This window comes from Sceloporus occidentalis, unplaced genomic scaffold, assembly GCF_023333645.1.
Source record: "Sceloporus occidentalis isolate IW3139 unplaced genomic scaffold, rSceOcc1.0.p SCAF_133, whole genome shotgun sequence".
NCBI lineage: Eukaryota > Metazoa > Chordata > Lepidosauria > Squamata > Phrynosomatidae > Sceloporus > Sceloporus occidentalis.
The window spans coordinates 2,532,467-2,676,645 of NW_028317113.1; the positions used below are offsets into that span (position 1 = coordinate 2,532,467).

The window sequence follows — 144,179 nt, forward strand, 5'->3', positions numbered from 1 at the left end:
ATGGTGTTAGGTACATATGGGAACTATAATAGACAAAGTGCATTTCAATGTGTTGTTAGTTATTGATGTTTCCAATTGAATAGTGAAATCATGCTTATTCCTTCCTCATCTTGGGAATTCACAATACGACATCAGTAGCTATTTCATGGCAATCTGATACACAGGATTCAATTAGCTTTGATTTGTCTGATTGAGGCAGACAACAGCGGAGTTATATAATAAAATGGAGTCTTACTCCATGCCTGACTATAGGGAATCCATTGCTCAGTATAGTAAGACGTAGTTGTTCTCTAAATGAATTAAAGAAATATGAGTCATATTACTAAGTTTGCTAGTCACATTACTTAGTTTACATGTGTTTTACGAGTAATTTAATTTATATAGTGCCAACAGTATAAAAAATTATAGAATGGGGAAAGTATCATCTAATAATGCCTAGTAAGGATTATATCCATGAGTAAAAACTACATAGGAATGCACATGTAAGAAATTTTGCTATTTCTCATCTAGTTCACCTTTACATTTTATACATATAATGGATTATATATAAATAATTCATTATTTACTGTTAATAAAACTGCAAAATGCACACAGTTTTAGATGGAACATTTGATGCAGTTATACTTGTCCTTATTTGGAGCATAGAATATTGGGTTGTGTAAATGGGTTAGAGACTAGCAAGTTCTTAACTGTTACCTTACATATAATGAAATGATGCCTGCTACACTATAGCCCCAAAATCAAACTAGTGAACAGAAGTCATACTAAACTGTACTGTGAAATGCATGTGTAAAATTGCATTTTTATTTCTTCATTTACTTAACAGGCTCCATATAGTTAGCAACCATCAGTCACTCTGCAGAACTATACTAAAAGTACAGCCCATCTCACGTAGAGTCCAAGGGCTGCATGATAGACATGGCTAGGGGATCCCCTTGGGGTTTGGGCCCATAGTCTTAGGGATGACCCTTGAGGACAGGAACAGGCTATTTCAGTCTGGGAATGCTGGGACCCTCCTCTTTCCCCTATTGTCACAGGTGGTCCAGTGAGCTGTTTCCCACCCTCCTGCCCAGTTTATGGTGAGAGGGGGCATTGAAGCGGATGGGTTGGTTTGCATCTAGTGCAGGGGCTGGTTTTGGGTCAGCCGGTCCAGGTGCACCAGCAAAAGAGCTAGGTGATGGTTCCCATCGTGAGTGAAGACCCTGGGGTGCCTGGTCGGCACTGTTGTAACGACGTGATGACGCGACTACAACGCAAGCAGCCGCGAGGACGTTAATGAGACACCTTTAAAAGCCAGAAGTTGAGGATGTATCGCTACGGACGTTATTATTATTATTTTTATCCATTTGGATTTTATTCTATTATTTTCTCCTGAAGAAGCCAACGAAGTTTGGCGAAACGCGTTGAGACTGAGGCTATCATTATCTTTTGTTGGACATTTTACATTGTGCCTTTTAGCATAACACTATCGGTTATGCCAACATTCTTGTGAGTTTACGAGCTTCTTTATATTAAACATAAGCTTTGTGATACTGCACCATTGGTTTCCTTATTTGCTTTCCAGATTTCAAGAAGATTATCTTCCATCTGATGGGCCTTCTTTACTTTTGTGAGTGCAATATTTTATTTATCACATCACTATATTTGATTGTACTACACTATTGTGTTGTTATTTTTTTCCACATGTTTATGCGCCCCTCTTTCTGATATTCTGTTGCTGTACACTTGTGAGGAGTGTTGTTCCAGGGAGCTGCAGAACGTGTAGGAGTATATTTATTATTATTATTATTATTTTTTCACCCACATTATTTCACAACCAATTTATTTTTGTTTCTAAATCTGCTGCCAGTTACCAGGTCTGTTGTCAGTCCTGTTCCTGTAGATGGTGCTAGGTAGAAGCCTTATGCTACAGCAGAGAACCATCTGCATCCAGGTACATCTAAACCTACCTGCCCCACACAGAATTCTAAACATGAACCTGTCCCTGAACAGAGACTCCTACCAGACCCAGTATCCTGATGACCACAGGGTCTGAATAGAGTGGAGGGGGCCTTTACAGGGTGCAGAGTAGGGCTAGGTCAAGGGGTCAAGTAAAGTTCTGTGCCACAGCCAGCGGCGCTAGCTTGCCAGGTAGCCAGGGGGGTGTTATGTGGTTATTGCTACTGGTGTTAAAGTGTCGTTGGAAGGTTCCTGGCTGGGCGTGTTTGCTGGAACCTCGGGTGTGGAGTGGGGCATCACGGGATGCCCTCCCATAAGGTGATTCTTACGGTTCAGCCCCGGTTGGTCCTGGCAAGCTTAGGGGTGTTCAGTTGTATTTGGTTTTGGGTCATTGCCGTGTTAACTCACCTTTTTTATGTTCACAGGTTGCATGCCAATGACGTTGTATGCAGTAAGCAAAAAAAGGTGTTTGAGTACCTTTGTTATAATTTAAGTTTTTGGGGGGCGGGGCGGGGCGGGGCGAGCCACGACCCAAGATGGACGCGTAGAGCTTTTGCTCCTCCACTCAGCCCTACAATATGCTATAATTTGGCGCACAATTTCACCCTACATCGCTCCTTCGCAGCTGTCTGTGGCTAGAGAATGTCCGGGAGGCCCCGCAAGTCCTCCAAGCAGAAGTCGGAACAGGACTTATTCCCCAAAAAGCCAGCGACTCTGGCCTGCACCAAACAGGACATTGCCGAAATCAAAGACCCTGTGCGCTCGGTGAAAAGAGATTGACGGACCACATCCATGCAGAAATCGGAGACCTGAAGCGCGACCTCCACGATATCGGCACCCGCACTGACACGCTGGAGCGGTCACACGCCATCCTTCAGCCGGAAAAACGCAAGATGGCTGGCGACATCGAATCCCTGCAGCAAGAGGTTCTTGCACTCCAGGACGCTCAGGAGGACCTGGAAAATAGATCCCGGCGTTCCAACTTTAAGCTACGGGGGATCCCTGAGACCTACCTGGACCTGACCAAGGTGCTCCGCTTGCTACTTCACCAACTCCTTCCACAGTCTGCCCAGGGGGAGTTCCTGGTGGACAGGATCCACAGGGCCCTGCGGCCTCGACCAGGCCCTGCAGAAAAACCCAGAGATGTCATCGTGAAGCTGCACGATTATAACCTCAAGGAAGAAGTTATGAAGGCGGCGAGATTGACTACGCTCACGCTCGACAACTTTGAGATCCAGGTGTATGCTGACCTCTCACCCAGGACCCTGCAGCGACGCAAGCTTCTTAAACCCCTCACAGATCATCTCCGGGCACACTCCATTGCTTATCGCTGGAGGTTTCCGTTCGCCTTGCAGGTACATACTGGCGACAGGCAAGGTTCTTTGCGGTCCCTTTCGGAAGCCGAGGACTTTCTCAAGACCCTGGATCTACCACCTTTATGTTTGGGCCGAAAACGCAGCAGACGAAGCCCTGATGTCCCCGACCCGGGAGATTGGTAGGAGGTTCCAACGACTACCCCTCCGTGAGGACTCTCGTAATTCGCTTTGCGACGCCACCGTGAGATATCTGGCCTCATAGACTTTTTATTTCTCATGTTCTGTTTTATTTTGCCTGTTTTTACCCTGCCTGTTGCCCGTTAGATCGTACCTTTGGTGCGCGTAATATGAGGTGTGCGGTAGACGAGGTAGATTTCCTTTATTTTTTTTTTATTTTTATTTTTTTTTCTCCACTGTCGTATATGCAGGGCTTGCACTGTTACACGGGCGGTCTACATGCACTTTCCTCATTGCACACGCACACCATATTAGTGTCCTCTTTTCCGGCAGCCTCTTGCGAGGTGGGGGTGTTATTATTTAATTATTTATTTGTTTGTTTTTCTTATTTGCACCTCACTATACATTCTCACGCACACAGCTCCCCCACTCTACCCGCCGATGGGCTACTGTACACGACTATGTCTACCGAATGGGTTCAGTCTGCTCTCCTGTGCATTCTATGCCCATCCCATGACATTTTCCACCTTGTCCACCGGGGGGCTCACATACATCACATACACGACATTTTCCCCTTTTTGTTTTTTTGGGGTTTTTTTTTTCTTTTTTTCTCTTTCTTTCAGTTTTTCCTCCACTTCCAAGCCCTGTCAGCCGGGGGACGCTCTCCCACGGCTCTCACGCCCTGTCGTATGTGCAGGGCTTGCACTGTTACACGGGCGGTCCAGGATGTCTGCCTACATGCACTCTCCTCATTACACACACACCATATAAGCGTCCTCTTTTCCGGCAGCCTCTTGCACGGTGGGGGTATTATTATTTATTTATTTGTTTTTCTTGTTTGCCATTCCCTATACGTTCTCCTGTGCATAGCTCCTCCACTTTACACGTCGCTGGGTTCCTGTGCTTACATGCCCATCCAATGGCATTCTCCACCTCGTCCACATCGCATACACGACATTTTCCCTTTTTTTTTTTTCTTTTCTTTGCCTTGCTACGTTACGCTCGGTGCCTGGGCAGCAGGCTGTTTACTCATGTGTATTATTTGTTAGTCGTTTTTGTTCTTACATATAAGGGTGAATGTCCACCGCTAGGGCGGAGTATCCACCTTGATGGTAGTGCTGTCTTCTACCCCCATGCGACCTTTACCGGTCGAGTTACAGCCTGATGGCTCTTCCCCTGGGCGGTTCCTGGTGGGAGGTTTAGTCAGAATCCAGAGCTGTAGTTTCCATGGACCATGTGTCCACGTTTTTTATGCAACTGCTGTTATGCGTCTGTATTTTATTACACAGTTTTGGCATGTTTCCTTTGTGTTTTTCCCTTTGTCCTAATCTTACCAACAGCCCCCAGACGCTTTATGCTGCTAACTACCCCCCGCTCCTGTCGTTGCTGCGTCAGGATCTTTGGCAGTGGTCGCAGTACCACATTTCCTGGCTGGGCCGGATCTATGCGGTCAAAATTAATACATTACCACGTCTGCTGTACTTGTTTCGCGCCCTGCCAATTGCTGTCAACGCCCGCGACATCTACTCGTTTCAATCGTGCATATTCCAGTTCATATGGAATGGTAGGCGGGCCAGGATTAACCGGCACACAATGTACTTACCTAAAGAGCGGGGCGGTCTGGCGGTCCCATGCCTTCACCTTTATTATCTGTCCGCCAGACTTTCGCAGATGGAATCCTGGTCTTTTCCGGCTGGCACACTGCCCTGGATTGACATTGAACGCAACTGTCTACCTGACCGTCAGCTCCAGTTATGTTTGTGGCTTGGCCATGATCGGTTGCCGGGCTCCCCGCTTCATTCCACTATACAGGCGTCCTACTCTCTCTGGAAGAAAGCCAGTTTTAAATACGAGCTGCAGGGGCGTGTGTCCCAAATGACCCCGCTGTTCTTTAACCCCCTCTTCCCGGAGGGCGTGGATACGCGACGATTTGGGTGGTGGATCGAGGCAGGCCTGTGTAGGTTGGGTACCTTGGTGCGTAGGGGGCGAATACTTTCATTTGAGGAGCTGCTCGAATACAAACGCATCCCCCAAGCAGAGAGGTTTCGATACCTTCAAATCAGACATTTTGTGCACATTCTCCTACGTGAAGCCGGGGTCTCCGAGCTGACCCCCTTTGAACGGAGATTTCTTACCCGCCGCAGACTACGTGGCTCTATCTCTTTTCATTACTCATACCTCATGACCAAGACATACGTCTCTCCCCCGTCATATCGGGCACGCTGGCATGAAGCCCTACAACAAACCTTCGAGGAAGATGATTGGTGCAGAGCAGCGACTAACACACATCGTATTACTGTTAACACAGTTATAAGAGAGCGGTCCTACAAGGTTATTGCTCACTGGTATCTCTCGCCAGTGCGGCTTTCCAAACTCTGCCCTACCTCCGACGCCAACTGTTTTCGCCACTGTGACGGTGTAGGCACTTATCTCCACGCCTGGTGGTCCTGTCCGCTTGTCCTGCCTATCTGGTCTAAGTTTTTCCGGGATCTCTCGAAGGCATTGGGCACTCTGGTGACTGCTTCCCCCCAGACGGCTCTACTGAATATGGACGTGTCGACGATGCAGCTGTCTGCACCTGGGCGTAAACTGGTACATCGGATGTGTGCCGCTATTAAACAAGCCTTGCCCAGGAGGTGGAGGGGAATCCCTCCAACAGATGATGAAATTCAATCCAATATTTGGCATATTATCTCTATGGAAAGGATTACGGATAAACTTCATGATGAGATGCAGAAATTCTCCGATATTTGGGACCCCTGGATTGCTGCCTTTTCCCAAAGGAGCACTGTCTTGTCGTTGGTGTCTCTCTGACTCGCCGTTGGTGTGGAGGTCTATCCTATTGGGAACTTCTTTTTTTTTTTTTCTCTTTTCTTCTTTCTCTTTTTCCTCTTCTCTTCTTCCTCGCTTTCTCATGGTCCTCTGTCCCCCTTCCCCTCCCCCTCCCCCGGTCGGTAGCTACCACTTGCTGATTATACTGTACATATGCCATTGCATTCGTTGTGTTTCAGCGACTACGACGCCGCCTGACGGCTCTGACGCACTGCACGAGCGCTAATCGGAAAAAAAACACAGAAAATACTGCCGACTATTGTTTATTCAGTTTTCTTTATTTTTCTGCTCTGTACACGTGTTTGTCGTGCCAGTCATGTTTGTATGTACCATCTCTTAATGCTGTATCATGAGTGCCTTTACCCTTTTTGAAGTCTTTTGCATTCTCTCATGGGCCTTGACGGCTGTTTCATGACTGGCTGTTTGTTTCTCTTTTGCGCCATTCGCTGTATTGCAGTCGACACCAATAAACATGTTTATAATAATTTAGGTTTTTAATTTTTATTATTTTTTCGTACTTTCTCTTGGAACTGGATTAATCCTTGTGATGTAATTGTGACATAATTGGAATCTTTATTTTTAAATTTTATTACATACTAATTTATTCTTTGTTTTTTATTTGATATTGTATTATTGATAGCAGTGCCTGTGATCAACCTGTAGGGGGAGCTCAAATTTCTAGAAAGACCTTGGAACATCTTTATTTTGTTTCTGACAAGCACCAGGACACCGCCATCTTGTGAAATCAATAATGCAGTGCTCCTGATTTTTTGGGGTGTTGCTGAATTTCAGAAACACCAGCTGAGCGAACTAAGTGATCATTGATTGCTTTCTGTGCTTTTCCAGCAGCCAGCCGTCATATTCAATATGGCGAAGGTGAGAGTGCCAATGGATATTTTTTGGTGTTGCTGAATGCCTCATGATATTAAGGCATTACAACAACACTGGCTGCAAAAAAGTGATAGTTTATCTCTTTGTAAACTTATTTTACCCCATGGCATACCAGGAATGTCCAATGTCACTAACTGTTTTTTCCATGGCATGCCGTCGTTGTCGTTAAGGGGATAAAAAAACAGGACTATGTTTGTGTATGTATTTTAAATCTGATACTAGTAATAACAAAAAGGTGGGAGTTCCCTTTTAGAGTGAAACTGTCTACAGTTTCCATAACTGATTTATTTTATACATCTATTTCCTTATCGTTCAGTACTTGCTTTGGGAAAAGGTGTGACTTGAAAGAAAGTTAACTTGTGTTATAAGCTGGCATAACATGTTGAATGCACCCCACTACCTTGTCCTGTTCTTCCAAAACAGTCTAATCAAGGACAATCATCAGTGTAACAATAAGAGATAAATAAGTACCTCAAACACAAAGTTGAGCTGACTGATCTCATGGTATATAAGGGGGAGTTAATACATACATAATGCTTAATTGAGTCTGTGAAAATTTGTTTTTTAATGTATTCAACTACAACATGCATATTTTGAGAAAGGTTATTCAGTATGAAGTAATTGCTCAGTCAGTTAAACATTGCCCTCTAGTGATCAGTAGATGTAATTTCTCTGTAGTATCCTTATGGTAAATCTCATATTTATAACAAAGGAGTCTCTTACAAAAGTGGTGAAGGTGATTTTGAGAGCAATATTCATCAGGCCTCCACCTACTATTGAAATTATTTTTTTATGAGTAAATATGATAAATTCATATCCTTCTCATCCAACAACAGTGCCTGGCGTCACAAATGCTCAACTGGATGAATAAGCAAACAGAGAAACACTCCAAAATCTTGTGTAAAGCCTTCCCTAAAGAGTGGAAGCTGTTAATAGCTGCAAAGGGTAGATCAACTACATATTAATGTCTGTATGTAGATTGCAATGTCATAAAAGTCCCTGTGGGTGTAATGGTGTCCCAATACTTTTGTCCATATAGTGTAGGTAACCCTGCAGGGAGATGCAGGACAGGTGCCATAGAATGCCAAGTACAGAATGCAGAGGATGTACTAGAGGCTACAAGCTGAAAGAGCACCTCAATGGGTATAATATATACAGCAGCCTGGAAAGCAGGGTGACACTGTTCTGCAAATGTATCTACCGCATACCAAGGATGTATGGTAGTGCTGAAGGGAACTTGTAGACATAAACTACACCATAATCCTAGGAATAGGATTGCTTACAATATAAAAAAAAGTATACCATCTTTGAATTCTATGGTTTTACATATCAGTGCATAATAAGAACTTCACAAAGTAGAGAAGCAGAAGAAGAGCATTGTGTTAGATAAGCCTATCAGCAGCATTTTGGATAGATTGGAGAAGGGAGAGTCTAGACCCATCAGCAGGGTGTTGCAGTAGTCGAGAGAAGGGAATGGACACTCAAATTTCCACTTGGCTCCAATAATTAATTTAGGAACATATGTTTTTTGGAGGTTTATTAAAAAACTGTTTTAAACATATTCATCATGTAATACATATAACATGCAAACCCAGAAGCGTATCTAAGGTATGGCACCTATGGCTCGTCCCATAGGCGCCATTTGAAAGGGGGGCACCAGTGAGCGGCTTTTAAACGCTGTCTTTTGTTTATGCGGAGGAGAGAGAGGGGCGCCTACCAATCGCTCGGCGCCCCCCATTCTCCTCCATGACGCCTCTACCTCCGTCCCGGTGCCAGCATTTCATGCTGAGCGGCGGAATATGACGTCATATTTCGGCGCTCAGCAGTGAAGCAGCGGGCACTGCAGCAGAGCAGGAAAACCTCGTGCTCCCGTCACTGGACCTAAAGGTGAGAGAACTACAAAGGGGGAGAGGGTAGACAGTGAGTAGGGGGAGGGAAAGGGGTAGACAGTGAGTAGGGGGAGGGATAGGGGGTAGAAAGTGATAAGGGAGGGAGAGGGGGTAGATAGTGAGAAAGGAGGTGAGGGGTAGATATTGAGGAAGATGGTGGTAGGGAAAGGGGAGGGAGAGGGGTTAGAAAGTGACAAGGGAGGGAGAGGGGTTAGAATGTGATAAGGGAGGGAGAGGGGGTAGAAAGTGATAAGGTAAGGAGAGGGGGTAGATAGTGAGAAAGGGGGGAGAGGGGTTAGAAAGTGACAAGGGAGGGAGAGGGGGTAGATAGTGAGGAGGAGGGTAGTAAGAGTATTGAAATAAGTAAAGAGTGTGAATTAATGTGTGGATGCATTGCGTGAATGAGGGAGAGCATGAGTTAATATGTGGATTTATTGTTTGAATGAGGGAGAGCATGAGTTAATATGTGGATGAGTTGTCTGAATGAGGGAGAGCATGAGTTAATATGTGGATGAGTTGTCTGAATGAGGTAGAGCATGAGTTAATATGTGGATGGATTGTCTGAATGAGGGAGAGCATGAGTTGTCTGAGGGAGAGCATAAGTTAATATGTGGATGAGTTGTCTGAATGAGGGAGAGCATGAGTTAATGTGTGGATGGATTGTCTGAATGAGGGAGAGCATGAGTTAATATGTGGATGAATTGTCTGAATGAGGGAGAGCATGAGTTAATATGTGGATGAATTGTCTAAATGAGGGAGAGCATGAGTTAATGTGTGGATGAATTGTCTGAATGAAAGTGTGAATTAGTGAGTGACTGTAAAAGTGTATCATAGATGTAGAATTGTGGAAGGGCAAAGATGGCACTAGCAGGATTTTTAGCCTTGGGGACCAAGATGGCACAGCCAGGGTGTATATGGGACAAAGATGGCACAGGCCGGACTGTTTGGGGACAAAGTTGACTTGTGCTGGGTTATTTGGGGACAAAGATGGCAAATCTTATGTGTGTAATCTGGGTGCTGGTTAGGTTCTATGTGGGCAGTGTGGGTGCCAGGGCTGGCTTTGGGGTGTGCAACCTGTGATCTATGCCTGTAATTTAGGGGGTTTTAAATATACCTTTAATCAGGGCCGGCCCAACAATGGAGCCGAGTGGGGCAACCGCTCCAGGCACCACTTTTGAAGGGCCCCAAGCCCTTTTTTTTTTTTTAAAGCCAAGAAGAGAGAGGGCGCCGAGTGGTTTTTGCTTACCAAGTTGTCAGTACCTGCTCGGCGCCCCTCTCTCTCCTCTGCGAGCCCTCTAGCTCAGTCTCGGTGCCGGCTTGTAATGTTGAGCGCCGGAAGATGACGTCATTTCCGGCGCTCAGCATTACAAGCTGACACCGAGACCGAGCAGGGAGACTTGCCGCAGGACTGCTGAAAGGTAAGTACGGGGAGGGGGGGGAGTAAGGGTAGATAATGGGGGGGGGCATTTTGTCTTGGGTCGGCCCTGCCTTTAATGCCGTGTTTTTATGTGAATTCCAGTTGATCTATACTGGCAAAGCTGGGTTTTTGTGTTATTCTGTAGATCCATATCCAGTAGCGTACCTAGCGGGGGGCGGGGGGGGGCGGTCCGCACCGGGTGCCGCTCATCAGGGGGGTGCCAACTTGCCGGCACCCGGCACCCCTCCAGAGACGGACAGCAATGTCCGCCGCTGGAGGAGCAGGCTTGCAAGGGAGCGGTATCGGAGGTCTTTAGCAGACCTCCGGCTCCCTTGAGTGATTTTAAGCCGGGTTCAACCCTTGAACCCGGCTTAAAACCACTCAAGGGAGCCGGAGGTCTGTGAAAGACCTCCGATATCGCTCCCTTGCGATCCGCGCGGCAACAGCTGCTGTGCGCCGGGATTTGTTGTCAGATCCCGGCGCACAACACTGAAGCCGCGCCCACTGCCATCCGTGCCCTCTGACCCGGAAGAAGACAGAAGAACTGAAGAGGAGGAAAAGAAGCTGTAAGGAGAAAAGAGGAAAGGTAGGAAAGCATTCAGTGAGTGAGAGTTGATTGGTATGTGTGTGGATTGGTATGTGTGTGGATTGGAATGTGTGTGGATTGGTATGTGTGTTTTGGTATGTGTGGATTAGTATATGTGTGGATTGGTGTATGTGTGTGGATTAGTATATGTGTGGATTGATATGTGTGGATTGGTATATGTGTGGATTGGTATATGTGTGGATTGGTAGATATGTGGATTGGTATGTGTGGATTGGTATATGTGTGGATTGGTATGTGTGTGGATTGGTATGCGTGTGGGTTGGTATGTGTGTGGATTGGTATATGTGTGGATTGGTATGTGTGGATTGGTATGTGAGGATTGGTATATAGGTGGATTGGTATATGTGTGGATTGGTATGTGTGTGGATTGGTATATGTGCGGATTGGTAAGTGTGTGAGAGTGATGGGTGTTATGCTGTACCATTTCCAATGTATTTTTCATTATATAATTATGCTCTAGTACATCATAACTCCCATCACTCTATACTGTTCCATACAGTGGCAGAGCTGGGAGACAGAGGCCTTGCACCCCCACCGCAGGACTCCTGAAAGGTAAATGAACTTCAAAGTGGGAGAGGGTAGATAGTTAGGAGGGGGTAGATAGGGAGAAGGGAGTGAGACGGGGGGATAGGGGGTAGATAGGGAGAAGGGAGTGAGAAGGGGTAGGTAGGGCAATCATACTCCTATCATGCCAAGTCTGCGAGTACATCCTGGAATCTGGGTATGCCTGGGCATGATAGAAATGTGATTGCTGTTAACAATCATATATATATATATATATATATATATATATATATATATATATATTAATATTGTTATTTAATTGTTTTGTCCTATTTTGGTGTGTTACTTACTTGAAATAAAAGTGTTAGATTTTTTTTTATGGTGTGGGGGGGCCCATATTCGGTTTCGGCCAGGTAAATGCTGCATTTTCGGTTTCAGTCCAGAATTCGTTTCGGTGCATCCCTACTTCTAATGAAGTGGTAGGCCTACACCACATCAATGTTTGGCTTAGTATATAGTGATAGGAGTTATGCTGCACTATTGTCAATGTCTGGCTCAATGTATAGTGATAGGGATTACGCTGTACCACCGTCAATGTGTGCCTCAGTATATAGTGATAGGTGTTATGTTGTACCACCGTCATTGTCTGCCTCAGTATATAGTGGTAGGTGTTATGCTGTACAACCGTCAATGTCTGCCTCAGTATATAGTGATAGGTGTTATGCTGTACCACCGTCAATTTCTGCCTCAGTATATAGTGATAAGTGTTATGCTGTATCACCATCAATGTCTGCCTCAGTATATAATGATAACAGTAAGTGTTATGCTGTACCACCTTCAGTGTCTGCGCCGGTATATAACAGTAGAAGCTATGCAGTTTTAAAGTGTGTGTGTGGGGGGGGTGCCACATACAGGATCCGCCCCAGGTGCCAAATACTCTAGGTACGCCCCTGTCCATATCTGCAATGCTATGTTTCTGTCAGGTGGGGGGGTGCGGAGCGTGGCGCAGGCACCACTACACAAAGTCCAGTACGCAGTACAAAGAGGGGCAAATCCAATAGAAGAGTCGGGGTCACGGTCCAAAGGTCAAGGCAGGCAGCAGACAGCATAAACGTGGGACGAAAGCCAAATAGTCAAGATACCAGGGATTCAAAGAATACAGGGAGGTCATACGCTATGAGGAAGCTTAACAAAGAAGCATTGGTGCAGAGGCTTGTGGGGATTATATAGGGGCAGGTAATGAGTATCCACCCCTGTCACCTGATCCCCTCCCACCCTAAGTGCTACACCTGAGGGGAGGTAGACAGAGCCGTGTCTATCTCCTCCCCCTCCCTCTGGTGGCTGTGGAGAGGGAGGTTGCATCACGGGGCTAAGCCCCGCCCCCTCCTCTCCGAGAGCGCGGCGCGTGTGCGGCACTCCGTGCACGCAGACCGCGAGGCCGGGAGCGCGGCCTGCCACGAGGCAGGGCCGTGCCGTGATCGGGAGGTCCGCGGGCAGGAGTAGACCTCCTGCCTGACGGTTCCCGCGACGCGGGACCCGAGACTCGGCGTGGCGCACGGTCCTGGGACCGTGCGGCCATGTCGCGAGGAGGCCGTCCGACGGGGATCGTGGTCCAGGCGGAAGGACCCCGCAGCGAGGTAGGTGGTCCCCGCCGGGTCTGACAGTTTCCATACATTATTTATGTATACCTGCAAATACAGGGTTTTTATGTCATATTCAGTTGATTTATACCTGTAATGCTGTTTCCATGTATTTATTTGATCTATGCCTGCAATGCTACGTTTCATATATTATTATTGTATACCTTCAAATACAGGATTTGTATGTCTGATTCTGTTTATTTCATATATACCTTCAGTGCTGAGATCACAAGTGAATTTCAATTGATCTATACATGCAAAGCTGGGTTTGTGTGTTAATGTGTTGATCTATACCTGCTATCGGCAGCAGGGTCTAATATATATATATATATATATATATATATATGGGCAGCAAGGGCTAATAAATGGGTTTTAGATATTTGGATAGGGGCGCAATTTCAGTGCTTGCCATAGGCGCTATTTTTAGTAGATACGCCTCTGTGCAAACCAGCAAAGGTCACTAATTATTAACACTAATTTTGTAAGTACTAAAACGTATTTGAATACTGTTGATGAAAAGGGTTGCTATTTATAATAAGGAATATTACATTTTCTTACACATTATGTAGATTCTATAACAATCTATTTAGGATAACTTTAACTTTTTATCAAGATTTAGCAGATGGCGCTGTTTATCAGTCTGACACATAAATTGATTATCTACCGTGTGCTCCTAAGGGCACCTTCTTCTGAAAAAAAGGAACAATGCAAGTGCCGTTCTTACAAATTCCCCACAGAGAAAATAAAAAATAAAAAATGTAATGTATATAATAACAGTGCCAAAACAAAAATGATAACATAAAAGTATACCACCCTTGAGGACCTTTAAATAAGTGTCTACAAATAAATCATTATTATAGATACATAATAAAAGAAATAATGTATTTTTTGTTTCTAGATGAAAGTCCATCCACCTGACACTGTGAGACATCCAAACCAACCCCCTTTGACAAGTATCTGGGTTACTGATTCTCCTTGGCTGACAACAGGTATTATTTAATAACTTTTGTCAGATAGTTATATGTGTTTGCAGGGGCGTAACTAGACGCCTCAGGGCCCGGGTGCAAGAATCTGTTAAGGGCCCCCCCACCCCCTCACCCCCCCCACCCCCTCACCCCCCCACCCCCTCACCCCCCCCAAAAAACATGATTTTTACCCAACAATTTTTTTCAACAAATTCAATTTACATATTGAATCATATCTGTAAAAAAAATCAAAGAAAAAGGGGCGCATGTACAAAGGGCATAATCAAAGAAAAAGGGGCGCATTAAAGGTATAGATAAAACCCCCCTAAATTATAGGCATAGATCACAGGTTGCACACCCCAAAACCAGCCCTGGTCTCCACACTGCCCACATAGAACCTGACCAGCACCCAGATAACACACGTAGGGTTTGCCATCTTTGTCCCCAAACAGCCCATCCTGTGCCTGGCTGGATGGGGACAAAGGTGACACTGGGGAGCTGAACTTGTGTGTCTAATCTATATATAAGTATTTATATATGTGTCTAGACAATTATATCTATATAAAAATAAATCTAAGAATTAAAAAAAAAAAAAACTTTATGCGTTTTGTTCCCCTCCACAGACACACACAGATTTATTTTTATGTTTATAATTTAAATAATAATTAAATAATAATTTAATGCCATATACATACATACAATTTTTTTTAAAAAATACATTATTTTACTGACCTACCTATTCCTTCCACTTTGGGGCCCTGGACAGCTCCAGCTGTGTGATGGGGTGGAGCTTTCACCCCTCATGCAGCTCTCGTGGCACGATCCACTGCTCCTGCAGTCTGTGTGAGGGGGCGGAGCTTTCACCCCTCATGCGCATGCTTGATGTGATCCGGTGCTCCTGCACTCTGAGGGTGAGGGGGCGGAGCTTTCGCCGCTCACGCTGCATCAATGACTAGGCGGCCGTCGGCAGCTCCGTGGCCCAGCTTGCCTTATTTAAAAAACAAACAAACAAAAAAAACGGAAAAAATATTTCGGGCAGCCCCTTGGCTTGGGCCCCCCTGCCGCCGGGGCCCGATTTCGGGCGGCCCCTTGGCTTGGGCACCCTTGCCGCCGGGGCCCGATTTCGGGCGGCCCCTTGGCTTGGGCGACCCCTGCGACCCCGGTAGTTCCGCCACTGTGTGTTTGTATGCAGAAACCTGTATAATTTCTTCTTAGATTACTACCCCAGCTTCAACCACTCCAGTGTCCCATGTTATCCTAATCAGTGTCAAAATTGTGCTCTCATTGTTAGACCCCCTTGTGCAAACCCACACTAAAGCAGGCTAGCAATGAGTATAATGAGCATTTGCTTTAGCGAGCAAGAGATGTGTTCAACAAAAGGAGCTAGGAAGTTGGGGAAAGAGGCAAATGCACATGGAGTTGTGCAGAAACAATGGGACCAATGAAAAAATGTAAAAGTTCTACCCTGCTATCATACGCATTAAACTGCATACAATGTCTGAAGTGTCATTTTTCTGGTGACACTGTCAGTATAGTTACAAATAGGAGGGCCTTGTACAAATTAGACTTGTGCATTTGTATTCGGGCGAACATTAAAAACGAACACGAAGGGTGCGTTTTCATTGTTCAGCCCAAATACCAAACATACAAACATGGCGGCGGCAAAATGTATACGAAGACAAACAACATGAAGAATCTTCGTGTTCATCTTTATTTACTAATCTCCCTGGTCCCTTCCCCATCTAGCCTACCTTATCTATGCAGCATCGTAGGGGTTAACAGGAGTGGAAATCCGTAGGTTCGCCGTCAGGAGTTAAAGACCTTTAACTCTTGGAGCGGGGAGACAGGCCAAGTTCCCCGTCAGGAGTTAAAGGGCCGTGCAAGCGACTCTATTGGTCATTCGTACTGACCTTTAACTCTTGAAGCGGTGAGATGAGTGGTCTCCCCCCACCAAGTTGCGGCACCAGGGTTTTAAAAATCTGTACGAGCGACTCTATTGGTTGCCAGCAGGGGGCTCGTCTACCATCAACTAATCAAGTGCACTTCATTGGTTGATGGCAGGGGAGGCCCCTGCCGCGACCAATAGAGTTGCTCGTACGGACCTTTAAAATCCTGGAGCCAAAGCTGCTGCGTAGTGTGTACTACGTTAACCCCGTATTAAGCCCTTCTACAAAAAACAGCAAACAACGAACACGAAGAATGTACATGAATATTCGCCTGAACCGAACACAGGAACGGGCGAATATTCGTGGAATACGAAGATTTTTTTCCCCACGAAGAGTTGGCCGGCGCCCAAGTCTAGTACAAATGTTCTTTGTCAGAGAGCTGTGTCTACAACGTAGAATATACATTAGTTCACAAAAATAATTATATTAGAGAGGAAATATAGCAAAAAAGCTGAAAATAGGAAATGAAAGATGTAGTACGCAAGTTCATATAATGGAATTAATGAGCTCAGCTACACACTATCGTAAGATGATCACATGGGAGCTGCAGTGTAGGTCTGTGCAGCAAGAGCACAGATGCCCCCAACTGGTCCATGATCCCTATTACCCACAAAAGCTTTGCAAGTAGGCATTTAAAATGCACGGGATTACTGACAGTGCAGAGTTAAGAGGATCAACCACTTTCAGACTAAGTTGTAGTCAACTATAACAAAGATTACCACATTGAAATTAATATCAAGTAATAGAAAATATTGTATTTGCTTGATTATAAGACAACCCTAATTATAAGATGACCCCTCAAAATTTGAATATTAATTTAGAAAAAAAAGAAAAAGCCTGATTACAAAACTACCCTATAAGAAAAAGTGTTATTAGAAAATATTAATTCACATGTAAACTATTTTTCATATTTAATAAAAACTATGATTGAGAAAACTGCATTGTTTTTATTGCCTTTTATTTGCCAACCTGACCCCCAGTTATGCACATTGGCCCCACAGCCTGCTACTCTGCCCCCCAGATATGCCTTAAACCCCCTATATGCCACTCTTCCTCCCTGATATGCCACTCTGTGCCCCTTATATGCCTTATACCCCCTACATGCCACTCTGCCTCCCTCATATGCTACTTTGCCCACCTATATGCAACTCTGCCCCAATATGCCTTATACCCCTATATTCTACTCTGCCCCCCAGATATGCCTAATACCCCCAATTTACCACCCTGCCTCCCTGATATGTCTTATACCCCTCTATTTGCCACTCTGCCCCCAGATATGCCTTATTCACCCCATTTGCCATTCTGGCCCCCAGACATGCCTTATAACCCCCTATATGCCCCCCCCCAACTTACCGATGCATCCCTAGACTTGTCCTCCATGCTCCAGACTCCCTGGTATCAAGCAATGCATGCAGACAATCTCCACTGCTACCCGGGACTTCCACTTGGGCTTCTATGACTGAGGACTGGAAGGTAAAGTCATGCTGGTGCTCCGTCATAGAAGCCCCAGCGTAAGAGTCGAGTAGCAGCGGAGGTTGTCTGCACGCATTGTGCAGATGTTCACCGGTTGCCAGAGAGGAGGATCCAGGTCTCTTGCAGCACTGCTGCCAGTAAACGTCTGCGCTTCTGCTGGCCGGTACTACTGCGGGGGATCTGGATTCTCCATTTGAGGTATGATTATAAAACGACCAATAAATTAAAGAAGACATGCCAAAGTGGGAGACTGTGTGTGACACATTACAAAACACAAATGTCTTAACATATTCATTAAGATAATTAAATAAAAAATGGGGAAAAAAATAATAATATGAATTAGTGAACCAAAAACATATTACACTAATAGATTTAAATACATGCAAATTACAGCCTTAAATCAGTGGAGGATTTCCAAAGTCTCAAATTAATATAAGCTTTAGTCAACTTAATTTAACCAGGCAAAATTGGCCAGAATGCCTCTATACCAGCTAAATTAATGCTCAGGGCAACAGACTGAAAAGGGACAGGCAAATTAACTGCCAATTTTCTTACCAGTTTGGTTAACAAAGGTTGAATTTGTCCCAGGGACCACAAGGCACTTATTGACAGGTTTCTCACCACTCCGGTATTTTACAGACACAGCCGATAATCAATTTGGACCTGGTGCCGGCATAAGTAAAATGTCGGCAATGCAAAGCCAGTATTAGAGAAATGTGTGGGAGACTGTATATGTGGTGTGCGGAAGGTCCACCCTTATGCCGAAAAGCTTTGGAAGGCCTGGTGAACGGAGCTGATTCCAGGGAGAAGCAGACAAAGAAAAAAGACAGAAGAATGGTATATAATGATAATTATAATTATAATGATAGGAGTCAAGATATATCACCGTTGGTGTCTGGTTCACTATGTATTGACAGGAGTCATGCTATAGCACTGTCTGTGTCTAGATCACTATATAATGCTAGTAGTTATACCTTACCACCCTCAGTGTCTGAATTACTATATATTTCTAGGAGTCATACTCCTGTCACCATCTGTGTCTGGATCACTATATAAAGATAGAAGTCATGCTGTACCGCAGTCTGTGTCTGGATCACAAAATAGTAATAGGAGTCATTCTGTACCACCGTCTGTTTTTGGATCACTATGTAATGATGGGAGTCCAATTGTACCACCTTCTGTGTCTGGATCACTATATAATGATAGGAGTCATGCTGTACCACAGTCTGTGTCTGGCTCACTGTATAATGATGGGAGTTGTGGTGTAGTACTGCTAGGGATAACCTGTACAGAGAAACCTGAAGCTCAAAATCGTAGGGTGATGCAACGTTGAGTGACTGCAAAAGCAAAAAGGTGGCAGCCCTACTTACAGAGAGCTAAATTTCTAAATCAAAGCCTACCAAGGCACCTGATTTAAGGCTGCCATTCTCTTTGTGCAGTTTATGTCCCTCACATGATCACTGTCCCACAGTCAACATGGAAATTGTGTCACATAAGCTTTTAGGACCTCATATGTCTCTTCTTCAGGTGAAGTAACACACACACCCAGACATTGACACTAACACAAACCCACACTTACACATCCAAACACACTAACATACAACAGACACACACAATAACATACCCAGACACATACCCACACAGCCAACCACTTCCGCCTCTACTGGCCACTTCCTTCTTCATCTTCTCCCTTATCTTCAATCTTCTTTATTTGTCCACATCTTGGTGGACATAACACTAGACTTGGGCACCAGGGGGCTCTTCGTGTTCGTCTTCGTGCTCGTCTTCGGGGGAAAAAAAACCTTCGTATTCCGCGAATATTCGCCCGTTCCTGTCTTCTCTTCGGGCGAATATTCGCAGACATTCTTCGTGCTCGTTTAATCTTCGTTTCCCTCCCGGTTGCCTAGCAGGGGTTAATACGGGGTTAACAACAGATCGGAGCAGCAGCAGCTGCCGTGAAGGTACGTGTGTGCAACTCTATTGGTCGTTTCGGCAGGGGGCTGGTCTGGCATCAACTAGTGAATTGCAGAACGCACTTCATTCGTTGATGGCAGGCCAGCCCCCTGCCGAAACGACCAATAGAGTTACACACACGTACTGAGGTGTACTGTACACAAAATGACCTAGAGACAAATGCTCCAAGGAACTTGGCCTCCGTTTATCATACACAATCACACATCCATAGATGTTTAATAAAAGAATAGGGATTATTTTACATTTTTAAATTGATTTTGGACCACTTGTAATACATGCCTAACATTTGCTACCTATTTACAATGGCATACTTTGCAACAACCCAACTTTTACTGGACAGGACTGGAAAAAAGCAGTCCTGTCCCAAAATCTTGGGTGTGTTGGCAGGTATGCGGATGGAAAAATGTTGGACAAGAACTAAAAAATAGCTTAGGGTTAATGTACGGTTATGTTTAAGATTAGTAGCAGTGCACTGGTTTGGTTAAAGATGTATTATGTCGAAATAATAATTTAATTTTAATTTTAATGGGTTTTTAAAAAAAAATTAGGGGTTTATTTAAACGTATTTTAAAGTTAGATTTATTATTTAGTACTTTATTATATTTATTTAATGTTTATACTAGTGCTACCTACCGAGCTACTACCAACGTGTATTTGCATACCTAGTTTAGCTAAATTAGATGGGACAGGACTGGAAAAAAGCAGAACTGTCCCTGAAAAAGTTGGGTCTGTTGGCAGGTATGTGGATGGAAAAATGTTATAGTATGAAGTGTGAGTTATAGCGTTAATGCTAGTGAGTGTAGAAGTGAAGGCCAGGACAAATAACAAGAGGAAAGGTCCTTGTGATTTGTGCATTGTACGTGTATGTGTTATGTGTGTTATGTGTTATGTCACTGTGTTATTTGTGTTATTGTGTGTGTTATGTTTGGTTGGTTGGTTGTGTATCAGAAGGAAAATAATGAAATGGAAATGGAAATGGAAAAGGCGAATGAGTGGGCAATTGGCGACCCACTCACTTGTTTCACCCCAGAGCAAAGCATCCAAACACTGTCAGTCCTAGACGTTTGGCAGCGGACTTCCAGAGCTCAGACACAAGGCCCTAGCGTAAGCTGGCCACTCCGGCGGAGGTAGCAGGCGTTGCCACACCGCAGCAAGTACAACCAGGGGGGAGAAACTGCCCTCTCCATTAGGGACATTTGAGGCATGACACTAGCCAGGAAGCGAACTGGCATTGAAGAGACGCTGGCACCAGCAGCAGCAGCAGCAGCAGAATTGGGAAAGGCGAATGAGTGGGCAATTGGCGACCCACTCACCTGTTTCACCCCAGGGCAAAGCACCCAAACACTGTCAGTCTTAGACGTTTGGCAGCAGACTTCCAGAGCTCAGACACAAGGCCCTAGCGTAAGCTGGCTACACCGGCGGAGGTAGCAGGCGTTGCCACACCGCAGCAAGTGCAACCAGGGGGGAGAAACTACCCTCTCCATTAGGGACATTTGAGGCATGACACTAGCCAGGAAGCGAACTGGCATTGAAGAGACACTGGCACCAGCAGCAGCAGCAGCAGCAGAATTGGGAAAGGCGAATGAGTGGGCAATTGGCGACCCGCTCACCTGTTTCACCCCAGGGCAAAGCATCCAAAGACTGTCAGTCCTTGGCGTTTGGGAGCGGACTTCCAGAGCTCAGACACAAGGCCCTAGCGTAAGCTGGCTACACTGGCGGAGGTAGCAGGCGTTGCCACACCGCAGCAAGTGCAACCAGGGGGGAGAAACTGCCCTTACCATTAGGGACATTTGAGGCATGACACTAGCCAGGAAGCGAAATGGCATTGAAGAGACGCTGGCACCACCAGCAACAGCATTGGGAAAGGCGAATGAGTGGGCAATTGGCGACCCGCTCACCTGTTTCACCCCACGGCAAAGCACCCAAACACTGTCAGTTTTAGACGTTTGGCAGCAGACTTCCAGAACTCAGACACAAGGCCCTAGCGTAAGCTGGCCACTCCGGCGGAGGTAGCAGGCGTTGCCACACCGCAGCAAGTGCAACCAGGGGGGAGAAACTGCCCTTACCATTAGGGACATTTGAGGCATGACACTAGCCAGGAAGCGAACTGGCAGAGAAGAGACTCTGGCACCACCACCACCAGCAACAGCAGCAGCAGCATTGGAAAAGGTGAATGAGTGGGCAATTGACGACCCGCTCACCTGTTTCACCCCAGGGCAAAGCATCCAAAGACTGTCAGTCCTTGGCGTTTGGGAGCGGACTTCCAGAACTCAGACACAAGGCCCTAGCGTAAGCTGGCTACATTGGCGGAGGTAGCAGGCGTTGCCACACCGCAGCAAGTGCAACCAGGGGGGAGAAACTGCCCTTACCATTAGGGACATTTGAGGCATGACACTAGCCAGGAAGCAAACTGGCATTGAAGAGACACTGGCACCAGCAGCAGCAGCAGCAGCAGAATTGGGAAAGACTTCCAGAGCTCAGACACAAGGCCTTAGCGTAAGCCGGCCACTCCGGCGGAGGTAGCAGGCGTTGCCACACCACACACAGACGCAGCCAGGGGGGAGAAACTGCCCTTACCATTAGGGACATTTTGGGCATGACTCTAGCCAGGAAGCGAACTGGCCCAGAAGAGACGCTGGCACCACCACCAGAGGCAGCAGCAGCATTGGAAAAGGTGAATGAGTGGGCAATTGACGACCCGCTCACCTGTTTCACCCCAGGGCAAAGCATCCAAAGACTGTCAGTCCTTGGCGTTTGGGAGCAGACTTACAGAACTCAGACACTAGGCCCTAGCGTAAATTGGCTACTCCGGCGGAGGTAGCAGGCATTGCCACACCGCAGCAAGTGCAACCTGGGGGATTAACTACCCTCTCCATTAGGGACATTTGAGGCATGATTTCAGCCAGGAAGCGAACTGGCAAAAGATACTGGCACCACCACCAGCAGCAGCGTTGGAAACGGAAAAAGGTGAATGAGTGGGCAATTGACGACCCGCTCACGACCCGCTCACCTATTTCACCCCAGGGCAAAGCATCCGAAGACTGTCAGTCCTTGGCGTTTGGGAGCGGACTTCCAGAACTCAGACACTAGGCCCTAGCGTAAATTGGCTACACCGGCGGAGGTAGCAGACGTTGCCACACCACAAACACGTGCAACCAGAGGGAGAAACCTTAAACATTACAGAGAAAAAAAATTAACTTTCCAAGCTAAGAGCTGGGTAACCCAACTTGGGCAGATGGAATTTAAGAAAGGCAATCTGCTCCATCAGATGAGGTGCCATGCGTGAGCGCTGTGGACTCAGTATGTTTCCAGTCATAGAAAACACGCGCTCACTTTGAACAGTGGTTGGCGGACATGATAGTAGCTGCTGCGCAACCCATGAGAGTGCAGGCCACACACTCTTCTTTTCATCCCAGTAGCTAAGAGGATCAACATTAGGCGCAGAAGGAACTTCACAGAGGTAAAGTTTGACCATTTCAGCAGCACTACTCTCCTTTCTGCTGCTAGCTCTGTCAGATGGTCCAACTATACTCCCAAGTGCCTCTTCCCAAAACGCAGCTGCTCCACTCAGCTGTGTTGTGCTGCTTGTGGCACTGCTGCTGATGCTGCTGCTAGGAGTAGCAGACCACATCATCTCTTGCTCCTCCTGCACCTCTCCCTCCTCGGACAGCATTCCCATTTTACGCTGCCAGTCACGCTCCTTGTTGACCAATTGCTCCCGGTAGCTACTGAGAACATTAAATTTCAAAGCTAGCTTTCCCTTAATTCTTGGATCACAAAGGCACGCTAGCATCATTTCGGGACTCTCTTCCGTTCGTTTGTGAAGGTGTACTTTTAGCAGATCCTTCAGCTTCCTGACTATGGCTGCTACGTCAGGATGTAGAGTGCCACCTTGAACAGCCTCACGGTTTTCAAGGCACACATCCATCTTGCTGCCTAGATGGGAGAACACTGGGATTACCTGGGCCAGACTGGCAGTGTTTGAGCTTAAATTTTCTGTGGCATCCCTGAATGGTTTAAGGACTGCCACTAGCTGGGCGATCACTGTCCAATCCTCCCTATTCAATGGAGAGGTAATCCCAATATTGTGCTCTGAGGCAAGATTATGGATTGCCCTCTGCTGCTCCAAAATCCTCTCCAGCATGTCTAACGTGGAGTTCCACCGTGTACTGACATCCTGACGTAGGCAGTGTACGGGAAGACCTGACCTCTCTTGCTCTTCCCTCAAAAATTGGTGAAAGTGCCCAGCGATCTTTCTGCAGCGGGACAGAACTACTGCTGCCACATTAGTTCCTTCTGACATTGCTGCCTTCACTACAAGATGGATGATGTGGGCTGCACAGCGCACACCAACAATATGACCATCTCGCAGCGCTTTCACCATATTGGCACCTCCGTCAGTTACCACAAAACCAACTTCAACATTGGTGCCCGCCTCTGCTCCCACCCAAAGGCTAAACATTTTCCTCATTGCATGCAGAATATTTTGGGAAGTGTGCTTTTGATCCATCACTTCTGCATGGAGAAGGAAAGATCGGTAGCCTGCTGCAGCAGCTTCCTTAGACACACTGGGCTGCCACCAGTGTGCTGTCAAAGAAAGAAAGGCATGCTGGCCGCTAGGTGCACTCCACAAATCTGCAGTGAAATGAACAGACTGACCAGCAGCCTTAGAAAGCTCCTCTTTCACTGCTGCAACACAGGACCGATACAATGAGGGGACAATGTTCCTGCTGAAAGTGGAACGTGACGGAACTGTATATTGTGGAGCCACAGCCGCCATCAATTGTTTGAAAGGCTCCCCTTCGATCATAGAGAAGGATGCCCCTCCAACAGCAATGAACTGACCAATCAGTCGCGTTACTTTATTGGCCTGCTGTTTGGGCATTGACCTTTTGGATTGGAATGCCACAAATTGTTCCAGGGTGGGCTGGACATGCAGTGCTCCAACCTGCCTTGGTCTCTGGCTGCCAGCACTAGCTGCTGCTGCTGCTGCTATTGGCTCAGAAGAAGAAGCTGTTGGGGTTTTTCCACGGCCACCAGCTATGCTGCCTGCACTAAGTTTTACTTCTGCATCTTTCCCCAATACCACAGCGTTGTGTTGAGTGCTGAGGTGATGCTTCATGCTAGCACTGGTAAAATGGCCAGACACTTCCCCTCTGCTTATTAGCTTCCCACAATGTTTGCACTTTCCATAGCGCCCTTCTTCAACATTTTCAAAGTGCTCCCAAATTGGGGCGCGCATAGCCTTGGAGTGTGCCTTGGGTGCTGCTCCTACTGCTCGGGGTGGATGAACAGAGGCAGAACTAGTGGTGGTGGGACTGGTGGTAACAGTACTGGCCATAGTGGGACTGCTAATTGCTTTAGCTTTAGATTTGCTAGGTTTTGCTGCTGCTGCTGGTGGTGGTGGTGATGGTGATGATCGTAGCAGAGAAGGTGGAGGCTCAGGGGAAAATTGTGCACTAGTCATTTGCAGTGGCGTCGGCAGGGGGGGGCCAGAGGGGGCCATGGCCCCCCCAACATCATGCTGTGCCCCCCCAATTGAAACGCCGGCTTTTTTTTTTTAATAGACCCGGAGGAGAGAAAGAGAGGCGCCGAGCGGTTGCTGAGGATTAAGTTCTCAGCAACCGTTCGGCGCCTCTCACTCTTCTCCGCGACCGCGAGGCCTCTGCCTTGGTCGCAGTGCCGGCATTTCAAGCCGGGCGCCGGTATATGTCGTCATATCCGGCGCCCGGCAGTGAAGCCGCGCACACTGCAGAACCAGGGATACAGAGACCTTGCGATCTCACCGCTGGATAAGCCCAAGGTAAGTGAACTTCAAAGGGGGGTAGAAAGTTAGGAGGGGGTTAGAGAGTCAGAAGAGGTAGATAGGTATAGATTGGGAGGGAGAGGGGATAGATAGGATAGATTGGGAGGGAGAGGGGGTAGATGGGATAGATATGATAGATAGGGAGGGAGATGGGGGTAGATGGGATAGATAGGGAGGGAGAGGGGGTAGATGGGATAGATTGGGAGGGAGAGGGGGTAGATGGGATAGATTGGGAGGGAGAGGGGGTACATAGGATAGATTGGGAGGGAGAGTAGGTATATAGGGAGGCAGAGGTGGTAGATAGGGAGGAAGAGGGGGTAGATAGGATAGATTGGGAGGGAGAGGGGGTAGATAGGATAGATTAGGAGGGAGAGGTGTTTATGGGACAAACTTGGCGTACGTTCAGCTGTTTGGGGACAAAGTTGACACAATATGTAATTTGGGTGCTGGTCGGGTTTTATGTGGGCAGTGTGGACACCAGGGCTGGCTTTGGGGTGTGTGACCAGTGATCTATGCCTGTAATTTAGGGTGTTTTATCTATACCTTTAATGCAGAGTTTATATGTAATTTTCAATTGATATATACCTGCAAAGCTGGGTTTTGTGTCATTCTGTTCATCTGTATCGGCTATATTTCCATACATTATTTATGTTTACCTGCAAATATAGGATTTGTATGTCTTATTCAGTTGATCAATACCTGGAGTGCTGTTTCCATGTGTTGTTTATTTGATCTATACCTTCAGTGCTGAGTGTACATGTGATTTCCAGTTGATCTATACCTGCAATGCTGGGTTTGTGTGTTCTGTTGGTTTATAACTGCAATGCTATGTTTCCATACATTATTTATGTATACCTGCAAATACAAGTTGTTTTTTTTATATCTCATTTAGTTGCATGTGCTGTTTCCATGTGTTGTTTATTTGATCTATACCTGAACTACAGGGTGTAAGTAAAAGAGCGGTATGGTTTAGTGAATGAGGGGATAAAGGGACTCTGGGGATGATTACAGGGGAGAGGACCTCTCAATGTCACGGTGCAGGACTGACTCTCACGGTCTTTCCCTGATCTGCAGTCAGTGTGGGAAATATTTCTTTTTTTTGTTGTGGTAGCGGAGGGAGTGATTGCATGCAAGGAAGCGTTGAGCGGGGCCCAAGGAAATGCTTGGATATTTTTTCACTATAAAATATATTGGCAGCAGGGGCAAATATTTATATATGTTTTGGCAGCAGGGGCTAATATTTATATATTGGCAACAGGGTCTAATATTAATATATATATATTGGCTGCAGGGGCTAATATTAATATATATAGGAAGCAGGGACCAATACTATATATATCGGCAGCAGGGTCTAATATTAATATATATCGGCAGCAGGGTCCAATATTAATATATACCAGCAGCAGGGGCTAATATTAATATATATATTGGCAGCAGGGGCTAATATATATTGGCAGCAGGAGCTAATATTAACATATATTGGCAGCAGGAGCTAATATTAACATATATTGGCAGCAGGGTCTAGTATTTATATTCATATCGGCAGCAGGGGTTAATATTAATATATATTGGCTGCAGGGGCTAATTATATATATTGGCTGCAGGGACTAATAATATATATTGGCAGTAGGGGCTAATATTAATATATACTGGTAGCAGGGTCAAATATTTATATATATATCAGCAGCAGGGTATAATTTTTTTGTATATCAGCAGCAGGGTATAATATAAGTATATATCCGCAGCAGGGGCTAATATCAACATATATCCCCAGCAGGGGCTAATATCAACATATATCCCCAGCAGGGGTTAATATTAATATATATCAGAAGCAGGGTGTAATATTTCTATATATCGGCAGCAGGGGCTAACTTCAAAGAGATAAGTGCATATTATGTAGTTAAAAATGCACGTCTAACGTGTGTGTGTGTATATATATATATATATATATATATATATATAGTGTATATGTACCGTTTTATAATTGGCCCCCCTACTTTGGTCCCTGGCCCCCCATGTGCCCCCTCTAAATATGAAAGCTGGAGACGCCACTGGTCATTTGGACACTGCTCCCTGTGGAATCTGATTCCTGACCACTCATCTCCTCTACTTCCTCTGGCTCATAGTCTAGCTCTTCATTAGCCAGATCGAATGGAATTCCTGCTAGGCTGGAGCTAAGACTGATATCGTCGTGAGACTCGTGACTAGTAGTAGTGCGAGCAGGAAGAATAGACTCTGCACTTGGCCTCTCAGTCTCAGGCTCCTCTGCTACCTCGCTAGGTGGAGTTCCACTATGTGTAGCCCTCTCTCTTTCTTTACAAAAATGTTGTAAGGACTTGGTGGCTTGCTAGAGGTACTAGGAGGACATGGCGTGGCGGTACCAGTGGGAACAGTAGGCGCAGCACTAGTGGTGGTAGAGGTGGTGGTGGTGGTGGTGGTGGTTTTCCCTACAAAGGAATGAGATCGCTTTGGTTTGGGACCCCTCTGAGTCTTGCTGCTAATTTGGCTCTGCTTGGTACCTTGCATGCTGCTTGTTGATGGGGAAGATGCTGCTTGGGGCAAAAGGCACTTCTTTTTAGTCACTGGGCTGGTACTACTTGTGCTACCCTTTAACTTTGAACGTGCTTCTGGTGCTTTAGGCTTTCCGTAAAAAACCATAGAGCTTGTGGGCCTAGCCCCACCACTACTGCCTGCTTTTGGTGCCTTTCCTTTACTTGATGATCCTTCAAGCAATGCTTCCCCAAATGATAAGCTAGAGCTTGGCCTACTTGGCTGACTAGACTGACGCAAAGGCTGCATCTTAGAACTGGTGGTGGTGCTGGTGGTGGTGCTGGTGGTGGTGGTGGTAGATGGAGCTTGTCCCTCCTTAGTCCCAAAAGGAGGATCGATTTCAAATTTTGTGTTGTGTGTGTAGTGTAGTGTAGTGTTTAAAAAACTATACATAGAGTGGCTGTATGTACACTCACTGGCCACTTTATTAGGTGCAACTTGCTAGTACCGGGTTGGCCCCCTTTTGCCTTCAGAACTGCCTTCTTTTTCGTGGCATACTTTTTACAAGGGGCTGAAAACGTTCATTCATGATGCTAATCTCTCTTTCCACCACATCCCAAAGGTGCTGTGTTGGATTAAGATCTGGTGACTGTGGAGGCCATTGGAGTACAGTGAACTCATTGTGATGAGGTTCTACTTTAGTTGTCTAAGGCAAAGACAAGTAAGTTGATGGGGCCTGATGGGATACACCCCAAGTTATTAAAAGAGCTTGGTGGTTTACTAGCAAAACCCTTAACTGATTTATTTAAAAAATTATTGGTAACGGGAGTCGTTCCAGGGGATTGGAAATTAGCGAATGTTGTGCCCATTCACAAAAAAGGCAGTAGGGAGGAGTCGCGCAACTACAGGCCAGTTAGTCTTACATCTGTAGTAGGGAAATTAATGGAAACAATGTTAAAGGGCAGGATTGTTGAACATCTGAAGTCACATGGGTTTCAAGATCAAAAACAACATGGGTTTACCTCAGGAAGATCATGCCAAAGGAATCATTGATTTTTTTGATTGGGTGACTAAAGTAATTGATCAAGGTGGTGCAGTAGACATTGCGTATCTGGATTTCAGTAAGGCCTTTGACACTGTGCCACATAGACTTATCAATAAACTGCAGTCTCTGAATTTAGATCCCAATGTTGTTGAATGTATTGGGGAGTGGCTGACAGACAACAGAAGGTTGCCGTTGTAGTCAATGGCGCATATTAAGAGCAAGGTCTTGTTACCAGTGGGATACCTCAGGGATCTGTACTTGGAGTTGGACCCACTCTCTTTAATATTTTTATTAGTGATATTGCAGATGGTCTTGATGGAAAGGTATGTCTATTTGCTGACGACATAAAGATTTGCAAGAGGGTTGATGTTCCTGGAGGGAGAAGCAAAATGGCAAATGATTTAGGTAAACTGGAAACATGGTCAGAGCTGTGGCAACTGGCATTTAATGTGGATGAATGCAAAGTAATGTAACCAGGGCATAAAAACCCAAGGGCAGAGTATAGATAATTTGGTACTGTCCTAACCTCAATGTGCGCGGAAAGGGATTTAGGGGTAGTTATTTCTGAAGATTTAAAGGTAGGTAGACAATGCAGTAGAGCAGCAGGTAACGCTAGCAGAATGCTTGGTTGTATAGCGAGAGAGGTATTAGCAGTAGAAAGAGGGAAGTGCTCATGCCGTTGTACAGATCGCTGGTGCGACCTCACTTGGAGTATTGTGTACAATACTGGAGACCGGATCTCCAGAAGGATATAGAAATGTTGGAGAAAGTGCAGAGAAGGGCTACGAAAATGGTTCTTGTTTTACAGGATAACACTTACCAGGACAGGTTAAAGGATCTTAACATATATAGCCTGGAAGAAAGACGTGACAGGGGGGATATGATAGAAACATTTATATACTTAAAGGGAATCAACAAGATAAAGGAAGAGAGTTTATTTAAAAGGAGAAACACTACGGCAACAAGAAGACAGTCATAAGCTAGAGGGGCAAAGGTTTAATGGTAACATCAGGAAATATTACTTTACGGAAAGGGTAGTGGACGCATGGAATAGCCTTCCAGCTGAAGTGTAGATGTTAATACAGTAAAGACATTTAAGCAAGCATGGGATAGGCATAAGGCCAAGCTAGATATAGGATAAGGGCAGGTACTAAGGAAAGTACTCAGAGGTTGGTGCAGACTGGATGGACCTAATGGTTCTTATCTGCCGTCACTTTCTATGTTCAAGAAACCATTTTGAGATGATGTGAGCTTTGTGACATGGTGCAGTATACTGCTGGAAGTAGCCATCAGAAGATCGGTACACTGTGGTCATAAAGATATGGACATGGTCAGCAACAATATTCAGGTAGGCTGAAGATGCCCCCCAAACCATTACACCACCAGCCTGAACTGTTGATACATGGCAGGATGGATCCATGATTTCATGTTGTTTACGCCAAATTCTGACCCTGCCATCTGAATGTCGCAGCTGTAGTCGAGACTCATCAGACCAGGCAACATTCTTCCAGTCTTCCACTGTCCAATTTTGGTGAGCCTGTGCGATTTGTAGCCTGTTTCCTGCTCTTAGCTGACAGGAGTGGCACCCGGGGGGTCTTCTGCTGCTGTAGCCCATCTGCTTCAAGGTTTGAAGTGTTGTGGGTTCAAAGATTGTATTCTGCATACCTTGGTTGTAACTTACTGTTGCCTTTCAACCTCTGCACCTCGGCCGGGGCTTCTATGACTGAGCACCAGAAGGTCATGTGACACTGGCGCTCCATCATAGCAGCCCCAGTGGAAGCTCTGGGTAGCAGCGGAGGTTGTCTGCTCTCCTCTCTGGCAGCCGGTGAACACCTCTGCAATGCGTGCAGACAGTCTCCGCAGCTACCCGGAACTTCTGCCGGGCCTTCTATTATGGTGGAGTACCGGAAGGTCATGTCACGCTGGCGCTCCATCACAGATCAGTCTATAATCTTAATGGTAGGTTTTTGAAAAGTGAGAGAAAGAATAACAAAAAATCCAGAATAACGCATTTCAAATAAGTTATAAATTGATTCGCATTTTACTCAGTGAAATAAGTATTCAACCCCTTTGCAAAACATGACTTAGTACTTGGTGGCAAAACCCTTCTTGGAAATCAGATGTCAGACGTTTCCTGTAGTTGGCCACCAGGTTTGCACACATCTCAGGAGGGATTTTGTCCCCCTCTTCTTTGCAGATACTCTCCAAGTCATTAACCCCTTCGTGACAATGGCTGATTTTCTTTTTTGTACCCTTCGTGACAATGGCGTTTTAATATTTCTGCACTGCTCGTGTTTAGCTGTAATTTTCTTCTTTCCCGTTTACTGAACCCACACAAGTTATATATTGTTTTTTTCAGGACAAGAAGGACTTTCTTTAGATGACATTGTATCATATTATTTACTATTAAAAAAAAGTATAAAATATGGTGAAAAAGTTAGAAAAAAAAAATTACTTTTTCTAACCTTTATTTGAAAAATATTTTAATGAAAAAACCTGCTAAGTAGATTCTACTATTCGTCCTGAGTTTAGAAATATGTGTTTATGTTTTTTTCTTTTTTCTGCACGTTATGGGGCAATAAGTACAGGTAGCGTTTTGCTATTTCAAAGCCAATTTTTCCAAATCTGGTAATTCTTCCCCCCGGGTATCTTTAAAGCCGGCCAATGCAATTTACCCCATCAAATCATATATTTTTGAAAACTAGACACCCAGGGTATTTCAAATGCTAGTATTTTAACTCTTTCCATGCACTAATTCTACCACCAGCCTTCAGGTATGAATTAACAGGTTCTGGTATATGTCACTATCATAACATATCATAACACCCCAATATGTGTTCAGCAACATCTCCTACAGTGAGAGTACAGCGATACCCCACATGAATGATTTTGCCTGGCTTTTTGGGGGGGAAAGGGCCACATTTGGGGCATGCACATTTTTCAATATTGAAATTTGGCATTTGGTGACCACTGCCTATGCCCTATTTGGTACATCTTTGAGCGCGGCCATTTGTTTCGTTTTTTTACAGGGCAGTTGGGACCACTCTCTGGAGCAGTCACAGCCCGTTCTGAGGTGAGTGTTTGGTGTTGCTGAAAGCCTCGTGATCGAGGAATTTTAACAACACCATTGAAGTTTAGAGGTGATAGTTTATCGCCTCCTAAACACTTTTAAAACGGGCGTCCGCCGCCATACAGCGTATGGCGGACGTTGACGCCCCGGTGATGGGCCAGACACGGCCCCTAGTGCCAATCGCGGTGTTGCTGAATGCCTCGAGGTCGAGGCATTACAGCAACACCGTTTGGTCGTTAACCCTTTGTTTTCGGGTGATATGCCCAGACCATCAATTGTCATTAAGCGGTTAAGGTTCCTAAGATGACATTTGGCAACTCGAACCTTCAGCTCCCTCCATAGATTTTCTGTGGAATTAAGGTCCGCTCCAGGACCTTAATGTGCTTATTCTTCAGCCACTTCCTTGTTGCCTTGGCCGTGTGTTGTGGGTCACCGTCATGCTCGAATACCCATCCACAACTCACTTTCAATGCCCTGGCTGAGGGAAGGAGGTTCTCACCCAAGATTTGACTGTATATGGCCCATTCATTGTCCCTTTGATGCGGTGAAGTTGTCCTGTGTCCTTAGAAGAAAAACACCCCCAAAGCATAATGTTTTCACCTCCATGTTTGACGGTGGGGATGGTGTTCTTGGGGGTCATAGATAGACCTCCGCCTCCAAACATGGCGAGCCGAGTCTCATCTGACCACAACACTTTCACCCAGTTCTCCTCTAAATCTTTTAGATGTTAATTATCAAACTTCAGACGGGACTGTACATATGCTGTACCTTGCGGGCGCTGCAGGATTTCAGTCCTTCATTGCATAGCGTTACCAATTGTTTTCTTGGGGACTATGGTCCCAGCTGCCTTGAGCTCATTGAGAAGAGGCCTGATGTGCTGGGCACACATGCTGGCACCAAGTAAACAAAACAAAGGCGTGATAACAAGAATAGGGAAAAGCCTACGGCACCTGCCAATCTCAGTTGGACGCCCATACCGGTCTTGACTAGGCTTTGCTTCTGAGATTCAGTGCTTAGAATATTCATACATGGGCATCCAAACGACGCCTAGTGTGCTGGGCATGAACGCAGGCACCAAGCAAAAAAATTAAGGTGCAATAACAAGAACTAGCAGAAGCCTAGGGCACCTGGTGATGCAAGTTAGTCACCCATATGGGTACTAACCAGACTTTCACCTGCTTTGCATATGAAATCAGGTGCTTTCAGCTTACAGTGGCATTGGCTGGCACCCAAGCAAAGCCTGCTGTGCTGTATTAGGCTGGTCAGTTAAAAGTAAGAAAATAAAGCCACCTGGTACTTCGCAGAAAAAGGCCACAATAGTAGAAAATAATAAGTTAGCATTTTGTAAATACAACAAACCCAAAGTGAGGAAAGTAGACAGATCTATAAGAGGAGGCAGAAAGAGACAAAGCAAATTTTAAGAGCTGCCAAAGCAAACAGAGAAAATTGCCCAGTGAGTAAAGGAGCTAAACATCTTTTAGATATATGCGTGAAAAAAATTACCGTATTTTTCGCTCTATAAGACGCACCTGCTGATAAGACGCACCTAGATTTTAGAGGAGAAAAAAAAGGAAAAAATATTTTGAGCTAAAAAATGGGCTATAAAAAAAGGACATCATCCTCCCGTCATGCCTGCACAGAAAAAAGCTGGTCAGACATGATGGGAAGTGTAGTTGGACTACAAGCGCCGTACTGCGCATGCGCCGGCGCCATACGTGACACGGCGCTTGCGTCAAATCCCCCCGTCCTCTCCATCCAGTCCGCCCTTAGCCGTCGCAACGGACCAGAGAAGAGGAGAGGCGGCGACAGAGGCGGCGGTCTCCAGATGAAGACCTCCCCTGGACGGCGAAGCGAGACAGAGACTGTCCGGGACACTTTTGGTGAGTACCGTATTGGCTCGGATATAGGCCGCCCCCGTATATAGGCCGCACCCTAAAAGTTTGGTGCTTTTTTAAAGAAAAAGTTTTTTTCTTTAAAAAAGCACCAAAAAACATACTGCCACTCTGCCCCCCCCCCGCCCCCCGAGATATGCTACCACTGTCCTCCCTCCCCGAGATACGCTGCCACTGTCCTCCCTCCCCGAGATACGCTACCACTGTCCCCCTCTGCCCCCCCCTCCCCAACTTACCGGAGCAGACTCCCGGGTGTCTTGCGGGGCCGGCGGGGGACATCTACGCAATACAACTTCCGGTGCGGCACATCCGGCACCGGAAGTTGTATTGCGTAGACGTCCCCCGCCGACCCCGCAAGACACCCGGGAGTCTGCTCCGGTAAGTCCGCGGGGGGTGCAGAGGTAAAACGCATCCGCACGATGCGCTTAGACAACCTCCCGTGCCGGCACCCCCCCCCCGTGGGAAGTGCTGGCAGGGGAGGCTGTCTGAGCATATCGGGGAGTAGGATGCAGGTCCCCTGCACCGCTGCGGGGGATCTGTATCCTAACCCCGCTGCCTGCCCGGCGCCCGGGACTGCATGTCCCGGGCGTCGGGCGCTAGACCCCGAATATAGGCCGCACCCCCACTTTAAAGTCTTAAAGTGGGGGGAAAAAGTGCGGCCTATATTCGAGCCAATACGGTATATCGTTGCCCCCCCCCTCCCTGCCTGCATCTTCGCTCCATAAGACGCGGCTGATTTTTCATCCTACTTTGGGAGGAAAAAAACTGCGTCTTATGGAGCGAAAAATACGGTAAGTAAAACAATGAGTAGTTAGATTAAAAACAAAAAAGGTATGTAGAAGAGGCTAAAGGTCTAGCTCAGACCTGGGCAAAGCACGGCCCGCGGGCCACATCCGGCCCGCTGAATAGCTCGGACCGGCCTGCAAAGAGTGTCCTGGTGACTCACCAATGAGTCCGGTGTCCCCCCCCCGCCCCGGTCACTTACCTTAAACTCCTGTGTTGGAAGCGTTTGTCTCGGGTGCCGGCGCTTTACGCTGGGCGCCGGCATATGACGTCAGACGCCGGCGATCAGCAGTGAAGCGCCGGCACCCGAGACAAACGCCTCACGCTTCCAACACAGGAGTTTAAGGTAAGTGACCGGGGCGGGGGGGGGGGAGATCCTGAGAAGGGGGGGTTAGGGAGTTAGAGGGGAGATACTGAGAAGGGGGGTTAGGGAGGGAGGTCTTACTGTGTGTGTGTGTCTTACTGTGTCTGTGTGTGTCTCACTGTGTCTGTGTGTGTCTCACTGTGTCTGTGTGTGTCTCACTGTGTGTGTGTGTCTCACTGTGTGTCTTACTGTGTTCATAGCTTATTCAGTTATTGTAATAAATATTTTAGCCCATTTTTTAGCTCAAAATATTTTTTCCTTTTTTTTCTCCTCTAAAATCTAGGTGCGTCTTATCAGCAGGTGCGTCTTATAGAGCGAAAAATACGGTATGCACTCCGAAGCCTTGTTCATTTTGTTCACTTCTGTGCTGTGCTAATAGTTATTCAGGCCTTACTTATTCAAGCACCTCTACCAATGACGTAGGCTTGAATAACTTTATTAAACAGCACATAAGTTAACAAAATGGACAAGGCTTCGGAGTTTGTAGTTTGTAGAGGTCTGGCCCTCTAAAACCATTCCAATTTCTCATGTGGCCCCATGGGAAAATTAATTGCCCACCCCTGGTCTAGCTGATGGCCTCAATGAATATTTATGTTCAGTTTTTAAAGATGAAAACAAAGGAAAGCAAATACTTTAGATAAACTGGAAAAATGGTCAGAGCTGTGGCAACTAGCATTTACTGTAGACAAATGCAAAGTAATGCACCTAGAGCATAAAAACCCAACAGAGTACACAATATTTGATACTGTCCTAACTTCAACTTGTGAGGAAAAGGATTTAGGGGTGATTACTTCAGAGGATTTAAAAGGTTGGTAGACAATGCAATAGAGCATTAGGTTGTATAGGGAGTGGTATTAGCAGTAGGAAGAGGGAAGAGCTCATGCAGTTGTACAGAGCACTGGTGAGAACTCTATTGGAGTATTGTGCACAGTACCAGAGACCGTACTCCAGGCTATAGACACGGACAAAAAGTTCAGAGAAAGGCTACTAAAAGGGTTCTTGTTTTACAGGATAACACTTACCAGGAAAGGTTAAAGGATCTTAACATATATAGTCTAGAAGATTGGACAGGGGGATATGATAGAAACATTTAAATACTTAAAGGGAATCAACAAGATAAACAGTTTATTTAAAAGGGAAAATACTACCACAAGGAGAGGACAGTCATAAGCCGGTAGGGGGTAAAGGTTTATAAGTAACATCAGGAAATATTACTTTACTGAAAGAGCAGTAGATGCATGGAATAGTCTTCCAGAAGTTGTAGATGTTAATACAGTGGAAGCGTTTAAGCAAGCATGGGATAGGCATAAGGCTAAGCTAGATATAAGACCAGTGACTAAGGGAAGCATTCATATGTTGAGCAGACTTAGATGGGCTGAATGGTTCTTATCTGCCACCACTTTCAGTTTTATTCAGCATTTAGAAATTGCTGTTGATTGGCTCAAATTTTGTTTCAAAAATTTCAGCCAAAAAGAACCTGCTTCATAAGCAAAGCCACAGTGAGAAGTATCCAAAAACCATAGAATGTAGTACAGCCTGTTTATGAAGGTGCTTACTTCCCATCACCCGCGGTGGCAACATTGCGAAAGTATTAATCGGCGTTTACTACACTTGCAGCATTGCTGGCCTTGTCACTGCAAACGGCACTCATCAAAATTGCAAAGGAACTGGCACCTCAAAGTTATAATTCCAGAACTGCATTCATGTTACTCATTTATATTCCAACATACGCCACATAGCCAGTGCATTGCACATGAGTTCTTTGTGATCCAAGTAATATATTGCAGTAAAATTCCGATTACTAAACTAGTCTGAAATTCTAACTTGTTTCCTCTGTGTTACCCTTTCAAATCCATGTACGCAGGACACCTAGAATGTATCTATACATGGTTGGTGGTTGCCACTAAGGTAGAACCCACCCCATTAATGCAAAAATTTCAATTTTCAAAAAAAAAAAAAAAAAGCTACCCCCAAATGAAATGACAAGAAATTGTGTTTCAACCTTTATTGACAAATATAGAAGTTTGCTGGTAATAACAGTACACAGGCAGAAATTGTAGAATGCAAAACAAAGAAAACTCAATGATTGAGCATGGTGCCCAAGATTGGGGAACAAAAGTTTAGGCTTAATTTGTTATATACTTGAAATTACCTCACACCTGTAGACAAAAAATATATAAAATTATCTGTACAACTATTTACAGAGCATTCCCACCTGCATTCTGGTGTCCCATCAGGTGTATTGCCACATCTGAAAAATAAAACCTAGTATTCAATGTCATTTTTTTTTTTTTACAAAAACATTTACTAAATAACTAAGTTTCATTTGCTTTTACATCACAATGATCTGTTACAAAATACCTGAATGCTATGCTTAAGTCATTAGACATTTTAGCTTCTTTACAGAGTTTTCACTCTTAAGTTTCCAACCAGTCCATATATAAAAAAAAAAAATAAATAAAAAAAAAAACAAACACATCACCGCACTCTGCTGGTATGTGCACGTTTGGGTGACAAGCTATTAGAGAATGATTTAGCCTCATTTGTCACGGGACGCCACAGCATGTATGGACTTTTATGTTTAACGTCAAGTTTTTGTTCTTTGCCAGTCTCTATGCTCTTTTCAGTTTTGGCCGCATCAACCTGTGTACACAAGAAAAAAATTGTAAATCTTGACAACGATATATAGGATTCTCATCAGTAAACACCATAATAAGAGTAACATCATAAAATGTAAATTTAAGAGAAAGGGGTGGGGAACCTCACCAGAATAGTTGTTCAATTGAGTTGCACATGGGCAAAGTATTGCTATGAACACTGTCTTAAGTTTAATCATCACAATTTAATGCTGCAAGAGGGGGGAGCAAGTTAATCATTCTTATGCATTCATAATTTCACAACTTACAGCGTGGCTAGAAGAACTGCGACTCTTGGAATGAGACCTGTCACTTTGGCTTCTTTTCACATCCTGAGAATGCTGCAAAACAGAGGAACCGATAAGTTAAAAGCAAGCTTCTTTCTTAAGTGGATTTTTTGGAAAAATGAGGAATGAAAAATCACTTTTTTTTTTTTAATAAAAAAATGGATGTCTAGTTCTAGGACTGCACTGTTTTAAACATGAAATAAAACGCATATTTACCCTTAAGTAGTTCTTAACTTGGAACAGTTTCACTTCTTCACAGCTGCATTGAACAAGTTACAAACAGCAAATTTATCTCAGTTTTCATTGCTTCACTACAAGATACCTTAAAGAGGAAGTCCCGTGGGGTGGTGGGGGTAGCATAGGCTTGCATTACCCAATTACAACAACATTCCTTTATATGCCTTTCCTTTAACTGGTGGCTGCCAACAACAATGTAATATTGTAGGTTACTTTCTACAGGTCTCTTCCAGGAGACTTTATTATGTCTCTGGATGATTTGAGACTGAGCACCATTACATTACTCACAAAATGGTGGGATTTCCCCTTTAAGGAGATTGAACCACTTAAAAATGAACTGCCTATGTACCATTTAATTGAGTTTAATACAGCAAACAACCATGGTATACATAAAGAATTAATGACAATAAATGAGCAAGGTAGATTTTGCTTATGACTTGTTATATGTAAGACCAAAGGCACCATCTCAGCAGCATAGTTAACTTATCTGCATGGCTGCAGGCCTCTTCTTCATCAGTCAAACATCTGGAACATAGTTAAGTTAATAAATCATGATTACCTGTACCGTGTCCAAAACATCTCCAAGCTTTGCCTTTTTTTTTTTTTATAATAGATATCTATCTATCTACCTACCTATCTGTAAAAATGAAAACCCCACAAGGAGGAAAGAGTGGCTTTAAATTTAGTTCTGATCATCTAGGTTTACCTCACTACTGTTTCCAGCATGCAACAGATACAAAATAGCATAAGAACGCACAAAGCAAATGTGCGTTTTTTGTTCTTAGAGCACGCTCCAAGAAAAGAAAAAAAAAAAAGTTAGTAATCCAGACACCATCTACTGTTTACCTGGTGTCTGTTAGTAGGACTACCCAAAAACTGGGTGCTTAGTTTATACCAAAAATCAAGAATACCTATACACAATCAAAACATTACCACCTGCTTCTTATCCTCAAAGGCTGGAGTTCACATCCATTTCTATGAAAACAGAAATAAAGCATTTAAACTGCACACTTAGCTGCATTTTCAATTGTTGTGTGTTAATACGAATTTCATTCCTGCACCACTGCTTTTTTTAGGTCAGATTTAAAGCACGAGTCGGTTCCGCTAGTATTTACATTTGGATAACTTGAGATCCAGTTGCTTAAACAACCAGGTTAGCTTTAGACAAAAAGCCGGTCCTATTTACATTTAGCAGTTGGTTAGACACCACTAGGAGACTAACTCAACAATAGAGGAAGAACACCAGGAGCTCTCTGGCCATTGTTGAATGGCAATTTCAGTGCTATTATGCATGATACGCATGATCATTGAGATCATTGATAGTTACACAACATTTTATATATACACCCCAGCACATTTACCTAGCTGTGGATAATCATTTGGTGCTAGATATTGATTGTTTGAAGAATCAATTTTACAATAATCAGGGGCAAAATTACATTTTGTAATGAAGTGTAGGAAAATAAAAGCACTTTCAACTGTTGCCAAGGTAATTCCCTTTGATAAACAGACAAACTTTACTAGCAGCCAGAGTTAACATCCCATGCAGGGAGGCAAAGCGGATCCGACTGCTTAAGAACAAGCCAAATGGCTTGTATTTCCCTCAGAAATCTCATGGTGCTGCCACAACCACAAGGGATTTGTGCAAATAAGGTTAACAATTATCACCTTTGCCTCTATATCCACTTTATACATGGAGTGCTTAATACTTCTACTACCCCTTAAATTTAAGTGGAAAGGTTTCCATCGCCTTTACCCACCATAACTTATGTAATGGGGCTCCTTAAGAAGGAACAGTGCAGCACACCTTGCTTAGCAATAAAGTTCTTTCCATCTACAATGTAGGAGGGGGGGACCTGCTCTACTAGAGATTCTCCCAACTCCAGCTTTTTATGAAATTGGCTTACACAGCATAACCTGTTATAGAACATGCAAGACTGATACATTAGGAGATTAACAGAGCTATAGTAAACCAAGCAACTATTACCTGTTTTGACATCAACTGTCTTAAGTTAGTTAACATACCTCTGAATGCTTCTTTAAGTCCTTGAGACTCTCTGGAAGCTCCACCTCTTTTCCTAGCGCCTTGGAAGCATTCATTTTGGCAATTTCCAACAGCTGCAGCTTTTCTGAGGGGGGAAAAAAGGAAATTAAACAACCACTAGGGAGACAAACCTGCAATATGGCAAATGCGATAGGCAAGAATATTTGTACATAAATATCTTCACGGAAAGTTGTGGAGTTACATCACAACTACACTGACCCCTCCCTTTAATGAATTTAATCAAAACGAACAAAGCAGACTCAAACTAAGGTGGTTGCTTCCACTGTTATAAAGGTGTTTGGTTTTTTTTTTTAGTACAAATAGTCCACACTTTGTAAACACTACACATGATTTGGGGAAGTGACATACCCTTTTCACTTAATCTGAGCGGGGTCCTGCTGCGGGATCTGGTTCTTGATCTGCTCCTCCAGCTTCTGAATGTAGGAGAGTAAGGCCGCCTTACAAAGCCATAGTACCTTCTGCCACGAGACCTTGAGCGGCTCCTTGAACGACAGCTTCTGCGATATGACCCCAGTCGAGAATGTGATCTGCTACGTGATCTGTACCGAGGTGGCGAACGGTAGTACCTTCTGTAAGCAGAAGAATATCTTTTTCTCTGACGAGGACTATAGGACCTGGAGCGGCTTCTAGAGTAAGACCTGGAGCGGCTTCTTGAATACGATTGTGAACGTCTTGATCTCTTATGTCTATATTTTCTGTCACGAGAAAGTGACCTGCTCCAACTCCTTGATCTTGAAGAGCTGGAATCTGACTCAGAGCTACGTGAAGAGGATCTTGAGGTTGACTTCTGCTTGCTGGAATGTGTTTTAGATCTTGAGCGAGACTTTCTATCTTTTGGAGAACTTAAGGTGAGATCATCCATAAAATTGGTCATTTCACTGGTTCGACGCTTTGCCTCATTCGCAAAGGCGCCACTGCTTTTGTCTTTGTCCACTGAGGAGAGAAAACCAAAACGTTTAATGTAGAATGTTAGGAATTTCAGACAGTACACTAGCAAGCTGGAGAGGACAAGGCAAATAAAAGGATGACCGTAAGAAAATGATCAAAATTAAAAGAAAAACATAAATAGCCATGGCTTTCTAATTTGTAGTCTATTTACTCTTAGCATTCTAGGATCCTAAACCTTTCTAACTGGGTCCTTAAAATTAGAGAAACTACTTTAAATTCTTACACAGAATAGCCACGGCATTTTAAAGAAATACCACAGTCTCTTTAAAATCTCCAGTTTGGTGATTAACAGTTTTTAACAAGTCAAGGGTCTCACAATAGAACGTCTGGATTAACAACTGCAGCAGTTGCTCCCAAAAAAAATAAAAAGTGTTGTACATCCCCTGTACTCACCATTTACTTTCTCACTATAGCTTTGTTGGTTCTGCATAATCAACTCTACAACAGCATCGTTTCTACGAGGAAAGAAAAAAAAATTAGACAACGAAATCAAACTACTTTTCATAAGTAAACTTAATTCTGAATACGTTTGTCACATTCGCTGTGCAGCTCAGCAGGTAAGTAGCTTGTGTAAGTACTGAAATTGATATGCAGACTGCGTACAGCAGAGAGGTTGAAGCTCTCTTAGCCGTTTTAATTTAGGATAAGAACTCAGCATATTTACGTTAATATGGAATTAACACGCATTAACTTTTACCACACAAATCAACTCCTCCCTTCTCAATTGGGGAACATATGAAGCCAAGCAAAGAAATCGGCCTGACTGTGCACGAAATGGCGGACACTGCTTCCGTCCGCCATTACACAACAGCCAACTGTCAGCTAACCCCATGCGGACAAGAGGAAAAATGACAGTAGATCAGAGCCGCATTACACAACACACCACCGAAGCTCATTAAGACATTCAACGAAGTTCACGATTAAATCATTTGACATGTCAAAAATGCCTCACTCCACTTTTCGCTTTTTTTACCACAGAAAATGCCGTATAAAGTATATGCGGGTTTGAGAAACATTAAAACAAGATGACGGGAACGCCAACGTAGGTGCACCCCATACAGTATTTTACTTCTAGCCATTCCAACCATAATAAAACCGACAGTAAAAGAATTTTACCACTAAAATAAACGTTATTAAAAAAATGCCTCAGAGAGGAAAAAAACAGACTAAAGCATCTAAATACATACCCGCGGTTCGAGGGGACAAAACCTGACTCCGAAATATCTAACCCGACGGTCAGAGTCATCTCGGAAATTGCGCGACGAAAACCCAAGAAAAAAATAAGGAAAACAACCTCCTCGGCGATCCACAGTCAACTAACTGGGGCGATGGTATTTTCCCGAACACTTTACTCAAACAGAAGCTCACCAAGGAGCGAGGTGAACGCTCACTAGTAGAAAAGGAGGGCGTAGTCAACTGTAATTGGTTGATATGGTAGTCAATCTCTTAATTGCATCTGAAGGGTGGAGCGTTGGGGGTATGAGAAGAACATTCTGGAATCTGGAGCTTAGAAGAAATAGGGCTTTGTTATTATGGTTGTTGTTGGTGGTGGTAATATGTATTGAAACCTTGTCAGTGCAGGTTTACCCCTTTTCGGTTTGTGCTTATTGTACACGTAACCTGTGTAAAGCACTGCTTAATTTGCTGTTAGGGTATCCACCGGTTCTCTAAAAAAAAAAAAAAAAAAATAATATATATTTTTTTTCTGTAACTTCCGTTATTAACCCCTTCAGGACCAGCCATGTTTGCGCTAAATAAATAGCCAGTGCAAATTACCTCCGAAATCTATTTAGGTGTTTGTCCTTATTTTGGAAACACCTCATTTGCCTGGTAATTTAATTTATTTTGGTAAATGCAAGGTAAAATAGGAATGATGTGTATTGCTGTTTCTAAACAAGATCTTTTATGTTATGCTGGGAGTTGGGCCCGAATAGCAGCTAGAAAAAAAGCAAAACTGCTAAACAAAAGTTTTTTTGTATTTTACTAGAGGCATGTGAACACTTGGGTACAGGAATACCCCACTTGCATTGGCATATACCGTATTGGCTCGATTATAGGCCGTACCCTAAAAGTTAGGTGCTTTTTTTAAAAGAAAAATTTTGATTTTTAGAAAAAACACATTAGTGGAACAGTAAAACAGTATTCTAACTCACTGTATTTTAAAATTTTTGGTATCTGTTATGCAGTTAGTTAACATATGTTACATACAAACAGAAAACCATTAGCAATTTTAACGCACCTTACTTATAGATATGCCCCTCTGCCCCAGCAGACATGCTGCCACTCCGCTCCCCCAGACATGCTGCCACTCCGCTCCCCCGAGATATGCCGTCACTCTGTTCTCCCGAGATATGCTGCCACTCTGCCCCCCCCGAGATATGCTGCCCTCTGCTCCCTAGATATTTGGGCGATATGCGTGGAAAACTTCCGGTGCTGGCACTTCTGCCGTGGAAAGTGCCAGCAAGGAAGATTGTTAACGTACATCGCGCAGACGTTCACCGGCTGCGGTGATGCGAGTATAAACAACCTCTGCTGCCGGCACATCTGCACGATGTGCTTTAACAATCTCCCTTGCCGGCATTCCCCCCCCCCCCATGGGAAGTCCCGGCGAGGGAGATTGTTAAAGCACATGAAGCAGACATACCGACAGCGGAGGTTGTTTACGCGCATCACGGCAGCCCGTATCAGAGAGTAGGATGCAGGTCCTCTGCAGCGCTGCGGGGGATCTGTATCCTAACCCTGCTGCCTGCCTGGCGCCCGGAGCTGCATGTCCCGGGTGTCGGGCGATACGAATTGCGCATTCCTGCGCTAAACCCCAAATATAGGCCGCACCCCCACTTTAAAGACTTAAAGTGGGAGGAAAAGTGCGGCCTATATTCGGGCAAATACGGTATTTTCAATAACTAGACTCAGGGAATTTGATTAGCGGCCTATTCCACACCAACACCGTCCGTAACAAAAAAAAAAGCAAATTTGCAGTTGCACCTTGTTTTCTTGAGTGTGTATATTATATTATCTTTTGTTTATTAGATGGTAAGAAATTACACATCTCTGTACAATTTAAATCAGGTAGTTAACACATGCATAACAAATCTATATTAACACCTTCAATCCGAGGGGTTTTTGATACCTCAAGTCCCGGAGCAAATTTTGCTATTTTTGTGCTATGTCGGTTCAGCGATTATTCTCTTTTCCTGTGAATAGTGTACCCATGTGAACTATGTGGTTTGGAAAAAAAACACCTAATTTTTTTTTAAAATCTTCTGAATCCTCATAAAATTAGGCAAAGTGATGGAAAATCCCTCCAAGTTTATCAATTCAGGTGTCCTGATTTCAGAAATACCTAATTTGTATAGATTTTCCATAGTTTCCCAGCACTTATAGGGAACATACTATAAGGTGTACATTTTTTGTAGCATTGTTATGATTATGGCTTAACGGGTTTGGGGGTTGTGAACGGGGGCAGGAGGGTTATACTCGGTAGATGTTGTGCTAGGGCAATAGGATGTAAGGTTTTTTAAAACATTTTTATTATCTTTTTTATATATATATATATATATATTTTATTTTTTGTATTTTTTATATATATATATTTTTTTAAATAGAGGTCCTCTTAGGGACCTCTTGAACATGTTATTAATGCCAATGATGTCACAATGACATCACTTAGCTCACTTAATTTTTTATTATTATTATTTATATTATTTTAATGATTTTTTTATTTTTTTTAAATGAATAACCCGCGACCCCCCTGCACCGATCACACTGTGATCTCTATGCAGGTCCTCACAGACATGCATAGAGATCGCAGCGTCTGTGCCTCATCGGAGGACAGGATATCCCCTGTAGGGGATATCCTGTCCTCCGATGAACTTCCTGGTTACGTCAGCAGTGACCCAACCCGGAAGGGAATACCTGATGTAACCACTTTCCGGCTTTCGTGCCGGAAGCTGTTATAGGAGATCGGACAGCAGAAATCCGGTGATGCCGGCTTCAGCTGTCAGGGGGGAGTCCAGGCTGTCAAACGACAGCCTGATTGTCACGGACTGGGTCCAAACAGATGACTGAAAGGACCCAGCGCGCCCAAAGATTGTGTGCAGGAGTCACAGTGTAGTAGTGGAGTTAGACAGGGCCTGGTTGCAGGGCGACCACACTCACCCAGGTGTTGAGCACCTAGGGTTGTGCGGCCAAACACCAGCGCCCTGATATAGCAGTGGATGTAGTCCAGAACGAAGTTAAATCCTGCAGGCACCCTGGAACAGTCATGAGACATAGCACAAGACTCATGTGCGGGATGCTGCAGGCTGGGAGTGTGGAAGCTAAGCAGAGTTTATAGAAGAAACATAACAAGCAAGGGACAGGGAGACCAGGCACGAAACATAACCAGACAAGATATACATGTTACAGGGCACTACAGTGAACCAGACAAGGAATAACCATTACTAGACAAGATATACATGATACAGGGCACAACAAAGGACAGGGAACAAGGCAATGATACAAGGAAGAAGGGCAAAGGTACATAAGAGACAAACAAACATGAATACAGCAACTAGCCTAGAACTATATGATAACAATTGGAGATTCCGTCACATCATATGGCCATAGTATGCTTAGCCCACCACTACGCCAAAGTACTCCAATGACGGTGGGTCCTAACGCTAATCCTTGCTGACAGTGGTACGAAACAAACCAAACACGTAATCAAACCACATAGCACTGAGACATACCTTAGACTGCAGACTGGTACAAACAGAACACACAGGTGAGGCACACCTTAAAAAGGAAACAGAGCTGAAGCAGAAGCAAGGAATGGAAGATCAGAACAGAGCATAAGGAAATCCAGGAATGGATCGAAGCAAAACAGGGAAACTGAAGCAAGACAGATATGCAGCTCCGCAGCCTGGGCAGAACGTGACACTGATCTCCCGTGCAGCGGCAGGGACCTACCGGTACGTCCATAGGGGACTGAAGGGGTTAACCCCTTAATGTCCATTGATGGGTCAGGCACGTCGCGCAAAAAAAACGGTCAGTTGATGACCTATGACGCTCCTGGTGTTGCTGTAATGCCTCGACATAGAGGCATTCAGCAACACAGAAAAAAAATGTCGGGGAGCGGTTAGATCGCTCCCAGGGTTTTTATATTAGTTAATTAAAAAGATGGCATGTCTTTTAAATATGGCTGTGCCATATGCATACCTGGGAACTCTCCAGGTTTGCCTGGAGATTTCAGGGTGAAGCAACCCTCCGGAAAATAGGTGGGGAGCGTGGCCTATGTCAAGACCCCGCTCCCCGCCTATTTTCCATTTAAATACCTGACGTCAGTGGGCAGTCCTGGCCGCGTCCTGCAAGGGAAGGCTCCAGATAGCTGGAGCCCAGAAGCTCCCAGGTATGGCCATATGGAAATAGCCTCAGAAGCAATTACAAATTGCTTTAGTCACTCAGGGGGCATCCAGTGATTGACACCCCAAGCCTTACAATCACTCAGTGATCTTGATTTGCCCAGTACATTGCCTTTGACCGGTAAAGATATGACTCCCTTCATCACTTGCTTTTAGTGAGGGTGAGAGACAAATCGTGTGGTAAAACAGGTATACTCTTATAAAAATATTATAAAAAAGGTCCCCACAAAGGCTCTTATAAGAGCCCCTCTTTTTATTTTAACCCCTTCTTTACTGTTGATCACTGCATAGGTAGTGATATTGCACATCAGCACTTTTTTGCTGTTTGTGCACTTATTTTTAGCCACATTTTTTCAGGGCTTATTTCATATTATTTTTAGCTGCCATTAACCCCTCTTTTGCTGTAAATCAATCCCATAGCAGTAGGATATTTTTGCTTACTCTATTTACACAAGTAGTGGTGGCAGTGCACCCGAGGAGTGGGTAGCACATAATAGGTATAGCCAGCTATTCCTTCCTTTTACTGCAATTCCTGGCATCAATATTGATTTTACAGGATTTACTCCATTGTAGTTTGTGCAGATTTTTTGGAGAGAAGATGTCTTGTGAGACATTGTCTCCCAATCCAACCTTTATGCCCAGCAGCCATGGACCCCCATTGATGTGCCAGAATTTAAATTCTGGGCATTAAGTATGCTAATTGAAATTATAAAAAAGACCTCCATCCGCTTCTATTGGAGCACCAGCCCTATCCTTAGTACCCCCATTTACACCCAGTCGATGGGTAGAAGGTATGAAATGGTCCTTCATTTCATGCATTTAGCGATAACAGCCTGTGCCCCCAGTTTGACAGGCTGTATAAAATCCACCCCCTGATTACCCATCTCATTGTCAGGTTTGCAGAGGCTTATATACCTGGAAGGAATATCATGCGTGGATGAATCCCTGATGAAGTATAAAGAAATATTGGGATTCAAGCAGTATATTCCCTCCAAACCCTCCAGGTATGGAGTAAAATTGTATAAGCTCTGCGAGAGCGAGGCTGGGTATACCTTGACCCTCCAGGTTGCCCAGAACATCTGGGAACCAGTGCCAAGATTGTTTGGGATCTAATATTCCCCCTTATAAACAAAGGCTACCACTTGTATGCTGACAACTTTTATAAAAGCGTCCCATTGTTCAAGCTTCTGTGTTGTTTTGACACGGTAGCTTGCGGTACTATAAGAAAGAACCGCGTGGGTTTCCCACAACAACTGGCATGATCCTGACTACGAAAGGGGGAGACCTCATCTCTATGTCAAGTGGAGCTCTTGACATTGAAGTTCATGGACAGAAAAGAAGTGTGCATGCTGAGCACCATCCACGATGAAAGAACTGTGGATGTTTCTCTCCGTGGCAGTGCTGGGGTCACTAGAAAGCCAGTGTGCATCAGGGCCTATAACAAGAACATGGGTGGGGTCGATCTGTGAGATCAGCTCCTACAGCCCTACCTCATAATGAGGAAGATAAAGGCCTGGTACAAGAAGGTTGCAATGGAGTCTAACAAAATTAAGGCTACCCATTTTATTTTTAGAATTCCTCCTACAGCAGAATCCCCCAAAAAGATACAGGATATGCTACAGCAGGGGCAAAGAAAGGACACCACGTTCTACTGTCCAGATTGCACTGGAAAACATGCACTCTGCATTGGTAACTGCTTCAAGCTGTAGCACACAGCTGCCAATTTTTCATTTTTTTGTTCCTGCACCATTTTTATGAGCCTTTATTTGCACTGACAAGTGTCCCCTGTGTGTATTCTGTGGCTAAGGGTTTGCTTAATGGTGCTAGATCAAATCCCTTTCTGGAGAAAGGACAAGCTTTCTTGTAGCCTGCCCCTTCTGAAAGTTGGGTACAAAAAAAGTTTTGACCGGATGTCAAAATTCCAAATTGAAACAGTGAATTACGCATGTCACAAATGTTACCTTTTAGCCCTCACACAACCTCACAAACCTATGCATGTGGAGTATCACTTTACTCAGGATATGTTGCTGAACACATATTGGGGAGTTGTTTGACAGTGGCACATACCAGGACCTGTATATAACTAAAGTACAATTTGTATACTATTACAAAGTTTGACAAAGTGTGGTTGTATAATTAGCGCATGGAAACGGTTAAAATACCAGCATTTGAAATACCTTGGAGTGTCTAGTTTTCAAAAATATATGGTTTGATGGGGATAAATTGACTTAACTGGCATCAAAGAAGTTCCAAAGAGGAAATGGAGGCAGGAACCAAACTTGGAAAAAAAAAGGTTTGGAAATCGTAAAATGCTACTATAACTTACAAAAAACAACATTGGGTATTTCTAAATTCAGGACAATTAGTAGAATCTATTTCAGTTTTTTTACTTGCTTTTGTAGATGAGTAAAAATCTTTCAAATAAAATTCATAAAAGGTGTTTTTTTTTCACATTTTCATCATGTTTTATTTTTCTATAGTAAATTATCTGAAGAAAGCCCATCTTGTCCTGAAAAAACAACACATAACTTGTGTGGGTATACTAAATGGATGAGGAGAAAATTACAGCTAAACACGAGCACAAGTGTTAAAACTGCCTCAGTGCCAAAGAGTACAAAAAGAAAAATGAAGCCCGGTCCTTAAGGGGTTAACACATACAGAACCCTACCTATGAGCCTGCCACCTAGCCTTATGGTACTTTTACACAAAGTTCCTGGCAGGAACGGTGGGCATTTGAGGGCCTGGCTCATCACCTTACAATCTGTGACGGATCGTCCTGTGCCCCAGACTGGACACATCCGTCAGCTCCTTCCCTCTCCCAGTAAGCGGACACGCTGGCTGATTAAGAGCCCCAGCCAGATTATAGGATCGTTTCTTTGAAGGCCGGAGCTGCAGCCACATTCAAACAGGGTACACATAAATATAATAATAATAATAACTGAAGATCAGACATGGTTCTTCACATTACTCCCCTCTTGTGCAAACGTCCGGCAGACACAGCCAGATCCCTAACGGATCGGCTTGGGGATGACCGGGCCTCTACTGTCTCTAGTCCTGCGGGGTAGGGAGAGTGGGCGTGCGGCCTCTGGGGCACCCTGGCAGCCCCATGTCAGTCACCCAGGCTCCTAGGCCTGACCCGTAGTCAAAGGGTAAGAGGCCAGCCCAGAAGCCTCTCCAGTGGGCAGCCCTCTTTAGTCTCCTCTGCAGGCATGGGAGACCTTTCTCCAGGGCTTCCTTTCCCTTCTGGGCCCTCAGCCCAGACTCGGCTCCCTCCCAACCTGATGGAACCCTCCCATGGTTACCCTGACTACGGGCTTGTCCCGAGTCAGCTCCACATTCCCCCATCCAAACAAGAGCCCACTCCTAAGCAGCAGCAGTTTCACTTACCCCTACCTGGCTCTCCGAGCTGGGGCTCGTTTTGCCCACTGGACCATGCCGCTGGGGAGGAGTGCCGGTTGCCCTTCCTCCCATAATTGGTGACAGCAGCTGGGGAGGGTCGCTGCCTGCGCCCCCTCCCAGATGCTCGTGCTGGGGAGAGCCAGATAATGGGGGTGTAAGCAGTGCAGGGCAGAGGTCAGTGGCTCTCTGCCCGGTTGCCAGTGCTTCTGCTGGTGCAGGGAACGGTGCTGGGCAGAGAACAGCGTCACTCTGCCCTGTGGCCAGCTCTTCCGCTGGTGGTTCCCTGCTAGCAGGTGGGGACCCTTCGCTGTGGGGCGGGCAGAGGCCAGCAGCACTCTGCTCTGTTGCCGGCGTTTCAGCCAGAGCGATGATTGCTGGTGCAGGACAGAGGTCAGCGACTCTCTCCCCAGGTGCCAGTACTTCTGGTTGGTCCTCGTTAGCCGGCAGGAACACTGTGCTGGGGGATGAGCAGAGGCCAGCAGCACTCTGCCCCGTGGCCGGCTCTTCTGCCGGTCTGGCATTTTGCGGTGCTGGGCAGAGGATCGCGTCGCACTGCCTTGGTGGGTCCCTGCTAGCAGGCAGGGACCTTTCACTGTGGGGCGGGCAGAGGCCAGCGGCACTCTGCCCCGCTGCCGGCGCTTCAGCCGGAGTAGGAGGGGCACATGGTGCTGGGCAGAGAACAGCGTCCCTCTGCCCTGTTGTCGGCGCTTCTGCCGCCTCTAGTGGAAACCCATAGACCGCTGCCTCAAATTCCAGCGACTGCATGCGGTCCATAATCGCCCGGGAAGACTTCCTCCCAAAAGTGATTGCCCACTTTCACCTCTTCGGGCTCTGGCTGCAATACCAGGGGCAGAGTGGCTGAACCTTCAAGTCCGGAGGCTTGCCAATTACAGTGAGCGGCCTCCGGAGCTCGCTCTGTGACATCTGTCGGCTCACACTGCAGGGCGTAGCGCCCCTCGAACAGCGCCAAAGTATTCTGCCTCGAGGCACCATTCTCTCTCTACTAGTCCCTCAAGGTCTTGGCTGAGTTCACTTGTTGCAGTGGGCGGCGGGGCTCTCCGTCGCTTGTCACTAATGTCCCACCATCGGTCCATGTTGCCATTGCCAAAGACATCCCTTTCCTCGAATGCCTCCCACAACAGGCCAGGCCCGCCAACATCCATCCCTTCCGGAGAATGGGGCTTTCTGGATTTTCGCTGCGGGCCTCGGGCTTCCCAGTATATGGCTCGGTACTCCTCTTCGAGCCCAATCTCTTGTCTGACCAGCCTCTCTAGTCCTGCAACCTCACCTGGAGACGCAGGTCCCCCGAACAAGTAGAGCCTCCCATTCACCTGGTCCCTGATTCGTTGTTCTAGGGTGGGCAGATGTGTACCTTGGTGGGCGCTCCACTTTTCTAGGGCCGTTCTCCATCTCACGAGCCGGGCTCGGGTCCGTCTCTCAAACTCCCATACTGGAGTCTCCAATTCGAGGGTCTCAACTCCCCTCCAAGTCACCCCGCATCCCGGTGACTGTTCAATCCACTCCATCTGTGGATCTGTTTGGCTCTTCCTCGTCAGGGTATAACTTTGTTCTGCGGCTAGTTGCTTTGGTCTGCTCTGGTCTGGAAGGAGTAGATCCCACTGCTGCCACCAATGTGACGGATCGTCCTGTGCCCCAGACTGGACACATCCGCCCGTCAGCTCCTTCCCTCTCCCAGTAAGCGGACACGCTGTGGCTGTCCGAAGAAAGCAGTCACAGACCAGCACTTCCCTCAATCATGAGACAGGACTGTGCTGGTTGATTAAGAGCCCCAGCCAGATTATAGGATCGTCTCTTTGAAGGCCGGAGCTGCAGCCACATTCAAACAGGGTACACATAAATATAATAATAATAATAACAGTGAAGATCAGACATGGTTCTTCACACAATCTACGGGATTAGTAAGGGTAACAGAAACAAAAGGAGGATGTATAAGTAAAATGAATAGAGGGAGGGGTAAGTGAGTGCTTGGTTTCAGAAGCTGGCGAGCACACAGTTTAGGATGTAACAGAAGATCTACAAGATAGGAAAGAGACAGGTGAAAAATGGCTTGTAGGATGCCAGAAGGGGAGGGGATCAGGACAAAGGAGCTTACATTTCAACAGGTAAATACCAGCATTTGGCCAAGAAAGAAACAACCTCCCAAGAAACATATTTGGTACATACAAAGGAACACATGCATAATTGTAAAAAATATGAATTAATAAACTTTCTGGCAAAGTGTGGTTGAATACCTGGTGGGTAGCACACATCTTAGGAAACCAGTCTTCCTGCCGGGAGACTAGTTTCAGAGGGTGGCTAGCACACAGTTTGGGATTTAACAGAAAATGATTTGTGAAAGAGCAAAAAAAATAATCTTGATTTGTATTCACCCCCTCCCCTCTAGTACAGCAATACCCCACATGCATGAGTAGGTCATGTTTCTTAAATGTTGTGGGGTCAAAACTGTAAAATGCAGTTTCAGTTCTCAAACCTGGAATTTTGTCATGTCTCATTTAAGACACACTAGAGGTCCTACATTTCCATTTAACCCCATCCAAAAACTAGACAGCATTGGGAATCTGATTAGCGACATATTGGCCTGTCCCATGTAGCTGATTGGATACCAATACCTTTCAAAATTGATGAAACAAAAAAGAAAAAAAATTTCACATCCCCCAGATGCATGCGTAGGCTAAGTCATGTTTCTCAAATATTGTGGGGTCAAAATTGGAACATGCACATTGCATTTCTTAAATTTGGCCTTTTCTCAGATTACTTTACTGGGCCTGTATCTCATTTCAATTGAACCATATAAAACTGCTGTCTATTATTTTCAAAAACTAGGCAGCACAGGAAATCTCATTAAGAACATATTGGCTTGTCTCGTGCAGCTAATTCCACACCAGCACCTTCCAATTTAACCTCATAAAACAATATATTCCCTAAAAGCACCTTGAGGATTTTAAAGACATCCTACTTAGCTTTCTAGGTACTACACAGTAATCTTTGTGGTCTACCTTTTTACATGCCAGGCACGTTTTTGGATATATGTTTTACGTTGGGTTACCCAGAATGAAGTAAGAAAACACAAATTAAAAATTTAACATTTCTCCTGAGCACATGGATACTACTTATGTGTTGTATGTCAGCATTCACGATCACAAGAGACCACTAAATCATGAGCAATGGCGTCGGCAGGGGGAGGCAGAGGGGGCCATGGCCCCCCCTACATCATGCTGTGTCCCCCAGTGTGCCCCCCCAATTGAAACACCATCTTTTTTTTTTTGTAATAGATGCGGAGGAGAGAGAGGCGCAGAGTGGACCCTGAGGAACTACTGTTTGGCGCCTCTCACTCTTCTCCGTGAGGCCTCTGCCTTGGTCGCGCTCAGCAGTGAAGCCGCGCGCGCCTTGGCAGAACAGGGAGACAGAGGCCTCGTGATCCCATCGCTGGACTTCTACAAGGTAAGTGAACTTCAAAGGGGGGAGAGGGTAGGAAGTGAGGAGGGGTAGATAGGGAGTGAGAAGAAGTAGATAGGGAGGGAGGGGGGTAGATAGGGCAGAAGGGAGGGAGATATGCCCCTCTGCACCCAGATATGTCACTCTGCCCCAGCAGATGTTACTCTGCCCCCCAGATATGCTGCCACTCTGCTCCCTGAGATATGCTGCCACTCTGCTCCCCAAGATATGCTGTCACTCTGCCCCCCCTCGAGATATGCTGCCAGTCTGCCCCTCAGATATGCTGTCACTCATCTGTGCGATACGCCTGGGCAACTATCGGTTAAAGCGCACTGGCTGCGGCGATGCAAGCATAAACAACCTCCACTGCCGGCACATCTGCATGATGTGCTTTGACAATCTCCCTTGCCGGCACCACCCCCGTGGGAAGTCCTGGCAAGGGATATTGTTAAAGCACATCGAGCAGACGTGCCGGCAGTGGGACTCGCATCCTACTCTCCGATGCGTTTAGACAATCTCCCGTGCCGGCACTTCCCCCGTGGGAAGTGCTGACAGAGGAGGCTGTCTGAGCGTATCGGAGAGTAGGATCCGGGTCTCCTGCAGCACTGCGGGGGATCTGTATCCTTACACTGCCGCCTGCCTGGCGCCCGGAACTGCATGTCCCGGGCATCGGGCGATACGAATTGCGCATTCCTGTGCTAAACCCCGAATATAGGCCGCACCCCCACTTTAAAGACTTAAAGTGGGGGGGGGGTGCGGCCTATATTAGGGCAAATACGGTATATATATATATATATATATATATATATATATATTGTGAGCTGGGATCATGTAACCACACAGTCTTAAGGTTTGAAATACCATATAAGGCTGAATTATTTTTAGAATTGTAGTCCTTTTTATTAAAAGGTCTGTAAACAAACATAAATAAAACAAACAAAAAGAAAAGCCTTGCTCTCTGAGCACTTACTGACAAACAACAACTAACTATCGTTGGATGGCTTACCCGCTACCAACAAAAAACATTTAGCACAGACCTTTTTCGTTTAGGAACCGTTCAGCAGATTTGTTTAGGAGAAAATGCAGTCTCACTCACTGCTTGTATGTTTCTCACCTGACTAACTTACAGGGCTCTTTTTTGTAGCAGCCCCCTGCTGCTCATTGGTAACAGGTGAGTAAATCTCTGAACCAGAACTCCTGGACTGGCTGCATCACCTGCTGCAAGTAAACTGTGGAGTGGAGCACTGGCCCTCCCTTCTCTCCAAATGCTCCACCCCAGGGACCCAAACATAACTACAACATTACCATTATTTTGCTGGTAACAAAACATTCTCCCTGGGGTTATCGAATACATTGCACTGCAGTATTTTGTGAGAAATGTACATGTTATCCACCACAACGCCCTGTTCCCTGTCACAATATATATATAGTGTATATGTACCGTTTTATAATTGGCCCCCCTACTTTGGTCCCTGCCCCCCCCATGTTCCCCCCCTAAATATGAAAACTGGAGATGCCACTGGGCTTAGCAGATAGCATAAGGGGTGATGCTGGGGTCCTGTTAATGGATATTAATAGGTATTTCAATTTTTTCTATGATCCAGGTACTCTTGCCAAGTTGTGCAGGGCTATCCATCCCTCTTTACCAATAAGAGACTTTGTAACCTTACCAGTGATAACCAATAAATCCTCGATCATTAATTGAGCTGAGGATGCATATCTGTTTACGAAGAGATTCAAAAAAGGGCCTTTCAACAACAGAATGATGCTATGCCTTTTGATGATGTGGCTTGCTCCTCATTTCTAACTTTCACACTATTTACCATTTTAATACTATTAATCCAAATCTTGTTTTAGCCTGTGTCCTCAATCCCATTTTCAACTTTTCCTTATTTTCTATGTTATAAAGGTAACCTTTGCTTCCATTGATCTGTGTAATTACCGGGTTGTTTAACTGTTATCTACTAAGCCTTTGGGACATGCTGCTTAATCATCTTAAAACAACCTTTGAATGTTTTGCAAGCTATATATTTTTTTCTTCACAAAGAAAAAATAATAAGCCATGTCCAACGAAACCTAAATCTTCTGTTCTTCCTAGAATTATCTGCAGCTTTTTTTTTTATTATAGCGGGTCATATATACTTCTACAAGTTAATGTTTTCAGGTGGCTTTATATACCGTATTTGCTCGATTATAAGACGAGGTTTTTTTCAGAGCAAATGCTCAAATAGGTCTGACTATGAGACGACTAAGATCCAGATCCCCCGTAGCTGCAGGGGACGTGGATCCTCCTGTCTCCCCCCGCCCGCCCCACTTACCGGTACTTCTGATTCCCCGGTGTGTAGCTGGGGCAGCGTGTAGATGTCTACGCGATTCGCGTAGACAACTTTCGCTGCAGCAGGAAGGAGGTGTGGCTAGCAGCGGGGGTTGTCTGCGTCCATCGCGCAGACCTTCCCCGGCTGTCAGAGATCAAAGTTCCCCGCACCGGTGCGGTTTTATGGTTTTATAGGGCCAAAGCTCAAAGGCGCAACAAATACAGCATGGGCAGTGGATCACCAAATGCATATGAGTTCTTTTGTCAGGGAAGCTATAAATAATAGTTATTTGTTTTTTTTAATGTGACCTACTACTATTATAGATTTATTACATAGCCTACTAATCTATTGTTAGGCCTGCTCAATTCTAAACAAACACAATTCGTTTTTAAAACTGTTCATATTATCATAATTTTACTGTACTTGTACACATTCTTATGTGTAAAGAACAACATATACATTTGTAAAATGTAATACAATTTCGTTCTGTATCCACCTGACAGAAACATTATTTTAACACTGCCAGCTTGTAAATTTCACTGTATTGTGTTGCTTTTTGTATTACAGTTTTTCTGTGTTTATCATGACATCAATTTTGATGTCATTCTACAGTTATTTTCACAGATATTTTTTACAGTGCAAATTTGAAAAATATCTGGTTTGGAAACAGTGATACATTAAGGCTAATAATTGCCAAAGTAGATTAAAATCTTGGGCATATGAGGTTTACAATCAGGATATATTGCTTTTGATTTTCTTTTTTTCTGGAGTAGCCATATATATTTATTATAGGTGAAACTGTGAAAAAATTTGTTTTATGAACCTTTACTGCAGTTTGATCAGTGTGTAGTATAGCCCAGCCTTATATCAAATGTAATTAAAAGGTCAGATTCTTGATCTACACTTCCTGGGTTTAGCCTGGCCAAGCAAAAATGCTTTTTGTGTGTAAGGTGTTTTTCCATTTATTGTTATGTTTTTATTGATATATATTGATTTTTTTTTTAGGTATTTAGGATTTGTATTCTCTGTACTGCAAAGTTTAATTTAATTTTTATTTTATTAATTGAAAAAAAACAACACTACACAACACCGTATTTGGTAGAAGCCCATTATCGTGCTGTATCATTCAAACAAGGAATACATTACTTATGAATGATCATTGCTTTCCCTATATATGCAGTAAACCACTGGCTCCTATTGTGGGGCATTAGGCCTTCTAATGTCGCTATGCATCTTACAAACATCATAATACTATATTAAATACAAAAATATGTTTCTCAATATATATATATATATATAAACCTAGAGCAAATGCAATACTTAATTGTAATTTGGGGTAAGGAATAGAAAGTAGAGTGCTGTTTTCTAAGACGAAGTGTAGTAGTTAAAAGGGGCTGGTTTAGGTTCGATAGCACTTGGACTAGTATGTTATAACTGGTTAGTAACCCTATACAGCCTGGTTGTCCAATCTCTATCTAACAGATGCTCCTCCTACTCATATAAACATAGACGCCTAGAGCCAGCATTGTAGAGAAGTAGGAGTGATTCGGAGCTCACAGGGTTTGTGGACTCCTGCAATTAGTTTAAACATGGCCGGTACCATACAAGAGATCTTGCCACAGAACTTCGCCTATGTGATTTTGACCTTCTTCTACAGCTACATCATGATAATGTATCTCGGGATAAGCGTGGGAAGGGCAAGGAAGAAGTATGGAATTAAGGTATTGTAACTGCAGGCAGCTCTGTGAACATGAAATGTACAGATGACACGGATTCATTTCATGTTCTTTGCAATCATCCGAAGAACATAAAAATGTATATAAAATGTATTTATATGGAATAATATTGCAACCTTTTTCCGAACTTGTACAGGGGTTATGCAAAATGGGAGTTGTTGTGAAATGTTGTGTAAGCCTAATGTTCTGCAGACACAATGTAGCTAAGCACCATGTTTTCTAGAGCACAAGTGGTTCTGCTACATGGTGACCAGAATGGATTTTTCAGCTGTCTCCAATAGTCAAGATTCATTTAGTATTATTTATACAGAAATTGGTGTAGTGATAGCTTCCCCCCCCACCTAGATGATTCACTGCATCTTTAAATGAATTATTACATTTCCCTGAAGAAATTTTTTTTTCCTAAATTGAGTGCCTTTTTCTAGAAATGCACAGTCAAGGTGATTAAAAATGCTATTTTTTTCTGCCCACTTCTCTAAATCGCTCTGATGTAAAAAAGCAGATTATATATTAAAAATGTATTATGTATGCTCAATTTAATTTATGAAACAAAATTCCTGCTTTTTCTGTGTTCATTATTGTCCTAAAAAAGAGAGATTTAGGGAGCAATTAAATCCTCTTAATAATGCATTTTATGATACCACTGTTATAATGTTCTCAGAACACACACAATCAATCCCCTTTCTTAATTCAAAGATTCAGAGTACGTTTTTATGCCCTTTAAATGTTGTGTTATTCAGTACAGGGCCAATAACAAAAAAAATCTGGCATCCTCACACAGGCCCCCAAATGAAAAGTAAATAAATGTTGGGCATCACCTAATCCTATGAAGTATTAGTGTGACATATATTCCAGACTTAAAAGGATATTCCAGTGTCCTAGGCGGCCCCCTGAAAGAAAAGAAAAAAATAATTTGCTAAACCTATATGAAAAACAAAAAATGAATGACTTGCTTTTAGTAGAAAGTGCCGCGGCAGAGCTGCAGTGCAACAGCTCCTACCTGGTAAGGTTTCAGCACAACAGATCTCCTGCAGGCCAGGAAACTTGGTGTTGGGGAAAGGGGCAAATTCTGTGGGGAATTGTGCGGAATCCCTCGATGCATTTGCTAAGGGACCAAACAATCATTCAAAGGGAGGACTCAGCTAGTATGTTCTATTAAAGCAAAACTAACCATTTAAGTGAATTTCTTCTAGCCAATTTCTAACGGAAACGAATATGAATAAAATATATTATTTCATTCAAGGTAGCATATAAGGTTATCCATGTATTCTGTTGGGTGGCCTTATATTCGTGTACCCGCTAACCCCACAAGTTCAAATTGTATTCTGTATCATGTGAAATGCACTTATCTGCAGGCTTTTCATTTATGACATCTTTTTATTTGACTGTGAACCTAATCCCTACTTACTCAGCATTTTTGCCATATTTTTTTTGAAGAACGCAATAAATCCCATAGAGTGAATGAACACTTATTTTCTCTTGGGGGGGTGTTGTTTAGAGTACATCATAAGAAACCTGAGTAACCGGATTCCTGTAGCAATGGTCACTCCTCTATTTCCTTAACAAATCCATTCACTCCTACATTCTGCCCCTTATTTTCTTGTACAAACTTGCAAGTCATGCTTGACTGAACACAAACTGTCACATATATTCACCTTTTACCCAGTCATATATCGTAATGTAACTTACCAAACTCAAAAACTAGGTTACCAAGAACTACCGGAAAAAACAATATGTATATAATCTAGAACTATGCGTGTGTTTGTACAGTACTGAGAAAAAGCTTTAGGCAGGCATGGAAAAATACTCTAAAGTAAGAATGCATTTTTTTTTTTTTTTTAAAATAGCCATGTTAATAGTTTCTTTATCATATAACAAAATGCAAAGTGCATAAACAGAAGAAAAAATAAAGAGAAATCAATATTTCGTGTATTCTTGCACACAGTTTTTTTTAAGGGACTCGGCAGGTACGGTTGTCACAAAGAACTAAGCACAGTTCTTTTTTATTATTATTTTGCTTCATGTAATCCCAGACAGACTTGATGATGTTGAGATCAGGGCTCTGTGGGTACATTACCATCACCCCCAGGACTCCTTGTTCTTAATTAAACATTCTTAGAACAAAAAAGTTTTAATGAACATATTTAAAGAAAATTCTTTGGGTCATTTATGTACCGTACATATCGCCCACTCTGTTTGAAATTCGGACAACAAACCATACCAGATCTGACCTTCCAGTGCTTACTGTTTTTAAGTACATGCACGTTTTTCCCGGCTGCACCAGGCCAAACTACTACTTTTCCCCAGTGGGTTTTTCCGTAACATGCCTTAAGTTCGCTTGTATGTATTTCTTATGAGCTGCATTTTAATTCTTTTCTTCTCATTGCAGTATCCACAGATGTACTCGGACAAAGACAACATTTTTAACTGTATCCAGAGGGCACATCAGAATACTCTGGAAGTGTATCCTGTGTGGATACTCTTCCAGCTGATTGCTGGCCTTGCTTTCCCAGTAAGTAAACACCCTGCATTGTGAGTCTCAATATGAGAGCAAGACGGCACAGTAGAAATAATTAACTTCTGTGTTTTCACCCCCTGCTTTTCTATTTACCTCTATTCAAGTTTCCCTTGATTTTTTTTTGATTTTTTTTTCTTGCATAGTTGTTATAATCAATCTCAAATATAAATTCCAGTGAAATATATCCTAAATACAGCATTCATTATCCTCTAGATCTGTTGAGGAATAATGAAAAGAGAATTATTCTCGAACAGACTAAAATACAGGGGGGGGTTAACCCCCCTTTTTTAATCTTAAATATATAGACACTCCTGTTTTAAAGATGCTTAGAATCAGGCTCAGTTGTCATGCGCTTTATGGAGGACCTTTTTAGCGAGAGGTAAAGCTAATAGATTAGGGGTAACTGGTATTCTTTGTTGAAATAAACATTCCACATATGGCTGGAAGCTATAGCTGAAATACACAAAGGGAGACACTGTTAGTATTTCATTGCTATAGGTGCGCTATGCAAAGACCGCTTATATAACCCATACGTGCATTGTATATGAACTGAATAAAACATGTTCTCTATTTAGCCTGTAATGTCATATAATATGCATACATCAACTAAGACTCTTACTTGCAAAAATGGTTTAAAACTGGCTTTATATTTTGTTTATATACTGTATGTGTGTATGTAATGCGACCACAGACGCGGTAACACCATATTTCATCTCCCTCAGTTATCTGCTTCTGTTCTTGGAGTGATTTGGGTGACAAGCCGCTTTTCCTATGCCTGGGGATATTACACTGGAGGTATGAAAACATGCAGCTGTTATTTGTCCATGGCCATGACAGATAAATGATAAGCACAATTTGGTATTGATCAAAGTTTACATATTAATTGTCATTTCCAAATAACTCTTAAGCCTATGCACAAATCTAACATGTCTATACAACCCTTATGCTATATTTGCATAAACGTGCTCTGTTAGTTTGGTGTTTAAATCTATAGTGATCATATTTATGTAAAGAAAAAAAATAAATAAATAAATAAAAAAAATTTAAAAGGCTCTTAGTACTAGCCGAACTTATTAGCTGAACTCATCCTATATCTCTACTTACTGCTTCATCATAAATCAGGGCCACCTGAAGACATAAGTGCGGCCACACATTACATTTTTATGCTAACATAGCATGCGGTCGGGCATCACCAGTTGCATGCTGCACCAGCCCACCAGGCAAACAAATATAATGTACAAAATGATATTGTATAAAGCCCTTTCTATTCATAGCACATCATCCGCACTGACTATTTCTACATATATATTATATTCACTATGAAGTATGATTTTAACCTCATTTCTATAATTACAGACCCAGAGAAGAGGCTTAAAGGAGCTTATGGATACATTGGATTGTTTGGCGTCGTACTCCAGTCTCTAGCTGTTGCCCTTCAACTTCTGAATATTATCTGATAATATCTGCTATGTTTTAATAACTTTTTATTGTTCCTTGGAAATTATTATTGCTTTATAGTAATGTCCGTGTTGAAACATAGCTTGGGTATGCTTATCTACCCTCACAATTTATAATAAAAAAATAAAAATAAAAAAATGTTTCCCCTTGAAGGTTTGGACATTTTTTATTTTATTTTTTACAGTTTTTGCTACAGCCCTTATAAACCACTTACAGTTGACCTATAGAGACCTTAACAATTAAACCAACAGACCTCATAAGAAATAGCTTAATAAATTAAGCTGTTCATAGGTACCTATCTGAGAGCAAATGGTGCAGACCCCTGAGGGGGGGAATCTTTTTTTCCACAGTAATTTTTGAAAATATATAGAAATTGTAAACATAACAAAGTAAATATTTCATAAGTTTGTTTGAAAAAAAAAAACTTTTATATAACGAAATAATTTTTCTGTGCCTGTGTGTCTTAATTTTTCATGGGGGGGGGGTGTCTCCCCATGCTGGCCAGTTGAATATGCATGACTGATGGCTGTGGATTGGCTTAGGAACCAGTTGTCCGTTCCTCTACACAAAAAAAGATGTCTGTCTTTTCCAGTCACAAGAAAATGAATATACAGTATGGTTAGCACTGTGGCTGGCATTGAAAATGTTAAAACATTCTGCATTTATTGTAGTTATAGCATGTATTTATTATAAGTGACATGGCTGTGAATGTAAACAAATCTGTACCTGTATAAAGTTGTATATCAGATAAACAAATAAAAAACGTAATTTACCTAGGAAAGGAACCAATGGGTCTCTTGCAGGAATGTACGGGGGGGATGAAAGTTGGCCCTTACCCTAAACTGAGGACTACACAGAAGAATCTCCTTACACTTAATGGAAATCAATGGTTATGAACTTTAAATGGCTTTTAACCTTATAGTGCCATACAATAAATTATTAGTATTATTAAATGCTTGTATTCATAACATAGGATGCACCATAAATACAAATTAAAATAATAAAACAAATCCTGCAAGTACACTTGTATGCATTTGTCAAACTTACAGATAATAAAAAAAAAAAACTTTAAGGAGAAGCTGCAGCTCCAGAATTGCAGAACGCCAATTGAGGCAGCCAATCAGTGGCCGGAAGGCATTCCCACTGAGCACTTTATGCTCATGTACAGGGGTCTCATAAGTCAGTGCCAGAGGCAGTGTGTTTGCAAGGTAAACAACATGAAAAGTTAAAGGGACCTCTCAGCTATAATGCATATTTTGTATAAGAATAAATATGAAAAGAGCATTTTGTGTTCGCGTGTGGCTAGAGGTGGGGCTTTATGGCCCATTGGTAATGTACGGTAATTCGTAATGCATTTATTAGAAAAAATTTGCACTTTATTTACACAATTCACATTTTAAACCAAGTTCTGTTGTTTCTATACATAAAATCGAGTCTTCTGGATCTGTAGAACATCGTGATATGCTCATAACCGGCAAATGTTCTGAGGAGGACAGAAAAAAGCTAGAGGGATATGGATCCAAATAGGGACTTATTCTCTTAAACAGGGACGCTAGGGAGTTATATTATTCTGTAGAGCTCCGTACCCCATAGATATTTGTCTTCTTTCTAACAATAAGTAGAAGACTTGATCACCAACCTACTAATCCTGTAATTTACCCTGCATTGGCGTTAGTTCAATTCATACATAGTCTGACAATACAATAACACGCCTTCACTTTCGTTTTTGCGTTCCCTTACCAATATGGCCACTTTTCAGCTTCCGCCATTACCAATATGGCCGCGTCGTGACTTCACCTTTTCTTTCCTTAACACTATGACAGGAAGTTGCTATACGGAGCATGCGTCTGAAGCGATAACATTTGTTTATTACAAGGCCGGATCAAGAAGGTTTGTTGATGTTTGTTATCATTATTATACTATACTATTATAATATTCAGTGTATCATTTCGGTACTTATTTGATAATTTAAGATGTTTTATGCATTAATTTATAGATTTTATTTGCAGAATTGACATTTAGTTAACTCATCGTATTAAGGCCCCCCCCCCTGTATTATAAAACCAAATCCATTTAAGCTTCGGACTGAGAGGTGGAGATTATAATAGAGTCAGAGACCCTGATGTGATAAAGACAAAGAGTTCTGTCCTTAACTTCCAGTGCATTGTCTATAATAGTAAATATATATATATATATATGTTTAATCATAATTATAGCAATTCCTTGGCTTTTTACAAACATATGTGTTTAATATCTTATGTTTGCAATTATTCTATCTATCATCTCTCTTTGTTCATAAGAACCAAATTTTATTCTGGACATTTTGCAATATATTAGGAATAGATGACTGCTGCCAAAATTTTTGCATTCATAAAATGTAAAATTTTAAAAATATAATATGTGGGGTTTTTTTTAAAAAAATATATATTTTAAATTATCCGTTATTTATAAAATAAAAATGAAAAAATAAAAGATTTTTCTTTGTTGGATGTTCATCATTTAAAATAACCATGCGTTCTTTGTAGATTTCATCGTAGATTACACAAATAGAACTGAGAAATGTTAAGGAAGAAAGGGCAACCCACGTTGTGACATTAGTTCTATTTTTCCCCCCAGCCTTGAAAATCATAAGACGTGGCCGTCCATAGTCATGTGAAGGATCTGTAATACCACATGAATTCTTCAGCTACCATGATCAAATACCTCCTTTGACTGTTGTTCTGTGTATTAAATATGCCAGAGCTACCTTACACCTAAGGATAAATTATTCATTCAATTTTGACCCTATTGACAACAGTGATATGAAGGGCTCCATATATGCGTGATACTTATTGTCACTATTATATGACTATGGTTAAGTAGACATTGTTTTTGGAAGTATGGCTTTATTTCTGAACATGGTGCTGTCAGGCATTGATTAAATAAAGGGATGCTTAACAGTTTAGGTTTCATATATACATGCATGCTGCTACTGGGGTCATCGGTAGAGTACGTTTTAATTATACATTGACGTATATATTACACATTTCTTTTAACAAACTGTAAATGTTGCTAACTGCATTTTCTTTGTGTCCCAGCTGTAAAGAAAATGTCTGGATTCTTTGACAACCTGCGTTGCTCAGAGTGTATTGACTGGGGTGAGAAGAGGAACACGGTTGCCTCAATTGCAGCTGGAGTTCTAGTGAGTACTGAAGTTTTGCATTGTGTGTGTATTCATGCACGAGTGTGTGTGTATATATATATATATATATACTGATCAGCCATAACATTATGATCACTGACAAAGTGAAGTGAATAACACTGATAATGTTGTTATCATGCCACCTGTCAGCAGGAGGGTATATCTTATACAGCAAGTGAACATTCCATCCCCAAAGTCAATGAGTTAGAAGCAGGAAAAATAGGCACATGTAAGAATCTGAGCGACTTTGACAAGAGCCAAATTGGGATGGCTAGACAACTGGGTCAGATCATGTCTCGACTGCAGTTCTTGTGGCGTGTTCCCTGTCTGCAGAGGTCAGTGCCTATCAAAAATGGTCCAAGAAAGAGCAAGCACTGAACCGGCAACAGGGTCATGGGTCATTGATGCACGTGTCGGGTGGGGGGGGGGGGCGAAGGCTGGCCCGTGTGCTCAAATCCAACAGATGAGCTACTGTAGCTCTAACTGCTTAAAAAAGTTAATGCTGGTTCTGAAAGAAAGCGCATTGCAGTTTGTTGTGTATGGGGCTGCGTAGCCAGAGACCAGTCAGGGTCCCCATGCTGACCCTTGTCCATTGCTGAAAGCACCTACAATGGGCACATGAGCATAAGAACTGGACCACGGAGCAATGGAAGAAGTTGGCATGGTCTGATGAATCCCTTTTTCTTTATGTGGGTGGCTGGGTGCGTGTGTGTCGTTAACCTGGAGAACACATGGCACCAGGATGTATCCATGGAGGCCCCACCTCGCAACTTACAGGACTTAAAGAATCTGCTGCTAACATCTTGGTGCCAGATACCACAGCACACCTTCAGAAGTCTAGTGGAGTCCATGTGGTCATAATGTTATGGCTGATCTGTGTGTGTATGTATATATATATATATATTATATTATATTACACATTAACTAACTTATGGGGCTTTCATTGAAATTATGCGCACAGATATCTTTGGTTTCTTTTGTCTTTTTTTTCTTTCTTATTCCCAAGAGTATTTAAAATCCCTTTATCCCCCACAGCACCCTGCCAACACAATTTCACCTGTTTTTTGTCAGTAGTATGTTAAAATATATTAAGTCTATTTAATGGAAGTTTTTTTCTTAGCTCGATGTACTGTGGTCAGTCGTTCACATAAAAATGTGTGCTTGAACTGCATTGTTTGTTCTCTGAATCTAGCTTTTTTCTCAGTTCTTTACAGGCTGGTGGATTATCATTGATGCTGCAGTTAAATACCCCAGCGCAGAGGCTCTGAATCACTCATACCATGCCTGTGGGGTTATAGCCACTGTTGCCTTTTTAATGTAAGTTCCTCAGCCATCTGTGGCTGCCCTATCTAAAGAAAATATTTTAATGTAATATAAAATCACAAATTTTTTTCTTTATGATACTTTAAATACAGGGCTGGCCCAAGACAAAATGCCGCCTGGGACGAAGTTTGAAATGCCCCCGCCCCCATTATCTACCCTTACTCCCCCCCCCCGTACTTACCTTTCATTAGTTCTGAGGTGAGTCTCCCTGCTCGGTCTTGGTGCCGGCTTGTAATGCTGAGCACCGGAAATGACGTCATCTTCCGGCGCTCAGCATTACAAGCCGGCACCGAGACCGAGCTAGAGGGTACTGACAACTTGGTAAGATAAAACAACTCGGCGCTCTCTCTGTCTCTTCTCAGCTTTAAAAAAAAAAAAAAAGGGCTTGGGGCGACCGCCCTGGAGCGGTTGCCCCACTCGGTTCCATTGTCGGGCCGGCCCTGTTTAAATATCATTGACCACATGAAACAGCAGAACCTATATTCATACTACAAAACATTTAGAGTGCATTAATGAAATATGGAGTTTACGCATAATTTGAATATTCTCTCCCTGACACTGTAAATTATTGTGAAGGACCAACCTAACCATCTGTACATATTTTTTTTTTTAACAATTTTCCAAATAAGCAGGCAAACCTATTTGAATTATAATATAGAGAAATGAAGAACACATCACACCAGTGAATTATTAAATACCATGTCAACCTGTAATCTATAAACTAGGGATCTAACTAGAAACCACATGACCCTGGTGTGAAAATTGCCCCAGGCCCCCAACTTTACCAAGCAACATGTCCTACAGTGCCATCCTTGCTCTAAACAGCTTATGAGTGCCTTTGCCCCTAGCAGCTTATTGGTGCCACCCTGACCCCCTAAGCAGCCTATTTGTGCCATCTCTGCCTCCAAACAACTTGCCCGTGTCTTCTTTGCACCTTGCCCCCCCCCAACATACACTCTGGCACACACATGTAAACAAATTACAAACACACTTACTCATACTTAACATGTACACGTTCATTTTAACACATACTCCATCTCACCCCACGCAACACATCCATGCTCATGCACACACACAAGTGCTTATTAAATACCTGTGAAAATGTACACTTTTTATTACAGAAACAGCCAGTAGGGGGAGTACAAAAAACATTTTTTCTTAGCATATGCATGAAAAACTTTTACAAACTGTTAAACAGAAGGAAAGGAAAACGACTGGTGTGCCCCTTCATTAAGACAAAAAAAATAATATTTGTGACTCCTGTCGTTTATGCCTTTATTAATGGAGAAAAAAATAATCTGCGTAATCAAATAGCTAGCAGACACCACTAAGACAGCTTGTAACTCCAGCAGTGTGTAGGTTGGACAGGACCTCCTACCATGAGAACAAATGCAATCTGGCCACCAACCTATCTACCTGTACTCACGTGAGTACTGCGTTGTCATGTAGAGGCTTATATTTAATGTCACATGTTAAAGTAACTTTTATAACTAAACTACTTTAGTGCTTTCTTATCAAAAGTAACATTGCGGGAACAAATCTGGGATCGATAATAAGACTTGGGGTTCAGCAACAGCTGTAAAGCTTGAGGGTTGCCTCAATTTTGAAAAAAAAAAAAAAGAAAACTTTCTTTGCATGAGCTCACAGATAAGTCTCAGAATTCCTTCATATTTTCTTATTTAAAGGATAAATGCAGTGTCCAATGGACAGGTGCACGGTGACGGCTACAGCGAGGGCTGCCTGGGGCAAACAGGTAATTATAGAAAGTACAAGTCTACTTATCTAGTCTGCAGATTTTTTTGTAAAAACCTCAAGCTTGATTTGGTCTTTGTCATATACCGTATTGGCTCGGATATAGGCCGCCCCCGTATATAGGCCGCACCCTAAAAGTTTGGTGCTTTTTTAAAGAAAAAGTTTTTTTCTTTAAAAAAGCACCAAAAAAACATGCTGCCACTCTGCCCCCCGAGATATGCTGTCACTGTCCTCCCTCCCCGAGATATGCTACCACTGTCCGTCCCCCCCCCCCCCGAGATATGCTGCCACTGTCCCCCCCCCCGAAATATGCTGCCACTGTCCTCCTCCCTCCCCGAGATATGCTGCCACTGTCCTCCTCTGCCCCCCGACTTACCGGAGCTGACTCCCGGGTGTCTTGCGAAGCCGGCGGGGGACATCTACGCAATACGCGTATACAACTTCCGGTGCCGGATGTGCCGGCACCGGAAGTTGTATACGCGTATTGCGTAGATGTCCCCCGCCGGCCCCGCAAGACACCCGGGAGTCTTCTCCGGTAAGTCAGGCGGGGGGCCAGAGGTAAAACGCATCGTGCGGTTAGACAACCGCACGATGCGCTTAGACAACCTCCCGTGCCGGCACCCCCCCCCCCCCCCGTGGGAAGTGCTGGCAGGGGAGGCTGTCTGAGCGTATCGGGGAGTAGGATGCAGGTCCCCTGCACCGCTGCGGGGGATCTGTATCCTAACCCCACTGCATGTCCCGGGCGTCGGGCGCTAGACCCCGAATATAGGCCGCACCCCCACTTTAAAGACTTAAAGTGGGGGAAAAAAGTGCGGCCTATATCCGAGCCAATACGGTATATATATAGAGCCTTATGCTTATCCCATGCATGTTTTAATTCCCTTGTTTACATTTCTCTTCCTTTGAAATATAATTTCTGTTGAGTCCCTTTGGGTATTTAAATATGTCTTTAATATCCTCTCTCATTTCCAAGCTATATACATAGAGGGGATGATTAACAATGAGGCAAATGGAGCAGTTTGCAAAGGACCCCCAGTTCCTGCTTCCTTGCAGTGTAATTTATGTATGTGTCTGCACTATACACCATGAATACAGTGCTTATTCTTAATGATGTAGGGCATAGATGGAGACCCACTTGGTGTATAGGGACCCTCTCCATTATTAGCATCAGTGGTGGCAGAGTCATCTTCCTGTCATGTGACAGGATCAGCCAGTAAGAATATTCTTCTGTAGTCAAGTTTTGCAGTCCCTAAAAGTGGAAGCTACAAGGCTGTCTGCTTGTAAAATGCAAGGATCAGGGTTTCTGTGTGAGGATCCCATAGCCAGGAAGCTGCAGCTACTGGAAGAGGTAATCTGCAGATAGGAGCTGCGATCTGTGTTTATGGCATCAGTGTGTATGCTCGTGTGTCTATGTATTTCAGTGGAGCAACAAAAGGACAAATATAAATATTTTTTTCTGCCTTATCTGATGTGTACTTGGTTATATGTGCTCATTCAGTATTAAAACTTTCATCCAGTTTTGTGGGACCGAAAACGTACTTTGCGTGATAGCTTCCCCCTCAACTTTGTCTGTGGCTGCCAACTTGAATATGGTTTTTGGGGATGATAGTGTCTAGAACTTTCCAATCACAGGCTGAATTGTGTTGTGACTGCCTATGAGTGAATACAAAAGTACCACATTTGTAAAAAGGAAATGTGGTAATCCTATTGATTATTTATACCGTGTGTGTGTGTGTGTAATATATATATAATTTATACATACACACATACACACTATATGGACAAAAGTATCGGGACGCCTGACCATTACACCAACAGAGACTTTTATAACATTGCATTCTAAATGCATAGACACTAATATGTAGTTGGTCCCCCCTTTGCAGCTATAACACAATACTTTAGGTAAAGTCTGGCTAGATTTCTGCTACTAAAGTCTATAAAACCCAGCATCATGCTTGTATTTTGTGTGGTCAGATTGAACTTCAGTTGTTTAATTGTATTTAAAGCTTTAGTTCACTATGAAATGGTTTGCAATGGCCAAATCATGTGATCTGATAACAGAAAATAAAATTTTAATTCAAAATGGTCACTACAAAAAAATATGGTGCAGTAACGGTCTTTTTAAATCTCCCCCACCTGTGCCACAATATAGGGCTTCTTTGCTGACCCTGAGTTCCTTTCGAACGTGTATATGGTAATAGACATTTATAATCCTGTATGTTTAATCAATCAGGTGCCCGTATTTGGCTGTTTATTGGTTTCATGTTGGCTTTCGGCTCTCTGATTGCATCGATGTGGATTCTCTTCGGCGGTTATGTTGCAAAAGGTAGGTGCGCTGTTTGACCATAGTAGTGTTTGTAAGAAGTTTTGTACACCAGCCAACATTAGTACGTGACATCTCCTTATTTTATTCAAGTAACTGGCTCACCTGGCCAAAGAGCATTTGACAACGGAGCTGCTAAATGTAATTGTTTGTGTACTATGTGACTAAGCTGGAGTGGGGTAGGTTGCGAACCAATATTTTAGTGGAGCCTAGCCTGATGGAATCCCGAACCATGACCACAATGCTTAACCGTATGATATTTCTAGTGTGGAATGCAGTATTTGCTTCTCGCCAGAAATGAAGTTGCTTAAAAAGTTCCACACTTGACTTCGGTTGCTTTGGGGATACTTTATATAATAATGTTTCCTATTTTGTTTCCTATTTTACTTCTCTACCAACCAATCGCTCATTAACATGCCCAAAAATGCAAGAAAATAGCATACAACAAAATGCAAAAGCTGGCTTTGGAACAAGGTCCATCCATTAGGTTGAGTTTAGTGCTGGTGGGTGCAATTATCTGACAAAATGATTTGTTGTGTCACACATCTTCTGTATATTACTACAACCCACAGTGATCAGTGTCCATGTGAAACATATGCGGCAATCCAGGAAATAAGACAATATTTGTTTGGATATCTGAAATATTATTTCTGTTTGCCCTGTATATAATCTGCAGTGTATTTTTTTTTATTAAGTAGTGAAACATTGTTACAGCTGTTATTTATTCTGTATTCACAGGTGTCACAGAAGTGTATCCTGGCATAGCTGTGTTTTTTCAGAATGCTTTTATTTTTTTTGGGTAAGTAGCTGTTCTACTTGGGTAATGTTTAGGCTAAAGATCCCTCTGCTTAATGGGTCACTCCAGCCCGATGATTTTTTTTATTTATTTATGTATATTGGCATTTGTGTTGCATGTTACCACTTGCAAATAGGTGTATGTATTCTTGTTTTATGGGAATTAGCAAAAAGCTTTTAGAACACTGTTTTATTGTTAAGGCACTTTAGCATGTATCACAGGTACAGGCTTGTATGCCTCTTTTCTTCAATCAGTATGAGTCAGGGAACTAATCAGGCCTAGTGATCACATATTGCCGATGACCCCCATGTGTGTATGTGTGTCTTCCATGCACAGGTACACTGAGCACTTCATAGAGGGCATTCTTTGTGGTCATTGAGGACCAGTTTTTAAGGCAATCTACAATGTGCCTGTCAGTAGAGAAGGGTATTGGAAGCCAGGGTCATAGGCTTTTTAGCCCAAAAACATATCTTCTTTCAGCCAATTTAAATGTTCATTTTGGTCTATTAAAAAAAAATCAATATTCTTATGCAGTCTAAACAACTTAAAGAATAGTCACACTATGGAGGAGAGCCTCTTCTGTGTTAAATAATAGCTTTAATTGTATTACTTTTGGAAGAATACATATTAATACTCAAAGTACTTTAAAATGAATTCTTTACAGGATGTGTCCCTTTTTATACTGTCCCTTTAAAATGTACTTGCTAGGAGGGTGCACAAATCCTAACCCTAACACAGCCATGAGCTCTTGAGTCTCCTTCCAGTTATAGACGGTTGATGCAGCAGCTCATTAACTTAATATTGTTACACCCAAGCTTTAAACCTGTTACAAGTAACCCTGTCACAATCCAACAAAGTATTAGTCGAGCAAGACAAGCACTCCTTTCATTAATACCTTACATGAAATTATTCCGAAAATATACCTTTTGGAAGTTTATTTGGAACGGACAATGAGAAACTCTGCTGTAGACCACAAAGGTGTTATGTAATAACCTGTCCATCTCATGACCAAACTCTTCTGTTATAAGCCTTCTCCCACCAGATCACCATATAGATGTGACAGGTTTACTGCAACATTGTCTCTTTTTTGTTACAGGGGGCTGGTATTCAAATTTGGTCGGACTGAAGATTTATGGCAGTAAACATGTCCAAAACATTGTAAAGCATATTCGTCCAACTTTTTTAATGCACATTCCCAACAATAACATATTCAACTTTTTTGAGATGCCAAGCTTTTCAGGTATTTCAGAAGTGTATAAATATATGTAATAATAGCTGTAAAATGTAATACGGGCTTTTGCACTTTGTGTTTCAAATCATTTCTTGTTCCTTTACATGTGTGTTTTATGAAAAAATAATAAAGTGGTTATTCCTTGCAAGCGGTCTGTTTTTTTGAAATCATTATTTACTATTTAAAATTTGTGTTGCTATGTCATGTTACACTACTTAATATTAAGGGATACATCTATATGTCAGAATTATTGTGAAAATCAAAGCATAGGCAGCCAAGGATAAAGCTGTAACCTTGTGTGGACACATTAAAAGTTGATTTTTTTTCAATTTTAGTCGGGAACCTGAGAAAGCATGTAGTAGGTATGTTTTGTGTATAGGTACTTATTAGCAGAGCAAAAAATAGCACACACTGCAACCAATTAAGCAATAACACATGATTTACCATTAAAAAGTGCGTACACTTATTTTTTTCCCCAAACAGTATAATAATTTCAGACATAACAGAAATTAAACGTAAAATTCCATGGAACCTTGCACATAAAATACAATGCTGTATAATGTAGGTTAGAATTTACAAAAGTGTGTGGGGGGGTTCTCTTTTTCTTCTGAAACTTCCGTTAGTGACAGACCTGGAGCAGTTGTCAGTCATTTGATATTTTGGTCAGTTTTTCTGCTCAAACACCACATTGTGTAGGAAACATTTTTATTTTATTTTTAATCTGTTAGCAATACAAACATTAGGAGGGAGTTCCCCTTTAAACCAGGGCTGGGTTATTTCAGGAGGAATTTACTTTTACGTGGCACATCTTGCATAGACATTTACTAGAGGTAGGAGAGCAGGCCATGGAGCAGCACAAGGTGATTCAGATTCAGAGGCTTGCCTCACATTACACGCAAGTCCATCAGGACTTACTTTCTGTTTAATAAATGTATACATATGCAGGGTTCTTCTTCTGGTTTCACCAAGCCATTGTGGTTTAATTACTAAGGGCAGAGTTGTGATTTCAACTTCATTACAAAGGTCAGACCTTCAGTTTGCTTCTACAGCAGGAAGAGCTTGGCTTGCCCTGATCAATGAATAGTTAAGTCAGAGAGATCTTTAATTATACAGGGTCAGTGCCACTATTCTTGCCCAGTAATGACCTGAGGGAGTGGAATCTACAACTCTTCTTCCAACTTCCCCTTTCGTGCGTAAACTATACCAAGTCTACTCCAGCTGGTCATGCTTTAGTCTCACTCACCTGCTTCTCCTGCTCCACTGCTGGATTATCTGCTGCGCTTTAGACGGTTAACTGGGTTTCCCACCTAATTTAGATGGGTCATAGAACCGGTTGTAGCCACTTGCCTCAAGGGTTATAGGGGCAAATGATAATGGGGTATGTAGGGGAACAAAGACAGACAATTAGTTGTTATCCACTGTAAAGATCTGAAGTAATCTAACACGTACACATACGATTTCATAACAGATACCAGTTTTCAAACAATGTTTTTTGTAATGTCAACCAACACTTATTTTTCTCATTATAACCCATGTGTTGCATGTTAAAAAAGGCAAAACCACAATTTCCAGTTATAGTAGAACTAAAATCATAACATTTGACCTGTTTTTAAAATGAGACATATTGATTGTTATATTGTGCTCTGCATGAAACTGAGATCCCAACAGGAATAGACCAGATTCATGCACCTGCCTGTGTCTGTTTCAGACATTAGAAGCTATCCTGTGGGCCCTGAATAGGCGATTACCTCCTTTCAAAGGAATTGGGAATATATGTCCTATATAAAACATTCACTGGGATTCTGAGCCCTAATTTAGTGCAAAGAAAAATACTCATACTCATGCTGACTCTGTGTGTGCGCCGCAAAAAAAATATGGAACTCATCATCATCCCTTGGCTTGTTATACAGTAAGTCAAGGAACTGTGTGCCCATTTTCAGTCTCATGTTATATAACATGACAAAGTTTACATTGTATTGGCTTCTTCATACTAAGTTTGCTTTTAACAAAATGCTGCCCAACATCCATTCCCTCCTTTCATTTTTATAACACTTATTATGGACATGCGCTATAAAATATACATGTCTCATCTTTTCTTTAAAACCGTACATATCAATTGTGTGTACTGTCATCGCCGTAGGAAAACAGTATCAGAGATGATAGGTTATTTTTTTCCTATGTAAAAATCAACCCAGTAGTCATGGGTGGGGGCAAGGCACACATAGTTTGGAGGCCCCCAGCAGTACCCTAGGAACATTTTAAGGTGCAAATAAACAATTTTTATTTTTTTTGTTCATAACGAAGACATGTCTACTTCCTTGGAATGAGTTCAGCCAGTTTCACTGTGCACTGAGACTCCGTGACAATGTTTATTGTTAAGGGGTGGAATACCTGCGTACATTGTAACTATATACTTTAATACAATGATCCCAACAATCAAGCACCAATAACTGTCCTTTTGGAGTGACCGAAACACCTACAGGACATATCAGGCCCTCTTTAATCAAGACACTGTACCCTCCACTTTTGGGAAAATTTAGAATTTCCTTGCGGCCACTATCAGCAACAATTAGGTCTCCTCTGGCCCCAACACACATGCCTGCAATACAACGGAAGTCCTCATTTTCAGAAAAGAAGTGGCTAATCTGCCGTCCCAGCTGACCATCAGACCCCACAGAACCTATAGAAAAGCCTCCTTCCAGATGGTGCTCATACTGCCTGTTCTCAAGGTTCAGACCTAGTCCCTGGGTAAAGAAAACAGTACCTTCCTGGTCACAGGTTACAAATTTTGGACGCACAGCGCTACAGAGCCGGCTATATTTGACAACTCCCAGCCTGCGATCTACAGTCAGACACCAAAGTTTGCCCCCTTCCACATCAGTTACTACAAACTGACCAGAGGGCATGGCTGCAATGCCCCAGGGCTTGCTGAGCTGGCTTCTGTGACAAGCAATGCAGCGTCCCTCCATTGTGTACACCTTCACCGAGTTATCGTAATTGTCTGTAACACCAATCAATCCGTGGCAGTTCATGGTGACAGACAGTGGGATAAGATTTGGGAGATCGGCTCCCAGGAAGCTGAGCACAAAGGTATCAATTCCAGTGGGGCTTCGCCTGATCTCTTTTTGAAAGCCTTTCCTATTGAAGACCTGGATCCTATGGTTTCCTCTATCAGCCACAAGCACTTCTCCCATTGGAGTAACATGCAGGCTGACCGGTAGATTAAACATGCCTGGCATATTGCCTTTTGATCCCATCTTTCTCAAGAACTGGCACTGCTGCAAGTTGCAAGAGGCCTCAGGTAACTGGTTGATAGGAGGAGAAGGACACTGAGTGACATTGCTCACCTCTTCTGGCATTATCTCCATATCATTACATGGAACCAGCGGGAAAGCAGCAGCTTCGAACATAGAGTCTTGGACATTGACAATGTATGGTTTCTTAGCCACTTCACCAACCTGCAGTGGATCAACGTACCCTACCTTGAAGAACTCCACATCTTGCAAGGTAAGCTCTGTGGGTAAGTCATTTGCAAGTTCAGGCTCTTCTTCCTCTAGAGACTCTTCTAGGAGAACTGTATCTGACTGTTTTAACTTGAGCAGGAGGTAGTCACACCTAGACACAAGCTGTACCTCAGTGATATTCAGTAAGTATGACTGTTCATCCAGAACTTCACTGTTCAGCTTCTCCACCTCAGCCAAGGAAGCTGTGAAAAGCTTGCGGGATTTGCCCAGTTCCTCCTGCACACGGCACTCTTCCTTGGTGTAATCTTGCAGCACTGACTTGTACTTGGATTTTAGCATTGATGAGATGCCTTCTAGGGAGGCCTTCCTTTTCTGGAGGTCTAGTATATGCTGCCTGATACGTGTAAGCCTTTCTTCCAGTGCCCTCCTGCATTCACTGGCAGCCTCCCGCAGTGACAGTACAGTGTGACCAGGTTGCATGTGATCTCCTTCCCCGCAGCCTTCACACAGCAGCAGGGCACAGCTCCTGCAGAAGCACCTCGGCAGCCTTCTGCTGCAGGACTTGCACAGCAGTCCGCTGACGGCCTGGCCGACCTCCGACGTGTTAATAATCTTCAGGACAGTCAGGTTGTCAGCCAGCTGAGTCACACTGGTCGCATGGGTCACTCTGCTGCAGAAGGGACAGCGCACGCCATTAATGGCATTCGCCAAAAGCTTCTCCAGGCACTGCTTGCAAGTAGTATGACCGCAGTGCAGCAGCTTCGGTCTCAGCAGCTCCTCTGTGTAGGTTTCCATACAGATGGGGCATTCCAGTACCTCCCGCAGGGTGTCCACGTTCAAAGACAAGGCTGCAGCCATCACTCCCTCCGTGTTTTGGCTGAGCAGCTATAGTTCCTAGGCTTGGTGGCGTCAGCAGATCATGTGACTCCCCTGATCAGCTGGTACAGTGAACCGCAGGAAGGGGCGGGCAAGAGAGAGCTTTGGGAATGATGGATGTGTCAGAATGCCCAGTGCTTGGATGTTTAGTTTTATGTACAGTAATTACGACACAGAGGCTTTTCCATAATGAATTAAATGCACGAGGTTCTACAGCTAATTGTACTCATATTTCGTTTTTATTTATTAATTATCTACAGATCAAAGATTCATGTGCAGAGTAAGAAAGAAATACCTGTATATTTACATATAAATATCTTTATATATATATATATATATATTCAACAATGCATTGAGCAGTTGTATGGGAGATGAGGGTAAACGTGTAACAGTACTCACAGTCAAAGTTAATTATTCCCATATGTTATTAATAAATGAGTATAATAGCAAACATCGGTCTCCTGAAGTATTAACTAGGCTGTTTGCGGTGGTCGTGTTTCTCTCATTTAGTGTACACACACGTTATTTATTGTTTGTTTTTTTTCAGAACAAGATGGGCTTTCTTCAGATGCCATTTTTTATTATATCATTTAATTTACTATTTAAAAATAATAAAATATGGTGCACATTTTAAAAAGAGCTTTTTCTAATTTTTATTTGAAAAATGTTTTACTCATCTACAAAAGCTAATGAAAAAACACTGCTAAATATATTCTACTATTTGCCCTGAGTTTAGAAAAACCCAGTGTTTTCAAATTTTTTTGCTTTTATTTTGTAAGTTAAAGAGAAATAAGTGCAAGCAGCGTTTTGCAATTTCAAAACCTTCTTTCCAAATCTGGTAATTCTGCCCCCATGTGCTATTTGGGACATCTTTGAAGCTGGACAATGCAATTTACTCCATCCAACCATATATACACACCACAAGGTATTTCAAAGGCTGGTATTTTAATTCTTTACATGCACTTATTCTTCCACCAGCCTTTGAAAAAGTTTATGGTAGTCATTTTTTGTTCATTTTAACACACATTGTACTTCATGTATGAACTCGTACCTCAAGATTGTAAGCTTGCGAGCAGGGCTCTCTCCACCTAATGTATCCGTCTGTCTTAGTCTTTCAATTCTTGTCTTTTCATACCCCTTGAATATTATGTATGTATTGTAAGAAGCGCTGTTAAAATCGTTGGCATTGTAAATAAAAGAAAATAATAATAATAGCTCCTGGTATATGTCATTGTAAAAAAACACCTCAATATGTGCTCAGGAACATTCCCTGAGTACAGTGATACTATCCATGTGTGGGTTTGTTGGGTTGCTAGGGGCTTAAATGCCACATTTGGGAGGTGTGCTTTTTTCTTCTTCATTTTGACATCTGGTCAGTCTGTGTCTATGCCAGTCATGTGTCTTTGAACTTGCCCAATTTAATTTGCCCCTTTAAACCATACATTTTTTTAAAGCAAGACACACCTTGGGTTTTTGAAATGCTAGTATTTTAACTCTTTCTATTGTTTTTTTGGGAAGATACAAGTCTAATTTTAGCACTTGCTCATAAAAAAAACATTTTTACATTTTGTTGGAACTGGATGGTTCCCCTGATGGTGACATCACTGCATAATTGTTTTTAAATGTTACCATTTTCTTACTATATATATCAGGAGTGTCCAAGTTTTTTCTGCAGTGGGCCACTTCACCAGAATTGTATATGTGCGCGGGCCGCACTCATTTTTCACTGTGAGAAAATATGGCCTTTAATAAAATATGCAGATTAAAATAAAGTAAATGACACAAAACCTTTACTTTTCATCTCAATGTTTTCTGGGCCTAAAAAGTTTTCTACAAATTCAGGATAATTAAAAATGAAATAATTCTATTTATTCTAGGGATGCACCAAAATGAAACTTCTAGACCAAAACATTCACTTAGCCAAAACTGAAAGTGACCCCCACCTTTAAAAATAATAATAAAAACTCACATTTTTTATAAAAGTAGGTAACCACCGCAATCACAGTGCCATCATGCCTAGGTTCCAGCACTTACACATCCAACCAGTAAATGTTAGAACCTAGGCATGATGGGACTGTGATTGCTGTTAGCACTCACACTCCTATCATGCCAAGTCAGCCAGTACATGCTGGCACAGGGTGGCTGTAAGTGATTTGCAGACCCCATACTGCTGGCAGCATCAATACACAAGGGGGGCAGCTAGCTAGGTTTCAGCATGTACTGGCTGACTTGGCATGATAGGAGTGTGATTGCTAACAGCAATTACAGTCCCATCATGCCTAGGTTCCAGCACTTACACATCCATGCTATCACACACACACACTCATTCATTCATATACTCATTCATTCACAGATTCATTCCCTCAATCACGCATACTCATTCAAACACCCTCCCCACCCCCTTACCTGCACTGCAGCTCCTCGATGCCGCTCACAGACTTCGGCAGAGGGCGCGGCCTCCCTCTGCGTTCTCTTGTACTGCACAGAGGAAGCAGGACTGGAGCACAGTCATGTGATGTCGCGTGAACTCTGCTGGGTTCCGCTTCTTCTTTGCAGTACAAAAGACCCTGCCACTGGTAAGTAGCAGGGCTCTTGTTGTAACGGGTCGAGGTACGGCCCGCGTAAGATCAGTTACCCTGGCTGCCGATCTTAAGGGGCCGCACATCGAGGTCTCGCGGGCCGCATTTGGCCTGCATAGTTTATTGCTGATAGGTCTCAGGGGGGCTTAGACAGAACCTCTGGGAACTCTTTTACTTTTTGCAGGATGTCACCATTTTGTCAGAGGCAGCGTTACCTCTATTATCTTTACTAAAAGCAGGAGGCATACTCAAGTATACTCTATGTGCGGTAGCGCTCCCATTGAACTCAGTAGGAGTAGTGACTACCGATCACGTGTATGTTAGCGGAATGCCTGATGTTGTATAACTTATTAGAAACAACAGAAGTCATAACTTTTTTATTTTATAATTTTATTCTTTTTCATAATACACTATTCACTGGACCTATGAGAGAAGGCATTCTCCAGGCAAATTGGTTTTAACATTGAAACACTAATGTAAATACATAGAGACAGTGAAGGAGAAACAAAAAAAAGGCACAGGGGATGACTTGCTTTAAAATATATATTTCATTATTGGTATTGTACCAGTCTGGATATCATTATGGTATGGTCATTTTAGCTACTCACATAGTCACCCATCCATATCCTGTTATATGAATTAGTCATTAAAACATAGGACACTCTAAAAAGATTCAAAATAACAAGCCTATCAGTGATTTAGAGGCAAAGTCTAAAAGGCTGACTGTCGTAACATTCCCGCTGGACCATTATTTTTTATTCTTTGTTTATAATACTACCTCAACCAAAATGAGTGTGATTTTTGTGAATCTAACGTTATTAATTTTTCAGAAGGAGGGTACAAACACTAGTAGATACATTAGGAGCAGAGCCGGCCATAAGTGTTCTGGCGCCCTGTGCGAACTACTCCTCTGGCGCCCCCCATCCCAAAAAAAAAGAAAGGAAAAAAATCCCCCCCTCTGCCCCTTCTCACTGTCTTCCCTCCTCTGCCCCTTCTCACTGTCTTCCCCCCTCTGCCCCTTCTCACTACCTCCCCCCCTCTGCCCCTTCTCACTATCTACCACCTCTGCCCCTTCTCACTGTCTTCCCCCCTCTGCCCCTTCTCACTACCTCCCCCCTCTGCCCCTTCTCACTGCCTCCCCCCCTGCACCTTCTCACTGCCTCCCCCCCTGCCCCTTCTCACTGCCTTCCCCCCTGCCCCTTCTCACTGCATTCCCCCCTGCCCCTTCTCACTGCCTTCCCCCCCTTGCTCCTTATCACTATCTACCCCCCCTGCCCCTTATCACTATTTACCCCCTATCCTTACTTACCTTGTTGCCGGAGTCCTGCGGTGGGAGCGGGAGGCGTCCATCTTCCCACTGTGCCGCGATGCGAGCTTTACAGCTGAGCGCCAGAATAAATCCGGCGCTCAGCACGAAATGCCGGCACGGCGACGGAGTCACGGAGAGTGAGGGGCGCCGAGCGGTTCCTGAAAATTTCACGAGGAACCGCTCGGCGCCCCTGCCCTACTTAAATGAAAACACCGGGTTTTTGTTTGTTTGTTTTTTGTTAAAAAACTTTATTTAACATGGAGGATGTTAAATAAAATTACAAAAAAAACAAACAATGTTTTAATTTAAGTCCCGGACGGCGCCCCTGTTGCTATGGCGCCCTGTGCGGCCGCACAGGTCGCACACCCCTAAGGCCGGCCCTGATTAGGAGGGATCCCAAAAAAGGGAAATACAGGCTCTAAGGAATGTAAAATTACCTATGGCAATATACCAACGATGCCCAAAAGGAGCAAGCCCACTGAAAGCTTCTCACCAGAATTACTTTTTATATATATAACTCATCACTTCCGATAATTCACAGAGCTCAACTAATCTCAGTAAACTATCTTAATGAGCATTTTAAAATGGTAAAACTACGTACAGAATGTGTTAATGTTGTAGTCCACATGTGATTTACTGTAATACGTCATAATATTAAAAAAACAAAATAAAAACTTTTGTCTTAATGTCAAATATGATAAAAACCTAACAAACATGTCCATTTGTTTCCTTTGATTAGCTACAACACCCACAGGCTTAACACAGTAGATAAAGGCATTCTAGCATCATTTTAATATTGATATCAGAATCATGTCAAGATAAAAGTTTCATGCAGTTGGCTCTTGTAAGAAAACAAACAAACAAAAAACTTAAACAGAGTTAATAATGTCTGTTGAAGCACTGCTTCACTAAATCTTAAAACCAGTAAAGAGGACCTTTTAAAGGAACTGACAAATGTGAACAAAGAAAAAACAAAACAAATAGTACAGCACTGAAAAACATCTATAACATATCGTTATTTAATGTTACATATTTTCCATATCTGCTATCACATCTGCATCCATCTAAGACATAACCAGAGCTTTTGATGCACATGATCCCATGATCTATGGCCAAATATTGCATGTGAATCCTTCTGCTATTCAAAGCAGGATATATATGCATACTTTACTCTTCCTTGAACTGGTCCTATTCATGAATGTTTGCAGTTGCACAGTTTCTAATAATGTTATTATCACAAGGTACCTTAGGGCAAAGTAGGGATTTAATTAGATATTGTAAAATATAGATAAGTAAAAGGTGATTAAAAGCATAATTCATTTGTGTCAGGTCCTCTTTAAAGAAACATAGGTTAGTTTTAGCTTTCTTTATCTTTATGGGTAAATTGAGCCACACTAAGTTTAATATAATGTGCACTAATTTCCCTTCAGCAAGTTGCTATTCGTAAACTTCAATTCCCATCATTACTTAAAGGTGAGATGTCAGATGTGGAAGCTGTGGATAAAAAAAGATTATATAAATATTTCTTAAAATAAAGCAAATAAAGCTACATAGAACACATTCTACCGGAACAGTATATGAAGTAGAAGTAGCTAAAACATAGCTGTCACAATGTCTTCTGAAAAACTATGAGCTGGACACAATGTCTTGTTGCTCACACGGTTTTAGTAAGTACCTAAGTGATGAAGCCCTTTAATATCATAAGTATTTATGTAATGCCTTCCAAATTACCCCAAAAATCTAAAACATTAGCAGGTGAATCATTTTACTCACTTCCCAAAAAGGTTGATCTTGGAAAAAATGAAATTCTTTGGGTGGCCTCCAAAGCTTACATTTCAACAGAAGACCTGTTTGGGAGAAAATGTAAAACTAAAAATTATATAATGTATTAAGCTGAATTTTGTTTTAAAATAAATTGTCACAAAGATGTATGTTAAATAGTGCTTTATCCAGTTACACACATTATGTAACAACTGTCTTCAAATTCATATGAATTGCACATTTACATTATCAAAAAAGAGGCCAGACCCACAACGAATCGGACAAAAACAAAGTAAAAAGCTGCAAAAAATCTGATACCCACCTGTCACAATCCCACTGACCATACTTATAGCCAACGTTAGGAAGATGGAACCAACACCTACAATGGCTTGGTAGCCCAGTCTGCAGAGAGATGTATATTTGGTTATTGCTTCAAGCACAAGGGGAGCTTTAAGAAGATGGTATGTCTAGCCATGAACTAATTAAAGTTACTATGCCTCTATGAAAGGACCAGAAACAATATATTACAATGTTAGCATGTACTACGCCTATGTAGCAATATAAATTCTTGTGAGTCCCTCCTGTACCCCAGACTTGGAGCTGATGTTAACCAATGCATTTTTTTGCTGTACAGATTGCCCCATTGTTAATCATCCTAGAACAGGGGTGTCCAACCTGCGGCCCTACAACTACTGCAGGACTACATGTTCAATACTCCTCAGCCAGCCCCTTAGCCTTAGCATTATGGGAGATGTAGTCCTGCAGCAGCTGGAGGGCCGCAGGTTGGACACCCCTGTCCTAGAACATTACAGTCTCTTAAATTAAGTCTTGTTACTGCCCCATTCTTTAGAAATAATACCTACATGTCAATGCCGTTGTAATCTGCTGTTATGATAATGATCGAGTAGGAAACTCCTCCTATTAAACCAGGGAACCCAAATGTATACAGAACTCCACAGGTGTCATGCAGAAGTGAAACATTATCCAGTGTTCTCTGCAAAATGAATTTAGTGGGTAGTACACGTCCAAGGTTGGAAAAAAACAATATATATATATATATTATACTAGTGCCTAGTAGTTGAAATATGTTTGTGTTGTATATGGTATACTGGTATATGAAAAGTGAAGAATGGTAAATCAGCCCCTTATGAGTTTTCATTATCATCAATATCCTAATGTGCCTTGCTTAGCATGTACTTATTCACATGTTCTGAAACTTGTTGATTCTGACAGGGCTATAGGTAATCTTCCCACCATAGCAATGATTAAAATGTTCTTCCTTGATAGGGCCACTTAATTGGCTGCTATAATGATGAGACCACTTTTCAAACTCCACCAGAACCACATTTTAGAAATAACTTTTTACCATGCATAGATGACCATTCTGGATTTCCCAACCCTTGTAAAAGGATCATTCTAATTCCACCTAATTGTTCAATGTCCATACTTGTATATTTAGAAAGACTGATTGACCCAAGGAGAGGAGACACAAAAACCGAGACTGTTGGTGGGAGGACCTCATTGATGTGAGATGGGGTTCACTGAAGTTGCACACATATAGCCATTACCTGAAAATACTTGAGACTAAGTGTGGAAATGAGTCCAGCAATTAATCCTATGGTCATTGTGATCCATGGGTACTGCACCATGAAAGCTGTAAATCCTGTAGAAACTCCACCAGCCAACACAGCGTTACGAACATGGACCTACCAAAAAACATATATTCAGGAATACACGTGAATGGGGAAACACAGAACCTGCGTATTTGGAATGGTTTCCTTTGTGGCTGGTTTGCTAAATATCAACATTTGCTAAAAATAAAGAGTTAAAACTTGTCATTCCCAAATTATGTGGGGTTTTTCCTCTCCTTTCAGTGGAGTGGAATAGGTGAGCAAACGGATTCCTGTGGACCTTTTTTAACCCGATCCTCCTCTTAAGTACATGATTGTTTGCATGGCCTAAAGGTCTACCCAGAGATTCTTCAGTGAACTAGTCGACTACAAAAGGTTGTGATATGGGCTGAGCCATATTTGCTATCATGATGAGATTGTGAAAACTATTACTGCTAGGCAAGAACAGATTTTGGAAACCTATGTATTCTATTACATCATCAATTCATCAGGGTGTAACCTTCAATCCTATGTTTCTACAGAGAACATATACAACCCTATTGGTTAACCCCTTTTGTGACTGTTTTTTATTTTTTGTACCCTATGTGACAATAGTTTTAACATTTCTGCAATGTTTGTGTTTAACTTTAATTTTCTACGTTCTCATTTACTGTGATCAAATCAATTATAGATTGTTTCTTTCAGCACTAGAAAGGGTCTCTTTAGATAGAATTATTTTGATCATATCATATATAATGTATTATTAATAATGTGCTTCATACACAGAATAAGCAGCGTTTGATTTGTATCATTTTAAATCTGTGCTTAATTTAGCCCACACCGTGTTTACTGTAGTGCTATTTTAGTAACTAGGTCTGAGCGTTTATTCACTCTCAAGAAGAAGCGGTTTTAGAGCAGATTCTACTGTTCTCTTTGCTAAAGGCCAGCAACCTCTTTCTGCTGGTGTTATTAATACTGATATATTAGAGTGGAGCATCTTGGCAGCCAGTCACTAAGATTCTAGTTTATCTATAGCATGCTCACCTGGGATTTTTATAACTGACCTAACCCTGAGATGCTTCTAATAGTAAACCTTTAATAGTCATTGACAAAGATTCTGCTGAATGTTCCTCATTACTTGCCAGGACTTAAAGATATTCTTAAATAATACCTTTAAAGGCTGTTTTGCACCCCAACGACCAGAGTTTTCATTATTATTGTTACTATCATTATCCCCCCCGCCCCAGAAACCATTGTTTAAAAAAAAACAAAAAAAAACCCCACACATGTCAGTACAGCAAGTACATTTGGTGTAGTCACTATAGAAAAACAATGGATTTTTTTCTAATAAAACCTCTGAAATGACACTGCTAAAAAATGGCCCAACATGTCTATAGGTTTGGAAAATACATTTACTATATAATTAAAGCATGAATATTCGGGTGCTCATGCAACTGGCAATACCCTTGATTTGTTTAGAAAATATCAAATAGCAAACAAGTAGTGGAAAATATTCTTTTTTTTTTTTTGGTAAGTATTCTATTGTTTTGGATTGCAGACTTTAATTCATTATCAAATAACTAATCCTTTGTTGGGATAGGCTGCTAAATCCAGCTGTCGGTGTGATCAACTGAAGCGTTACAACCTTGTTTCTCCCAGTTATATGGTCCCTAGAAAATCTAGAGACAGCTGACTCCACTTTCACAACGAAAAGTGGAGATCGCATGCAGAGTTCTTGGAATTAGTCTAGGTAAAAGTTCTCTTTTAACATATAACTTAATAAATGTCTTAACCTCTTTATAGCTATTCTTATCATTCTAACAGGTATTGGATACATTTTGAAAGTTGCTTACCATTTCCAGTTTCCCATTCCGATTAAAAAGAGAAGAAAATGAGAACACGGTAACCGTGCTAACAGCTAGTGTGAAATAGGTGTTGCAGATTGCATTTCTTATTTGCACGTAATCTTGAAGTAACGCAGAATTATATGAAGGCCAGAACATCCACATGAAAAGAGTCCCTAAACAGATAAAATATTGGTGATCCAATCATGTTCTACAGATACATTAATCAAATGCAATGCCAAAACATGCACGTGATTGTTTGGTCATATCTACTTATTTGCAACCTACGCCCTGCTCACAAAGCCTTTTTATAATTTTTGACATGGTCTATTTGGGTCTAGGAGCACCTAGAATGCAAATCCAGTCCTGATCTCAGTCGAATCTGAGTCTGTACTGCTGACAGTTACTACGGTCCTTAGGCTGTAGCCTTGTGTATTAACAGTGATCTACATTCATCGTTTTACATAAGGTGTCAAAAAAAACTAGGGCTGCAACTTACGATTATTTTCATAATCGATTAGTTGGCCGATTATTTTTTCGATTAATCGGATAAAAAAAACCAATATGCAAATTTTTCGTTTAAAATAAAAACGTATAATTTACTTTACGATGTGTCATTAACACTGACATAATAATAAAGCTATATTTTAAAGGAACCCAAACACACTATTTCTCTAAGTTTTAATACCCAAAAAGTTTTACTAGTAAATATTAATTCATGTAAAGTATATTTATTTCATATTTAATAAAAACTGTGAGAAAAATGCGTCTTGTTTATATTTTCTTTTATTTGCCAACCTGCCCCCCCCCCCAGTTATGCACATCTCACTCCCAGCTTGCAACTCTGCCCCATATATGCCTTATACCTCCTATGTACCAGAGATGCCACTGTGCCCCCCAATATGCCTTATACCTCCTATATGCTACTGACATGCCACTCTGCCCCCTGATATGCTACTGTGCCCCGATATGCCTTATAGCCCCCTATATGCCAGTGTGCCCCCTGATATGCCTTATAGCCCCCTTATATGCCACTGTGCCCTAATATGCCTTATACCCCCCCTATATGCCACTGTGCCCCTGATATGCCTTACACCCCCGATATGCCACTGTGCCCCAATATGCCACTTTGCCCCGATATGCCTTATACCCCCCTATATGCCACTGTGCCCCGATATGCCTTATAGCCCCCTATATGCCTTATACCCAATATGTCACTGATATGCCCTTTACCTCAATATGCCACTGTCCCCCGATATGCCTTATACCCCCTATATGCCACTGTGCCCCCTGAGATGCCTTACACCTCCTATATCCCACTGTGCCCCCTGATATGCCTCATAGCCCCTTTATGACACTGTGCCCCCTGATATAAAAAAACTGACAGCGCTAAAATAGGCATAAAATATATGCTTTAATAAATATAGAAAAAAAAGGATAATACACAATACAATATAAATATATATAAATATATGGACAATACAAACAATAAATCATATATTACAGCAATAAAAAAATAAACAAAAAACACAAATTAAAGAATGCACAGACATAATTAATAGATCCCGAAAAAATTCTACCTGCCCCTCCAGGGGTTAATATATCAACAAAAGAAACACAGGGCAAATAAGCATAAAAATAAAGATAATATGCCATGCTTACCTTACCCAGTGGTGCTTACTTGCTCCGTTTTTCTTCTGCTGCTATATTAACCCCTGGTGGGGCAGGTAGAAGTGAAGGGAAGTAGCTGAGGTTGTGCACATCGCGCACTAAAACCCAAATCCCCTGCAGCACTGCACGGGACCTGGATCCCCGGTAGGGGTCTGTGCGATGCGCGCAGACAGCCGCTTCTCCCCTCTGCTTCCGTTGGGGCTTCCATGATGGAAGCCGCACCGGAAGGTCACGTGACGCCGGGTTCAGTAATAGAAGCCCCAGCGGAAGTGGAGGGGAGAAGCGGAAGGGGAGGGGAGAAGCGGAGGATGTCTGCGCGTTTTGCACAGACCCTCACCGGGTGGCAGAGAGGATCCAGGTCTCCTGCAGCTTTGCGGGGGGGTCTGGATTTTACTGTTATAATCCGATCTCTATTTGAGATAATTTTATAAATCGAGAAAAATCGATTCAACTAATCGATTATGAAAATCGTTGACGATTTTCATAATCGATTATTATCGATTTTATCGACTCGTTTCAGCCCTAAAAAAAACCCAACTGTTTTTTTTACAAAACCAACTCTACTGCTCCCAGTAGCATTATTTTGTTAACTCTTGTCACAGTCACAGCTATTTTGGGCTTACCCAACATTGAAAATAACTCTGAGGTCTTTTCAGATTTTTCCTTTTCTTTGTTGAATTCGTTATTTACGGATGGTAAAGAGATTGTCCAGGATACCGCCAATCCATAAAATGCACCAAAGATATGTGTGTGCATCATGCTAATGTGCTCTCCCATCTGTCAAATGAACACAAAAGTAATGGGTGTGTATATATATATATATATATATATATATATATATATATATATTATCATTATTTTTTATAGTTTTATATAGTGCCATCATATTCTGTAGTGCTGTACAATGGGTAGACAGGACATAACAAGTAGTATATAACATAGCAATTTGACTTACAGAGACAACAGGTGAGGAGGGCCCTCAAGCGAGCTTACAATCTACAGGGAGTTTGGGTGTATTACACAGTATATATGGCATGTTAGATGTGAGCGCACACAATAGATGACCAGTTTGGTGTGATTGTCCTAAAAAAAAAAGAGCTGGTAAGCTAATAAATGTCCGTCATTATATTCTACAGTTTAGCAGATAAAATATTTTCTGTGGTTCTGCTAACTAAATGAAGTCCATAACATAAGAAAATAAACTAAATTGACACCAGGGTTATCTTTACCACATGGCTAAAAAACAGGCAACTGGTCAGGGCCCAGACATCTTTTGGTGACATCCACAGTTGTTGATTTCTCCACTATGGGGATTATGTGTCCTGGATTGCCTAGGACAGTACCCTAATAAAAAAAGCTGTCCAGGGTCCTAGTCAACCTTGTTCTAGGGTCATGTAATGTTTCATAATGAAATACAAGTTGTGCAGACTGGAGGGAAAGCATACACAAGTAACTGACACGGCAATCATATCCACAGACCCCCACAACATGTTACCCCCCCATCAGACATCATTATTTATGTCAGGCTATTATAGCCATATGTTGAACTACACACTTGTAACCCAGACACTTAAAATACAAGAATTTGACAAAATACCGGTATAACTTCAAATCTGGATCAGATCTGATACAGTATAGAATTCCGTACTTTTGCATGCATTCTAAAACGGTGGTCTCTTACCATTAGATACTTTGTCATGATGTATCTGTTTGCAGTAAATGCTGACATTTCAATTGCAGTCATAACTATCAACTGTATTGAATTCATTTTTCCCAGGACAGCTCCCGATGAGATTAACACTGGTACAACGCTCATTAGTCCTCTGCATAAACTGAAAATGAGACACTGGCAGTTAGCAACCAAGAGACATTCTACTCTATTTTGTAACATTATATTATCAGATTTATTCTTCTACTAATATTCATCTCTCGTGAGAGAAATAAAACTTCTTCCCGTTTCATTCTGGGGGGTTAATAACTAAAGTAAAAGTGTGCTAACAGTTTCATGACTATACTCCACCGAGTAACATAGGAAGATGTGTTCCCGTTTGTGTAGACCCAAAAGAGTAATATTGGCCAAGCGGTGGTAAGTAGATGCCTGAAAAGCTTATTTTTGAGGGTTTAGTTTTGATAAACAGAGGTGTTATACATTCATGTTAATGAAGGTATATCAGAAGATGAGGGTGCAAATACCATTAGTAGGATGGGGAAATGCTAACCCTACTTTAAGAAAATTAGGAGGTAGCCAACCCAGTGGGGTTTATACCATCCACTAAACATAAGCTTAAGTGGCTTAAGTGTACACCTGCCCGCTGAATAAGGAAGGAAAGGTGTATCCAGCAGGCAGACGCATACATGTGCTTTACTGGCTGCTTGCCTTAAAGCGCCAAGGCCTAATTTACTTCCCCATCCATCTCTCCTGGGTAGGTCTGTAGAAATGTATGGGTATATTATAGATTACAACTGAATGCAGTGAAGAAATGATTTTAAAAACATATGTCAACTACATGAATTAATTGACCTTTGTATGAATGTTACTGAACTAGTATTGCCTCTGACAAGTTCTGTACCGTGTCTTGCAGTTCTGTAGCGTTATGTCCCAGACAAATAGCCATATGAATGACTTAATGTACATTTCGTACCCAACTCCAGGGAACTGTGCACTATGATCCATGTGATTTGGCAGAATGACCAAGCTGTCAAAAAATTTGAATATCTAGGAACAAAAGGCTATCTAATTCCTGGGGCTATATTGTTGCATTGTATGGCTCACATTTGTATATATATGTACTGAACATTGTTATGTTCTTGTTCCCTTGACACAACTTTTATTTTTGTATTGTGACCAAATGCAAATAAACAGATTTAAACAACAAAGGCTATCTACACCTAATTTTTTACATAGCTTGGAACAGAGATTTTAATGTGATATTTAAAGGTGAGTCTATTACAATATTCAATCTGCCAGCAGGTTTCTGATCTGCTACATATAGTGGTCTATTCATTAAAGAGAGAGTTGGAAGGAGAGTTTGCAGGAGAATTGTGGTTTCAGCTCCTCGACTTCACCCTACATTATGAATGTCCAACCCCAGTGGCATTCTGCTGCAGGAAGAGCTTGGCTTGCCCTGTATAGTGCATAATTAAATCAGTGAGATTTCTCCAAAGTAAGCTACATACCACATGCATTATGTAGGGCCAGTTATAGTGAAGTGGATTGAGGGAGTTAAAACCACAAGTCTCTTACAAACTCTCCTGTCAACTCTCCCTTTAGTGAATAAACCCCATAGTGTAACATAGTTATCAATTACATCCATATCAGTTTTCTTGTAATCTTTGAAAGCTATTGTTCTGTGTGTACCATATAGTACAGACCACTCGGAATTATACAGTATACACAAAAAACTAGAAAGAAAAAACTGTTAATTAAATATGTATATTTTACCTTTTTAAACCAACAACTCGAACTCCATTTTTTGGACCAAACAGGAAAGCATCCAGTATGACAGACAACTGCAGTCCAAATGCTGCTATTAGAAGGTTGAATCCAACACCGCTAAATCCAAATCTCCGCAAGAACACAAAGAAAAAGCCAAATCCAAAGATAATCAAAACATTTACGTCTTGAAATGCTGTGAATAAGGGAAAGAAATTGAATCGTTGGGATGCAGCTTGGCAAATTTTATCTCTATTCATATATATATGTATATATATATACATCTTGATGAAAGAGTGAAGGTGAGGTTGTTTTTTTTTGTTTGTTTTAAAAAAAAAAAAAAATATGTTTAATAATAAAATAACACCATAATGCTTTCTCCAAACTATGGAGAGGGCTGTTCTTTTGTGCACACCAATTTGTCACTGTGGTTCTATCCTTGAACTTTATCAGGATGGAGACAAAACCAAAAAAGCTACCATTTTTTGTTACTATTTATTGTAACTAATAAATATATGATCAACTACAAAGCGTCTAGCCAAGGTAATCAGTTTTTTGGGAGTCAAAGCTGATTTTAGTTGAAGTCTTAGTTGGCTTTGTGCATTCATCCGTTCACGGAGAAAACATGAAAATGGCACAACAGGGTATTAATGCTGTGTATTTCAATAGCCACGTGTATGAGTGCATGTCGATAATAACCCCCTTTAATAACACATTGTGCCCAAAAGAATAATTATATTTATTATTTGTAAGTCTGGACCAACAAACAGTTATTTGTAGAAATAAAATTACAGTAATTGCCCAGGCAACTGCATACTGAGTCTAAAGAGGCAAAAACCGATTTACACATCAACCTCATCATCTGATGTGGCATCCCCAGCTGTATAAATACTTTGTATTGTAACTATAACAGTGATTTATAATTTTCCTTACAGCTTATTGTATTGTGTCCTTATCGTATCGAATGGTTATGGGGGAGTGTGGAAAAAAACGCAAAAGGTTGGAGTGTGGAGAACAGAAATACAGGTACAGGGGAGGTGAAACAGAATAGGGTATCTAATAGGGCAAGATACATATAGTTAAAGACCCTCAATGAATTCTATCGTTTCACATATCAGCACATAAAAACAACCACCCTTTCCTTAGCAGGTCTAAAAATACATCCTCATATTAAACTGTGTCATGGTTTATTTAACAAAAATAAAGCCAAAATGGTGAAGCTATGTGTGAAAAACTAAGCATACCCTTACTGCTTCCATAGAAATTAAGATGTTAATCAATATGGGAAGGCTTATATGGCCAGATGTTTCAGTGAGAGATTATTCAAGACATTCAAGGACATACACCTGATACCAACTGTCAAGTACAGTGGTGAAGTGGTGATTATTCATGATGGTGTTCATGTTTTGCAGCCGTAGGAGCCTGGGGGCCTTTCAGCCATTGAGTCGACCATGAACTCCTTTGTATATCAAAGTATTCTAGAGTCAAATGCGAGGCCATCTGTCCAACAGCTAAAGCTTGGCCGAAATTGGCAACATGACAATGATCCCAAGTATGCAGTAGATGCAAATCTACAACAGAATGCCTTAAAAAGAAAAAAAATAAGGTGTTGCAATGGGCCAGTCAAAGTCCAGACCTCAACCCGATTGAAATGCTGTGGCGGGACCTCAAAAGAGCTGTGCATAAACGAATGTCTGCAAACCTCAATTAACTGAAGCAACGTTGTAAACAGAGTGGGCCAAAATATCTCCACAACAATGTGAGAGACTGAAAGAGTCATACAGAAAATGGTAACTTCAAGTTATTGCCACTAAAGGTGGTTCTTTGCCATTGAATCATAAATTGTACTTAGTTTCTCACACACGGCTTCAACATTTTGGCTTTATTTTTGTTGAATTAATCATGACGTAATGTATTATGTCATGTGTTGTTATTCATCTGAGGTTGTATTTACCTAATTTTAGACCTGCTAAGGTACAGATGATTGTTATTATGTCCTGATATGTAAAACCATAAAGAGGGTTTACTTTCTTTTTCACACGACCTATGGTGGTACCTCCTAATAGCAAAAAATGTTAAGCAGCACACAGTTTGTCTATTTGGTATGGCCCCCTTGCTGGTTTTATATTTTGTGGTAGATCAGACTGATAGTTTGGTTCCATGGAGTAACGCTGGAGTTTTCTTTGAATTTTTCCTATTTAGTATACATATCTCATATATGAAAATAATGAGAGAGGCTACATTTTTGTTTCACAGGATCATTATTAAATATTAAAAACCTCAAATTAGCACAACCAAAATACTACATGACAGTTGATAGCTTACATAGGAAAGAGCACATGATTACTAAGCATTCTTTATCAGCTCTGACCATGACTCCACACTAAGCGCCTTTAAAATGTTATCATGCCTATTTTTCCTTTCTCAACTGAAAACATTCCCTGATTAGAAAGTAGCTATGTATTCTGCTTTTTGCTGGATGCTAAAGGACAAAACTGCACAGGCTTGTATACAGTTATATAGTTTTGAATGGTGTATCACTAAAATTGAGATTCCACTTCATTAGAACACATCCTGAACCCTGACCTAGAAAAAAATAGTGGGCTTGACATAGGCTAGTAAAAAAAACTTAAATTCTAGTTTTGATTTAACGGAGGAAAATGTGTCTCAGAAATTATGGCACATTGTATTTTCACCAAACTGTTTATGTGAATGGTTACATTTCCCATGAGCAAACGAGGTACCTGTCTAAGGGTGCAGTGGCCACTGATGCATCTCTTTGAACCCCATCCTCACTGATTTATATAAACCACGTGGGTCCTGCACAAGTGGTTCATCTCTTTGAAATGTAGTGGTGAGATTTTATAGCAGTCTTTTTAGCAGCCAATGAAATACCAGAATGTCAAAGTGATTTAACCATTGCCAGTCATGTCTCTTAAAAATAAGGATACATGGGTATGGTCTCCACTTCGATATAAGATATGGGAATCTGCAAAGCCAAGGAGGCTGGGCAATTTGAGCACATGGAGCGGCTAACCCTAACACCACCCTCCTCACCTGGAGATTAAATTATAAAGAGGCATGGGTTCTGAGAATTCATAGGTACCAGAATGAGTGAAAGTGGAAAAACCTCCAGGATAGGAATGGATAATGTCCATTGGTTGGATATACAGCTACCCCTTTGCATAAAACCTATTGGGACCCATTTATGCTACATAGCATTAAGTTTACATTTTGGAAAAAGCCTTGTGAAAATCATGGGTACCTTTTGGGCTCCGTCATAAAGCCGGTAGTAGCCCATTCATGCTCTGATGAAGTCCTTAAAATAATACAAAGTCCTTAATAAACAGACCATGATAATTAAAAGAGCAAATAGGCTCACTTGGCTTAATAACACACAGCAAAAAAGAGCTCGGCTAAACTGTATCAGATGATAGAACCTATTATACTTTATAGTGTGAAGTGGAAAAGGACAAAACAACAATTGAATCTTACCTGGATACCGCTGAAGGTACTTCTCTTCATAGTTGTAGTTGTGGGAAACTAAAAACAAAAAGATCAATATAAAAAATGTTTGGAAGGAGATAAGCAAAATAGGCAAAGGTCCTCTCAGGCTGGCACTATACTTCGGTGCCATTTTAAGTGTAACTTTGCTGAAAAATGTTCTTCAGCAATGAAATGGATAAACACTGGTGGGTGTCAACCAAAACTGTGACGGTGCTTATCTCACCCAGGCCTCTAGACTATCAGCAGGACAGTCTGTAAAAATTCAGATGTTAAAAAAATGGTTGGAAAGGAGTAAGTATTGGATAACAAATGTGGCAAAAAAATAAGATAAAAAATGCCTCTCTGCAAACCAGTAGTTTACTATCAAATTATACTTTGGAGCACCATGTCCAAATCTGAGTATAACCTAGAATTATGTACTACTTTTAATGCAGGATAGTCTACACCTGGACATTTGATGTTGTCAAGGAGCCACCAGTGAACAAAATAAAACTTTACTTGCTATTTTGAATAGTTTAGAAACTACTTTATATAATAAGAGATAGCTTTTAACTCATCAGCATACTTCTGGTTTAGTAAATGCACCTCACTATCTTTATGTGTACTTGGGAAATTGTGAAATGAGTCACCCTTGAGGCTCTTCCGATATAAACCCTTTTATAGCCCAAATAATTATAATAATGCTTCTAATTAAATAATTTACTTTAGTAGGATATAAAGATACTCTGCATTAAGTTACTGCTACGCAAGTCGGATTTACCCATGAGAAACACCATTTAAATTGTTTAGATGTCAATAACAAAGATTGGGAGCTCCAGATGAGACCCTGGAGTAGACCCTGAAATAAACCTTAAGAGTTTCCAGATTCCATTAAGCCAAGGAGTGGTCTACTATGGGTAGGTAGGTGCACTGCCAGGAAATATATGATGTCTCTCAAAAAAGTCAAAATCAGCAGTCGCTAAAGGATGGTGAGCAATGTAAACATGGGAAATAGGTATTAACAGTTGGCTTGAGCCAACTCCTGGCTCAGATCAGGTTCATCAAGAAGTGAGAAGTACCGATACAGTTCCAAGTCTTCTTGTCAGGGTTTTGTGGAAACTTTCCCTTTGTCGTGCGCAAAATTGGCTTAACTCAAGAGCAGCGGCACTCGGCTTGTGTTGCACAATGGCTGGCTTGCCTAAATCTATTCCGGTGTAGGCAAAACATTTAGTACCCTGGTGCAAGTGTCCCTGATATGGCTTTTGAACTTATACATACAGATACATACAACATACTTTTATTCATTATAAGCAAAGATATATACTGAAAATCTCACATTTCCTTCCATGTGAAGTGCGGTGTCTGAATATATATATATATATATATACACGCAGTATATATACACTATATCTGCCAAGCTGTGTGATCTGTACGTGTATGTGTGTGTAAGTATTGTGTGTGCATGCACTATACCAGGGACACGCACCAACATGCAGTGTTGGCACTTTGAGGTCTGCAACCTGGTTTGATGCCGGGCCCAAAAAGATTCACCATCACTAGTTTATAGCATGTGTCTCACAAAATTGGCGAGATAATATATAACCTTGTATTCGTTGCTTCGGAGGAACTTGCTGCGACAAGTTAGATTGACGAAAATCAAAAAAAAAAGGATTAACGTTAAAAAAAAAAAAAGTGTATTGTGTACAGGAGCAATATGGCCTTCAAAATGAATTAAATGAATTCAGGTGGAGAATAACTGCAGGTAATTTTTCAGCACTGCCACCTATCATGTAGAATAAATGGATCCAATTTGTTAAAAATTATACCTTTATTAGCTAACAGCATTACATTAGGTAACATTTTTCTTTTAAACAAATTTTTTTAGCCCAGATTTTTACATTTGTGGTACAAATTGCATTAAATGTCTAAATATAGTTTCAAAAGTCTGTCCTGAAAATAACAATGTATAAGTTCAATGGCACTTCAGGTATGGAAATTCCTTGGCTTTGAAGCGGTTAAACTGGACATTTATCCATCGTATGTCGCTATTATTTGTAGAGTTAAATGTCTAACTCTAGCTGAGTTACGATAAGCAGACTTTGAGATGTTTTTATGCACTAGTCCTCCCACATGGCGCAGTCTCCCTCCTCTCTCAGATTAAGGACGGCCTATTGTATGCCCCAGACTCGCAGTGGGCGGTCTAACCGGCCCGGCCCTTCATCCTGCGGACGTGGAACCCAAAACAAACCCGCCCAACGCTCTGCCTCGAGGGCCAACAATCACAATCTCCCCACCCCCTCCCTGCTATCATTGGACACTACGCTGTCGCCACTTCGCGTGCGTGTCCCCCTGATTGGCTCCGGTCTTTGACACTTCTCACTGCTCCGCGTCCCGCAACCTGGTCTCTTCCCGCGCACCATGTTACTAAGTACACTTACCCCGCCCCTTCAATGTAAGGCTCTGCCTATTGGTTTGCATGGTCGCCACTCAGCGCCACTTCCCAACCCTACATCTCAGATTCTCTTTCTAGGGCTACCAACCCCCGAAAGAAACCAGAGCGTCATAATTGGCAGATTGCCCTTGAACGTTATTGGTAGCTTCCGTCATCGCACACCGATGCCCGCCCCTTGATTTGTCCCTTCGACCATCAATCAATGTATGGGCAGAATTACGGTGTTACCGCCCCTGGCTGCGTCGTTGCTGAGGGGAGGAGGAGGAGGGGCCACCATCTTTATTTCTTTGTTTCAAACCCTTCAAACTCGCTATTATTTTCCTTGTTTCATGATCGAAGAACTACCCCTTCGGGCGGGTAGCCCTTGTTGATATACGGGACAGTTGTGTAAAGACCCTTGGCTGGCGGGGAAGGGCTCAGGCGGCGGGAGCGAGAGGAGGCGGCCACCGGGAGAATGAAGCGGCGGAATGCGGACTGCAGTAAACTCCGGCGACCGTTGAAACGGAACCGAATAACGGAGGGCATTTACGGCAGGTGAGCGGCAGCCACCTTCTTCTTTCTCGTGTCCTATTTAGCCCTTTCGGGTTGTTAGGCCGCAACTGAAGCCTCGGCCTCACCTGAACGCGTTCTCCCAGTGAGAAGAGGTCTCTGTCAACAGTGACACTCCGCCCACCTTTTGACAGCTGCCTCCCCCTACTGTTGTCAGGATAGCAGGCCTGGCAGCCCGTGTGTCTTGTAAGAGTTTGAGTATGTTTCATTGACGGTCTGCCATTTGTAGAGGGTAGCGTCAGTGTCATGTACCGAGCTGTCAGTGTGAGCTCGGTACTCAAATACCTTGGGCAGCCTCCAGCCTGGTGATTTAAAAGCCAAATCCGTTTTCATTTATTTTTGTTGGCTAATTTAAAGAAGGTATTTCGGTGGGACTTTAAAGCTTCTTTGTTAACGCTTGAACTTTGTTGTCATCCCGTATGCCGGGCAAGTGTTTGTTTAGGCTTGCAGTGTATTTCTTTTGTGGATGGAGACTTCCTTTTGAAGCATTTATCGCGGTACTAAATAGCAGAGACCAGGTTATCTGTGTTGTCAAATGACATAACTACACCAGATCTCCCCCTTCCTTATTATTCCTGGAGCTGTCTATCTAAAGCCATCTACTGTCACACTTGGTTTCTTTTGCCTCATTTGTTTCTGTAACACGTTATTGTTTATTATTTTGCTATATTTATATTGCGAGGCATTTCCAGCATAAAGCGTGGCCTTCCACCTTTTTCTTAAATTTTATCGCGTGTAATGGAGGTATTCATTTTTTGGCCAATTTTCTGGAATTATGTCATGACTTTTTTAGTTATGTATTTTAGGGTTTATCAGCTGGTGGACCTGATATTCAAGTTTTGTGCTACAACATATGAAGGAGAGACTTAAGTTGTGCCAAACTTTACTTTAATACTGCCTTAGTACCCTTTTCAAGGTACCTTTTAATTGTCAAATAACTAACTTTTTTAGTTTGACACTTTTTGACTGTTTTTATTAGTAATCGATTTTGTAATGTTTTTTTTTTTTTTTTTTTTTTTTTTTTTTAATCCAGTGCCAGAGACTTTGCCACTGTGAATTAGCACCTTGTGCTATTCCTTTAAACCTTTCTATATAATAGAGCTTTAGGGTCATAACATGCTGAGGTTTTCTTTTGCTTTACATGCAATTGTTTTGTTTCATGTCACCATATTTTGTTATCTTGGGAGCTGGGTCCTCTTTTACTTAATGTAGCGGTTTGACATAGTATGTCTATTCTAGTTTTGTCATTTTGTATGCACTGTAAGAAACACTGTGGTGACTGTGCTATATAAATAAAAGATAATGTAAAGATAGAAGAGAAAACTGAAAATACATTGATATTTACATAAAGAATATCCTGATTAAATATGGTAAGGATTAGCCAAAACAGAGTACATGGCACTTCGTCTCTTTTTTTTTTTTTTTTTTTTCCGTCTCATTAGTAAAGTTTAATAACTTATTGTAAAATATTGGGGTACTTGTAGATGTCACAACTCCCGGGCTTCTTACACTTCATCTATCTTGGTTAAGATTATTGGAACAAATTGCTTGGTGTTTCAACTGATTGTAGGAAAAGTAGGGTCCAATATTATACTGAATGTGTTGTCTTCATATGCGTCTCTTGCACAAAATAGTCATGTTTACACTCGTTATGGCTGTTTTCTCCATAGCTGTTCTGGTTGGGTCATGATTAAGAGCTATTAAACAGAGACATTGACAGGGAGGTGACCAAGTTTAGCCTGCTAATAATTATATCGATCCTGTCTTGCACTCGTTTTACATGTTAAAGGAAACCATACGTATATCTTATGCATTCATCATGTTCACAAACCAAGATCTGATACAGAATAGATACTTCATGCATTCGTGGAGAGTATTTGAATATTCTTCAGGATTAATATTAAAACAAAGCAGAAGCTTAGTAACACAAACGAAGAGGGTTCACACTTCTGCAAATAGAAAATGATTTGTATATTGACACTTTTTCTAAGAATGGTTAATGGTACCAAATGTCGGAACTCCTGGGAAGTAAAGCGAAATAAAGCAGCAGTCCTTTGCAAGTCACGGGAGGATTAAATATGTGTGTATGTGACAAATGTTTTGTTTACTTTGTGGACCCTCCACAGTACACAATGCTTAAAATTAATCAGTTTAAACTATATACTAGCTTTTATGTTGTAATGGTAAGAGCATTTTCTAGATTACAGATGTGTGTTCTGTTGAGAAGCTTTGTTTCCCAGCATGCACTTGATCTAACAGACTTGCTGCTGCTTTCCTTTTCTTTTTGCATTTTCCCCCCTCTTCTGTTAAAGCGACGTTGTTATGATGCAGCTTCACCAATGTAGAATGCATATTAGTGATTTAAAAGTATTTTATTATACATTCTTCACCAGGTGGGAGAAAAAGGTGAGCGGCTTGCCTTTTTTGAAGGTGTAGATCTTCTAGAATAGGTTTATCAAACTAGCTTGGCTTGCGTGTTTATTAGCTCTCCTTTCAGGTTGTCCAAGAAGTTGATCGGTTTCATTGTAGTGATCCGGTCTGGCCTACAGGGAATGTTGAACTACAAATATAGCTACTGGAAAGGCTACTTGCTCATTATGATAGCTCAACATTCCCCTCATCTGGGTAAACATCATTATTAGTATTTTATTTTTCTGTTCATACCAAGCAGTGATTGAGACTGGAATATATCGAGTGAGAAAGTGTTGCCCCTATATTTTGACCCTATATAGGATCAACTAGCATCACCAGAAGCCTTGGGCCTTTACACTTTCTTTTCTTTCCCCAAATGGCTGCAAAACAGGCCTTTGTTGTGCCAAAATAAAAAATAATAAAATTCTAACAACTTGCACTTTTTTTCTTTCTTTTATAGCACTTTCTTGTACCTGAAGTTCCTGGTCGTCTGGGCCCTAGTATTACTGGCAGACTTCGTCCTGGAGTTCAGATTTGAATACCTGTGGCCATTTTGGCTATTCATCAGGAGCGTATATGATTCTTTCAGATACCAAGGCTTGGTATGTATCTGTGTGTATATTTTTGAAAAATGTTACAGAGGCCATGTGTAGAAGAGTACAGTACCTTTTGAGATAAACTACGCAAGCCATAAAATAACATTTTGTTGATGACAAATGAGTGCTGCTGGGTAGTAATGAAATCTACAAATGTGTTTACTCCAGTAAGTTCGTATGTGGTGGCTATAATTGGCCCAGGCTTTATTCCACAAGCTCTGAGTTGTTGAACAGCTGTTTAGGCCAAATACATTCTTTGGATATAATTTGAATTGATATGCTATTAGTATTTCTAGTTTGCCACAACAAATTTTTAAAATTACGTGTTTATAACAATACATGGTTTGCTGAAGAAACAAAAAAAAAAAAAAAAAAGGCACATGTAACAGTGATCAAGAGATTCATTCTCATTTACCAGTATTTGCTATTAATTTATACTGAATTATTAATTTTATACTGAATAAGTGACACAATAGTCTTTATCACTGGAATAGTTCAATAATTTCCAGACTTCAACCTCCATAGCCATATAGTCCTTTTTTTTTTTTTTTTTTTTTTTTTTTTTTTTTTCTATTGTTTTCTAGAGCTGGAAATGTCAATTCACACCATATTATGGACCTATAATAATCTGCTTAAAATTTCTATGAAATAGTATTGTTTGACAACACCTCTTGTGTGATGCAATTATTGGTATTAAAGGATCGCCCTGTTAAGGTCACTTGTATGTTCTGTTACCAGTAGGGTTTATGTTCTCTGTTCTAATGCAGCAGTACGATGGAGGTCTTGGCAGACCTTTCAGGATCCACACAGTGGACCTGAGTCTGCATTTTGATAATGCACTTTTTGTTGCACATGACTTTGCTTCGGAGCTGTTCTTTATAATAAAAAAAAAAAATGCTACATTTTCAGCTATAGTTTAAATGAGGAGCTGTCAACTGTAACAACTCACTGGTGTCCATAGTGATTTCTCAACATTTAACCATTGGATGGTTTTCAACAGATTACAAATGTTTGGGTCTAGATTTTTGTTAGTATTGTGTTACAATATATTTGCTATTGCAAATATTGCTCTATTTTATAATTTACGAACCAGCAATTCTTTATGGTTATCGTGATCAAGCGTGGTCCTTTGCTAAGAGTGTCGCTGTTTATTGATATGGACCATAACTGCAAGCATATAGTAGGGTCCCATTGCATCTCTTCTCTGTTGCTTTTAATCTAGAATATTGCAAATATTCTGCACTTTATCCCTGTCCACCTTCTGAATGCCTTTTTTTATATAAAAGGAATTGCAAATGTAAACTGGTGACTTAATGGTAGTGCCTTTGTCCTAACGACTGGATTAAGGGTTGCGGACAATTCCAAAGCAAAGTCTTCCCTACAGCTGCTAGAAAAAAATATTGGTATAAATGCAAATCCACTGGTCTTTATAAAGCACTAAGCACCTTCTCATGTCTTTGAGAAAATGTGCTAGAGTATTGCCATGTTATAAAACTGAGCTCTAGTTTTGTGTGAAAACTAATGACCCTCTCCATTCTGTTTTGTGTTGCAGGCCTTCTCAGTATTTTTTGTGTGTGTAGCATTTACATCTGATATAATATGTCTCCTATTTATACCAGTTCAGTGGCTGTTTTTTGCAGCCAGTACCTATGTGTGGGTGCAGTATGTTTGGCACACAGGTAAGTTGTATAATTTTTTTCCTGCCCTATCTCTCTTTCAGTGTCTGCACATGCATACGAGTTATCTAGTTAGACTCCTTGGAAGTCTTTCCGTCGGCACTACTGGCTGGCAGGGAGTACACCGCTTGTCTGCGCTCTTTAAGACAAGAAGCTAAGGCAAATGCATAGAGAGAAAATAGTTGATTTACACGTGGCACTGAGCTGTCATATGAATTAAGGTGCATACGGTGGCTGGAGTGTCCCTTTTTTTTTATTTTTCTAAAAGCAAAACATTAATTGTACTCCCTAATACGTTAAGAACACATTAGCAGAGTTGTCATCGTTTTACTCTTTCCTCTAAATATTTACAATCCTGAAATATATATAAAAAGCTTTTAGAATTAGTTCTGTGAAAGAGCTAGGAATGATATTTCTAATACTGTATTTAGTTACAAACCTGTTCAATGCAGCGTGGTTGCGGACTGCCATCTTTATGGTGTCCGGTTTCAATTTTTCATATTTGCAATAAAATATTATTCTTTGGTTGATCAATAATTTTTCATATGTCTGCTTCATATTTGACTGTTGCTATGGCCCATTTCTCAGGATGTTGCTGTTAAGCCATGTATTTGTATACATGGAAATTCATCTAAATCAAGTTCACTCACCTGATGTGATTTTGACCACTCGCGCTTGGTTAGTATGATACAGTAGTCGAGAAACCAGAGAATGACATTTTAATGAAGGACGTATGTACCGTACGTGCCAGTCGTTCAGAGCAGGGTTGGGCGATGGGGTTTGCAGTCGTTGAGGTTCAATGTCAGTGATCCTAAGCCGGCCACAAACATTAAAAACTTTAAAAAAAAACAAACCTTTGGCTGCCCAAGGATCATATGGCTCTAAGGATCAAATAAACAAGCATGCTTAGTCCACATCAGCCATGCTCTTCATCCTTTGAATTAATTATTTTTCTTTTATTTTCAGAAAGAGGAGTATGTTTACCAACAGTTTCGTTGTGGATACTCTTTGTTTATATTGAAGCAGCAATTAGATTTAAAGATCTGAAGAACTTTCATGTAGATCTCTGTCGACCGTTTGCTGCCCACTGGTAGGAATATATATATATATATATAAATACTCCTAGTTTTTGTTTCAACAGTCTTACTATAAAGCCATTTAGTAGCTGCAGAATACATTAAGTGTAACCGGGTATATAGAATAATGCACATAGCCATTCCCTCAGCACCTTTTAATTGCTTTTTATTTTTGTCAGTTTACATAAAATAATGGTTTTGCTGATGGTGTTCTTTGGTGTTATTAGTTTGCTAGAATGAAAATGTATGCTTTTGTCCATCATGGCAGTTGGGAGAAACTTGTCTTTCATTGTGCTTGTATTAAGAGAAATATCTTGGAATGGACATTATTTTGTTTTGACAATTTTGTAGTTACATCTATCTAGTGTCTACGACCTATATTACCTACTTTTCTTCTCTCCCTCTAGTATTGGTTATCCTGTGGTCACGCTGGGCTTTGGGTTTAAAAGCTACGTCAGTTATAAAATGCGGCTAAGAAAGCAAAAGGAGGTTCAGAAAGAGAATGAGTTTTATATGCAGCTCCTGCAGCAAGCACTTCCTCCAGAGCAACAGATGTTACAGAGACAAGAAAGGGAAGCAGAGGAAGGTTGGTACTCTCCACCTGTTAGCCATAGGGAAAACACTACACCTTTTGGTATGCCTTCCAAACTTCTTGGAAGTTATAATGCTTTATTCCAGATGCAGTTCTGATATTGCAGGGAAATCCACACAAGTAGGTAAATCTGACAAATTCACGCAATAAATATACAGTTTGATTACAATAGAAAATAAGTATGCACATTTCAGAGGTTGTTGCTATTGGTAAAACCTACTCTTGTACCAATAAAGATAAATATTGGAACCACAAAATGCTTAACCACTTAAGAACCATGGCTATTTTCACCTGCAGGACCAGAGTATTCTTTGTATTGCGATATCTGCCTTCAGAAGTTATTTCCTTCTTTCACATTTAGTATACCCACATTTTTATTTTATTTTTTGTTACAAGCAGGGGTTTTTTTTTTTTTTTATTTAAAAAAATAATATAAATTATACACAGCTAGAATAAACAGAGGGACAAATACAAAGGATATATTTAACTTGCCCTGATTCAGGTGTTACAGGCCTCCCCTTCCAGCTGTTATGTGCTATGGTACTCATAATGCACAGCACCCTCCTATGCCTTCACTATCCATCAGAGTCATATAGTACGTATAGTATGTTACTTATATAATGCCCAACAAATATAGGTGGCCGTTTACCACTCTAAACCTAAGCATAACCAAAAACTTTCCAGAGCATCAAGATAAATAAGCCAAGAAGCAAGACTGAAAATCTTTGTAATACACAGTATTGATCGATATCTAAATATCTGTGTATTACGAAAAAGATTCATCCTATGATGGAGTGATCATTACTAAGCGGGGATTCTCTCATCATCCACATCGCATAAAACATTAAAAAATGCTAGTAGGATAAGGACCAGAGACTAGGAATAATCCCCAATGTTTCAGACTTAGGGAGTCACACTGTATGAAATATGATGATATCGGTTTATTGTGCAATAGACATTCTCTGTTCTATTTCTTGCCTTATTTAACTTGTTGATCAGGCTATTTTCATATCCGATGTGGTGCCAGTGTTTTTCAATCGGCCTGTGTTACCTATTGCAAAGCATCACACATTCTAGCTTTGATTACTTATATCACTTCGGTTTGGAGACTTTCATAGTGTGTATGTATTTTCTTATTTATCTTAATACTGCAGCAGCCAAGGGTTTATCTGAAATGGATTCTTCTATACTGTTACAACACAACGGAGGACTTTCTTCAAATAAAAAAATCCCCAGCACGTTACCAGAACTGGAGTACAAAGAAAAGGGCAAAGACAAAGATGTTAAAAGACATAATTTGGGTATTAATAACAACATACTGCAGCCCACAGACTCTAAAGTACAAGAGATTGAATATATGGAAAACCATATCAACAGCAAGCGACTGAATAATGATTTAGGCAGCACAGAGAACCTCTTAAAGGAGGACCCGTGCTCCACTTCCTCCAAGAACTACAAGAACACAACTGGGACAGCAAATTCATCTCCTCGCAGTCACAGTGCAAGCAATGGGAGCATTCCCTCATCATCAAACAAAAATGACAAGAAGAAATGCACTAGTAAAAGCCCAACCACGCACAAAGATCCCACAGAGAATTGCATCCCAAATAACCAGCTCAGCAAACCAGATACATTATTAAGGTGAGGTGTGTGTGTGTGTGTGTGTGTGTATATATATTTTATTTATTTATTACATCACACTTGTCAATATCTCGAAAATTATCTAAAATGCATATTATGGTAAATTTTGTAAAGTATTTACTGAGGAGGTTTTACTGAGTGTTTTACCGGATACACTATAATTTTCCTCGGTTTGTTGCATTCTAAACATTGCCCTTAAATCTTGTTCCCAAGTGAAACTTCCTTTGCAGTGTGGGCCATTTACACCCTTTTGGATATACTCGTCATAGACAAGTGTCTTCACAGGGGCACCCTAGTAAATATGGCTGATGACAGTCTTTCCACTTTAACACGTTCCTTCGCATCTCTTTATCAAGACTGCTATTATGAAGGTAGACCTTATAAAATCTTGGACACTAAGGTTCCAAAATCCATAGAATAGCTGCGGTGGAGAAATTGATGTAGAAATGAAATGATTGTCTTCACCTTGAACCTTAGGTTGCGATAAGTGCTTTGCAGGTTATATATTCCGTGGTGCACTTTTCTTTGATTTGAATAATCTAAATTTAGATTTTTAGGTAAAATGATTGGATCATGGGTGAACGATTCTCACTTGTGTCGTGGTCTGGCTTAACAGTTAAACAGCTCTAGATAACTTGTGAACAAACTAGGGCTGCAACAACTAATCGATAAAATCGATAATAATCGATAATGAAAATCGTTGCCAACGAATTTCATTATCGATTAGTTGAATCGATTTTTAGCGATTATAAAATGAGGGTTTTTTCAGAGCAAACGCTCTGAAAAATACCCCTCATTATATAAACCGTTTCAGTGACTCACAGCAGCAGCTCCTACTTACCAGCCCCTCCCTGTAATCACTGTGACAACTGGCCCCGCCCCCTTCCTTCTCCCAGAAGGCCAGAACCACATGGCTGTGACACTCATCTAACTGCAAGTATAAAATTAATATTTGGGCTGCTGAAAGTTAGGGGAGGTGGGGTTTAATTTAGGGGCAGTTATGGTTAATGGGGTGTTTAGGGTTAATTTAGGGGAAGTTATGGTTAATGGGGTGTTTAGGGGCAGCTATGGTTAATGGGGTGTTTAGGGTTAATTTAGGGGCAGTTATGGTTAATGGGGTGTTTAGGGTTAATATTGGAGCAGCTGTGGTTAATGGGGTGTTTGGGGTTAATTTGAGGCAGTTGTGGTTAATGGGGTGTTTGGGGTTAATTTAGGGGCTGTTGTGGTTGATGGGGGTCTTTAGGGTTAATTTAGGGGATGCTGTGGTTAATGGGGTGTTTAGGGTTAATTTAGGGTAGTTGTGTTTGATGGGGTATTTAGAGTTAATTTAGGGGTAGTTATGGTTAATGGGGTGTTTAGTGTTAATTTAATGATGAGGACTGAGGGTTAATTTAATAAAGTTAACTTAAGGCGCAGTTAGAGGTAAAGGGGGGCAGACTAAGGGGAATCTAAATCCTGGGGGCAGTGAAGATTAACCCAGTACTTATTTATAAAAGTATGGTGTCAGTGTGATGCGAACAGGTCTGTGACTCTGAGGGGACTATGAGATATCTGGGGGTATAAGGCATATCTGGGGAGGATGGAGTGACATATCTGGGGGTATAAGGCATATACGATATATAAGGCATATGTGGGGAGGGCAGCGTGGCATGTCTGGGAGGCAGTGTGGCATGTCTGGGGAGGATTGAGTGGTGTATCAGGGGTATAAGGCGTATCAGGCACAGTGGCATATGTGGGGGTAGAGTGGAGTGGAATATGTGGGAGGCAGCGTGGAGTGGAATATGTGGGAGGCAGCGTGGAGTGGCACATGTGGGAGGCAGCGTGGCATATGTGGGAGGCAGCGTGGCATGTTTGGGAGGCAGCGTGGCAAGCCTGGGCTCAAATGTGCATGTGGGAGGCAGCGTTGCATATGTGGGAGGCAGCGTGGAGTGGAATATGTGGGAGGCAGGGTGGAGTGGGAGGCAGGGTGGAGTGGTATATGTGGGAGGCAGCGTGGAGTGGTATATGTGGGAGGCAGCGTGGAGTGGTATATGTGGGAGGCAGCGTGGAGTGGTATATGTGGGAGGCAGCGTGGAGTGGTATATGTGGGAGGCAGCGTGGAGTGGCACATGTGGGAGGCAGCGTGGCATATGTGGGAGGCAGCGTGGCATGTTTGGGAGGCAGCGTGGCAAGCCTGGGCTCAAATGTGCATGTGGGAGGCAGCGTGGCATATGTGGGAGGCAGCGTGGAGTGGAATATGTGGGAGGCAGGGTGGAGTGGAATATGTGGGAGGCAGGGTGGAGTGGAATATGTGGGAGGCAGGGTGGAGTGGAATATGTGGGAGGCAGGGTGGAGTGGAATATGTGGGAGGCAGGGTGGAGTGGAATATGTGGGAGGCAGCGTGGAGTGGTATATGTGGGAGGCAGCGTGGAGTGGTATATGTGGGAGGCAGCGTGGAGTGGTATATGTGGGAGGCAGCGTGGAGTGGCATATGTGGGAGGCAGCGTGGAGTGGTATATGTGGGAGGCAGCGTGGAGTGGTATATGTGGGAGGCAGCGTGGAGTGGTATATGTGGGAGGCAGCGTGGAGTGGTATATGTGGGAGGCTGCGTGGAGTGGTATATGTGGGAGGCTGCGTGGAGTGGTATATGTGGGAGGCGGCGTGGAGTGACGTATGTGGGAGGCAGCGTGGAGTGGTATATGTGGGAGGCAGCGTGGAGTGGCATATGTGGGAGGCAGCGTGGAGTGGCATATGTGGGAGGCAGCGTGGAGTGACATATGTGGGAGGCAGCGTGGAGTGGTATATGTGGGAGGCAGCGTGGAGTGGTATATGTGGGGGGCAGCGTGGAGTGGTATATGTGGGAGGCAGCGTGGCAAGCCTGTGCTCAAACGTGCATAAATTGGGGGGCTGGTTGGGGAATAAAGACAAGAAATGCATTTTATCAGTTTTTTTTTTTTATTCTGCGTTTGTATTTAACATCATTTGTTTATTAAATTATTTTAAATAAATGAAAAATGTACATTCATTTTTTTTTATCCGATTAATCGAAAAAATAATCGGCCAACTAATCGATTATGAAAATAATTGTTAGTTGCAGCCCTAGAACAAACCCTATTGGAGCCTGAGAAACCTTTATTTTTTTATTTTTTTTTTGAAACTGCCTGACTTTTATAATTGTAGAATATATAGCAAAGTGTATTCAGTTAAAATTTTTAGAATTTGCAGGCCTTATTTCTAAACAGAATAACATTAAATGCTAAAGTTCTTAGACTCTTACAGGTGAGGTACGTGTCATACACAATATATGCAAATTTGCTTAAGCAGAACACTATTTTTACATTTTGTGTAACTTAAGACCTGTTAAAGGCTGAATGTGTATTGGTGCTCTGGAAATCCTAGTTTTCTTCTTCTGTTTTTTAATTTTAACAATATATGTATTCTGCGTGTATCAGTGTGTTTCATACTGATCTCTGTGTGGCTGTAGCTTTCAAATCATGATTTAAATGTTTTTCCTAATGGGTTAACGTTTCACTGTTGTGCAGGCCCTTAAGAGTTGTAAGAGAGTGTCTGGATGGTGTGTACAGACTCTGCTGGGGTCTCTGATGCTGCCACCCCCCCCTGCTTAGTAGACCTATGGTTAAACATACACAGCAAATGTGCTGAAATGTTATACTCTGAAATTGTAAAAACCTTTAACATACCTTTTCTTTAAAGGGTTAATAATGCATTTTTCTGTGCTCACCAAACTACCCATAGTAGGAGCTCAGTGCGGTCTGTCTTCAAAATGTATAGTGCACTCCATGATCTGAAACTACATATGGCCTGAAAACTCCACCTTTAGTGCATAAACCTAGGACCATTGATGAGCAAGGTGATGGATCAGGGTTTTTTGTTTTTTTTCTTTGCTCCACAAGTTATCCTATCAACAGAGGTATAAACCCAACACAGCCATCCTTTTTAGGGAGTAGAGGAAGATAGGATATGGTGCCGTGGTGCTTTGATTTTTCATTTAACTGTATGCTTGCTAGTAAGCTGCTGGGGAAAAATCTGTGTCATTTTGTGATTCTAATTTTCTTGTGTGTATTTTGACTGATATGGACTCCTGGTAACTCTGGACCTAAATGCAGTTGCTTTGTTGTTGACTGTGAATCACGTGACTTTTCATCCCTGCTCCCTTCTGAAATGTATGTCCTTGAGTTGACTGTTTTACATGGCAATTCACCCCAATTGTTTTTCCAGGTTGGAGCAAGATGTTAAAAAATTAAAAGCAGATCTGCAGGGAAGCAGGCAGATTGAACAGGATCTGCGGAGCCAGATCGGAGTTTTAACAAACACAGAGAGGGGTATTAGGAATGAAATGGGACAGCTCAGGCAGGAAAATGAGCTGCTACAGAATAAGTAAGTATTTGCAGTTCCTGGTATAAGAAAGTTCATTAACTCTCTGGGATGGCAGATAAAAAAAATCAAACAAGCAACGGCTCAGGTCATGGTTTGCTGCATTCCATTCTGGAAAAAAGCTTTATCTTTCTGATGTGTCTGGTCATCTCTACTATTTACAGGCAGTAACATCTTACCATTATCTGATTGTTGCTGCCTATGATTTTACCCATAGCTATCCCCTATTCCTACTTCACCTTGATAGGACACATACAATAAAGTGCAAAGTTCCTTAGTCTTTTAATGTATCGTATACCTTTTCTTGTCCCTACCAGGTTACACAATGCAGTACAAATGAAGCAAAAGGACAAGCAGACAATTAGTCAGCTGGAGAAGAAGCTGAAAGCAGAGCAGGAGGCACGGGCATTTGTAGAAAAACAGCTTATGGAAGAAAAAAAAAGGAAGAAATTAGAAGAAGCCACTGCAGCCAGAGCTGTGGCATTTGCTGCAGCAAGCAGGTATTTGTATGGCTTGTACATGGGAACTACCTGTATACGTAACTTTTATAGATGCTTGTTATAGCACCCAGAGTAGAGCCTTTTTAATCAGAAGTGATTTGTCTTAAACTATGACAATAATTTAAGTTATGGCTCAGTTCATGTATAACCCAGTAAAATAGCATAATTTGTTGAACCAGTTGACTCTGTCATGTTAAGGGTACTTTCCTGTTATCCGGGACCATTAAAAAAACAAAACAAAACTCAAATACGTCCTTGTGTCCCTTGTGCTGCCTTCAAATGAATTCGGCCAAATATTGAATCCAAATGATGGCGTGGTGTTCCTCTGTGTTTGTTGCGCCATTTAGGCGACACTCAGTGTGTGGATCAATGAAGTTGTAGCGATTGGCTTTAAAATGCTCAATTCCTCGGTCTTGTAGGCGCACAAACTATCTGAGTAAATGATAGAGCTTATTTCGATACTTTTCAAAATTGCCATCAATAGGTTTGCTGCACAGCTATCTATAGCTTCGACCAAGAAGCACTTGTGGGTCTCTCGACAAATGCCTCCGAATACCCACCGCTGAGGAAACACTTGGCCGGCATTGTTCTTATGCTTAGTGATTTGTCGAAATAGACGAATCATGCTTATGACAATCCTTCGCCTCCAATCTTCTGTTTTGCTAGTTCGATGGGGTAGTTAGCGCAGACTTCACACATTTAGTTGCTGCAGTCGATGGTTGTGTTCTTATTCATGCCCAATTCATCCTTGCACTGCTTGATGGACGTCAATTCCTTGGCCCGGCAATAGTAAGGAACGGCTGTCACAAAGTGTAGCCGACTATCCGTGAACCAATTATCGGTGCCGATGTTGACCACCTTCTGACAAGTAGACGTTCCACCATTCCAGAAAATACACAAGCCAAAGTAGAGCTTCATTTTGTGAGTAGCCCAGCTATCGGTACACTGTTTCTTTTGCAGTAGGAGGTAGAGTAAAGATGTTAAATTTCATTCTATTAAAAAAAAAAAAAAAGTATTGGCTCTGCATAACAGGAAAGTACCGAATCTACTGTGCCTTACACCCCCCACCAAAGAATAATGTATATCAAAGTACTCTGGGAGTACTGTAAACTTGCTTGAGGAAGAGGTTACAACCCTGCAGCTGTTATTCTCCCCCATGGTATAATAATTCAACTTGAATCAGCCAATTGGTGTCAGGAAAAGCACTCTTTCAAATCATAAGGAGCACCATTATGGAAACCCCTACCCGCCTCATTCACTGAGCCAGCTCTGGAGCTGACTGACTGTTGTGGAAAGGAACAAATGCATATGGGTTAGGTGGAATCTGTACAATCGCCTCATACATTTGACATATGAACTGTGCCCCCAAATTCTTATGCTTCTATTTGCTTTACAGAGGTGAATGTACAGAAACCTTACGGAGTAGAATTCGAGATCTGGAGAGTGAATGTAAAAAATTATCAATAGATATGAAACTAAAGGAAGACCAGATAAGGGAACTGGAGATAAAAGTTCAGGTACTGTACTTGTTTTCACAAACGTCTGGAGTATTTGCAACGGTTACCTCGTTGTATACTTTTTTTTTTTTTTTTCTCGTTGCAACCGATTATGTATTTGCATTTATCCATGAAAGCATAACCTCTTGACCACTTCACCACCGTAGGAGAGAGACATCCTGTATCTACCAAGATTGTCTCTTGCATTGCTGTAATCCAGGTGCTGGCAGCCTGTCACTCTACAGCTGCCTGTGCCATAGTTAATTGACCCTTTTTTAAATTTTTACTCTTCAGGATTTGCGAAAGTACAAGGAAAACGAAAAGGATACAGAGGTATTAATGTCAGCACTTTCAGCAATGCAAGATAAAACACAGCACTTGGAAAACAGCCTCAGTGCAGAGACAAGAATCAAGCTGGATTTGTTTTCTGCATTAGGAGATGCAAAAAGACAGCTAGAGATTGCCCAAGGTAACTGCTCTTTATTCTTCCTATATATATTATGTTGCACTATTTAAACAATTTTGTTGCAACATTTTCGTTCACGTTCCTCTGTTTTTGTGATTATGATGAGCATGATTTTAAGGCTCGGAGGAGTGAGTGGAAAGTGATCTAATGAAAATAGCCCAAATGGAAAAAAAAAAAATAATATGGCCCTAAACACAAAATGAACACCGAGTGTGGGCAGTGAACAATCCAATGTATTCATATTTGTGTAATCTAGTGACGTTTGGCTGATAGAAACAATTTGAGTGCACATATCTTTGTCAACTGGCAAATATTTAGGAATTATATTTGTTCCTGAGCTTTTTTTGCTTTTTTTTTTTTTTTTCCCCCCAGGACAAATCATTCAGAAGGATCAAGAAATCAAAGACCTCAAACAGAAGATTGCAGAAGTAATGGCTGTAATGCCCAGCATTGCATACACTGCAGGGACAAGCACCCTAAGCCCTGTCTCCCCACACTATTCTTCCAAGTTTGTGGAGACTAGCTCATCTGGGCTGGACCCCAATGCATCAGTTTACCAGCCACTCAAGAAATAAACTCCATGAGCCTAAACCTGTTTCCCATCAATTTTGTCCAATTCAAGTCAACATGCAAAAGTCTGTTGCATTTAACAGGGGGTTTTAAGTGGTTAGTATAACTTGTTTACATATATATATTTTATTTAGCTCCCTTCTTGACTTTCACCCCGCCTCTCAAAAAATCTCCAGGACGTTTGAGTTTATTATTCTCCTAGTGCAATTCAGTGGGCTACCTTAGGGACTCCATGACACAATAATAGTCTGAATATTTAATTTGGCTTTGATACGAATACTAAAAAACCAAAAGTATAAAAGCAAGTTATTTTAACCATTTGAGTTTCTTTTGAAGATGACATTGTATTGTACAAGAACTGTATTTGTAGTAACTGAATATGATGGCATTGTGTAATGCAGTGAGCGTCGTGGATACTTTCAGGTTTTTGGGGGCAAATTGAACTAACCTCACAGATTTTAGTGACTTTTCTTGGCCAATACATGAATCACTTAAGCATAACCTACTTACCGCCAATTTGCCATGCATCTGTAATTACAGTTCCCCCTAGGAATCGAGTGGTTTGCAAAATAAAAAACACTTTCTCAGATGAGAATGTTCAGTTAGATATTGGGGGAATTCTTTTTTTTTTTTTAAAGATTACTTAGTCATCGGTATGACAGCTGTAATGTTTCACACTCAAATTTTAGGTATAGTTTTATCAAGTAGTAAAAGAAAAAAAACAAAAAACTGCATGTAATTCTTTGTAGCCTGACAAGTACAAAAACCAAGGCTTCAAAGAACGACATTTGCAACCGGTTCCCAGAATTCAGTAAATCACTCCAAAATGTAAAATCTGTTTTTCTATGAAACAAAACCATCAAAATCACCTATACAAATGCATTGGGGTGAAATTACTAAAAACAGAGTTGCATGAAGGAGATGGCTTGTGAACACCAATTTAATATTCTCTTTAAGCTATTTTTGGTAAGAAATTATGGAGCTTTGTAGTTCATGAATAGCTGGGAATGTGTTCCATATCCCATACTGAAAATGGCTAACCTTTTTTGTGCATTCATTGGTTGCAACTCACCACCATGATGTCAGTACACCTCTGGGTTTACGGAAGTAGATTAGTGACCCGGAGTGACTTATGATTTCTGTAATAACAGATGCAAAAATATGGCGGGTATGGTATACGTGTTTTCATTTATTTTCTTGGTACTTGTGCATGTTTCCAATTGACAAACAAAACTGCTTGATTTTACTCCTTGTTTTAATTTGTGGCGGAATGGTTCATCTCTGATCCAAAATGTGTTTTTGTTTTCATGATTGGAGGCTGAAGAGAAAAAGGTGGAGCAATTTTTTTTTTTTCATGTGAGTAAAAAAAAAAAAAAAAAGTAGACACTTGTGACAGGAATAATTTCTTTACTTCGAACCAGGACCAAATTACTAATTTTCATTGTCTACATTGTACAGGTGAAGGAGAGAGTGGTAATGTAATGGTTGTTGATAGAACTGTGAAGTACGTATTCCAGTTGGTATTAGTAGAACTTAGAATGGGTCTTGTTCAGTGCCTTGGGGATAGACTGTTAATGTTGGGGATTTTCTCTTCTTCCTTCGTTTGGATCATCAGATGTCATTTAATATGCCCTGAAGCCACCAGAACAGCACTGCTTGGCAGATTTTTCTTTTCTTTTTTGGTACCAAGATATCCAACCCCTTGCTTCACTTTTTATTTTGAACTTGAGCCGAGCATGGACATCCTTACCAAATGTGTTTTTGGTTTCACTTTCCATCTTACGTTTTGAGTATCTTTCTTTCAGTGTCAACTACAGCATATATTTTTGAGACCTCTGCCTTTTGGAGACGCCTAATACCACACCAAAGGGTTCATGCAAGGAAACATTTTAAAGAATAAGTCTGTATGCTTTAAAGTATAGTGTCACAGATTACAAATCAGAAATTGTGCCAAGAAGCTTTTGACATTATGGACAGGTTAAAACACATTTGAAATGTATGTTCTACCAGAAGTTCACCATTTCTGGTGATTAAACTATGCTATTGGAATCTTTAAAATCTGAACTAAAGAAAAAATGCTATAGCAATTATTCAAGGACAATGGTGAAACTTCTCGGTTGGCATGCAATCCACATTAAAATAAACAATTTAGGGCAAGAAAATCCATCAGGTATTAATATTTTTTTTTTGGGGTGGGGGTGAAACTTAGTTTTAGCAAGATGTGTATGTTGCTATTATTTTCCATTTTTAAACCATCATGTATAGCGGTCACCATGAAAGTGTTACTCAAATACATCTCATAGTTTTTCAGCTTTGTGCAGGACATTAAAATACATTCACGGAATTTGTGTTAAAAGTTCTCCGCCGTTTGCTGCCTCGAAGGCAATTTTTGTTACTCTGTCTTGGCTGCAGTTTTTTTTCTGTGGGGTTTACAATGAATAAACATTTTCTTGCAGATAAAGTGCTTTTCTAGGTTTTTGGGTTTTTTTTTTAAAATAACTGCTTCTTTAAGGGGAACGTTAAAAATTTATAAATGTATGTCAAACTCCTTACAATGAGCCCAACTCCCTTTATTAACTAGAAACATGGAAAAACACAATTGATATGCGATATCGAGCAAAGGTACTTTAGAGCTGTAGCGGAAGTATACATCCTTGACGTATACATTCCAATTACTGTTGAGGAAGAAGAGAACGTATACTTAGCAGTATGCTGTATAGTTTTATGAATGCAAATGTATCCTCACAGTGGCAGATAACTTTTGAGTTAAATGGTAGGCCAGGTAATTTTTTTTTTTTTATTATTATTTTTATTGAAGGCATAGCTGTGAAGCTACAGAGGTAAATTGGCAGCACCCTGCAAACCATACCTGAGCATGAGACAGTCTTTAATAACATTTTGCTGAAGTTTAAATTTTAAATATCCTATTTTGTTGCACTTGATGGCTGCTGAGTATTGAACATGAGTTAGTCTAGTTTTAACTGATTTGACATGTTTGTGTGGATTCCGATTGGGCACAAACACTTTGCTGTAAGTACCCTGGTGTTGAGTGATTAGACAGACTGTTAGATAAAATGTAATATTTCAGAGCTGCATTAAAGTGCTACCTTGCAGGATGCATTGTGTCCACATTAAACTATACCATCTGGTTGCCCTGCTCTGGTCTTGACACATACATAGCCAAAGACGATTGTACAGTTGTGCTCAAAAGTTTGCATACCCTAGCAGAAATTGTAAAGTGTTAGCATTGATTTTGAAAATGACTGATCATGCAAAAAAGTATATTTTATTTAAGGCTGGTAATCATATGAAGCCCTTTATTATCACATAGTTGTTTTGGCTCCTTTTTAGATCATAATGTAAACAGGTATCACCCAAATGGCCCTGATCAAAAGTTTACATACCCTTGAATGTTTGGCCATGTTACAGACACCCAAGGTGACACACACAGGTTAAAATGGCAATTAAAAGTTAATTTCCCACACCCGTGGCTTTTTAAACTGCTTTTCAAATTATTGTCTGTGTATAAATAGTCCAATGAGTTAGCTCTCGTGTGGATGCACTGAGCAGGCTACATACTGGGCCATGGGAAGCAAGAAAGACCTGAAAGATGCCATTCAGTGCTGTTCAATAGCTTATCAAGAAGTAGAACATTTGGGGATCTCCTGATACCAAGCCAAGGTCAGGTAGACCAAGAAATATTTCAGCCACAACTGCCAGCAGAATTGTTTGGGATACAAAGAAAAACTTACAGGTAATCTCAGGAGAAACACAGGCTGCTCTGGAAAAAGATGGTGTGGTTGTTCCAAGGAGCACGATACGATGATTCAAAAATGAGCTGCATGGTAGAGTTTTATTCTTGTAGACCGTATATTCGTTCAGTGAAGACTGCCTTTGGGAGTTCAAAGCCATATTGAGTAAAAATTAACCATTAAGGTTAAGGGAATCTTTATTAAAGATTGAAGTTCTACTTAGAAACTCTACAGCAGTTTAAATAGGTACCGCTGTATAAGAATGCTTCTTAATGAATGATACCACCATAATACCATTTAAATACCATTAAAAGATTTTCTTGGTGTTTTTACCCCACCACTTAGCTACGTGGCGTGCAGGAGATATATTCGCCTAACACATCTCAATGCATGTGATATACTTGCCTCCAGTGAATTCCAGCACTGTCAACGATCATGGTAAGCGTGGGTCAGTTTAGAGATACCTGCACAGAAAGCAGTTTGAGTAGCAAGAATAGTCCAGGATAATGAGGGCGGCTGCAGCTTCTTAATTGGGTAAACCTTTTATTTTTTATTTCCCCTTCACCCAAGTGGCAGCATACATTAGGGTTTTCTTTCTTGCTCCTTCGGGCAGGACAGTAAACTTCCCCCCCCTACTCCGTCTCCTTCCTACCATGTATGTCACTGTCAAACAACATATTGGGGGGGTGTTTGACAGTGACATATATCAGGAGCTGTAACTGCCTAATAACCACACAAAAATTACTACCACAGAATCTGACCTTAATCATTAATAGCTTAATGCCAATCCTATATATTTTATCGCTCACCGTATTGGCCTCAACAATTTATGCTAGGACACTGTTTTATTTATCTGCCAACGTCTCAGCAAAGTAAAATGCCCTTACATTACATCTAAACCTCTGACCCTCTAGTTTCAGATTATGACCTAGTGTTCTATTATTGCTCCTCTTCACAGTTGTGAAGACTCTAGTACAGGGGCAACCGATCTTACGCGGGCCGCACCTTGAGCTCTGCTACAACGAGAGCCCTGCTACTTACCTGTGGGAGGGTCTTTTGTACTGCACAGAGAAAGCGGAACCCAGCAGAGTTCATGTGACATCACATGACTCTGCTCCAGTCCTGCTTCCTCTGTGTAGTACCAGAGAACACAGAGGGAGGCTGTGCCCCTTGCTGAAGTCTGTGAGCGGCATAGAGGAGCTGCAGTGCAGGTAAGGGGGTGGGGGAGGGTGTTTGAATCCGTATGATTGAGGGAATGAATCTGAATGAATGAGTATATGAATGAATGTGTGTGTGATAGCATGGATGTGTAAGTGCTGGAACCTAGGCATGATGGGACTGTGATTGCTGTTAACAATCACACTCCTACCATGCCAAGTACATGATGAAACCTGGCTAGCTGCCCCCTTGTGTATTGATGCTGCCAGCAGTATGGGGTCTGCACATCACAGCCACCCTGTACTGGCTGACTTGGCATGATAAGAGTGTGATTGCTAACAGCAATCACAGTCCCATCATGCCTAGGTTCCAGCATTTACTGGTTGGATGTGTAAGTGCTGGAACCTAGTCATGATGGAACTGTGATTGCTGTTAGCAATCACACTCCTACCATGCCAAGTCAGCCAACAGCTAACGGCAATCACAGTCCCATCATGCCTAGGTACCAGCATTTACTGGTTGCCTGGGTATGATAGGAGTGTGATTGCTGTTAGCAATCACACTCCTATCATGCCAAGTCATATTGCTATTTTTTTTTGTCCAATTGTGGTGTGTTACCTACTTTTATTAAAAATGTGAGTTTATATTATTATTTTTAAAGGTGGGGGGTCATTTTCGGTTTTGGCTAAGTGAACCATGAATGTTTTGGTCCAGAATTTTCATTTTGATGGATCCCTAGAATAAATAGAACTACTTCATTTTTAATTATCCTGAATCATGAATTTGTAGTCACAAAACTTTCTAGGCCCAGAAATCAGTGAGAGGAAAAGTAAAGGTTTTGTGTTATTTACTTTATTTTAATCAGCATATTTTATTAAAGGCCATATTTTCTCACAGTGAAAAATGAGTGCGGCCCGCGCACATATACCATTCTGATGAAGTGGCCAACTGCAGAAAAAACTTGGACGCCCCTGCTCTAGTATGTCTTTTTGTCCAGCACAAAGGGGAAGTTCCAAGGGAAATTAGTCCTAGCAAGGCATCTGGGCATGTTTTAAACCAAGCTATATTCTGGATACTATTAAGAATATTACAATTTTTATTTCAACAGCCCTTCCACTTCATTATCTTAGTATGTTCGGAAAATACTACTAGGTTTATCAAACAAAATTAAGAGTGAAGAGTGTCTGATATGCTACCCACAATACACGACACATGCATATATTAAGTGTAACACATTTTGGCCAAACCACAAGTTAATTCCCATTAATAAGAACATGCAATATATATCTTATCCACAGGGAGGCATAAGATGAACACTAATGTTTCGATATGCAGCGCTCAGATGAGAATCTACCCAACTAAACAAAAAGAGGAAAGTATCAGTTATGTATAATAATCATGATAATTTATAAATTATAAGATATAAGATTTTTTTTTTAATTTTTAAATAGTGTCATCTATAAACTTCTACAGAACATTACAGAACTTCTACGTAGACATTGTCATTAAGCCTGGGTTCTGTGGGAGAAGCAGGAACATGAGCACGTCTGCGAAGTAATTACATGGTTTCTGCAGTCATACCATAGAAGTAGGGTCACACCAAAAGGACTTTGTTACCCAAAACCTGCAATTTAAAGACAATCCTTAGTAGGTTATTTTATATTATTATTTTTTATTAAGTACCACCTTTTACAAAAGCCTGTCTTGTTTGAGCCATTTCCGGATATGTATTTACGTACTGTGCTGTTCTAGGCCTTGTCCAAACCACTTCCAGCACTGATCTCTCTTTCTTGTATAGCTTGCTTAGCACAGAATGCTGGGATACAATGTCAAATGCTGGGCATTTTTGACAGAAGAAGCTTAGGCCTATCACAACATATTCAAGTAGGCAGCAGTCCAGTATCAAATCTACTGGCCCCTTGAATACGCTGCCCTGGGCCTAAATACATCCCTGCCGATTACCCCTGTGACGCTAATCCAAACCGACAACGAAGACAGATATGAATTGTTCATTACATCCAGTCTGTCAATTTTTCTAAAAGCCCAAAACTTACTTTATGTTAAACTTCCTTGCCAATTCCATTCATGTTTTCAGAAGCTAATAATTATAATGAGAGAGAGAGTTAGATATGTTATATAATGCTGGGGTTTTTTTTTTGAAGTGTAATTCCTCTTTTCTGTTATTTTGCTGGACCTAATGTCCTAAAACCCACAATGGTCGACATACCTAAAATAAACTTATTTTGTGAGAACCTGTGTTTATTTGTGTCTTTGAGGATAAAACACCCTTCCTTCCTCCCAAACCATGTGAAAATGAATTTCCTTCCTTGATGTCTAAAGTTAAAATTGTGTATTTGTCTACAAATTACTGTGTTATGGTTCATTTGATATATTTCTTGAGAGGAACACACACAAATGTATTGCATAATAGAACTGGCACAAGCCCATATACTTTAACATGATGTTTTTTCTTGCTATCTGTGGTGACAGAGAAAATACATTGTCCTGGGGTAATGCAGGGACAAAACAAAGCAAGATTTCAGCGCATATCCAGTGAATAGCATTCAAAACCCACCTATCTAAGGCATAAATATTGGAGACTCCATACTTTTTTTTTTTTTTTTTTTTTTTTTTAATATCTCGCGGACCTCACCGATACAAGCAATTGCACTTTACAATGTCACGCCCGCATCGCCACTTACAACACGCTTTGTTTTTGTCAACACAGTCATGCATATTAAAAATAACCAACACATTGAATTGAATTCCCATGAGGCTCAGCCAGACATACTACTTCCATGATGCTGACTGAGCATCATTGGAAGTGCAGCAACAGTAAAGTTGCTAGCTGATTCTCAGCCAGGTGTCCACCATAATGCTGGCTGAGTATCATTGGAAGAATAGTCCACAGCAGCAGAATTTTTTTTAAATTAAAAAAGGCTAATGTTAGCCTCCCTCCCAGGACCCTTACACGCTGCCGTTACACACACCTGCCACATATACACATACACTGCCTTTACACACACATATACACATATAGACATACACTGCCCTTATACACACACATACATGTACACTGCCCTTACACACACACATATACATGTACACTGCCCTTACACACACACATATACATGTACACTGCCCTTATACACACACACACATATACATGTACACTGCCCTCACACCCCTTTCTTCCACCATCCTTCATCCTTCTTCCTTCTACCTCCATCCTGCATCCTGTGGTGGAAGCGCGAGGTATGTAACTTCAGACCTCGCTCATCACTACGCGCCGGCTATTGCTGCAGAGCGCAGGGATGACGTCATATCCCCGCGCTTGGCATTATTTCTGGTGGGTAGTGATGAGGGAGCAGTACAGCAAGGTCTGAAGTGACAGACCTCGCGCTCCCTAATGTTGAGCCGACTAGAGGGCGATTGCGATCTCCCAGCTAGTCTACAAGCTGCAGCTGCTGATCGGGAGGCTATGCGCCCCCCGCAGCTGCACCTGAGGTGAGTATGGATCTGGCCTCACCCTTCCTCTGCCCCTGCAAAGTGGGACACCGGGACAGAGACCCAAAATCGGGACTGTCCCACCTAAATCAGGAAAGTTGGGGGGCATGGGATTCTATCCCCAAATACCCTTCTACCACACAGGTGCCTCATTAATGGCATCCAGAAGAGGCTTTAAATTTCTCGAGAGTCGTATTTGGGTTAAATGCAATGCAGTGCCACTGATTCAGCTCCTTGGTAGCCATTAAAAATGCCAAGCTTGGGGTGATGGAATCCTCAATATTGGTCATTATTATTCTACCATCAACCCATGTGTGACAGGGCCAGGCTAGCTGGCTCATGTGTCATATGAAGTTTAGCCGGGTCACGGAGCACTTTTGTGTCCGGTTCCGTATACCGTGACCCGGTAATATATTATATTGTGTATTATTGTGTAACCAGCCCAGAGACTGATGTGGCTTCAGCTCCAGCCTTCAAGGAGACAATCCTATAATCTGGTTGGGGCTCTTAATCAGCCAACACAGCCCTGTCTGCCCAGACGGCACCCGCACTACAGGGGGGATAACACAGGTGGGGGAACCCATTGTATTCTGTAATCCCCTCACCTGATACATCCCCTGGATACTGATGGGATTTGTGATGGGATGTGGCTGACTACTACGAATGGTGGTCTGACTGATCCGTGGATAGCTGAGTGCTATCCGTATGAGGGACTGACTGGTGATTCCTCAGCCCTCAAACAGGGGTACCCAGCCTTGGGTACGGTGACCCTGTAACATTGGTTGGCAGCGGTGGGATGAATCCCACGACTTGGGTGAAATCCTTATATTTGTAGATTTTTGGTACTATAAACACATATACAAAAAGAAGTATTTCTTTCTGTAGTAGGGTTGCCACCTTTTGCCATGGCGTTTCCTGGACAGTCATTTAAGGGTTGCTCCTGGGGGTGTAACCCGTGCGTGGCCAAGGGTGTGTTTTTATTCTTTACAACAAGAATGTTTTCATATTTTGTGTGCTCTAAGATGGGTATACAACATCAAGGCTCCCAGTAACCAAGGAAAAAAGCAGGGTCACACATGTGTATGTGTGTCCAGGTGTTTAGTGTTGGTGTGTGTGTGTAAGTGGCCTTAGCATGTGTTTCTACGTGTTCCTGTATGGTTTAAGTGTGTGTGTGTTTAAGCTTATGGTTAGTAGAGTGAGGGAAAGGTGTGACGTAGTATGATTATATACGAGTATTTGGATGGTGTTAGAGCGAGTTTGCTTGTTTATACATGCATGTGTTTTACAGTTATGAGGGGGATCAACAATCCTAGGCTCACCCCTGCATTTTGTTCAGACCGAAACGAGGAATTGAAAAACAAGTGGAAGCAGAGAGGGAAAGAAGAAAAGATGGAGGTGATAGAAAAGATTTCTTAAAATTCATCTTTTTGTTTCTACATCTACTATCTCAAGTAGGGGTGATGGTAAGAGGGACAGATTTAAAGATTTTAGCCCTCGTAAAGTTTCATTGTGGGTTTAACTTGCAATTACACATACAGCCACCAGGATGTTAAGAGTAACAGGGGCTTTAGGTAGAATTTACTAATTGACTATATCATTTCTGTGTTCCCTTTATGTGTTTTTATGCATTTCCCTGTTTAGATCAGACAGAATAGTACACATTGGGCATATTGTTTTCCAAATGAGCTTTGAGCTGCTTAATTACTGGGGGGCCACCTGGTTGGGGATGCTCAGAGCTAAATGACGCCAGCACCTCCCTGACAACAAGTCTGTATGTCTGTTCTCTGGTGGATATACTGAGGAACATATTCACCTTGTAGATGTTACTTTGGGAAGTAATTAAGATAGATGCAAGCAGGAGAGGCATGAGAGCTCGTTATAATTTTTTTGGCTCAGAATACAGTGACAGAATTCCAGCTCTCAGATTTTCATCTGGAAATATGGGAAGCTCAGCACATGGAGTGAGCTACAGGTCATTTCCACCCAAGAGCCCTTTTCACACAGATTTTAGAATAGGTTAGTTTTCATCTAGTCAGAAGTTATGCCAAAAGTGGCATTCTCTTTGTTGCCCACATTTTGTCGAGAACCTAAGCCCTTCATACATTAGACCCATAGAGAAATATTTTAACCTATTTTGACAGAACAAACGTTCAGAGAATGGGTGCCTACAGAAATTTGTCCGGGGGGGGCAAAATAGTAGCCCTGCCCGATGGGTGAGGCATAAGCAGAATAAGGCAGAGCATGGGTGGGTATTATCAGAATAAGATGGATAATCATAAGTCATAAAATGACTTTTTTGATTCATAGGAGAAATGTAACTCTGAAACGCTCTTAAAAAGGAAAACTCCATTCACATAAGCTCCTGATTTCTCTTGCTTTGCAAAGAAAGTTATAATGAACAGTTCCAATTTGTAAGTACTGGTCCTCTGTTCCAGGTAGCCGTCGCACTGTATCGCATTTGCTGGCAGTACAGACCATAGCCCAGTTGAAGAGATTAATGGAGGACTGTGTTGTTGCAGCCCCACTTGGCGGCGCTCTACAGTTGATCACTTTGAAAGGACTTTCCAGTCAAATGCAAGTTGTCCATGCCTCAGGCCCTGCACACATCTGGCACCTGTCAAGCACCCCAACACAGGTGTTCCAATTTGTACACCTGAAATACAGCGCCGTCTACCAAAGACTATCAACAAAGATGTGTGCCATGGAACACAATTTATCTGCACTTTATTTACCAGTGGTCACAAGCCCAGGTAGACTGCTTTAAACTATCTACAACACGCACATACATTTTAATTAGCTACAATTAGATTATTCAAATAACAACTAAAATAAAAAAATGACCTTTTTAAGAAAAACAACTTAATACTATATACCTTGTCAACAGCAGAATTGGTGTTATTTTCGGTACTTGGAACTCATCACAGCGGTTGATCAACATTGGTGTCTGTTTTCAAGTTACTGATTACACTGTGTACCCTTTGGAAGAGGCAATGGGATCCTCTACCCCACTGAATTATTTTGTCCATGGACGACTGAAGGGAGTGGGAAACAATCAGGTATAATTGTATGGATTAAGGGCATGGAGAAATTAAATAACTACAAGAAATTGGACATGTGGGAAGTGGAGTGAAGGCTGAGCAAAACAGAATTGATATACTTGAAACGGATTTGTTTTTGATTGCCTCTACCACAATGGTAATTTTATAGTTCATCAAAATGTGGCATGCACACCAGTTCTGGGCTGGAAGCTTTAGGGCCAGCATCCAATGAATTAAGTATGTGCGCCTACCTGCTTGGTATACACAAACATACGCTACATCCTTATATTATTTTACAGAGGACGGTTTCTGTATGCCCTGTTTGTCAGATGGCTAGCCTGGGACTTGCATTCACAGACTTAACTCTGTACCCTAGTTGTGGCTGGTACACACAAGGGTGGTCTTAGAAACTAAACTTTCTTTCCAGTTTTTTTATAAACAGCTTAGACATACATTTTTAAACAAAATGATTCTATACATATGATGTAAAAAAAATATAAAATACTGAAAGCCAGCTTTATCTTTTTTCCAGTCCTGCCGGCACAGGTAACCTTGGTGACAATGGCAGAACGTGGGTGGAATACAATTCAGAGCCAATGTATGCTGTACAGCCATATCTATAACTAAACTCTAGATCAGCTTCACTCAAGGAGACAGGGTTCCATCTTTGAGGCTAATTATTTGTGCATAGTTGTAGCCAAACAGACTATTCCACTGGATCTAACTAGACCAATTAAAAATGTTGTTAAACACAAATTGTCAGCTGCCTATCTGACATGGATGACTGAATTGGGTTAGCATACATTTTACACTGAAACAACTACAGGTTTATAGACTAGTATTGAGCTGATTTTATTACAGATACGGTAGCGTGATGTATATACAGCATTTCTCATAAATCTTACATTGTTTTAAATTCTACTCACTAACTAACCTATATATAATGTTGCTTGCAGATTATCATAAGCAATATAAAATGATTAGACACCCACTTTTGGATATACAATGGAAGCAGTCTTCCTAACTGCCTGTTCTCAGGATCTGCATGATTATTCCTCCCCATTAAGATAGCTTTCCTAATGTTAAATGAATGATGCTCCAAATGGTACAGGTGGCAGTAACTGTTCTTAATATGCTTGGAAAAACCCTGGCATGAATTAACAAGTTATGCCAACATTACAAGACTGTTCTTATTTGCCCGAACAGGACTGAACAGGATTGAATACGTGACATAGGTACAGTCAAATACATCCCCCATGCCCCCCAAAAATACACACACATTTTCTTTTCTCAAATAAATATACTTTATTCAGCTGGATGATTTTAGCCACGGTCCTTAAAATAACATAACAAATAATGCAAGTGGAACACACATACAACTTTTGCAATAATCAAAAAAATTGAAAATCAAATAATTTAAAATAAATAAATAAAATGGGCCTAAATGTCTCTCTTTTACCTTTAAAAGCGCAGTCAAACTATCCGCATCACCTGGGCGTATACCCAAGTTGTGTTTTCAACTTGCACCCATTAGGCTGGTGCACAAGTGCAACCATTCCCCAGACGGTTGCCTCCTGCATCGTACCAGCCACAAAACATTGTCAATAAAGATAACCTTTTTTTGTCCAACCGCCAACATCTGTAACATGCAATCCGTTCCATTGTTATTGACTCTCCAAAATCTCTAGCATCCTCCCAATGCTGGATTGGATTGCCAATATCCAAATATCCAACCTTACATCAAACAAATGGACACCATCACGCCTGAATAAACCTGGCGATTCGACCTCTACATCCCTGTGCCGAACAAACAAACCCCATGAAATGCTAAATTGGACCTAACATATGACATGAAGCTAGTGGAAGTCCTGTATAATTACATGAGCACCTAAACCCCACTTGACCACCTCAGTAGCAGCCCCAATCCGGAATAAATGTGTACTAAAAGAAACATGTTCAATGCCTAAAACAGCCAAGCAATGCCAGAAATTGGGCAGAAATTAATAACGGGATAGCAAAAACACATCAACATGTACCATGCAGCCCACCAGACAAACCACACTACCCCTGCACACCATAAGTGTCACATATGACTCTTTAACCATGTGGGTTTGTCTTGAACCATCAAATATGTATGCTGGCCACATCCTCCCTTTATATTCCCCTTTTAACAACTTTTGATGTACTCACTAATTCCATAATTCGAAATACCCCAAAACAGGCCAAAAAAAGCCACATTAAAATAAAGTTACTTCAAACTGAGAAAAACATAACTGCTGTTTCCCCACAAAATCTACCAACAACCCATGGCACGGGCAGAGCCGGCCTTAGGTGTTCTGGCGCCCTGTGCGGACTACTCCTCTGGCGCCCCCCCCCATCCCAAAAAAAGAAAGGAATAAAAACTTGTAACAAAACCCCAATCACTATATACTACGCCAAACATTGATGTGGTGTAGGCCTACCACTTCATTGTCTGGCTTAGTAGTAGGGATGCACCGAAACGAATTCTGGACTGAAACCAAGAGTGCAGCATTTACCTGGCCAAAACCAAATATGACCCCCCCCACACCATAAAAAATCTAACACTTTTATTTAAAGTAAGTAACACACCAAAATAGGACAAAACAATGAAATAACAATATTATATATATATATATATATATATATATATATATATATATGATTAACAGCAATCACATTCCTATCATGCCCAGGCATACCCAGATTCCAGGATGTACTCGCAGACTTGGCATGATAGGAGTATGATTGCCCTATCTACCCCTTCTCACTCTCTTCTGCCCTATCTACCCCTTCTCACTCCCTTCTCCCTATCTACCCCCTTTCCCCTGTCTCACTCCCTTCTCCCTATCTACCCCCTCCTAACTATCTACCCTTTCCCTCTTTGAAGTTCACTTACCTTTCAGGAGTCCTGGCGGGGGGTGCAAGGCCTCTGCCTCCCAGCTCTGTATGGAACAGTATAGAATGATGGGAGTTATGATGTACTTTTAGAGCATAATTAGATCATGAAAAAGACATTGGAAATGGTACAGCATAACACCCATCACTCTCACACGCATACCAATCCACGCGCATACCAATCCACGCGCATACCAATCCACGCGCATACCAATCCACACGCATACCAATCCACACGCATACCAATCCACACATACACACTACGCCACACATATATACCAATCCACACATGTATACCAATCCACACATGTATACCAATCCACACATGTATACCAATCCACACTTACTAATCCACACGTATACCAATCCACACGTATACCAATCCACACATATATACCAATCCACACATATATACCAATCCACACACATACCAATCCACACACATACCAATCCACTCTCACTCTCACTGAATGCTTTTCCTACCTTTCCTCTTTTCTCCTTACAGCTCCTTTTCCTTCTCTTCGCTCCTCTTCTTCAGTTCTTCTGTCTTCTTCCGGGTCAGAGGGCACGGACAGCGGTGGAGGGGTGCCGGGTGCCCCCCTGATGAGCGGCACCCGGTGCGGACCGCCCCCCCCCCCGCTAGGTACGCTGCTGGCGGCAGCGGTACGCTACGGTGGCGTCGGACCCTGCGGCGGCGGACCCCGCGGCGGCGTCCCCTGGAGTGTGGCGCCCTGTGCGGTCGCACAGGTCGCACACCCCAAAGGCCGGCCCTGGGCACGGGGTACTTCTAGTTCGGCATCCTCGGCTTTTAACCCCTAAAGGCATGTGTTACCATGAAATCCTTGGGGACATCCGGAAATCGAGACCAGACGCAGACACACCATATAAATGCCTAGTAAACCAAAACAATACTGCTACAGTTTCATGTTCTTCTGCTGATACCGTGGCTTCCTGCACAAAAGATTCTCACTCGGACCACATTTTGCAATAAAATGACCTGGTAGAAGTTATCAATGCCCGCGGCACCAAGTGCTCAGCCGTCAACATTTAAATTGCGGGAAAGACAACTTAACATGTCATTGAGCAGGCCATTGTCCAACACACCATCCCCCTTAAAAAAAACCAAAACAATTGCCTCCAATGCATCTGTCCATAATTCAAGGTCAACACTGAATACTTGAGCATTCATCCATAAAGAATTCCCATTGTAATGGAAAAAACTCTGCCCATATGATCCTACAAATGAAATTCAGCTTGTACACTGTGACAAAAAGACCTGTCATACAAGGCCCCAAGGTAGTCAGAGATGGCTCCAGCCTGTCTGTCAAACATAGATAGCACAGGTAGGAACTCCATTGTTTAATTAATCCCATCAATAGGATTGCTGTCAGGGGATTCAAGGTTGGGTTGTCTACATGTACCTGTTTATCAATGTTAATTTATGTTAATGAGGTTCTATGGATATATGAGTCTTATATTTTTACAACAATAAACTGTTCATTCCTGCTGTACTCAATTCAAGGTAGTTGTGTCTACTTATTGGGTACACATAGCAGGGTTCCAAGGTGTGCATGCTGGCTGGTGCTGGAAGTGATTCCGGGGACAACAGGAGGATACATCAGGGGCGTACCTAGAGTATTTGGCACCTGGGGCGGATCCTGTATGTGGCACCCCCCCCCCCACATACACTTTAAAACTGCATAGCTTCTACTGTTATATACCGGCGCAGACACTGAAGGTGGTACAGCATTACTGTTATCATTATATACTGAGGCAGACATTGACGGTGGTACAGCATAACACCTATCACTATATACTGAGGCAGACATTGACAGTGGTACAGCATAACACCTATCACTATATACTGAGGCACACATTGACGGTGGTACAGCGTAATCCCTATCACTATACATTGAGCCAGACATTGACAATAGTGCAGCATAACTCCTATCACTATATACTAAGCCAAACATTGATGTGGTGTAGGCCTGCCACTTCATTAGTAGTAGGGATGCACCGAAACGAATTCTGGACTGAAACCGAAAATGCAGCACTTACCTGGCCAAAACCGAAAAAAATATTTTATTTAAAGTTAGTAACACACAAAAATAGGACAAAACAATTAAATAACAATATTAACATATATATATATATATATATATATATGATTGTTAACAGCAATCACATTCCTATCATGCCCAGGCATACCCAGATTCCAGGATATACTCGCAGACTTGGCATGATAGGAGTATGATTGCCCTATCTACCCCTTCTCACTCCCTTCTGTCCTATCTACCCCTTCTCACTCCCTTCTCCCTATCTACCCCCTATCCCCCATCTCACCCCCTTCTCCCTATCTACCCCCTCCTAACTATTTACCCTCTCCCTCTTTGAAGTTCACTTACCTTTCAGGAGTTCTGCTGTGGGGGTGCAAGGCCTCTGTCTCCCAGCTCTGCCACTGAATGGAACAGTATAGAGTGATGGGAGTTATGATGTACTTAAGAGCATAATTATAAAATGAAAAATTCATTGGAAATGTTACAGCATAACACCCATCACTCTCACACACTTACCAATCCACACATACACTAATCCACACATACACCAATCCACACATATACCAATCCGCACATATACCAATCCACACATATATACCAATCCACACATATACCAATCCACACATATACTGATCCACACATATACCAATCCACTTTCACTCTATGATTTCCTACCTTTCCTCTTTTCTCCTTACAGCTCCTTTTCCTCCTCTTCGCTCCTCTTCTTCAGTTCTTCTGTCTTCTTCCGGGTCAGAGGGGCACGGACAGCGGTGGGCGCGGCTTCAGTGTTGTGCGCCGGGATCTGACAACAAACCCCGGCGCACAGCAGCTGTTGCCGCGCGGATCGCAAGGGAGCGGTATCGGAGGTCTTTAACAGACCTCCGGCTCCCTTGAGTGATTTTAAGCCGGGTTCAAGGAAGATCCTTGAACCGGCTTAAAATCACTCAAGGGAGCCGGAGGTCTGTTAAAGACCTCCGATACCGCTCCCTTGCGAGCCTGCTCCTCCAGTGGCGGACATTACTGTCCGTCTCTGGAGGGGTGCCGGCAAATTGGCACCCCCCTGATGAGCGGTACCCGGTGCGGACCGCCCCCCCGCTAGGTACGCTACTGCATCTGGGTGATCTCTGGGAGTTACTACAGCTCTTTTGGTGAACCCGTTACATACACCAAGGACTGTAATTGCAGAAGCATCACCTTCTATAATCTGTGTATTAAAAAAAAGCATACCCTGAACATTCTCTTAACAGTGATGTGGATCCCATCGCTTCAACGATCTGGCACTGCATGTCTTAGTCCAGATGGCTCTGGACTAAAGGGCACTAGGGGGACCATGCTGGGCTGCGTCCACACTTCGAAAGCTTGGAAGCTTCACCGGGTCTCGGACAGGATCCTAATTTCACCCTATACTAATAGGGGCCTTATCAATTAGTAGGGGCTAAATCTGCCTAGTGCCAGCTGTTACTAAGGCATAGGGATCCTTTCTCCTTACCTCTGTCAAGCAGCCTCTCCACCCCTATTTCACTTGTTCCTGTACTATACTATCATCATAAGAATTCTATCACATTCACTATACTTACATAAACCTTATTCGAGAAAGCATTGGCTTTATACTGGCAATTCCTCTACATACACAGCTAAAAGTTAATATATCGCACCAGATTTGATATAACAATAAATATGACAAAGTATAATGCTTAAGCGCATACAGCAGGAGGGATAAAGGCAAGGGCAAACGCTTATCTGCCTTCACATTCTGTGCCCAGAGCTTGCTGTCTCAGCAGTCCTCAACCCAGCGCACAGATATTGAGTTCAACAAGCAACTGCAGACGCAGAGCTTAACCCTTTGGGCTCTAGGAGGGTTAATAAAAAAAACAGGTTTTTAACACTCATAAACACTTTATGGGGTAGATATATAAAAGTTTACGGGAATAATAAACATCTGCACAAATTTGTAAAGCAATGGACCAAACTAGTAAAGCGATCAAATGATTATTTTGGAATTCCAGACAATGTATAAAAAGGGGAAGATTTGTTGATCAAGTTTGCACCTTATTGGGCTATTCTAATTAATAGTGGCAGTTATGTACCAAGAAGACGCTTTCATATTTGGGGGTGTGGTTATGGGTGTGGCTAAGGGGCGGGCCCTAAGACTTTTTAAGTGAACGTGCGCCCTGTTGAGTGCAGTTGAATAAGGCATTAAAGAGGAGAATGATATTTTGTTTACATAAGTTAATATGGGAACATATTTTCTGCGGTTTATATACACATTAATGTCACTTTTATGGCCGTAGAACAAGTGATACACTCATACTCAGCAAACACTGTGAAATCCTATTAAAGGACTGATGGTGGGAATCGTACGACACTGTGGTCCTACCTAGAGCCATGGAATTTATAAAAGCAGGGCGGACTGGTGATCATTGATGCATGGCCACACGCTAAATTTCTATACTCATGTAGTATGTGGTCGGGGCATATCCAGTCGCATTTGCCCAGTGTGCCAGATGGCTGGTCCGAGTCTGCATGCAAGTCTCTCCCCAACACATGAACGTATATTTACCCACTGTGTCTAGTAATTTGCAGGCTACATAAATGACCTGATCCATTAAGACGGATAAGTGCTTCTATGCCTCTGTGACACAGGTCACACCTGTCAATCTGTAAGTGATGATGGTGGGATATGATGTAAAAGTCATCATGGGGCCATCATCATGGAAAGAGCAAAAGGACTGATAACCAGAAGAAGCTAGAGATGCCACGGAGATGAAGATCTTCACTTCCGTGCTAAACGTGAGGGATAAGAAGCTCAAAGCATGGGCAACCAGGCCACACTTGAGTAAGGTTGCAGCTTGGTCTCTGTAGCTGAGCCTTTGGCGACATTTGTGGATTATTTCTATAAAGCAATTGTCGTGAAAGCTGGTGAAATGAACAGGAACATCCACATTGACCACTATGCTTTTGCACTACACTTCTCTGTGAATAACATCTCTGTGAATAAAAAGAATGAAAAAGAGAGAGAATATGATATTGTTTAAGAGACAATAATGTAGCACATAATATGATATAAAATCCTACTACGGTAACAAAATATCACAGATCTGCAAATTTGTTTAAAACTGACTCTTTTTTTTAGAAAACTAAACCACTGTCATTTTTCTAGCTGCCGCTCTTGTATAATAGTTATTATTATTCTGGGTATGTAACACAGCATGTTGTAATTATGCTGATTTTAAAAGAATAACGCTTTTGTACATCTGCCCACCACTGCCCTTTGCGTTTTTAGAATGTAAAATAATGCAAAAAAACAGAATGTTGCAGAATCTTGTAATACCTTTTTTATTGGACTAACAGTATTTAAAATAAAAATATTAATTATAAAATATAAATATTTATTATAAAATATTTTAAATACTGTTAGTCCAATAAAAAAGGTATTACAAGATTCTGCAACATTCTGTTTTTTTTGCATTCTTATACACTGGACTAATACGGCTACCCCAAACTACAGTAGAATGTAAAATCTATCGGTTTGTCTCAGTCTGTCTATTCCAGTTTTCTAATAGCGCTGAATAAATGATTGGTGCTGTGTAAATAAATCTATAATAATCATAATAATTATATTTTTATTTATATAATAATATTCATAATTATATATTTATTTATATATACAGTAGTAATAATAATAATAACAACACTAATAATTATATATTTATACAGTAATAATAATAATGATCATATATTTATGTATACAGTAAACAATTATTATATATCTATAAAGTAATAATAATCATAAGAATCATAATACTCATGATTATATATTTAAACAGTAATAATAATCATAATTATATATTTACTTATACAGAAATACTAATAATACTCAAAATTGTGTATTTATAGAGTAACACTAATCATAATTATTATATATTAATTTATACAGTACTACTAATAATAATAACAATATTATTATTATTAGTATTATTTGAACTACAACTACTTCCAAAGGCTTCTTGTAAGTGCAGATTGAATAGTAAGGTGATGGACATGTATTGGACATGTTACAGATGTGGAAAAGTCAGGGGAAATAAGAAAGAAAGAGTGTCTAAGCCATGGCTCCGTAGCTCGGCCAGCAGAAGTCTGTCTGTGGCCCGTCTGTCTTTATGATCGGGACTACAGGATCTGACACGGGGTGGGTGGGGGTGCGGCCATACTGGCTACATTTACATAAATATCGCCTCCCTCGTTATAGACGTGATCATTCATCGACATCCCTGCCAGGGAGGGGGTGGGAAAAGCGAGAGAAGAGAAAAGTTTGTAGAAGTCGGAAAGTTAGCGGCAAGTTGTCTGATTGCCTGGCGGTGGGTTCTGTCCGGCAGTAGGATGGATGCGCTAAAGTCTGCCGGGAGGGCGATAATCCGCAGCCCTAGTCTCGCCAAGCAGACCTGGGGAGGAGGAAAACACAAGAGTGAGTAACGGGGTGCGGGGCGATACTCGGGGGTCGGTGTGGCCGGGTGGGTACGTGATGCACGTACCTTACTTTCTTCGTTACTTCTGTGTACGTGTCTAGCGTTAAAAGACCACCTCTGCGTCTGGGTATGGCCTTGAAAGTGACGTATTTAACCATTTCACAGCCACTGTGATTTGTGCTGCAGCGGCGAGCCGATAGGGTTAAGGCTTCAGCACACCTGTAACGCGCTATGCACTATAGATCGTTAAGTCCGTGGATAGATCTGAGCTGAACAGGCGTGAAAAGTGCGAGAATATTCGCCCCTCCCCCACTGCTATCCTGGGATGACATCTAGTAAATTCCTCTGTGTTTAAAGCTAACATGCTGTGTTGTCATTTACATGGGTTAATAGGAGTATGATTTGTTATGTTGGCAGTGAAGCTGACGGTTAACACCATTTGCTTGCTTGCTGAGTGTAGTGAGAGGGAAGACTTCAGATGTATCCACCCAGGTGCCTTAAGTAACAAGGGTGGAATTTACACCCTTGCTGGATCCTTTGTGTGCCTGTGGGCGTTCTAGTATTTCCCTCCCTTTTGTGTGTGGATGGTCCTGTATAATGCACGGTTAACTTATTTTTTTTTTTTCTTACTATTTTTGCGAGTTAATCCATTATATTAGTTTACGTATTGGAAGTGTTATATATGTAATGACAAATAGACGTTCTGATTGCCAGCTATCTTTATGCTTACATTTTGTCTGTGTTTTTCCATAAACAATAGAATGTATCTCTGTTAAAAGGATACTCCAGACATCATGTGCGTTAATGCCGTCAAATCAGTTTCGCCCTTTCCCCACCTAAACGTTAAATGCCACGCAGGATAGGTTTTTGGCCAAACAACTGCATGCGATATACTCTCCTTTAGTCACTTGGTGTTCAGACCCCTGGGTGTATTTGTGAAAAGTCCTATTGATATCCATGGGGGCGCTTTACTGTTACTACATGCTTAAAAACGGCAGGAATAGTCGGACCACGAAGGAAGTAAGCTGCTGTAGCAAGGCCGCAGCTCCTCTGTCATGTTTGGTTTATTTTTGTTTGAAGAATATGTGTGAAAGTACCCTGATTACTCTAATGGGCATTTGTTCATAGTGGGGATGTCAGGGACTCTCTGACTAATGAAAGTCTATGGACGAACGGACTTCATTAGCATTGCTATGAAGAATCGGCTCAGTGTGGTGACTGAGCAGGGAAAGTTACCCAAAATAACCTGTAACTGACAATAGTGGCAGCCGCTACGTCTGCTGGTCGAGCCAGTTTATTGAACTTAACAATAAAAAAAAAACAAAAAACCAACACTTTGTTACATTATAATATACAGGGTTATATATTGTGCTCTTCCATAAGCCTTTCCCCTTTTTAGCTTATCTCCTGTATATAACTTTGGTAGAAGCTTTTGGGGTTTTCTTTATATAATGTCGCTGGAGACAGTGCTTAGAAACTTGACATCTGGTGGCATATTCTGCCTAGACTGGCCAGATAGATGGAAAATAATACAGAACGCTCTAAAACCCTTCAAGAATGGGGGGGGAATATTTTGGAGATTAAAGTCATATCACTTTGTAAATGGTTGTGTAGGATACTCGGTTTCCTCATGAACCTTATGGCTGCAGCATTTAATTACAGTAAGTTTTTGGTTTCATTCGAACATTACTTTTTTTTAAACCCTTGTTTGGATAAGGGATGGCCAACAGGCACACATTTCCAGTTCAAATACAACTCCCATGATATTTGGCTGGAGATGACTGCGAAGCACTAAAGACAGCTCCCGCTTTTCTTTGGATTACGTGATGGCAAACCCCATCTTGGACTTTAGGTTGCAGGCCTTGGTCACCGGTTCTCCCACCAGTCGATAGCAGATAATAATAAAAAAAACTAAACAGGATAAATAAAACGCTGGGCAACTAGAAGCTTCTGCAAAAAGTTCATTTATATTCAGCAATTACAGGTGCCCTTGTCCTGTGGAAGAAAACATGCCTTGCATGTTTCATGCCCTCAGGTGCTTAATTCAGGTTTTTTTGGTTTGTTTTTTTTTGGGGGTTTTTATTGCTGGCGTGGAGTTCTGACTGCAAAGTACCTCCTAGGTTCAGACAGGCTTAGGTGTGAGATTTTAGTAGCACATGCTTAGTATAACTGTGGTCAAATACAACAAACGTTGGCTGTAAACTGTGTGGTGACACATGGGGGGGGAAATCGACCTTCTGCAACACTGGATATTCTTGTGTAAACTTGTCCTTGATGAAGAAATTGCCTTCCCTTTGGTAATGCAGACATGTACTGTATGCAAGAGCTCTAACTAGAATGTAATTGAATTACTCAAATGTATCCAAAGCTAGGATCCTGAAATAACTTTCATGGGAAAAGGGTTTTTGTGCGTTTACTTATTGTGGTAAGCTGTTGGATGTGTGTCATCTTCTCAGGACTCGCCTGTGATATCAAGCTGTGGTTAAGTGTTACTGCGGCTTACGCAGAGTCGTTAAACTTAATTAGTTGGTAGAATGTGGAGTCTTCTGCCACATTTTGGATGCAATAATACATCCTAAGGTTTTTAAGGAGCTTAACCCTGCAACAGCACATCTTTCCCCATGGGTGGCTAGGCTAACTTTTTAAATTTTTCCTATAGTTATAGGAAAACGGCTTACCTAGGGGAAGCATAAATGTAAGGTAAACTGTTTGAGGAAGAGTTACCGGTCCCTGACAGCCCATCTAAAGTATCTTAATAAGCATGCAATCTTTGTAAACCAGGGTTGGGACACTTTCCTCAGCTAAAAGCTCCCTTCCTTCTCCAATTCTTACCAACAGGAAAGCACCCTGGTTAAAACGAATGGGAGAGCTTTCCATGGATGCACGCAGGGGTCTGAGCATCGAGGGAGGGGGCTGTCCAAGGAGCAAATGTGTATGAAGGCGTTTTGCAGAACCCCCTGCCATGCATTTTCAAAAGTGCCACAATGGAAATTTAGGGAGCTCTCACCTATTGTAGATATGGTTGTGGCGTGTCGCTTTCAGCTTATACAGAAAAGCACCACCAAAAAGAATAACAAATTTTCTTTAAAAGCCTCCAACTCCCTTAATAATATTATCCAGTAGATGTAGTTGTCACATGACGGTGACTAGTGTATTACAAGTTAAACACCCAAGGATAATTGTGCGAAAGGAATACACATCTAAGAACCCAAACTCTTCTGCATCTTTGAGGGCTATAACAGTGTTCACCCTCATCTGAATAATAGCCAAGGGTGTTGTAGTGCACACATGCGCATTAGTTTTTGTTTTTGTTCTGGTAGGGTGATATAGATATACATCTACACGCACGTGCACTTGTCACAAAAGATCAGATGGCAGCATGTTGTCTCCTGTGATCCCTGACCATGAGAGAGCCCCCCCCCCCAATTGTCTTGGGAACAAACCTATAAAAAAGGGCCCCTGCCAGCTGCCCTCTCAGGGCTTTTGTTCATGCTGCCTCTACTTTTAAGGATCATGGAGCCTTTTCTCTCCATTCCTTGGTTCTGTTAGGCTGCTTAGACACTCTCCCTCTATCTTGTTCTTGAGCTTTGTCTTCTGAATGTAGGAGTGGGGTATGTAACTTGGCATAGCAGTGTTTTGTCCAGTAGCTTAACTATAAACAAAAATTCCTGCAATATAAAACTTCTAAAACTAGAATAAAATCCATGAAATGTGATAGAAATCCTATGTACACTTTTAATCCAGTGTCCTTAGTGTTGAAGTAATCTTTATTACAAATGTTTTTATCTGCTCTGTGTGTTTTTTTTGTTGTTTTTTTTTTTTTAAGTTCTCCTTTGAAGTAAAGTGGTGGCCATGTCAGTGTTTTATGAAGGTTCATCCTTGGGTTCAGTTTCTGGTTTTGAAATTATAACCCTGTTAACTTTTTGTTTAGGAAAACTGAATGACAAGTAAAATGCACATAAGTGTATATCTAATTATATTGTAACAAGCCACTAAACAATCTCATACTAAAAGATACAATGACATTACTGAAGTATTACAACTACAATGGAACAAAAGGCCAACAGACACCTTTAAATTAATGCTCAGCAAAAATAACCACAAAAGCACGTGTGGGGTAATATAATATTTCTAATAAAATTGCACACCAGCAGCAAATATGGTTACCACCACCCCTGGTCAGGTCTGTATGTAGTAGGCCTTTCTTTCGAAGTATATTCTCCTTAGCGTCTCGCCTAGAAAAGAACACTCCGTGTGTTCGATTTGGGTGAGGTTTTTTTATACATATTTTTCTCTGTGTAGAAGGGATCAGACCGCACTACATCTTCCCTACGTAGTTTCCCCACATACTCAAGTATGTCAGGAAGCAATTCACCTGTCCTCTGAATATTCATGAGCTCTTATTCCAGGATGTAGACCATAGGTGAGAAAACCCCCATGTTCCTTCTCATCAGTTAGGTGTTAAGACAATCAAGCCTTCCATTACCTGGGCGGAACTGTTACTTTACAGGAATGACATATAGATTATAGGTGACTAGGGAAGTGAATCTTCCAGATGTTCCCCGAATAAAATTATATTAACTGCAGCATATAGACAGTTGGTTTCTCCAATGTAACGTCCTGTTTTACACGTATTAAACTGGATCACATACATCTGCATGTATGGTAGTAGGGGTCTTCTGATCCATTCGACTCAGAGTAAATAAGGTGAGTGGTATATATCGCTGCATAGCAGACGAAGCAGTAAGATTGGGTATTATATATTTAAGATTTATATTTTATCCTCGTTTCTGCCTTTTTTACCATACCCATTATGGAGATGCGATTTGTATTACTATGGTTTTTGCTGTCTTGTGGTTTTGTTTTTTTTTCCTTGAGCTACATAGCTGAAGATTAAGAGGTATATTTTTGCCTTAAGTTGATGTGCTATCCATTTACGTTTCAACACTGAGACAACTGTGGAGTTAGTCTCCTTTGGTCAGTAAGTGGGTTTTATTTAGCTATCTCACCTAAGTGTGTGTGTATACAATATAGAGTGCAGGCAAAGAGGGGACAGACTACACCAACAATGAAAGCTCCCCACTGCATGAGCAGGATTCCACCAAATCCCCAAACTAATTTAAGATGCTCAGCAATGAGACAAATGAGTGCAGTTTGGAATAGCCAAGATCCCATATGGGTTCTACATTCTTCATGCCATTAAACATCAAAAAAAAATAAATAAAAAATAAACAAATGTGGGTGTCAATGGCCTCACCAAACACAAGCACAAGGTCTGTTTTGTTTACATTTTTTTTTTTTTTCTTATTTTTAGAACTACCAGAAAATTGGACAGATACCAGGGAAACGTTATTGGAAGGAATGCTGTTTCATCTCAAATACTTGGGCATGACCTTGGTGGAGCAGCCAAAAGGAGAAGAGTTATCTGCAGCTGCAGTGAAAAGAATAGTAGCAACAGTAAGTTGTGTGGGCTTTATTTTTTTATTTTATTTTTTAATGTTCTCTTCCCAGCAAATATGTATCAAATATATTCAATGTTTTATTTCTCCAAATTGTCGCTTAATGTGTACTAATTTCTTCAAGAATTTTAATAGACCATCCCTTTTATGTATGCATGTGTAAAATAAATATATATATATTTTATTTTTCTTGTGTAAAGGCCAAAGCAAGCGGCAAGAAACTGCAGAAAGTCATTCTGAAAGTGTCCCCTAGAGGAATTATTCTGTATGACAGCGCAAGCAACCAGTTGATTGAAAATGTGTCAATATATAGGTGAGTAGATGTGGTAATAGAAACTGGTATGTATGCATTGTTTTAAAATGCATGCAAAAATGATTTTTACCCTGGGTTACATTGCATACTCATTATTTTATGTACAATTTAATGCATATTGCCAAGAAACTCTCTTGCACTACAGCTCTCTGTGGATCACGTGTGCATGGCTTATACTGCTTGGTACTTTGTACCAGCAAACAAAGTATAATGGCCTCAGCCTGTTTGTATAGAATACGTAGCGACTGCGTGCTGTACATTGCACTGCTGGGAATATGACTTAGAATAGGAAAATGTGCACTTGTGATATACACCTGTGTGTGTATATAATTAACCCTCACATGCAGAACAGTAATAGGTGTAAAGTATGCACAGCTGTTGTGTGCTGATGGCTGGGAGCTCCTCCAGTAAAGGCTGTGCGAACGGGGATAAAATGGGCGGCTCAGCTGGTCTTTCTTCAATCACACGTGCGCTGCAGCAGTGCGCTAGAAGAAAGGTGCCTGTTCATAGCACTTTCTTTGCATAGGCAGGCTATATCAGGGGACAGGAGGCTTCATGGCATGTGAACCCCCAAGTGCAAAAGGGGGGAAAAAAATGCAAAAATCCATTTAATTTTTTTTTCTTTGTCCCCTTTTGTGCTTGGGGGGTTTCATTGACATGAAGCCTCCTGTCCCCTTATGTAGCCTGCCTATGCCAAGAAAGTGCTATTAACAGGCTTGGGGGTTCACGGGCGCATGTGCTCCTATGGAGAAGTCTCCACTGGCTATGATGTCGCTTAAGGAAACTACCTTTCTGGGATATTATGCTGTAAGCTATATACACATTATTTTCCTACAGGATATCGTACTGTGCCGCTGATAAACTTCATGATAAGGTGTTTGCCTACATTGCTCAGAGTCAACAGAATGAAACTCTGGAATGTCATGCGTTTCTTTGTACAAAGCGGAAAATGGTAATTTTTATTTATTTTTTTTTTTTGCGCATTTGTTGAAAGGGAGAGGGGCTGTGTGTGTCTTGGTATCGTTGTTCTGAGTCTGTTTTGCTTTAGTAAATTGTGTGTTTGGTTTTTGTCTTAGGCCCAAGCTGTCACTCTAACAGTGGCGCAAGCCTTCAAAGTTGCGTTTGAGTTTTGGCAAGTATCTAGAGACAGTAAGTACATTCCTATTAATGTGTATGTATTTTGGATGTTCTTGTTCATAACACAAGTATAGGATATTCCTTTCTGGCACCTAGAGTAACAAGTGCATAGCAAGTGGGAGCTGTGACACAATCTTGAGGAAGTGCATACTTCTGTTCAATCCACCATTGGTCAACCCCAACTTCAACAATACAGTGGACATATGAGCCTGTGTGTGTAATTTGTCTGGCATGGGGTACATTGCAGTGTGTAAGCCACGTTACTTGGACGATCTCTTCTTTAAAACATGGTCAAACTTTTATTTTCTAAGGTAAAGAGAAGAGGGAGAAGTCTGGTTCGGATGGCGAGGGGACAAGCAGTTCACAGTCTGAAAGCTCATCTAGCGTCACAAGTCTAAAAGGGGGTAAGTTCGGATAAGAGGTGTGAGAAATGTGGAGATCTCTGTCTACTAATGTGTGTAATCTAGTTAGCGACATTGTTATAATACTGTATGACTTGGTCTAATGCAAAGGTGTTGGTGCAGCAACAGCGTCCTATATGGCAGTAGCAATATGTTGTGGGTTTTCTATCTCTTGTGTTTGCTTGTAATAGCTAGAAGGCTGTATCGCACAAGCACAATTCTCATGAGATATATGTTCAGGGCAGTTGATAAATGCTTGCATGTTTAGGGATGCTGGGTAACTTTCCTGTGTGCGCCCAGTCTAGGCCAGGGAGTAGCACCACTGTATGTATGGCTGTCACGGTGTTACATTGGAATTGCTTATAGTTTAATGAGTGTTCTCTTTCAGCTACGAGTAATCTGCTAGAGTTAGATGAGAGCGCCAAAACGTTGGATATGTTAAATGCCAGCGACAATCATTTTGAAGAACTGTTCAGACAAAATGCTGCCACAGAAAACAACAACATTGTATGGGTGAGAATTCTTCTGTGAGACTTTTCACAAACCACACTCTTAAAGTGTGTAAGTCTCATATTAGGCCAATGAACACATTTTAATCACAATTCAATGTGATGTAATGTTTACTCTACAATATCCCTGTCTTAAGTTTTTTTTTTTTGTTTGTTTTTTTTTTGTTACATTCTGCATAAAAGATGGCTAGATCTTTAAAAAAAAAAAAAAAACTTTACATATTGATTTTTCTTCCCCCAGGAACTGGATGATGGTTTGGATGAAGCATTTTCAAGGTAATTGTGAAGACACATACACACACCTTGTAAGCAACTTGTGCTGATAAACCTCAAAATGCAAGTTGGTTTGTTTTCCCCCCCCCCCCCACCACCCTCATTATTAAAGTAGGATCCTTAATCCGTTGAACAGTGGTTTTATGTGGGATCTTGTCATGTTGGGCACACTCAATGTTGGCTCCCCAGGATGAAGATCACTTAAATTTTTTTTTTTTTTTTATATCACATTTCTTTTATCAACAACTGCATTGTTGACAATTGGCATGTCATTTGTATAGATATATAATAATTCAACTGTTAATCAACTTCCTAGGCTTGCAGAATCCAGAACTAATCCTCAAGTTCTAGACATTGGACTGACTGCAAATGACCTTCACGGTGAAGAATGCCTGTCTCCTTCCAACTGGGACAAAATGGAATTGAGTCCTGCAGATGGAGATGAACTTTTTTTGTTCTGACTTTGAACCTCAATGCCAGTTTTCTGTGCAATAGTCCAACAAAAGGATTTCTTTGTTTTTTCACGAACAAATCAAACCACTGAAATAGACTGTATAACCAAAGCTTTATCTTGCATCTACTTTTCCACAGCTTCATGAAAATGACCAATGAAAACTATCTAAATCTAGTAACTAATGCACCAGCGTTTTTATTTTTTTATTTTCCTCCCACTCTTTAGTTTTAATGTGCAAATGGATCTAAAACTTGCTTTTGAATGTTACCTTTCAGAATTTTTTTCTTTTTTTTTGTATCCCTTTAGATAGTTGTGTGTTCTCGTATGGGGGAGTTGGTGGGAATGGTGGATGAAGTTAAGGAAACCTTCCGCAAAGTGGGCTGTACTTGATAACTCTGAGCAGACCATGAATATAAACTCATTGTATAAAATCCCCCCCTTTCTGACTAAGGAGGTGTTGTACCTTCTGTACCTGAAACGCTTAACTTTTGGTTCTCTAATAAGTCTATAAGTTCTTGCTTACGTCAGCCCTGTTTACTGAGGGGAATATGTGTTCCACAAAGCATACTGATCTGTATGAACAGCCAAGATGTAGGTGTCAGCGAGAGGCTCACCTGACCAGACTCACTCCACCAGTTACTGTTTAACTAAAATGTGCGGTAGGTGGCAGATATTTTGGGAAAACGCTAAAGTAACATACATTAACTTTATAGCATTACATTTTGTTTTAAAAAGCCTGTTTTCATGGGTGCACAATACGTGCGCTAGACCTGTAAGGCTTAATTTACATTGGTATTTTACAGCACTAACCACTTGGCTACCAGTTCTGAGTTTTGCTCACCCCCAGAAAAGAATGGATGCTTTGTTGCGAGTATTGCTTGTATATACTTATGGAGAAGAGTACACTCTGGACCTGCATCAAGCTTAAAGAATTTGTGTGTGTGTGTGGGTTTTTTTTTCTCTTTTTCTCATTATATATAAATATACCAACTGTTTAAACCACATTAACATTTTTTTTTCTCTATAGATTTTACATGGTGAGGGTTCTTTTAAACATATTCTTAATTTTGTTTGCTTGGCACTTCTGTTTTCCTTTTTGTGAACGGTTTACAGCTGGAGACAATCATTTAACTAATATAAATCTACCTATTGCTGAGCTGCAACACTTTACTTTTTAAACGGTGAAGACACGGATAAAAGATGGGGTTTCTTTACTTCTAAATACAGTGTTATATGACCAGCTGGATATATGTGCTACCCTGCTGCATATGAAGGGCCCAGCTATAGAGGGAGATATGGTCACCAGTGTCTGCTAAGCAGTCTGGTGGCGCTTTATAATGCACTTATATACCTTGGCTACAGCAGGCATGTACAGGCCAAAGGCTTTGTATCTTTATTGCAAGATAGGATAACTTGGTAGGGCACTTTTTTTAAATCAACTTTCGGGGGGGGGGGGGCTTTATGGCAAATACTTTTCGATGTTTACAGTATTATTGAAAGAGTAACTTGATATAAGTGGTGTCTCCTACATTAACAAACTTTTTTTTTTTCCTACTTTAATTAAAAATGTTTTCAAAGCATTTTACAACTCATGTATTCATAGACTACTTCATTTGCAAATGGTTTAGAGGGTTTTGAGCCAGGTGGAAGAACTGTATCTGAGTTGGTCAGCATCTTCTGTATTTGGGTTCCTTCATAGGGCAGTTGGCACTGAAGACCTGAATCTTGTCTTGCTCTTCTTCTGATGCGCTGTGACAACAAATGACCTTCATGGTTAGCTGCTGAGAATTATGGCTGATTCATATCTACAAAAAGAGCAAGCTGTGGGGCATGGAAACTTCAGATCCCAAAATATATAATAATACAATTGGCCACTATCATGTGTTTGGTTTTTTGTTTTTTTATTCATTCTTCAAGCTCTGGTTTTGTGCCATATCAACTGAAATTAATGGGGGCACTTTATGCATATGCATTAGGCCCCTGCAATCTAAACTGCATTAGAAGTGACACCACAGCCAAATGCTTCTTACTCACGACTAAGAGTTGAGTCTGCATAAACCAGCTAAATAAATGAGATTACCCACACCATACATCTAATCACCCCCGCCCCCCCCCGTTATATTTTTTTTGTTTTTTTGTTTTTACTGGGCTGCTACTACTCATGTATTTCAGTCTCGACAATACTTCATAGACTGGTACAAATACAGATGGTGGTTTTTGTTTTTAC

General features: G+C 41.7%; 5 protein-coding genes and 1 non-coding gene across 8 annotated transcripts; 4 read left to right on the forward strand and 2 right to left on the reverse strand.

The window, feature by feature from the left end:
- Positions 1–37,861: 37,861 nt before the first annotated feature.
- On the reverse strand, positions 37,862–41,127 carry LOC149281406 (uncharacterized). The gene is made up of 3 exons (XM_089499353.1): positions 40,593–41,127; positions 40,205–40,308; positions 37,862–37,867 (listed from the first exon to the last, which is right to left on the reverse strand). The coding sequence occupies exons 1-3, from the start codon at positions 41,116–41,118 to the stop codon at positions 37,862–37,864; spliced, it is 636 nt and encodes a 211-aa protein (XP_089355479.1). The 5' UTR covers positions 41,119–41,127.
- A 7,233-nt stretch (positions 41,128–48,360) lies between these two features.
- On the forward strand, positions 48,361–48,490 carry LOC149281407 (small nucleolar RNA SNORA35). The gene has a single exon (XR_016278047.1). It is a non-coding gene; the product is annotated as a small nucleolar RNA SNORA35 (small nucleolar RNA).
- A 16,074-nt stretch (positions 48,491–64,564) lies between these two features.
- Positions 64,565–71,993, forward strand: LOC149281408 (transmembrane protein 50A-like). 2 transcript variants are annotated; one of them, XM_089499329.1, is made up of 6 exons: positions 64,565–64,657; positions 65,862–65,974; positions 67,666–67,733; positions 69,966–70,058; positions 70,794–70,854; positions 71,948–71,993. In XM_089499329.1, the coding sequence occupies exons 1-6, from the start codon at positions 64,565–64,567 to the stop codon at positions 71,991–71,993; spliced, it is 474 nt and encodes a 157-aa protein (XP_089355455.1). The 2 variants fall into 2 exon arrangements, with proteins under 2 accessions (XP_089355455.1, XP_089355456.1); XM_089499330.1 differs by having other exon boundaries at positions 70,803–70,854.
- Positions 71,994–74,457: 2,464 nt separating this feature from the next.
- On the reverse strand, positions 74,458–76,404 carry LOC149281409 (E3 ubiquitin-protein ligase TRIM32-like). Its single transcript, XM_089499361.1, has one exon. It carries the CDS (start codon positions 76,402–76,404, stop codon positions 74,458–74,460), a length of 1,947 nt encoding a protein of 648 aa, XP_089355487.1.
- Positions 76,405–97,021: 20,617 nt separating this feature from the next.
- Positions 97,022–112,520, forward strand: LOC149281410 (macoilin-like). 2 transcript variants are annotated; one of them, XM_089499331.1, is made up of 11 exons: positions 97,022–97,101; positions 99,989–100,130; positions 101,677–101,803; positions 102,767–102,890; positions 103,284–103,462; positions 104,623–105,109; positions 109,328–109,486; positions 109,801–109,983; positions 111,380–111,500; positions 111,774–111,948; positions 112,318–112,520. In XM_089499331.1, the coding sequence occupies exons 1-11, from the start codon at positions 97,022–97,024 to the stop codon at positions 112,518–112,520; spliced, it is 1,980 nt and encodes a 659-aa protein (XP_089355457.1). The 2 variants fall into 2 exon arrangements, with proteins under 2 accessions (XP_089355457.1, XP_089355458.1); XM_089499332.1 differs by lacking the exons at positions 103,284–103,462; positions 104,623–105,109.
- Positions 112,521–133,320: 20,800 nt separating this feature from the next.
- Positions 133,321–141,959, forward strand: LOC149281411 (low density lipoprotein receptor adapter protein 1-A). The gene is made up of 9 exons (XM_089499334.1): positions 133,321–133,405; positions 138,721–138,863; positions 139,066–139,178; positions 140,016–140,130; positions 140,255–140,327; positions 140,627–140,719; positions 141,105–141,229; positions 141,467–141,501; positions 141,815–141,959. Exons 1-9 carry the CDS (start codon positions 133,321–133,323, stop codon positions 141,957–141,959), a joined length of 927 nt encoding a protein of 308 aa, XP_089355460.1.
- Positions 141,960–144,179: the final 2,220 nt, after the last annotated feature.

Excerpts from the sequence above, each read along its gene's own strand:
- LOC149281406 (XM_089499353.1), bottom strand. The coding sequence starts at position 41,118 with ATGACCAATTTTATGGATGATCTCACCTTAAGTTCTCCAAAAGATAGA. Across the intron at positions 40,309-40,592 it reads GCTCAGATTAAGTGAAAAGG|AAAAGCTGCAGCTGTTGGAA; the intron begins GTATGTCACTTC and ends TTCCCCCCTCAG.
- LOC149281408 (XM_089499329.1), top strand. The coding sequence starts at position 64,565 with ATGTCTGGATTCTTTGACAACCTGCGTTGCTCAGAGTGTATTGACTGG. Across the intron at positions 70,059-70,793 it reads CGGCGGTTATGTTGCAAAAG|GTGTCACAGAAGTGTATCCT; the intron begins GTAGGTGCGCTG and ends CTGTATTCACAG. Across the intron at positions 70,855-71,947 it reads AATGCTTTTATTTTTTTTGG|GGGGCTGGTATTCAAATTTG; the intron begins GTAAGTAGCTGT and ends TTTTTGTTACAG.
- LOC149281409 (XM_089499361.1), bottom strand. The coding sequence starts at position 76,404 with ATGGCTGCAGCCTTGTCTTTGAACGTGGACACCCTGCGGGAGGTACTG.
- LOC149281410 (XM_089499331.1), top strand. The coding sequence starts at position 97,022 with ATGAAGCGGCGGAATGCGGACTGCAGTAAACTCCGGCGACCGTTGAAA. Across the intron at positions 97,102-99,988 it reads ACGGAGGGCATTTACGGCAG|CACTTTCTTGTACCTGAAGT; the intron begins GTGAGCGGCAGC and ends TTTCTTTTATAG. Across the intron at positions 103,463-104,622 it reads AGAAAGGGAAGCAGAGGAAG|CAGCCAAGGGTTTATCTGAA; the intron begins GTTGGTACTCTC and ends TTAATACTGCAG.
- LOC149281411 (XM_089499334.1), top strand. The coding sequence starts at position 133,321 with ATGGATGCGCTAAAGTCTGCCGGGAGGGCGATAATCCGCAGCCCTAGT. Across the intron at positions 139,179-140,015 it reads GAAAATGTGTCAATATATAG|GATATCGTACTGTGCCGCTG; the intron begins GTGAGTAGATGT and ends ATTTTCCTACAG. Across the intron at positions 141,230-141,466 it reads AAAACAACAACATTGTATGG|GAACTGGATGATGGTTTGGA; the intron begins GTGAGAATTCTT and ends TTCTTCCCCCAG.